At 36.4% G+C, this 143,268-nt stretch overlaps 3 protein-coding genes across 5 annotated transcripts; 2 read left to right on the top strand and 1 right to left on the bottom strand.

The window, feature by feature from the left end:
* Window positions 1-53,197: 53,197 nt before the first annotated feature.
* Window positions 53,198-103,711, top strand: LOC131166320 (uncharacterized). Its single transcript, XM_058124763.1, has 13 exons — window positions 53,198-53,586; window positions 56,406-56,522; window positions 60,315-60,379; window positions 61,748-61,853; window positions 64,503-64,574; window positions 81,697-81,756; window positions 81,874-82,003; window positions 82,076-82,269; window positions 82,411-82,598; window positions 85,843-85,970; window positions 99,603-99,868; window positions 101,160-101,403; window positions 102,465-103,711. Exons 1-13 carry the CDS (start codon window positions 53,320-53,322, stop codon window positions 103,223-103,225), a joined length of 2,598 nt encoding a protein of 865 aa, XP_057980746.1. The 5' UTR covers window positions 53,198-53,319; the 3' UTR covers window positions 103,226-103,711.
* Window positions 103,712-106,841: 3,130 nt separating this feature from the next.
* On the top strand, window positions 106,842-113,042 carry LOC131165244 (diphosphomevalonate decarboxylase 2-like). Its single transcript, XM_058122854.1, has 10 exons — window positions 106,842-107,567; window positions 107,889-108,087; window positions 108,592-108,655; window positions 108,821-108,884; window positions 108,976-109,056; window positions 110,885-110,971; window positions 111,215-111,372; window positions 111,497-111,545; window positions 112,306-112,430; window positions 112,567-113,042. The coding sequence occupies exons 1-10, from the start codon at window positions 107,352-107,354 to the stop codon at window positions 112,787-112,789; spliced, it is 1,266 nt and encodes a 421-aa protein (XP_057978837.1). The 5' UTR covers window positions 106,842-107,351; the 3' UTR covers window positions 112,790-113,042.
* Window positions 113,043-114,906: 1,864 nt separating this feature from the next.
* On the bottom strand, window positions 114,907-118,725 carry LOC131166093 (uncharacterized). 3 transcript variants are annotated; one of them, XM_058124367.1, is made up of 6 exons: window positions 118,580-118,715; window positions 118,294-118,400; window positions 116,818-117,080; window positions 116,517-116,728; window positions 116,141-116,405; window positions 114,907-115,531 (listed from the first exon to the last, which is right to left on the bottom strand). In XM_058124367.1, the coding sequence occupies exons 2-6, from the start codon at window positions 118,376-118,378 to the stop codon at window positions 115,235-115,237; spliced, it is 1,122 nt and encodes a 373-aa protein (XP_057980350.1). In that variant the 5' UTR covers window positions 118,379-118,400; window positions 118,580-118,715; the 3' UTR covers window positions 114,907-115,234. The 3 variants fall into 3 exon arrangements, with proteins under 3 accessions (XP_057980350.1, XP_057980351.1, XP_057980349.1); XM_058124368.1 differs by having other exon boundaries at window positions 118,489-118,653; XM_058124366.1 differs by having other exon boundaries at window positions 118,294-118,725.
* Window positions 118,726-143,268: the final 24,543 nt, after the last annotated feature.

Below are 143,268 nucleotides of genomic sequence, written 5' to 3'. Positions count from 1 at the left end.
CTAACAAGTGAAAATTTTTAATTATTTATGTTTTATATTCGGGTGTATAAAATTTTATCTTTTAAATTAATCATTGTAATTATATTTCATATGAATCTAGATCTTATCAAAATGCTTTAATATTTTTAATTATATTTTACATGCTTTTTAAACTAATCATAATCAATTATCATGATTTTAATTTCATTTGAATATATTTAACCAACCTACATGATTATTATTTGCTTCGATTGATTGCTCTTTGACAAAACTTATTAGGACAAGTACTCTAAGATATTTTTACGAAATTGGAATTATGAAAAAACAAAATGCAAAATAGGGGTTGAAAGCAAATACAGGAATGAGGTTGTTCCCAGACAAGTGTCCACGTGTTCAAAATGTATACCAACTCTACAAAGTGAGCCCGAGAGAGAGAGAGAGAGAGAGAGAGAGAGAGAGAGAGAGAGAGAGAGAGAGAGAGAGAGAGAGAGAGAGAGAGAGAGAGAGAGAGCCTTTTAATAGGGAAGGGGCTGCCTAATCGCACTTTGATTTTAATTTTCTTTTTAATTTTTATTTATTTATTTAGTTTATTTATTTGTTTATCTATTTAGTTGTTTACTTCAATGGGGTTAATTAAAGACTATTAGCTTCAATTTAAGTGTAATTAATGACTAATTAGGTATGTAGAACGGGTATATAGGGGGGGTGCTGATACATTCCCCTCGCATAATTAAACTCTCGATTTCAACTCTAGTAAAAAACAGACTGAGACTACTTGTAGTGATTCCAAAAATAATAATAATAATATTAATTAATTAATAATATAAGAATATATTAATATAATATTATATATATATATATATATATATAACAATTGATTGATTTTGATTTCAAACAGAGAACCCCCAGCGTAGCTCTCGTCTCTCTCTCTCTCTCTCTCTCTCCCCTCATTCTCTCTGTAAGATTTTTCTCCATCCATAAGTCAAATCGAAAAATGAACACCACCATGGGGTCCTAACTTCGATCCTTGTCATTTTAATCGGAGCAAATTTGTTATTTGGGGATCCTAAGCACCACTCCAAGGGTAAGGAAGATGAATTAAATCAGTTGTTTTTAAAATTTAACCAATTATTGTGAGGATGTGGGCCTAGGAATGTTAAAATGGTTATCATCCCTAGGTTGAGCTGATTAAACTAAGGTATGTGAATACAGGAATTTGTGCGAACGCCGCAGGCACTACTTTAGGATCCCTGCAAGCATTTCTCCAAGAATCAGGTAAAGGGATAGATTATGTCAGGTATTTTTAGAAAATTTACCTGTGAAAATGTAGTATTTGATTAGAAAAATTATATGTATGCTTTTTCTAGATAATCAGGCATATGGAAATAATGTTTATAAATTATGTATGTTTTTGGGAAACCAAGAGTTTGAGTTGAGTAAACCCTAGAAGAAGATGTTTTAATATTATTTTCAGCAAAATATGTTTTCCCCGAGCAAGTAGTATCATATAGTGTAACACTCACTTGTGTGGCATGAATATGAATATTTTTACTATATATATATATATATATATATATATATATATATATATATGCAGTATTTTATTAGAGAAATTATATGTATGATTTTTCTGGATAATTAGATATATGGAAATAATGTTTATAAATTAATGTATGTTTTTGGGAAACCAGAAGTTTGAGTTGAGTAAACCCTAGAAGAAGATGTTTTAATGTTATTTTCAGCAAAATATATTTTCCCCAAACAGATAGTATAATATAGTGTAACACTCACTTGTGTGGCATGAATGTGAATATTTTTATTGTATATATATATATATATATATATATATCAGCAAGTCTGGATATTTTATGATTATACAGAACATGTGCAGCTAGATAATGATTTTCAGAAAATGTTATAAACCTTACAGAAATCATCATATTGCTCAGTATAATATGACATATCAGCCGGCCTAATGTCGTGACAGTTCAGTTTCAGTTGGCTTAGTGTTGTGACAGATCAGCCGGCCTAGTGTCGTGACAGTTCAACCAACCCAGTGCCATGACAGTTCATTCGGCCTAGTGCCGTGACAATTCAGTCGGCTTTATGCCGTGATCAGATATAATATAACAACATATTCAAAAATTATTATATGACAGATTTTACGTAGAAATACGAAAATGAGATATGTTACAGTTATATTATATGAAATGTACTATATGATAGCAGAACCCCTATGGATTAGTTCAGATTCAGAGGACGGTACCGTAGCTATTATATCATATTAGTGTCACCACATGTCTCAGATAGAGTGTTGGTGATTGGATAATTGATTGAGCTTAAAGAAGAGTAGTGTGCCCCCCTAGCAATCCGGACCAGGCTGGGTAGACCAATCGTACTCACAAAAGAGTCAATTTTAGCTTAAAGTGGTAGCCCAACCATTGCTAGGTCCCGCCTATGGGTTGCACAACCCAATCATGTGAGGGTAAAACATGATATCAGCTAGCTATCCATATAGGGAAAAATTTCAGTATTATACGGTATTGCAGATGATTTACATGTATATAGAAATTTATTATGACATAGTAGGCTTATGTTGAAAATATGAATTCACCGTACTTATACGAGTACAGATTTACCTTATTTATCAGATACAGTTAATTATGTTACAGTTAGTTATTTGCATGACATGTTTATAACACACTAAAACTCATGTTGCCACACATTGATGATAATTTATCCCATCTTACCGAGAGATATCTCACCAAAAAATTTAAACATTTCAGGAAACCCAGAAAGCCGTGTAGAGCGAGCTCCGAGGTAGAGGAGGCCTTGATATTATAGTATCAGGATAAGTGTTTTGAGTTGGGGGATATGTTTATGTAATCCCTAGGATATGTTATAGATTTTTGGGGACATATATGTATATTTATGGATACAGTAGAACTCTGGTATTGAATGCGAGGTTCACGTGCATTATGTTTTCCGCTGCATGAATAGTATGTATTTAAAAACAGGTATATCCCTAGTACCCCACTTTGGGTCCGGGTTGACATTGTAGATATTATTATTATTGGTATCGGAGCATATTTTTAGCAGAATTCATAGGGTCATTACAGTTTGATATCAGAGCAGATTTATTATTTTTAAATTTATAGCAGTATAATTTTTGGGTCGCTACAGTTTGGTATCAGAGCTTAAGTTGTTAGGTTCTGTAGACTTTAGTGCGCAGCAAAAAATAATACCAAAGTATAGGAATGGATCTTGGTGAAGGTAGGAAATTGGTAGATTAAGATTTTAGTAAGTCATTACTAGAGGATAATATTGGAAGTTAGGGTTTTGTCTCACAGCCTGGAGGTAGGAGTTTTGTGGTGGCTTCTGTGATTTTCCTGAAATAACGATTTCAGGAAAGTCATGGTAAACTATCGTTGGTTTTTGTTTCTGAGCGGTAAGACTAAACTTTAAATTGGGAATAATGACATTAAGTTGATTGGTTGTAAGAGGATATCTTCTGGATCTCAGCTAGATAAATGCATTAGTTGTGTTATGAAGTTAATATTTTCATACTATTTTCGTTCTATTTTCAAGATGGACCCTACGAGTAGCAATGCGAATGCTGGTAGTGGTAATGATGTGGGGCCTTCGAGTATGGGTGGCAGTGATGCAGATACAGTGTTGCACAGTATCGCTAAGCAGGTTATAGCAGAGATAACAAGGAATTCAGGGGATCAAGGCCACCCACCAGCTCAACAGGGTTGTACCATCGAGCAGTCACTCGTATGAATACCCCATCATTCTCAGGAGGAGCCGACCCATTCGTGGCAGAGAATTGAGTCCAGGAGATTGAGGAGATATTGGCAGTTCTCCCTTGCATCAGGGAGTAGAAAGTGTCGTTTGCTACTTTTAAGATGATAGGGGAGGCTAAACGCTGGTGGAGATCAGTGAGGCTACTGGAGGAGCAGAGGTCGATACCTATAGTTTTGATCTGGAGCTGCTTCAAGGAAATATTCTTCGAACGGTACTTCCCCGCTACTACCAGGAATGCTAAAGCAATGAAATTTTTGAATTTGACCCATGGGCATATGATGGTTCAGCAGTACGCAACAAGATTTGTTGAGCTCTCTCCTTTTGCCCCTTACATGGTGCCAGATGAGGACAAAAAGGCAAGAAGATTTGAAGGAGGCCTGAGACAGAGTATCTATGAGCATGTGGTGGCATTCTAGGTCTATACCTTCTCAGAGTTAGTAGATAAAGTCACAGTGATAGAGATCAGCGTGTAGAGAGGTGTTGGGATGCAAAGTCAAAGGAAGAGGCCCGCACCTCCTGAATTTCGAACAGGTACCAGCCGGGGCCCATAGAGAAGAGAGAGAAACAGCGGAGGTCAGAGACAGGAGATGGGGAGTCGTGGGTATCAGGGGTGATCAGACCTATCCTATTTGCCCTAGATGTAGTAGGAGGCACGTGGGAGAGTGTCGAGCAGGAAGGAATGGTTGCTATCAGTGTGGTAGACCTGATTATATGGCACGGGACTATCGTGTGCTGCCGAGCAATGCTCTCGTTCCTAGAAAATTTTGGGGGAATAACCAAGCACCCCGAGGCGGCCAGCAGAGGAATACCGTGTAGACGCAAGTTTATGCCTTCACACCAAGAGATGCAGAGGCGACCGACAATGTGGTGACAGATATTGTTTCTATGTTTTCAATTAAAGCTATTGTTTTTTTTTATTCAAGGCCAACACACTCGTTTATTTCTTGGGAGTATATTAAACTGTGTGGGATAGAACCTCAATTATTGGATGCCGAATTACCTATGGCCACACCGACAGGAGTAGTAGTGGTTTGTAGGAAGGTGTTTAAAGGCAATCCAGTGGATATTTAGGGAATAGTGCTACCAGTCGATTTCATAGTGTTGGATATGCATGGGTTTGACGTGATTCTGAGGATGGACTGGCTAGCCACTAATTATGCTAGTTAGCATCGACTGTTATCAGAAAGAGGTAGTATTCAGACCTCTTGGGGAGTAGGAGTACTGATTCGTGGGGTTGTGTGTGCACTCCTCACCACAGCTATTGTCAACTATTCAAGTAAGAAGGCTACTTCTAGCTGGATGCCAGAGGTATTTAGCCTGTATAAAGGAAGCGCCAGGAGGAGAATTGAAACTTGCAGATATTCCAGTAGTAAGAGAGTTCTCAGATGTCTTTCTAAAAGATTTACCTGGACTGCCTCCCGATCGCGAAATTGAATTTATCGTTGACTTACTTCCAAGGATGGCACGATATCTAAAGCTCCTTATAGAATGGTTTCAGTTGAATTAAAAGAATTAAAGGAGCAATTGTAGGAATTACTAGATAAGGGGTTTATCAGACCTAGTGTATAGCCCTGGGGAGCACCAGTTCTATTTGTAAAGAAGAAAGATGGGACGATGAGGATGTGTATCGACGATAGGGATATAAATAAAGTGACAGTTAAGAATAAGTATCCTCTTCCCCGTATTGATGATTTGTTTGACCAGCTCCAGGGAACACATGTTTTCTCTAAGATTGATATTCGACTAGGTTGTGCGGCACGTAAGCGAGACCTCACCGTGGTTGGCCTACCAGGTTACATGAAAAAAAACGTCTGTAGTACGATTGGCCTACCCAATCTTAGTCTAGGCCCTAGAGGTAACACAACCCTTCACAGACCCAATCGACTATCTCGCCACACTCTATACAAGACGTGTGGTTGCACTAACACCTATACTAGCAACGGCACCATACTCTCACTATAACTCTGGTCCATTAGGGTTTTCATTTCCACATTTATGTTTTCATATTTCATCATGCTTGAATATCTCATCATATCTATATATCACTTATATCATCATTTCTCATTGAAAACATATATATATATATATATATATATATATAAAACACATTTTCATCATTTCCCAGTAAAAGCATATCTGTGTATCTCATTTCATCAGTACTGAATAAATACATATATCATCATTTTTTATAAAAACATATCTATATTTTTCATATCTTCATATCCGTATCGAACATATCAATATATCTCATATTTTCATTTCTATATAAAACATCTATATAATTCATATCATTACTTCTCAATGCAAATCATATTTATCAATATATAGCACATTTCCAGTATAAAACGGTTATTTCATATTTCTCATGCCTCACAAATTTTTAACTGATAATCATAATATAATAATCAAAGGAAAAATATTCATATCATAGTTTTTCAAACAACATACCATGTTCTCAATTTCACATACTTTAATCAACAGTTAATTTTCAAAAAATATTTGTTATAATTTATTCCCCTTACCTGCTTACTAAGAAGCCTGCTAAAATTTCTAAATACACACCTACGATGTTTGGAGTTCAAAAACCCTGAAATCATTTTTCCCCAGTTCATTCAACTCAATCCCAGAATAATATTCACATTCACATTCCAATGCCTATATACTCCAAATAACCAGTTAAATTGTAACACAACTGTTAATTTGTCTCCCTTACCTCAGCTTTGGAGTGGTGCTTAGAATGCCTAAATCGAAAATCTGTTCCGATTAACTTGCTTAAGGTCGCTCCCAGGACCCTATGGTAGCGTATGGTCGTCAAATTGGGCTAAAATTGGAGCAAAAACGAAGAGAGAAGGGAGAGGGTGTCCGTGGGTTTCTATAGAGAAAGGTAATGACCCGAATAAAATGGAATTTGACTAATTATAAGGGAGAGAAATAGAAACAGAATCAGAAGGAGGCCGCAGACTTCGTTGACGAACGCGAACATTACATTTGGGGGATAAAAATGGTTTCGAGAGTCTGCCTGGATTCTTCGACGAACACAGGATTTCGTCGACGAAGGCTTTAATATTTTCGTCAACAAACACAGGGTTTCGTTGACGAAGTCTATAAGGATTTTGTCGACGAACACATGGGCTCGTCGACGAGAAAATACCGAGAGGGGGATTTTGAGCCGACTGAATTTCGTCCACAAAGACTGGATTTTGTCGACGAAATTTGTGAAGAACTCATCGATGAAGGTCAGGCTCGTCGACGAATTCTGCTGTGTATATATATATATATATATATATATGAAAAATCCGATTTTTATTCATTTGAAGCTTCCTTCTCTCTCTCCTCTTCGGCCCTCTCACTCTCTCTCTTCAATTTTGGCCCTACCAGTCGCTGGATCGAAGATTTGAGGCTACCATGACGCTCCTGGCGAAGTTCTCCACAAGTTTACCGGAGCGGATCGTTGGGGAAACAAAGTTGGAAATCATCCTTAGGTTGAGGTAAGACTTTTTAAGTCAACTTAGACTTTATAGTAGTTATAGAAATTGATGTACGCATGAAAATACTGATGTTTAATACTGGGAGTTTTGAGTTTTAGGGTATTGAGTAGGAAATTCTACGGGGGTTAGGCTAGGAAATTTTAGGGGCTTTCTCAGTAGCCAGGTAAGAGAATAAACTAAAACATTATTTTTTCCACGCAATTTATTATTAATTATGAGTAAATTTATTTTCATAAAAGTAAATGTTATAGTTGCATATGATAGATGAAATGTATGTTTGGGAAATACTGTTATTATGATGAAACATATATGTATGTATGAGATGCCAGAGAATTACGATTTTAAAATAAGAAGTATGATTTTATACAGTGCACGTGTGGCATGAATATTATTTTATGTGAACATATTATGATATGAAAGATCTTGTGAACAAAGTATGATTTCAAGTATTATGAAAAAACGTGTTATGTTACGATCATTTTGACGAATGTGTGATAAATGTATTTTATGTTATCGGCACGAGGCTGTATTCATGTTTTGGCGCAAGGCCATGTATTTATATTATCGACACGAGGCCGTATTTATAATTTTGTCGCGATGCCATATATTTATGCTATCGGCACGAGGCCGTATTTATGATTTCGGCGCAAGGCCGTATCTATATTTTCGGCACGATGCCGTGGATATGTTTATGTATGTTCCTGTATTATATGTTATTACCACCAGGATGTTAGTTTTGTTCAGTTCAGGACTCGGTACCGTAGTTATATGTGTAGATCAAATATCTATTTCAGATTAGTGCTAACCATCACATGAGGGGATGGGAGATGGATAGTCAATGTGGCTTTCAGTAGAGTGTGGACGTCCACCTGGCAGTCCGGACCAGGGTGTGGCGGGCTCATCGTACTTACAGACATATTTGATTCGGCAGTGGTCGGCCAGCCATTATCGGGTCCCACCTTCAGGCTGCACAACCCGTCATGGGGGGTAGTACATGACATTAGCTAGCTATTCATCCTGGGTATATTTTCAGTATTACGAGTTATAACAGATGTTTATGTATGTTATGATTTATTAATGAATATGAAAGTACATGATTATTCCGTATGATATTATGATTATTCCAGAATTATGAAATGTACTGCATATGTATAAGCACTTTAAATATTTATGTTACCACGCAACTATATTTAGTTTATTTTCCCTTACTGAGAAGTGTCTCACCCCCAACATTAATATATATTTTTCAGGAAATTCAGAGAAACCGGAGGGTCAAGGCCGCCGTTGAGTGAGTGGTGCTTCCCCACTAGAAGGGTAAGCGTTGAACTAAGACTAGAAGATTTTTGGTTGTACGGTCCTAGTGCCTTTTTGATATTTTGAGGGTTGTATATATATATATATATATATGTACAGAATTGGGAGCTTTAGTGAACTCTGGTATTATATTTCTGGTATCATGTTTCATGGTTGAATGTTTGAGATTTTATTTTACTGCTGCTTAGGTTTTCCGTTGTGTTTGACAGATTTTCCTGCTACCCACGGGTTCAGGTTGATCATTTTATATTTTGTGTGACATTTTATATTTAGAAAATGAGCAGGTCGTTGCAGAGAGAGTTTTATGTTTTGTTTAAACGAATGAGGTTGCAGGATTTATTTAACTATACACTGCCAAACAAAATCGTTTCTTGTGGACTGGTTCAGACCCAGTTAAGAGAACTAGGTGCACAATCCTAGTAAGGTGTTGTAAAAGGTGTCGCTCCACCTGTGAAGTGAGCAACTAGTGGAATCCTAAAGTTGTGGCTTAAGATAGGGACATAAGCAGTATTGGCCGAACTCCAATAATATATCCCATGTCATTCTCTTTCCCTGCACTATTTAATTTTTCGCATTTATTTGTTTATATTTCAATTGATGTGAATGCTTGGAAAATACTGAGATTGCTTTTGTTGTTTAAATATTTGCTCAGTTAATTACCAGTGTGATTAGGATTGCATAGACAAACCATAGATTGCGTAATACTGTTGTCATCTGGTTTAACCTTAGCATAAATTTTTAAATACCCAATTCGCCCCCCCCCCTCTTGGGAATACACTAAAGTCATCAGGTTTTCTTGTGGACTTCAAAACCGTCGACAATTTGGTTTTTAACCAAATCATTTTAATTGTTCTACCCATTTACCCGGCTGCGGTAAACATAATCGTTAATGATTTTTCTAAGCTCCATGAAACCGTTGACGATTTGGTCTACACCAAACCAAAAGTCCTCTTTTCTTTATTTTTCTTATTATTTAAATTTTTCGAATCTCTACACACAACCACCATGCAGGAGGTAAATCCGGAATAGCAACACAAGTGTCAGGAATCAAACCCTAGATTATACCGTCAAGCGGCCCACCCAACCTTGAGCCCAAGACACATATTGCGCCACCATCCACAAGAAACGGTAAGACGCTTCAACTGTTGGCTCCTCAAGTGCATAAACCAAAATCAAACCTGGGATTATACCTTCTACCGGCCCTCCTTGAGTTCGCCCTTGCCACATGGCCAAATGCCAGGGGGTTTAGCACAATCCAAACGTTTCCTTCATACTTTGTTTGCCTATAAAATAATGAGCTATTAAAGTTATTTTTCAAACAAATAACGTTTGCTTAAACTTCTAAGATAACTTATTAAAAAGTAAGAGAATAACTTAAAATATTTTAGTCAAAAAATAAAAGTCAAAAGTAACATCTACATATAAACAAAAAAGTCATGAGGTATATATAATATCAAAGAATCAAACACGTTCTTAAGAAGTTATTTATGTTTGAACTTTTCTAAAATTTATGTTGTGTGCTGATGATTATCATAGTAAAGTATGAATTAACCAAAAACCCTACCTAAACCCGTATGAAATTGAGCCGTCAATTGCTCCAAGCACCATAATTGCGCACACGTTCTTTTTACCCCGCTGCAATTAATTTAGAGAGAGAGAGAGAGAGAGAGAGAGAGAGAGAGAGAAGATTTAAAGTTCATTGCCATGAATTTGGGCTGGGCAGAGTGCTTTTCAACGTCAAAAAAGTTGTAGGGATGATCATACCGTCGCAAAAAGCAAGCAACTGAATTTTTACAAATTGGTTTTTGTTTAGAATTTTTTTTTTTTTTATCAACCATTCAATGGTCACAAATAGCAGAATTGAATTGACATGCTATGAGTGTGTACAAATAAATATTATAAATAATATTATATAAATTTTTATAATCTAAATTTTAAAAAAAGTTGTATTGATCTAAGATTTGTGATTAAATTTTTATGCTTAAATATCTTAAATTTATATGTTGATATTATGAGAAAAAAATATTATTTATAATGACTTTAAGATTTTAAATTATGCTTTACAATTCAATCAATCATTGAATATCGGCACAAACTGGTCAATTGTTTTAAATGGTCAATTTTGATATATATTTTTAAAAAAAATTAAAATTTTGATTTTGATAATGGTCCAAAAATAATGGTTCGAGTAACTGAATCATACTCACCCTAGTGTATGCCGAGAACTGCACCATCCTCCATTATTATGCTTCTCAGGTTATCAATATTTGTTTGTTGATATTTAATAATTTTTTATTTGTATAAAAAAGTTTATTTACAATTCTATATTTTATTTTCTATGTTTAAAGAAGAAGACGACTTTATCTGCAATTTATGTATTTATGGTCTTAATTTGTACTACATTTTTAGTTTTAGATATAAAAAAAAATTGTATATTTATTTACTATTTTACTTAAATAAAAAAAACGTTATTTTTGTATTGTTTTAACAAAATTTTGCTTGTAATAAATTCAAATTCCAAAATTTATGATTATGAATATTATCTTATATAAATTTTGAAAAATTTAAAAATAAGTGACTTTTTGTGATTATTTCAAAATTTACAAATTTTTTTAAAAAATATTTTGCATAGTTAAACAAACTCTTTACTTCTACAAATTTTAATATAAATATTTTTAAAATTAAAAAAATAAATTAAAATTTATAATTTTTTAAAAATAAAAATAAAAAATATTTTTTCAAAACTAAACAGACTATGGGAATATAAGGAGGTCCTTCCTATTGTTTAATTAAATAAAAAGAAGAAATTGATTGAGTAAAAGAAAAAGGAAATAGGGAAAAGGAAAAAAAAAGAATAATTCTTTCGCATTTTCCTCAATCGAACAGCCACGCTCCCCAGAGCTCCTGGTCATCTCAACCATCACCTACTGAGTGACACTGCGCAGTACAACATCTGTATCTCCTCCACCTATGCTGGAAGGTCCTGGCCTGTCCTCCCCAGCATTCGTGCCACTACTTTCTGGGTCTATCCTGAAAACAAGAAACACACTTAAGCACTTTATCTCCTATACGGACCTATCATGTACCATCTCAAAATTAATTACCTTCCCTGACCTAAACCAATATTCAGTTTTGTCACCTAGAACACGATTCGACAATAGTTTACTATGATTTTCCTGAAATCGTCACCTCAGGAAAAACACAGAAACCATTACGGAAATCCTGTACCCAGACATAGAACAAACCCCAAGTCCTTTTCCTATACTCTAGTATTGCTTCTGCTGCACTCTAAATTTTACAGAACCTAGCAAACCTAGGCTCTAATACCAAACTGTAACGACCTGCTTAATTAAATAGGTTTTTTTTTTTTATATACTATACAATAATATTCTACGTGCTCTGATACCATGCTGGGGGGTAAACCCAAACATTAACCTAAGCAGCGAGAAGCATAAATCACATAGACATTATCATTAGATCATATATACAAAATACCACACAATACCAAAGTACTACATGTTTCTCAAAATATATACATATACTTATTTCCCAAAATGCCCTCAACTAGCTAGGGTTTACAAAATCATTCCAAAAATATATTCACTCTCTAACAGGGCACTACTGAAGCCCCTCTATCTGCGAGTCTGGTCTGCTCGCCTACTTGGATCACTTGAAAAATATTTCAACACTGGGATGAGCCAATGCTCAGTAAGACGAAATATGCTATTACTAATGTGTGGCAAATGAGCTACTATATCATGAACTCTATTTTCAAATAAATATGTATAACTGAATATATAAACAAAGTATAAGTGATAAAATCCACCACCCCTGTCCCTATTGCTTAACATGACAGTATTAGAGTTTATTATTCAAAATACTTCTAGTATAAGTAAGTATATTCCCTGTTTCTGTAAATCTATATATACGTAATGATAACTGAAATTGTTTCACGTGGCTATCTGTGTGTCATGACTTACCCCCTCATGATAGGGTTGTGCGGCCTGTAAGTTGGATTTACCCTAGCTAGCCAATTAGGAATAAATCACTATACTCCATCGGTCAATCTGCCCACCTCAACCCATATCTAGATGGGGAGCCTAACCTCTTCAAGGGCCTAGGTGATCGACCTTACCACGTATTATCTAAATAGGTGGTTGCACTTATAAAGTAACATAATATTTGTAGCAACGGTACCGTGCTCTGTAGCTGCAAGTCCAATAGGGTATGATACTATATAATATATTTCTATATACAACTATCTGAATTACCATGATTCTGAAATTATCGTAATAACCATGATGCTGCATAACTGTACTGTATTTCATACGTCGTAGTACTGAGAACTGTATAATCATAACACTAAAACTGCATAATTATAATACTGAAAATCGTGTAATCATGGTACTGAGATTCATAAAAATCATGGTACTGAAATATCATAGAATCAGAATACTGAAATATCGTAAAACATATATTCATAGTATATTCATATTCAAAAGTCACACGATACTGTAATACATAATTTTCATCATTTAATAAACTGTATAATATTTTAAAAATACCTAGCATAGTATATTTCCCTTACCTGACTACTGGAAAGCTCCTATGGAATACTAGCCTAATACTCGCAGGGCCTCCTACAAAATACCCTGAAAATAATATTTGTCAGAACAGAATATCAGTATTTTTCTGCCTATATCATTTCCTATAACTGGCATAAGGCCAAAAAGGGACTAAAAGTCCTTACCCTGAAATTGGGATAAGATCCAACTTCGTTTTCCCCACGATCAACTCCGGTAGACTTGCAGAGAACTTCACCGGGAGCGTTGTGGTAGCCTCAAATCTTCGATCCGGCGACTGGCGGGGCCACAATCGAGGAGAGAAGGGAGAGGGAGACGTAGAGAGAGAGGGAAGCCAAAAATTATGATATAAATCCGAGCTTTTCCTACTTATAGGGTCAGATTCGTCGATGAGACACATCACCTCGTCGACGAATCCTTCATTAAATTCGTAGACGAAACCTTGTATTCGTCAACGAAATTCAGAGCAGCCAAAAACCTCGCTCGATATTTTCTCGTCGACAAAGCCCTGTATTCGTCGACGAAATCCTGAAGGCCTTCATCGACGAAGCTTGGCTATTTCTTGAATTTATTTTATTCCCCAAAATGCAATGTCGTCGATGAACGCTGGCCTCCTTCTGTTTCTGTTTCTGTTTCTATTTCTCTCCCTTATTATTATTTAAATACTATTATTCTTCGGGTCACTACAATTAAACTAATAAAATTAAAAATAATACATATTAAAATTTTAGTATAATAAAATAAAATTTATTATAATTATTTTATGTAATTCTTAAACTTTCAAAATTTACTTTTTAATAAAAATTTTATTGGGCATGGCAATTGAAGAAAAGTAAAAGTATTTTGTAATTGGTTTTATTATTATTTTTAAAAAAATTATGTATATTTTACTTTTAATTGTATTTATATTACTATGATCATTTAATTTTGATTTTAATTTAAGAGTATATAAAATTAATAATTTAAATCCAAATATATTTTTTTAAATATTAAAATTCTTGGCAACAGGTTGCCAAAACAACTGAAGACCATGAAATATGATTTTCAGTTTTTTGGTAAATGGATGAAAATTGACAACAAAAATAAAAAGCTAACAATATAAAAAAAAAGTGTTTTTATAATATGTTTTTTCACTGTGTGTTGTGCAGAGTGGTAGTATACCAATGCGCAGTGGAAAAACACAAATTGAATCCGAAACAAGCACTGCAAGCAACCAACGATAAATATACGGAAACAAGTAATCACAAGGAGAATAAAGCAAAGCAACACTACAAAAAAATAAGATTATTAGTGACGGGTTAAAACCGTCACTAATAATCAAAAAATCGTCACTAATAGTATTAATCACGATTCTATCAGTATTAGTAACGATTTTAAATTTGTCACTATATCTACGGTTACTACTACTTATTAGTGACGATTTTAATCTGTCACTAAAACTCTAAGACCGTCACTATAAATTTTACATTTTCTCGACTCAAAATGTAGAATTTATAATGACAGTCTTAGGGTTTTAGTGATGGAATAATGCTTTAAAATATTGATTATTAGTGACAGCAGAATCGTCATTAATAATTGACTATTAGTGACGGTTTTAAAACTGTCACTAATAATTTAAAATTAATATTTTTTTTATTTCATTCATTAATTAATGTAAAAACCTATAATTACATTCTAGCATACATAATATTAACTAGAATTACTAAAAAATTCATGAATTATTCAAAATTCAAATACAAATACAAATACAAATACATTATACAAATTCAAATTAAAATACAATAATTCATTCTATTCAAATAAAAAAAAATACAGAAAAACTCAAAAGCTGCATTTGACTGTAGTTGTAGTGACTCAGAGGAATTATAATATTTATATAATAAAAGGAATGGAAAAAAGGAAATTAATAAGGGGGTAAACAAGTCTTAGCCAACGAATGCTTCGTGTTCGTCGACGATGCGATGTATTGGGCTTGTCGACAAGTGTACTCTTTGTCAACAAGAAAATACCGAGAGGGGTTTTGGGTGATTCTAAATTTCGTCGACGAGGGGAGAATTCGTCGACGAGTTGTCTTCATAACCTCATCAACGAGGTGACGTGACTCGTCGACGAAGGCCAGTGTATAAATAGTGATTAACGCAATTTTTTAGCTTAATTTGGCTGCAAAATCTCTCTCTCACTCTCTTCGATTCCCCTCACTTCTTTCTAGCTTTCTTGGTCCGTTCTTTGCCGGATCCATGATCCGAAGCCACCACGACACTCCTAGGGAAGTTCTCTGCATATCTGCTCGAGTAGATTGTTGGTGGGGCTAGTTCGAAGTCCATCCCAAATCTAGGGTAAAGCTTTCTACTCAATATTTGACTTCTTAACAGTTGTAGAAAGCGTAGTATGCATAGAAATACTGAAGTTTAGTTCTGGGGAATGTCATTTTCAAAGTGTTGAACGGGAAACCTTGCGAGTGCAGAACTGCTATTTTAGGGGTTTTTTTCAGGAATCAGGTAAAGGGATAAACTAAACTAGTTATTTTATGAAAATGTATGTATGTTATTACAGCATCTAATTTCAGGAAAATAAATATATTTATATATGTTTATGTTTGGTAAATACTGTTGTAAAAGATGATATGTTTAAATATGTATGAAACCTATTTCGTGTGGCATGAGTAGAATTTATAATGAAATACTGTTTTCTGGGAATATGATAAAGATATGGATTTTTATAATGAAAAATCAATGTACGGGCTAAGAATTATATATGATTTGCCAGTGTATGGGCTGTGCTATGGATAATGATTTGCTAGCGTACGAGCCGTGTTATGTATATGATTTGCAGGCGAATGGGTCGTGCTATGTATATGATTTGCTGGTATATGGGTCGTGCTATGGATATGATTTGCCGGCGTATAAGCCAAGCTATGGATATGATGTGCCGGCGTACGGGCCGAGCTATGGATGTGATGTGTCGGCATACGGGCCGAGCTATGGTAAAATATGAAATGCCGGCGTACGGGCCGATGATTTTCATGATGTATATAAATATGCAAAATGATGTGATGATTAACTTGGCAAATATTAGTATGAAATATCCATGTATGACAATTTGATTATATGCTACATGGTATCAGAACCTGGTTGGCTTGGTCTAGGCTAGCACTTGGACGGTACCGCTGTAATGTGTTCATGATTCATCATGATGTTTGTGTTAACGTTGTTGTACGGAGTAGCGTGAGGTTGGATGGTCGATGTGGTTTTAAGAAGTGTAAGCACCCCTAGTGTACGGACCAGGTCTGGCAGACCCATCGGACTTACAAATTGTACTTTTGACTTGGCAGTGGTTGGTCAACCATTATCAGGTCCCGCCTCTAGGGCCACACAACCCAATCATGTGGGGGTAATACATGACAATAGCCAACTAACCTACCAGGGTTGTTTTCGTATTATATTTATATGAGATGAATTATGCTATGAGAATCCTGTATATTTTGTTATGCTTTGATTATACATGTTTTTCCTAGAAATGAGATATACAGTTTTACTGGTTATGTTTATGTAAATGATTATATATATATATATATATATATCACGGAAATGCTCATGTTGCCACACACTAGTATTAGTTTATTTCCATTACTGAGAGGTGTCTCACCCCGAAATTCATAAACATTTCAAGAGCCCCTAATAGGAGAGCGAATAAAGCTCCGCTGAGATAATACTATTGATCTGCCCTCTCTGAAGGGTAAGTTTTGGTGGGGATGGTTGGATTTGGTGGGAAATGTCCCTAGGACTTTCTTTATGGGATGTTTATATAAATATAATGGATGTAGTAACTCTAGTATTATGATGGATGGTATTTTGTATGGTGTTATAAGTTATTATGATTTTTGTGTTTCTTACTACTTAGGCTTCCGTTTGTGTTTCTGTTATATCCCTGGTACCCACGGGTTCAGGTTAATTATGATCTACTGGATTTATTATACAGATTTTGTATTATTTTTAAGGAAAAGGAAAAAAATGTGGAAATTAATAATCACAGTAGTGCCTAATATCGTCCTGATGTTGTGACAGCTGCAAACCCTACAAATTAATAATTATAAAAAAATTTAGTATACAATTTTTAGACATATATATATATATATATATATATGTGTGTGTGTGTGTGTGTGTGTGTGTTTACTATAAGTATAAATGATTTGATAGCAAATGATTAGACATTCGAACATAGTTAAAAAAAAATTGATACAATTTTAATAGCTAAGTTTTATCAGTCGGAATTTACCACACTCAGTTTCAACTTTGTATGCCCGACTTAAACACCTGAGTGCTATAATCGACTATGTTTGTTAAATTTGTTTGTATTCTTGTTTTACTTCTAAGTGCGTAAAAAACTACTCGGGTGGAGTTTTCGAGTACCGTCAGCTCTAGCACATCCAGGTCAATGTCACGGACATGAACTAAGTTTACTATATTTGTATTCTAACTTTACTTCTAAGTGGGAAAAAAGCTCTCAGGGAAGAGTTTTTGGGCACTGTTAGATCCGGCACTTCTAGTTCAATGTGGCAGACGTGTTGGGACTAACACAATTCAGTTTGGACCTCGTATGCCCGAATTGGACACTTGGTTGCTTAAAATGAACTGAGTTTAATTGCTATGTTTGTATTCTAACTTTGCTTTTAAGTGAGGAAAAAGCTCTCAGAGAGGAGTTTTTAGGCATCGTTAGCTCTGGCACATCCAAGTCAATGTGACGGACATGTCGGAACTGACCGCATTCAGTTTGGACCTCATATGCTCGATTTGGACACTTGAATGCTTAAAATAAACTAAGTTTTCTAAGTTGGTTTGTATTCTAACTTTGCTTCTAAGTGGGGAAAAAGCTCCTAGAGAGAAGTTTTTGGGTACCATCAGATCCGACACGTCCAGTTCGATGTGACGGACGTGTCGGGATTGACCCAACTCAGTTTGGACCTTGTATGCCTGAATTGGACACTTTGATGGTTAAATTCAACTTAGTTTACTAAGTTCGCCTCTAAGCGCATAATTTTCAATTGATATGGATTTTTTTAGCAGTGTCAGCTTTAGCACGTCGAGCTCAATGTCACAAACGTGTTAAGACTGACCACACTCGGTTTGGACCTCATATGCTCAACTTGGACACCTAAGTGCTTAAAATACAAAAAATTACTAAGTTTTTTTGCATTCTAACTTTGATTCTAAGTGGAAAAAAGCTCCTGGGAAGGAGTTTTTTGGCACCATCAGATCTGGCACGTCCATTTCGATGTGATAGATGTGTTGGGGCTGACACAATTCAGTTTGGACCTCGTAAGCCCGAATTGGACACCTTAGTGCTTAAAATGAACTGAGTTTAATTACTATGTTTGTATTCTAACTTTACTTTTAAGTGGGGAAAAAGCTCACGGGGAGGAGTTTTTGGGCACCGTTAGCTCCGACACATCTAGGTCAATGTGATGGACATGTCGGGACTAACCTCGCTCGATTTGGTCCTTGTATATCCGACTTGAACAACTGAGTGCTTAAAATGAATTAAGTTTGTTTGTATTCTAACTTTACTTCTAAGTGGGGAAAAAACTCTTGGGGAAGAGTTTTTGGGCACCGTTAGATTTGGCACATCCAGATCAATGTGACGGACGTGTTGAGACTGGCCTAACTTTATAAAAAAATAGAATGCAATGTTCATGGTTTACATGGCTTCCTTATGACTCAAAAACAACTATACTAATCAAATAATGCAAATGAGTCCATGATTGATAGAATTTTTACTTAACATATGTAAAAGTAAATTTAGAAATGAAGTTCAAAATTCATTTGAAATTCACTCATCCTTTCAAACATGTTTTAACATTCAGCACACTATAATCATCTGAGCATGTGGTATAAGACTTTGATTATTTTGGAAAAAATTTAACAAATTTTTGGCAGCATGTCCTCTGTAAATAGAACATTTCCCAAACCTACAATTCACAAGATTTTTGCATCATACATGTAATGACTCGGCCCTTTATACGGACCCAAATTGTTATCACCAATACAAAATACCTATACCTAATAATCATACATCAACCACCTGCCCTACATAGGGACATACGGGTGTATCTCACACATAACGGTAATGTAAACATTGCGGAAAAACATAAACATCCATAGGGATTCTATTAGACATATACTAGAGCTTTCTATTGTATCCTTAAAGACATTCATCCAGAATTAGAACATACTCAGTTATTACAATCTCCAAAAAAATATCCCAACTAAGTTCAATACACATAACACTTACGTAAGCTAAAACCAAAAACAATCCTCCAAGTCCCTCTAGTAACTAGGACCGACGTCTTGATGGACCTAAAAACAAAGGTTGTATAATGAGGTGAGACACTTTTTTAGTAAGGAGGAAGATATTACAACAGTGTGTGACCACATGTGTATACATTAGTTAAAATTGATACATATAAAGCATATTTGCAATATTGTAATATAGGAGATCTATTTGCACATTTTAGTATTTAAATCATGCATATGAATATTAGAACAATGACCAGCTTGGTATGGCATGTTATGCCTATTTACCCCATGGCACAGGTTGTGCATTGATAACTCCAACATGCCCTGTTCGTGCAGGCATTGTCAAGCATCTATTATATAGTTCGACTGCCCCACTTGGTCTATTATTTCACCAGTGATCACAATACTCCTGCAAGCTGACTATCTTTGTACTCACACTGATTCACATGTGTGATTGCACTGTACTTTACTAGCAACGGAACCGTGCCTTTAATAACGAGAGTATCTTTCAACCCCTATAATCTAAAGTATATTTCAACTTCTTTAAATCTGAAGTATCTTTAAACTCCTTTGGTAGCAAGTTGTGGTTCCATTTATTATACATACAATTTACAATAAAACATAGTAATCTGTGCGGTTCCAGTATTTTCACAAATCCATACAATCGCATCGTGGTATAAACCGACACACGTCCTCTTGATTTAACCCTTTTCACGTATATAGCTCGGTATATAACGGGCACCTATTTTTCACATTTTTCAGATAGCAAAGTGGAATTGCAGTTCCCATAGCTCATACCATACTATAAAAGATTCACATATTTCGTTTCATTACATATGCCACACTGGTTTGAATGAAAACTCGCTATATTGTATAAAATTCAATAAGCATCATTTAAATGGAAAATAAGGGATTCAAGCATCTCCTATGTTCATAATAATGCAAATAAGGTAGTCTTGAAATGTTTGGAGGTCATGCGCTAAAATCCTTGTTTTTACTATCCTTTTTAGTTTCTTAAAGGCTAAGAAAATCCAAAAGCTCTCTCTATCTCTCTCTCTAGAACTAGCAAGTTCTCTCTTTCTCTCTCTCTCTCTCTCTCTCTACGAATCTTCGACGTTCGTCGTCTGTTTCTATAAATGAAGGTTCCTGCGTATATTAGGTGAGAAAACTCTACAAATATAGAGGATCAAATCGTCATTTTGAAGATTTTTAGGTTCTCCCAAAAATCGAGGTAAGGATCTGATTTCATTTTCGATTAGGTAGCTATATAGTAATCGAGATTGTAGAGAAGTAATGTTCTGTGGTTTTTAGGTTTCGAGGATCCTGGGTTGTTGTTTTGGATCATTCTGTACGTGTTTCTACTTTTGAGTTTAAAGGAAGGGGAATTTGTTTACAACGGTATTTTTGTAAAACTGAACTGCTAAAAATTTCGTTTATGTTGGTATTTATGATATGACTATTTATTTGCTAAATTCCGTCGGGTGAAAATATCGGTTTTGCGATTTTTTTTACGGTTGTGGTAAAAATAAGGATTTTAGCGTATGACCTCCAAACTTTTCAAAACTACCTTATTTGCATTATTATGAATGTAGGAGATGCTTGAATCCCTTATTTTTCATTTAAATGATGCTTATTGAATTTTATACGATATAGCGGGTTTTCATTCAAACCAGTGTGACATATGTAATGAAACGAAATGTGTGAATATTTTATAGTATGGTATGAGCTATAGGAATTGGAGTTCCACTTTGCTATCTGAAAAATGTGAAAAACAGGTGCCCGTTATATACCGAGCTATATACGTGAAGAGGGTTAAATCGAGAGGACGTGTGCCGGTTTATACCACGATGCGATTGTATGGATTTGTGAAAATACTAGATGTGGCGACCTACTTAATTTTCCCATATATTATTATTATTATTATTAAAATATAATAAAATCAATATCACAAATCTCAGCAAATCATAATCAACCTAGACCCGTGGGTACTAGGGATACATCAGAAACACATCACGAAAGCTTATGCAACAGGAAACATAAATCATAAACACCTCATTGTACCATACATCACAATACCAGAGTTACTACAATCACTGTATACATATATACACGATACTCAACCCAAAAAGATATCTTAGGGCCATTTCCAAAAAATACATCCGACCCTATCAAAATACTTACCCTTATGGAAGGGCAAACAAATCATACTAGATCAGCGGGGCTTTACCCGCACTTCTATCAGGGACTCTTGAAATATTTATAAAATTTAGGGGTGCGACACCTCTCAGTAAGGGAAATAAACTAATACCAGTGTGTGGCAACATGAGTATTCGTGTTATACATATACCATACAGAACATATTCAGTAACTGTTATGTCAAATCTGGGAAAACATATGTATAATCAAAACATAGCAGAACATACTGCATTTTCATAAACATATTTCATCTCATATAATAATAATAATACAAAAACATTCCTGGTAGGCTAGCTGACTATTGTCATGTATTACCCCCACATGACTGGGTTGTGTGACCCGAAGGCAGGATCTGACAATGGTTGGCCGACCACTACCAAGTCAAAAGAACAGTTTGTAAATCTGATGGGTCTGCCAGACCTGGTTCGTACATTCGTACACTAGGGGCGCTCACACTCTTCTTAAAAACCACATCGACCATCCAATCTCACACCACTCCGTACAGCGGCGTTAACACAAATATTATGATCACGAAGATCATGGATACATAGCAACGGTACCATGCAAGTGCTAGCCTAGACCAAGCCAACCAGGTTCTGATATCATATAACATATACTGAAACTATGATACATGGATATCTCATATCATTAATTATCAGATCAATCATATCATTTTGCATATATTCGTATATCATGAAAATCATCAGCTCGTATGCCGGTATTTCACATTTTATTATAACTCGGCCCGTACGCCGGCAAATCATAGCATAACTCGTACGCTGGAAAATCACATCCATAGCTTGGCCCATATGCCAGCAAATCATATCATAGCACAACCCGTACCCTGGAAAATCACATCCATAGCCCGTACGCCGACAGAATATATACATAGCTCAGCCTGTACGCTAACAAATCATACATATAGCTAAGCCTGTAGGCCGGCAAACATATATAAAAATCTCGGCCCATACGCCAGTTTTCCATTATAAAAATCTGTATCATAATCACATTCTCAGAAACAATATTTCATATTAATTTCTACTCATGCCACACTAAACAGCTTTTTTCGCATATTTAACATACCATCATTTTCAACAGTATTTTCCCAAATATAAATCATATATAAGTACATTTACTTTCCTGAAATCAAATACTGCATATACATACATTTTCTTAAAAAGAACTAGCTTAGTTTATCCCCTTAGCTGATTCCTGAAATGCCCCTAAGAAAATTTGTCCCGCATCCGCAGGGTTCCCTACTTAACACCTTAAAAACAACATTTTTCAGAACTAAAGTTCAGTATTTCTACGTGTACAACATTTTCTATAACTGCCCAATAACCAAATACTAAGTAGAAAGTCTTACCCTGGATTTGGGATGGTTTCCACTTTAGCCCCACTGACAATCCGCTCCGGCAGACTTGCAGAGAACTTTCCCAGGAGCGTCGTGGTGGCTTCAGATCGTCGAACCGGCGAAAATCTGGTCCAAAATCGAAGAAAGAAGGAAGAGGGACCAAAGGGTAGGAGAGAGAAAGGATCTGCGCAGAAAATTTCAGCTGAAAATGAACTTTAGGCCTATTTAAACTGTGGCCTTCGTCGATGAGCCACGTCACCTCGTCGACGAGGTCAATACAAAATTCATCGACTAACTCTCCCCTTCGTCGATAAAATTCAGAAACCCCAAAATCATCCTCTCGGTATTTCCTCATCGACGAGTCACGTCACCTCATCGACAAGCCACGTCACCTCATCGACGAGCCCAATTATATTTTCTTCGATGAATCTTGTCCTCGTCGACGAGCTCCTGTTATACCCTCGTCGACGAATCCCCTATGTTCGTTGACGAGGAGCTGAAAAATTCCTCGAATTTATGCCTTCCAAAATGCAATGTTGTCGATGAACGTGAAGCATTCGTCAACGAAGTCAACTGCTTCCGTCTGTTTCTAGTTTCCATTTCCCTTTCTTTTATTATTTAAATACCATGATTCTTCGGGTCGTTACACTGGAACTGCACAGATTACTATGTTTTATTGTAAATTGTATGTATGATAAATGGAACCACAACTTGCTACCAAAGGAGTTGAAAGATACTTTAGATTTAAAGGAGTTGAAATATACTTCAGATTATAGGGGTTGAAAGATACTCCCGTTACTAAAGGCACAGTTCTGTTGCTAGTAAAGTACAGTGCAATCACACATGTGAATCAGTGTGAGTACAGAGATAGTCAACTTGCAGGAGTATTGGGATCACTGATGAAATAATAGACGAGGTGGGGCAGTCAGACTATATAATAGATTCTTGACAATGCCTACACGAACAGGGCATGTTGGAGTTATTAGTGCACAACCCGTGCCACGAGATAAATAGGCGTAACATGTCATACCAAGCTGGTCGTTGTTCTAATATTCATATGCATGATTTAAATACTAAAATGTGCAAATAGATCTCCTATATTACAATATTGCAAATATGCTTTATATGTATCAATTTTAACTAAAGTATACACACGTGGTCACACACTGTTGTAATATCTTCCTCCTTATTGATAAATGTCTCACCCCATTATACAACCTTTGTTTTCAGGTCCATCAAGATGTCGGTCCTAGTTACTAGAGGGACTTGGAGGATTGTTTTTGGTTTTAGCTTATGTAAGTGTTATATTTGTGTATTGAACTTAGTTGGGATATTTTTTTGGAGATTGTAATAACTGAGTATGTTCTAATTCTGGATGAATGTCTTTAAGGATACAGTAGAAAGCTCTAGTATATGTCTAATAGAATCCCTATGGATGTTTATGTTTTTCTGCAACGTTTACATTACTATTATGTGTGAGATACACCCGTATGTCCCTGTGTAGAGCGGGTGGTTGATGTATGATTATTAGGTACAAGTATTCTGTATTGGTGATAACAATCTGGGTCTATATAAAGGGTCAGGTCGTTACAATACAGATGCTCAATGTGCTCAAGACAACCTTAAGACTCAAAAATAAAGACAATGATATGCATGAAAGTCCATAGGATTACGCTTTCCAAAATTATAGAAGTTTAAAAAAATTTTGGCAGCATTTTGTCTGAAAATAGGACACTTTCCATAGAAATATGCTCCAAATCTAGTTGTTTACAATAAACAGTTTACAATAATCCAACTAGTAATGAATTTTATAGAACACAAAAGCTTCATATAATAAGTATTAAATAATGTAATGTGTTCATGCATCTCACAAACAATTTATATCAGTGTAGTGATCCAAAAAATAAATAAAAATAAAAATAAATAAATAAATAAATAAAATTAAAAATTGTAAAAAAATTAATAAATTAACTAAATAATTATTATTAATTAAACAATATAATATAATATAATATAAGATTTTATATATATATATATATATATATATATATATATATGTAAACAATCCCTCCCTTTCTTTAAGAAGGATTGAAATCAAATTCAATCTAGAGAAGGAGCTGCAACCCCCCTAAAATTCTCACGTCACTCCTCCATCTCCCTCTCCATCTCACTCTCTCTCTCTCTCTCTCTCTCTCTCTCTCCTTATTTCTCGGCGAATATTCGGCTGATTGGGAAACGGAAGGTAGTTGGGTTCTTAACTCCACCACCGACATTTCTATTAGAGCAGATTTGTCGTAAGAGTAACGTAGGCACCATTCCTGGGGTTAGGTAACTTTTCTCTTTTTCTTCAATTTTTCCTTAAATTTGCCGTTAAATCGACGATCAGGCACCTCCACGGGGTCTTAGTCGCGATCGTCGTCATTTTGGCCGGAGTAAAATTTCAATTTGGGTTTCCTAGGCCCCACTCTAAAGCAAGAGTAGGTTTTGAAAAAATAAGTAAATTGGTTATATTTTATGATATAATTATTTATTTGGAATTTATGAGTTTAGGAAATATTAAAATAATATTTTATTTAGGGTTGATTTAATGGAATTAGGATTTTTATTTCAGGGCTCGGGTGAGCGCTGTAGGCATCTTTTCGAGGTCCCTGTTGGCGTAATTCAAGAAACCAAGTAAGGGAGAATATAAATATATAACCATATTTTTATGAATTAATTGGGAAATGAAATATGTTATGAATATACGTGTATATGTTTTTGTATGGGTTTAAAATGTCAATCGTTTAAATTATGTTTTCTTAGTCTAAGATTGTTTTATTAGATATGTATATGTGAAATTGAACTTATAAAAGTGAAAGATATTTTTAAGATAATTATATAAGAAATGAAAGATATATTTTTAGCATATAAATGTTAAATGTGGTTTGACTTATTTTATAGGAAATATATATATATATATATATATATATATATAAATTTTACTGCTAAATAGTGTGGCATGAGTAAATAGGAATACTATGTAGAAATATATTATATGTATGAGATGCAGGATATAAAGGAAATGAACTAAGTATGAAAATGTTATATGAAATATGCTACATGTGAGTGTTAATGCAATCATGTAAAACAACTGAAAGATGTTGGGTAAAACAGTTGTAAAATGTTAGGTAAAACAGTTGAAAAATGTTGGGTAAAACAGCTGAAAGATGCTGGATAAAACAACTAAAAAATGTTGGGTAAAACAACTGAAAGATGTTGGATAAAACAGTTGAAAGATGCTAGGTAAGCTATGAAATGAAATGAAATGAAAATGGAAATGAATGAAACGAAAATGAAATGTGAAACGTGAATAATGTAAAATAGGAAAAAATCATGTAAAGTCAAATGAAATGAAATGTAAAATATGAAAACATGAACGGTTGAGAAATGCAGAATAATGACAAACAAAATAATTTATATGGTATTATCAGTATTTATGCTAGTAAAACATGTTACATTTGGGCGAGACAAACTCTTCGTCCAAGGGCTTGCTGAGAAAGGCGAGTGCCTTGGTTGTATCAAGTGTAGCAGTATACTGCATAACGTGCTAGGGTAGAGGGAAACTACTTGTATGAACTAGTAGATTTCTCTATTCTTGGAAGCCTTTGCTTGTAAACTTTTGTATGAGCTGTGTGAGTACAAGATTAATATATCACTTGAGGGCTTATTGAGTAAGGTGAGTGCCCTGGTATGCTTCGATTGTGACATTTGGGTTGCCTCATGTATCAAAGTAGAGGGGTGATACTTGTATGAGCGGGTAATCACCCATATCCTTAGGTAATCTCATGAATAAAATACCTTACCTGTGTTTGAATAGGATCAGAAAATGATTTCAGAAACTATGTTAATGATTTGCAAATGATGAATAATATGTTATATGCAAACCTCATGTTGGCCACACACTGTTTTAATATATTGTTTCTTCCCTTACTGAGATGTGTCTCACTCGAATACAAATTTATCTTTTTCAAGACCTCCGTGAGATCGAGCTTGGGGGGCTCGAGGTTGTTATATCATTTTGGAATATAGTAATATAAATGGTATAATTTTTTCTAATGATATTTTTGGGAATATATAAATTTTATGTTTTATGTTTTAAGTCTTCTGAGAAATGAATGGTTATGAATACTGGAAGTTGAGAATTATGTTTTTGGAGATGCGTATATATGTGATTATAGGTGGATGAAAAGTTGATTTTGACATATAGATAGAAGTAGAAAATTCTGGTATTATATTGTTGGAAGATTATATTTGTGTTTTCCACTGCATAAGTGATATTAGATTGTCAATTAGCAGGTAAATGGATGGATTAGTAGCACTTCGGGCCCACTTAGAGGGTCGGGGCATTACAATCAAAATATAGTTTTATGAAAAAAATAGAATGTGTACAGTTTGGGGCTAGGTTTGGGAAGTGAGCTCTTACTAAAATGGGATGCGTACAATTGTGGGACTAGGTTATTCAATGGAGTCACCGCAGGATCGCATGGATATAAAAAATGTGATCCATGAGTTACAATTGGTTATGGAAGTTCTTCTAAATAATTCTATTTTAATTGGCATTTGTATGGATATAAAAGGATTTGTATTATTTATTGGTACATCAAAGAAGGGTGTGCATGTATTATTTACTATTCTCCCCGAAAACCTCTTCATCTCAAATACAATGAGATATGAGAATAGTGAGATGTCCTTGTAGGCACAATCATTTCATATTTTCTAATATTATCAAATACCACTTTAAATTTTAAGAATTTATAATTAAACTATGCATTATTACATAGTACTTATTATGTTAGGATGAAGTTTAATATTCATTTAACTTTCACTCAGCATTTCAAAAATATTTTAATATTCATTTTATCATAATTATCTCTGTACATGATTTTATTTTGGAAAAATTTTAACGAAATTTCGACAGCATGCCGACTGTAAATTTGATATTTTATCATAAAACATGTACCTGAAACCTGGTTGTTTTCAGCAAATAAATCATTTCAAGCATGCAACAACCTAAATCCACTAACAACATGTAATTCACAATATACTGCATCAGTCATGCAGTTGGCATCAACACAAGCATGTATTACAATAGTTCAATCTACAATTCATATAACATAATACCATCCATGAAAAATATTTAGTCATTCAGTGCATTATAAATAATAATCTGCAATGTTGTTCACATAAAAGCATATGGACATAAAGAGAATGATCATAAGAGCATTTATTTAATATAGTTATGAAGGACAGACGCTCCCCCTCAGTTATGCGCTATCACTCATTATATGTCTTTTTAATCTTTTAATTTCTTACTCAAGTGTTTTAGATTTTCAATGATTTAGACTTGGCGTTGAATGCTTTAGGCTTAACAGACTAAAAAGTCACAATGAATATTTATTCAAGGTCTTAAGCCTACTTTGCCTTATTTCTTACGAATTTCAACACGTGAGAGGCACGAGTTAGAATAATTTTAAATTTTAACTGATCATGCATAGGTTTCTTAGGTATTTAAACTTTCTTTTAATTTGAAACCTAGTGCAAACGTGTTAGCCATTCAACCCAATCAAAAGCTCCAAAGCAATCTACTTTTTGAACTATATATGTGTCAATAATTAACTCATTTATTATTCTCAGATGCTTTTGCCCTCATTTCCACTTTTCGAAGGTGCATTTTTAAGATTGACTAAACTCGTTCTTCTCAACATGTTGTATGAATGAGCTTTTTTTTTTTTTTTTGTGGCGAGAAGCTACATACTTTCTCGAATCAATAGGAATAGTTTTATATTTTTTTATTTTTATTGACTAATTCCCTTAAGTCAATATTAATGTATTAATTTTATTCCTCGTTTTATTTCTTCATTTATAGTGCCATTTAGCATATTGGTTTGCACAATCACATCATGATAAAATATTATTTTTCTCTCTTTTCGGATACCTTTTCAAACTTTATTATCTTATTAGCAAGGATCGCTCTATTTAGATTTAACTTATTCCCTTAAAATAATACAACAGTTGTTACTCTTCCACTATCTTTTCTTCGTTGTCTTCCATCAATGCTGAATGGTGAAATAATGGTATTTATAATGTCATTTTTTTGTAACTTCACCCAAGGAAAAAATAATTCAATTACTAGAGGGTTGATAATATGAATGGGAAAGCCTACTGAACAAACATGGTGATCTTAGAAAGTTATAATGATTTGTAAGAATGATTGCAATTCAAAAGATTTTCTATGAGTGTGGATCTTTTGTTTCTTATCATCATATTCAAGTTTGAAATGGTTTGGCTCCATTTATTTTATTTTATTTTATTTTTAAAGTAATAGGACTAGAAGACTAGACTACATAAATGGAGGTAGCTTGTTTTTCATCTCCTACCTCTTCCCATATCTCCTATGTTTCTAACTTCATACCTCAAACATTAAAGTGTCAAACTTTAATAAGTGAGATCTTCATTAAAAGATACAAATGTCTTTCTTATATTTATTATTTATTATTAAGAGTGTACTAATAGATAATCATCAAACCAACATCTCTTTTATATTCCAAATACTAACTCACATCCTCACATTACTTTCTTTCTTTTCCAATTAAATAATTTGCATAGATATTCATTTCTTCCAAATAACACATTCATCCAAGAAAGTGAGAAAAGATTTGATATTTACCAATAAAAGTGTTGATCCAAGCAGCTTGGTCAAAGAGTTGAAAGGGAAAAACACTGCTTACTAAAATGCCCACAATCTCACTTAGTAAGGCAATACCAATCCAGTAGTTAAAAGGATTTGGAGACCTTGATCCCCGCAATATTAAAATCAATTTCAATATTGCTTTTAGAGAAAATGATCAAAAAAATTTCACAACAGCGGTGGCTAGCCCTTGTAGATTACTTAAAAATTGGTAAAATTTATCAAAAATTAGGAACTCCTTTCCACTTAATACTTGCAGAGTTGCAGCTACATGAACAAACAGCTCCCCTCTCCCTATTTTCTTTTTTATTCCTTACTTTTGTAATATGTAAAAAAAGCTAACAATCAAAAATAATTTTTTTAGAATTTCACAATATTTAAAAAATTCAAATAAATTTGTTTTCATTTTATCATTTTAATTTTGTAATATAAAAAAAATCCATGAAATTTTTTTTTCTGCTTTTAATCTCATAATATATAAAAATAAAACAAATAAAAAATGTTTTGATTCTATTGATTTCAACAAAAAAAAAGGAAAAAGTATTACAGATCAACAGATCTGCCTCCACACACATAAGATTTGCCTCCCTTGCAACTTACACAACCATAAACCATCAATCTTCCTCATAGTATTCAATACACACATACACGCACACACACACACACACTCACAACCACACACACTCACACACCCACGCAGACACCCTCACACATGGACACATGCTGAACCCACAATTTACAAAAGAACAAGAAGAATAAGAAGAAAAAGCTGGAAGCGGCGGCGACAACAGCGGTGGAACGACCTCAAGTGAATGGCGCGCGGCAACGACGGCAAGAGGAGCTCACGCAAGCAACGGCGGGGGCGAGGATGGCCGGAGAAGACGCCCACAAGCCGGAAAGAAGAAATAAGGGAGGAGGAAAGGAGGGAGGAGGGAAAGGAGTGGGGATTGAGGTGGGAGATTGGAAAAAAGGGGAAATTCGCGCGGATGCAAGAGTTTTACTCAGCTAGAGTATTAGTGACGATTTTAAAACCGTCACAAATGCTCTTAAAATTCGTTACAAATAGTTAAATAAATAGTTTTTATATTTTTTCAATAAAAAGTACTATTAGTGATGGTTTTTTTTAAACTGTCACTAATACTCTGTCATTTAAAATCGAACATAAAAATGTTGTACCAATGACTAGTCTTACAAAAAAATACTACTGCAATGCAGCTTTAACACGTGAAACTTCATTTTGAATGGTGGAGATTGGATTCTGAGCATTCGGTGTCGGTTTTCAGCCCATGAACAGTAGCCTCGATTTTTCCCGCCGCCACAAAGAGAGAAAGTTGTCCAATCTTGATCAATAGCTCCGATTAACAAGCATTCATGGTCCAGATTGAGTTGAAAATTTACAGGGATGTTCATGACATGAAACTTCATTGTGAACGGTGGAGATTGAATTCTGAGCATTCTGTGTTGGTTTTCAGCCCATGAACAATAGCCTCGATTTTTTCTACTGCCATAGAGAGAGAAATCTATCCAGTCTTGATCAACTGCTTTGATCCACAAGCATTCGTGGTCCGATTAAGCTAAAAATTTACAAAAATGTTCATGACACGTGAATATTCATTGTGAACGATAGAGATTGGATTTTGAGCATTTGTTATTATTTTTTTCATCCCGTAAATAGTAGCCTTTGTTTTGGTGAGATTTTTCTTTAATTATTGTAGAAGTTGATTTATGTCAAGGAATTCTATTTCTTGAAGATAGTGTTGATTGTATGCATCTAGTTGACACTATAAAAGACTCATGTATTCCCGTAATTATTGATAGTGGAATTATTTGAATGGATTACGGTCCCGTGGCTTTTCCTTCTCACATCGAGAAGGTTTTACACGTAAAAATCATGTGTCTTGTGTTTGTGGTGTTTGGATATATATATTTTCCGCATATATATATATATTGCTCTATTTTATAGTTTCCTATAGATTCACACAAAGAGGGAGTTTGAGTATTGTTGTTTCTCACAACAAGATCGTCACTAGTAGTCTTATGTTAGTGACAGTTTTAGAGTACTCATTGATGCAACTAGGTCATGACAACTACTTTCACCATTTTTTCTGGTGGAACCATTGGTGCCATTTTTTATTTCACATTAGAGTCATCCTAGCATTGGGTTGAACCTCCGTATCCGGAGGGAAATCTTTCCCTTCATTGCTCCATTCACTTACCGGCTCTACCTTGATCTTTGAAGATCCTTCACTAGGATTGCTAAGATTCCTCGATGTAGAGGCATTGCAAACTTTTATGTGCTTTCCTATTTGATTAGATGGTGAAGTCTTAGGATTACTCGTCTTCATAAACACATACTTCATTACATTTGCTCGAGTCAACATGTGACTCTTCCACTGGTTGTAGTTAGGGGTGTACAAAATTTACCAAAAGACCAAAAATCGGACCAAAACCGAACCGAAACACATTTTAGTTCAGTTTTTCGGTTTGCGGTTTTGAAATATAAAAAATTTTGGTTTCGGTTTCGATTTCGATTTTGAACCAAAACCGAACCTAAAAAACTGAAAACCGAATTAATAAATAGTAATTGTATAATTTTATATACTAGCTGCTACCTTTTGGTGTTGGATCACCAGTCACCGGCGAGAAACCACCTTCGAATCCACCTCTGGTCAATCTGGATGGCAGAGATTTCTGGGACGAAGTTCGTGGCTCCATGCAGCGCTCGCGCTCCTCTTCTTGGAGCTTGAGAGAGATGCCTTAGACAGAACCCTTCTGGATCCATTTCATGAGGTGGGTGGAGAAGCCAGCGATCTTGTTTCGGAGGCGCTTGGAGGGGATAATGGCTACTTCTTGGATGATCTTCTTGTTGGTGAAACGGATCCAGAACTTGGTGTGGAAATCTAGGGTCATGTGAGAGTAGTACTTCTCAATCACCCACCGAGAAGATTTCTTCATCGTCTTGGTGTACAGTGCACACGCCCCATCTCTGTCGGTGTGTGTGCGTGTGTTTGCGAGAGAGAGAGAGAGTGAGAGAGGCCCCCGACGAACTGCAAAAGGGCAATTATAGATTTGTGAGGAACCACATGCTAGCCATCCCACATCGGTTGGAAATGGGAAGAGAACTGGTATCCCCACCTTATATATTTTATATGGATCCTCCTTTCAACATGGCTCATGTTTTGGGCTTTGCAACTAAAGCCTTGGCCCAGGAGTTATATAATACCATGGGTTGTGGCCTGTTGATGTAGCCCAAACTCAAGTATTAGTGTTGTTTTGATGGTTCAAAATTCGGTAAAATCGAAAATAACCGAACCAAACCGCAAAGTTCACGGTTTGGTTTGTTCATAAACTGACGGTATACGGTTTGGTTTCGGTTTAGTCATTTTGAAAACTGAGGAATTCGGTTCGGTTGGCGGTTTTGGCAAAAACCGAACCGAACCGAACCATGTACACCCCTAGTTGTAGTACCTAATGAAAACTCCAACTTGGAATGATCTTGGCGGGACAAACAAGAATTCAACCTTCTTCCAGCTAAATTCAAGTCAGAAAAATTGCCCGAAAGTTCTTGATCTATTCTGAATTGTTTTTCATTTTAGTTTTTCAAGAACATACAAAAACATAAACTAGCTAATTTTGCATTTTTATAAAATTTATGAGATAAATAAATAATAAATAATTTTCACACTATATGCTTATGGAAATATTTTTTTTTTCATTTTTTAGTTGTTGACAATAGTTTTTAATTCAAAATTTTCAAATTTATATATAAAATTTAGAAAATATATTTTAATTATTTTATAGATTTATAACTCTTACATTGTAAATGAGACGATGAAGTTCATATTTTGGATTTTAATTATATTGACCATATGTAAAGTTTTTTCTAATACATAAATTCAAATCCAAACTCTAAAATAAATGATTTCAAAATTTATTTTATATATTTTAAAAAATTAAAAACAAGTTATCTTTTTTATAATTATATTGAAATCTATAAATAAAATTTTTTAAAAAATATTCTACACATTTAACCAAACTATTGATTTTCTAAATTTTTAATAAGAATCTTTTAAAAAAATTAATAAAAAACATTATTAGTGACTGTTTTCATAAACCGTCGTTAATAAATAATAGACTATTAGTGAAAGTTTTCATAAATCGCCACTAATAACAGAATATTAGAGACAATTTTTTTAAACTGTCACTAATATAGTTAAATAAATTATTTTTATATTTTTTAAATAAAAAACACTTTTAGTGATGGTTTTTGTAAAACCGTCACTAATAATAGACTATTAGTGACGATTTTTATAAATCGTCACTAATATAATTAAATAAACAATTTTTATATATTTAAAATAAAAAAACACTATTAGTGACAATTTTGTAAAACCGTCGCTAATAATTGACTATTAGTGACGGTTTTTCTAAACCGTCGCTAATATAGTTAAATAAATTCTTTTAATATTTTTTAAATAAAAAACACTATTACTGACAATTTTTCCAACCCGTCACTAATATAGTTAAATAAATTATTTTTATATTTTTAAAATAAAAAAACACTATTAGTGACGGTTTTCGTAAACCGTTGCTAATAATAAGCTATTAGTAATGATTTTCATAAACCGTTGCTAATAATAAGCTATTAGTGATGATTTTCGTAAACCATCGCTAATAATAGGTTATTAGCGACAGTTTCCCTAAACCTTCACTAATATAGTTAACTAATTTTTTTTATATATTTTTTAAATAATGAAAATTACTAGTGATAGTTTCATAAACCGTCACTAATACTAGACTATCAGCGACAAATTTTTCAAACCGTCATTAATATAGTTAATTAAATTATTTTTATATTTTTTTAAATAAAAAACTATTAGTGACGGTTTCCTTAACTGTCACTAATAATAGACTAATAGCGACGAAGATTTGGAACTATCACTAATATAATTAAACAAATTGTTTTTATATATTTAAAATAAAGAAAATTATTAGTGACGGTTTAATTTACCATCACTAATAGTCTAGCCTTTTAGTGACGCATTGAAATCGTCACTAATATCCCAAGAATCATCGTTAATATTTTTTTGTGATAGTTCTCGCGCGAAAAGTGATTTCCCCGATGGTTTGTACGGGAAAACTAGTTTTCAGTGACGAAAGTATTAGTGACGGTTTGATATTCGTCACTAAAAGTGTCATATTAGTAACAGTTTATTAGTGATGGTTTTTCAAAACCGTCACTAATATGACACTTTTAGTGACGAAATTCAAATCGTCACTAATACTTATGTCACTAAAAACCATTCTTTTTGTAGTGCAATAAAAACACACGACACAATAAATTACATGGTTCGATAATTTGTCTGTGTCCACAGGAGCAAGCAATTGATTTTCACTATCAAAATGTCAAGCTTACATAGAGGGTTAAAAATATAGTTTATATATCAACCATATGTGCATGGAAGACTTAGAATGCATCTAAAATAGTTATATAGCAAATCCCATACGAAAATCCTCCAAATCCCCCAATCTATTAATCTCTTGATTCAAAATCCATGATTAGCGCTGAACAAAACTATCAACAATTTTAGCAAACCGTCGACGGTATGGACTGAAATCGTCGACGGTTATCTATCGAGGCCAAATCACGATCATACCGTTGACCAAACAGTTGACAGTTTCTTCCTACAACCCAACTTCCTTATTCTTTGCTTCACCATACTTTTTCAGCACATGCATTCCACTCAATATGAGTCATATATCCAACAATCTCCACCTTGGCAAATATTCAGCACTTAGTAGAAATATGAAAGCATAACCCACTGCTCGTCTCAGGATTGTAGATTGGGACCGCTTCCCGTATAGAAACTGGAGACATAAACTAAGTCCAAGCGATGCTTGTACTTGTTCGTGGTAACAGGAACTCCACCTAGCTAAATACTCAGGTCTTATATCGATCCTATAAACCACAATGCTTCCTTGGCAGCCTCAGTCACTGCCATTACTCCGAATCAATCATTGAAAATGCAACCATAGATTGTACCCTAGACTTCCAACAAATAGGTCTTCCATCAACAGTAAACACATGCCCTGTTGTAAACCTCCTGCCATTCAAGTCCTCTGCGTAGTTTGCATCCACAAATCTCACAACTGACAGATCACTCTATTGCCTGCCAAAACACCCCATTGCACTAGCGTAAGAGACCTTTGACATGTCCCGAACATTACCGTCTGTCCTTGGGTACTAAGCGGTAGACAATTTTCATTGATTCGCCAACAGTGTACCAGTGACCAGTTTTGCATTAACTATGCTAAACCTATCCAACGCCTTCTCGAAAAAACCATCCTGAGTTAACCACAATCTCCTTGCAGTTATGTCCATAAAGCCACCATGAGATCACCCCAATATCCTGCAGCTTTATCATTGCGAATCTCCAACCCAAGAATCTTCTTAGTTGCACCCAACCTTTATGTAAAATTCCTTTCTCAACAGAGTTTTTGACTAATTATTGTCAATCAAAATCTTCTCAGAAATTAACATGTCATCAACATAAAATAACGGAAAAATTACCCACTTGCATCCTATCGCCCTCTCCCCCTTTGGAAGCTCCACCAATTCCCACATTTGCTTCTTATGTAGTAACTTCATCTCCTTCGCCATAACACTTATCCATCTATTTTTCCCTTTGGTGTGCACAGCATCTTGAAAAATATTAGGAACATTGCTTGTTGTAATGAATGCATAAGACATTAGATCTTAAAATTTATACTTGGACAGTGGCCTAATAGTGCATCCGGACCTATTGTGATCCTACTGATCCTTCGAGCTAAAACTACTTGCAATATGAACGATGTCATCTCTACCCTGAGTGCAACTCCACCTACATCACAATCTCCTTTATGCTATAGTTTATACTGTGATACTACTGGTCTCCTGAGCTAAAACTCCCATTATGAACAATGTCATCTCTACCTTGAGTCTCCAACTCCAACTCCACTTGCATAACATGCTGATTGCTACTGCAACTTTCTGGCACCTATTTATCTTCATCTACCTGAGTACGCTACACCATGACTTTATCATAAAAAATCATGTTACCTTTTTTGCAATTGGATCCCATAACTTGAATCCCCCATTATGTGAATCGTCTAGACTTTGCAACAAGCTTAGATCTCACCTCACTAAAAACGTGCATGACTGGACCTCCAAACTCTCTCAAATCAAAGTATTCTACAACAAAACCTGTCCAAACCTAACCTGCAACTTTTCCATCTTGTGATACCCTTGGCGATTGGTTAATTGAGAAACATGCCATGCTCATTGATTTGACCAATAAGTTCATTGCAAGCCCTGCATACAACCTAAAATGCTGCTCGCAAAACTTCTTGAATACCAGCGTACTCACTTCTAATGTCTTACTTGAGGATCTTTCTCCTAATTTGGTCTTCCACCTCAACCACAAGTTAAACCTGGCAAACATCCCTGACTCGTGCCACATGAAGTACCCCAGACCTTTCGTGATAAACTTACGAGATACATATTTCCAACCCGTGAGGCTACCCTTACCGGTTCCCAAACAACCAAATAAATGTAGTTATTAATACCCTCTGTTTTGTGTGTGGTTGTTTTACACAAAATAATATTATCTGACTCAGAATTTGTAGCTGCAACTCTACCTACAACTGTGGTACCCAGCAGTGCATTGATATTCCCCACTAACTTCTATCCCTTCATCACCATCAAGATGCCCTTATATACTGTCATTGTCCCACTTTTAGACTTGTAATTGTACCTGCTACAATCTAAAGTACCCAATGAAGTCATATTATTTCGTAGATCTGGTACATGCCTTACATCACATAACGTCCTTACCACACCATTATACATTTTGATTATGATATTCCCCATTCCGATAACTTTGCAGACAATATCGTTTCCCATTAGAACGGAACAATAACTCACCAATCTGTAAGTGGTGAACCAGTATTTGTTGGGCGTCATGTGATAAGAATAACTTGAGTTTAGGATCCAAGAATCCATGAGGCGTTCTGAACCCGATGAAACAAAAAGCATATCACCGTCTCTGCTCACCGAGTCTCCTTTTTTCACTACATTCACTGATTTTGACGAACCCTCTTTAGTGTCTTCATTTCCCTTTTTCCACTCCGGACACTCTAATTTTATCTGCCCAATTTTTTCACACTTAAAACACCAAATGTCCTTCCTCTTTCTGGACTATGACTGAGTTTTATTATTACTTGATCTACTCCAGAACTTGCCTCTCCCACGATCTTGATTACCTTTCACCACGAGCCCTTCATCTTGTGAACTCTTATAGCTAGTCTTCTTCTTTTGATGGAACCCCAAAAATGCACTCGTGATATCCTCAAACTCTAGGGTTTTTTTTCCCATGTTAAGGTTGTAACCAGATTCTCATATGTAGGAGACATAGGTAGGGAATTCAGCAGCATCAACGCTTGTCTTCATCCTTGAACTTCACATCAACCCGCTTCATATTGCTGATGATATGATTGAATACGTTGATGTGTTGATTCAGGTTCGAAACCTTTGCCATCTTAAGCCTGTAGAGTCTTTGCCTAAGACACAACTTGTTTGATAAAGACTTTGGCATATTCCGGCTCGCCAGTTTCAGCCAAACTATTGTTGGCAATTCCTCATCCATGACATGATACATCACGTCATCGGCCAGAAAAGGTTTAATAGTAGCCACAATATTCACTTCTAACTCCTTCTAACTCGTGTCATCCATGTCTTCCGGCTTCTTTCTTTATAGTGCCTTCACCATATCTTGTTGCACCAACACGTCCTTAACCTTCTTCTGCCAAAGTCCAAAATTTCTCATTCCATTGAACTTACTAATATCAAACTTTGTAGAAGAAATTCCAGAAGCCATTATAACCTAATGCTCTTATACCAATTTGTTGAGCACAGTGGTAGTATACCAATGCGCAACGAAAAAATACAAATTGAATCCAGAATAAGCAATGCAAGCAACCAACGATGAATATACATAAACAAGTATCACAAAAAGAATAAAACAAAGCAATAAGAACACACGACACTAGAAATTACATGGTTTGATAATTTGCCTATGTCCACCCTATGTCCACGGGAGCAAGCAACTGATTTTCACTATCAAAGCGTCAAACTTACATCAAGGGATACAAATATAATTTATATATCAACCCTATGCACACATAAGATTTAGAATGCATCTAAAACACTTATGTAGCAAATTTCGAAGGAAAATTTTCCAAATCCCTTGATCTACTAATCTCCTGATTCAAAATTCGTGATTTGTGCCGTACAAAATTGTTGACAATTTTAGCAAACCATTAACGGTATGGACTGAAACCGTCGACGATTATCTACCGAGGCCAAACATTCGATTATACCATTGACCAAACAGTCAATGGTTTTTTCCTGCAGACCAACTTTATTGTTTTTTGTTTCACCATGCTTTCCCGCTGCATGTATTCCACGCAATATGAGCCACATATCCAATACTGTGAAAAATTGAAATAAAAAATAGAAAACAACAACGATACCAAACAGACCCTAATATATTATATTTGGTTCATGAAATACTATTATTAATAGCATAATTCATAATAAAAAATGTAACAAAAATTGTATATGGATGCAAAAATTTTGAAAGAAGTCATTTGTGAACACACATGTTACTCCATTAAACACGAAATATGAAATAAATAGATATTCCAAGAGTAAAATTTGACAATAGTCATTATTTATCTATTCTTTGTTATTGTTGCGGGGTAAAATTTACTGGGATGCTCCTTCGACTTCTGCTGACCTGAAAGGGGAAGAAAAGAAAGGCTTGGAGGACTTAGGGTGAACTTCGGGGGATCACTCCGATGCCTAAGTAAAAGGAATGCTTTTAGAGAGGCTGAATGCAACAGTAGAATAGTGTCAAATGACTTACCTTGGCCTCTTCTCCAGATCCCTTCTTATAGGGGCTCGAGTTGACCGTAGGTTGGTTCGTCTTTATTACGCGGGGGCGTGAATCGCTCCCCAGTCATAAAGTGCTTGCGCCTATTACTCGGCTATTTAAGCTGCTGGCGTGGATCTCTCCTCCTCTTTATTGGGTTGGAGCTGATCACTTATTAGAATGTCTGACCCAGAGAAGACGTGAAACAGGTGTTGACCTACTCTTATTGGCTAGATTATTTTGGGCGTATCAGTTGTCCCCCCCTCAGTTTCAAATTTCTGGACGGAATTTTGAATAATTGCTTTGTATACATTTTTCCCCTCGGAAGGTTTAATGATCTCTCTTTTTTTTTTGGGCATGGTTTAACGAATCGAGTTGCCGAGCTGTTCGAGCTAGCTTACGGAGCGAGTATGTCGAATTGTCTGAGCTGCTTCATGGGGCAAATTTTTCTGAACTGTCCGAGCTGCTCCATGCAGGGAATTTTGCCGAACTGTTCGAGCTGCTCCATGGAGGGAATTTTGCCGAGTTGTCCGAGCTGCTCCATGGAGGGAATTTTGCCGAACTGTCCGAGCTACTCCATGTGGGGAATTTTTTTGAACTGTTAGAGCTGCTCCATAGAGGGAATTCTGCCGAACTATCTGAGCTGCTCCATGGAGGGAATTTTGCCGAACTATTCGAGCTGCTCCATGGAGGGAATTTTGCCGAACTGTCCGAGCCGATATTCCGAGCTGGCTTACAAAGCGAGTATGCCGATCAGTTCATGCCGAGCTGCTACATGGGACAAATTTTGCCGAATTGTCCAAGCTGATATTCATGGAGGGAATTTTACCGAGCAAGTTTGCCAAGCAATTCTTGCCGAGCAGTTCTTGCTAAGCTGATTCATGGAGTGAATTTTGTCAAACTGATCTTACTGAGCAGCTTTGTGACCTTTTATGCCTATTGAGTCGTGCTTATCTGCTGGGCTATTTTTGGCCTTCCGAGTCGTGCTCATCAGTTTGGCCTTTTTGCCTAATGAGTTGTACTCATCTGTTGGGTTGTTTTTGGCCTTACGAGTCGTGCTCGTCATTTGGGCCTTTGATGCTTAATGAGTCGTGCTTATCTGCTGGGCTATTTTCAACCTTCCAAGTCGTGCTCGTCAATTTGGCCTCTGTGCTTAATGAATCGTGCTCATCTGCTGGGCTTTTTTGGCCTCACGAGCCATGCTCGTCATTTGGGCCTTTGATGCTTAATGAGTCGTGCTCATCTGCTGGGCTGTTTTCGGCCTTCCGAGTCATGCTCGTTAGTTTGGCCTCTGTGCGTAATGAGTCGTCCTCATCTGCTGGGCTTTTTTTTTTTTTTGTCCTTACGAGTCGTGCTCGTCAATTTGGCCTCTGTGCCTGATGAGTCGTGCTCATCTGCTGGGCTATTTTCGGCCTTCTGAGTCGTGCTTCGTTAGTTTGGCCTCTGTGCGTAATGAGTCGTTCTCATCTGCTGGGCTTTTTTTTTTTGCCTTACGAGTCGTGCTCATCAGTTTGACCTCTGTGCCTGATGAGTCGTGCTCGTCTACTGGGCTGTTTTTGGCCTTACGAGTCGTGCTCATCATTTGGGCCTTTGATGCTTAATGAGTCGTGCTCATCTGCTGGGTTGTTGCCTTCTGAGTCATGCTCGGCAGTTTGGCCTTTGCGATTGATGAGTTGTGCTCATCAGCTGGGCTGTTTTTAGCCTTACGAGTCATGCTCGTTCTTTGGACCCTTGATTCTTAATGAGTCGTGCCCATTTATTAGGGGTTTTATCTACTCCTTTTTCCAAGGTATCGTCACCATCCTTTTTGTCATGCAAAAGTTTGATAAATGCATGTTTAAATGTGTCGTACCTTGGGAAGTGGCTTAGATGAAATGTTCTCATTTATGGATTGTTGATCTAACGTTGCGTCGATGTTGTCCTTCTGAGGCGCTGTCTGTCCTCGGGAAGCCACGACTGTGCAGATGTCAGAGATTTTTTGTACGTTCATGGATTCTCTGTGTCCTTTCTCTCCCTCGAGACGCAATCCTTTTTCTGCAGATGAAAGTTTTTAAGATTCCCACCTCGGGGATTCGTGCTATTCTCTCTTTATAAGGCCAGAAGACTCCCACATTATTTACTCATCTTCAGTCCAAAAGACTCCCTCATTTTCTTCTCTTCTTCAATCCAAAGGGTCCCCTATTTGTCATTAGGTACGCTCTCCCTTTCAATTGCATGTTTGTTTTGTTGTTCTTCATGTTCTTCACTGTTCTTGCGTTCACTTTGTCTGCTTGATCTTTTCTTGTATGATGAATTTGCTGTTTGTGTGCAGAATTTTTCTGTTTTAATCTGCTTTGGCATCTTTCCCTCTTTGTATTTGCTGGGTGCTTGCTCGTTTGATCCGTTTGTAAAGGTATTGTTTCGTTCACACTTTGTTTTCTTAATGGAGTCTTCTTCGCAGCCTTTGAGGGTTCCTACTACAGTGAGGAATGCTCGTTGCGAACTCACCCCCTCTGATCTGCAGAATGTTCGTTATTTTTTTGCTATACCATAAAGTATTACTATTAGGTTACCCTCTGTCTCCGAGTCAACCCTTGATCCGGGCTCTGAGGAGCTCTGTCTGTATACAGATTACATAGATTTGGGTCTTAGACTCTCTTTTCCCCCCTTTGTCTCTAATGTATTGCGTTTTTACCGAATAGTACCTTCCCAACTTGTTCCGAACTCCTACCTTTCGCTCACTTGTTTTGCCGTCCTTCTGCTCCACCTGGGCCACCAGCCTACAGTTCGTCTCTTTAGAAGTTGTTTCCAAATGCAAACGCATTCCGTAGAGAAGGAGCTGTACTATTTCAACTCTCTACTAGGTTATATTCTTCAACTGGTTTATTTTTCTCCCCTTATACATTGTTTTGTTATCTGTTTTGTATTTTGTACTCTTCCTCAGCTGCCGACGATGGCTTTAGACCAGGAGGAGAAGGTTTCCGAGATATACTAGCAGACCTTGGATGCCAGGGAGAAGTACGTTGTTGCTCAAAACGAACTTCGTGAGGCCGAGATCTGTGAGCGGGCTCTGCAAGCTGAGGTTGAGCTCCTTCGTAGGGAGGAGTTACCTGCCAGAGAAGCTGTCGCTGCTGCTACTGCCTCCTGAACCGCAGTAAAGGAGTACAAGGACTCCAACCAGTTTGTCGTGGATACTTCCGAGGCTTACCGAGTGGGGTTCAGGAGGTGCCGGGACCAGGTCAAAACCAAACACCCTGACCTTCCGCTTGACGGTGTGAGCTCACATGGTTATGGCAACGAGAGTCCTGAATCCGTGGAAGATCTGGACGAGAATGAGGAAGTTGGAGAGGGAAGTAAAGTAAACTAGCTTGCAGGAACTGAACTTGTAATGTAAATTTTTCAAACTTTATTGACGTAGTACAATTATTGTAATTGGTACTTTATTACTGCACTGTAAGAAGCACTTTCAAGAATAGTATTTTTTAAACATATCTGAGTTCTATGTGTTATTAATCTTTTCCCCCCCTACATCCTCCAACTTGTATGTCCCTGGCTTTATCTCGGTTGTGTCCCTGTACAGACCCTCCCAGTTTGGCTTTAACTTGTGCGACCTCGACTCTGTTAGGTTGTTCCGCGTCTTCCTTAAGACTAAGTCTCCGGGCTGGAAATTTTGTACTTTGACGCGATTGTTGTAGTACTTTGCTACCCTCTATTGATACGCTGCAACTTTTAGACTCGCCTAATCCTGTCTTTCTTCTAGCAGGTCTATTTCTAAACTGAGCTCTTCGTTGTTGGTCTGCTCATTAAAGTATTGCCTTCGCTAGGAGGGTATCCCTACCTCTACTGGAATGATCGTTTTTGCGCCAAATACAAGCATAAAAGGGGTTTCCCTTGTTGTCGCTCTCTTCATGGTGTGGTATGCCCATATAAGGGAAGGGAGTTCCTCTGCCCATCTACCCTGCGTAGATTCGAGTCGCATCCTCAATCTGTGCAGTATCGTCCGGTTCATGTTCTCTACCTGTCCATTGCTCTGGGGGTGCGCCACTGACGCAAAGACGAGCTCAATAGATAGGTCCGAACAAAATTTTTTGAAGCGCTCATTGTCGAACTGCCTCCCGTGGGCTGTAACTATTGCCCAAGGGATTCCGAAACGACAAACCACTGATGTCCACACGAAGCGCGTAATGTTCTGCTCTGTTATGGTGGCTAGGGGTTTGACCTCTGCCCACTTAGTGAAATAATCAATTGCTACCAACAAAAACTTTCTTTGGCTAGTCGCCTGCAGTAAAGGTCCCAAGATGTCTATTCCCCACTGTGCGAAGAGGCAGGGACTGGTTAGAGGGGAGAGTAGATTAGAGGGTACGTGTGGTACTGCTGTGCATCTTTGACACTTGTCGCATCGTTTGATGAGTTTGATCGCGTCTTTCTTCATTGTGGGCCAATAAAATCCCTATCGTATGGCCTTGTGGGCTAGGGCCTTACTGGCAAGGTGGTTTCCGCACACTCCTTCGTGGATTTCCCTTAGTACGTATTTCCCTTCCTCATTGTTTAGACAACGAAAGTAGGGCAGTGTTAGGGATTGTCTGTACAGCTCTCGGCCTATCAGCGTATATCTTGCTGCTTTCCTTCTCACTTTCAGAGCTTCCTTGTTGTCCTCTGGTAGGGATCCGTCCTGAAGGTATAGGAATAAAGGCGCCCTCCAATCGTCCTTTCTGATTTCGGATTCCACTGAGTTAATTTTGTCCTCCTCATATAAGGGTTTCCCTATCTGCTCTAGATAAATAGCGTCCTTCCATTCCAAACCAGTTGTTGAGGCCAATTTCGCGAGTGCATCGGCCTTTTTGTTTTCTACCCTTGGTACGTTTTCTATATCGAACTGAATGAACCCTTTCACGTATTCTTAGGCCTTAGCGAGATACTTCTTCATTCTTTGATCCCTAACCTCAAATTCTCCTTTCAACTGCTCTACCACCAGTTGAGAATCACTCAATACCTTGATCTGTGCCACCCCTAATGCTTCTGCCAAGTGTAGACCTGCTAACAAAGCTTCATACTCCGCATCGTTGTTGGTTGCCGTGAACTCCAGCTTTAGTGCGAAAAGAGTTTCACTGCTGTCCGGGGCTAAAAGGATGAATCCAGCTCCCCCTCCAACAGCGTTAGATGACCCATCAACATGTAGTGTCCATACGTGTGACTTAGTGGATGACTCGGGGAGCCTTTCTACTGTAAAATTAGCGAGCACCTGGGCCTTGACAGCGGGCCATGGTTGATATTGTATGTCGAACTCACTTAATTCGATTGACCACTTCGTCATCCTTCCTGAACTCTCTGGCCGCTATAGAATTTGTCTCATTGGTAGGTTTGTTAACACAATTACCTTGTGGGCCTAAAAGTAGGGTCTCAATTTTCGTGCTACACAAATGATGGAGAAGGCGACTTTTTTTCGCTGTGCAATAGTTCTTTTCAGCTCCACTCAGCACCTTGCTAGTGTAATATATGGGCTGATGCATCCTGCCTTCTTCCTGGACTAGGACCGAGTTGACGACAATTTCCATGGATGCTATATATAGGTAGAGGTCTTCCCCATTCTTTGCCTTCGTCAATAGGGGAGGGGAACCGAGGTATTGCTTGAGCTGTTCGAAGGCTTTGGCTTGCTCCTCCCCCCATTCGAATCCTCCCTTCTTCCGTAGTGCTTTGAAGAAAGGTAAGCCTTTGTCCCCTGAGCAGGAGACAAACCTGTTGAGGGAGGCTATCCTCCCTATCAAAACTTGGATCTCCTTTTTTGTCCGTGGAGCCTCCATTTCCAGCAGCGCTCTTATTTTGTCCGGATTTGCTTCTATACCACTATGAGTCACCATAAAGCCCAGAAACTTTCTTGCAGAAACACCGAACACACACTTCGATGGGTTCAGTTTCATGTGGTACCGGCGAAGGAGTTCGAACGTTTCCCTTAAGTCTTTACAATGTTACCCTACTTCCAAGCTTTTTACCAGCATATCGTCCACGTACGCCTCTATTGTTTTTCCGAGCTGATCTTTGAAGATCTTGTTCACCAATCTCTGATATGTGGCTCTTGCATTTTTTAGCCCGAAGGGCATTACCTGGTAACAATACAGGCCCTTTTCAGTGATGAAAGATGTTTTTTCTTCGTCTGCTCGACTCATAAGGATTTGGTTGTATCTCGAGTAGGCATCCATGAAGCTGAGGAGCTTGTGCCCCGAGGTCGAGTCCACTAGCTAGTCGATTCGGGGAAGAGAGAAGCTGTCATTTGGGCACACCTTATTCAGGTCAGTGAAGTCTATGCAAGTGCACCATTTTCGTTCGACTTCCTTACTAGAACCACGTTGGTTAGCCACTCCGGGTAGTCTACCTCCCTGATGAAGTTGGCTTGTACCAGCTTCGTCACTTCCTCATCGATTATTTTGATCCGATCCATCGCGAAGCTCCTTTTCTTCTGTTTCAGAGGTCAATGGTTGGGGTCGACTTGCAGCCTGTGCTTTATGACTGCAGGGTTGATGCCAGGCATGTCTGCGGCCGACCAGGTAAACAAATCAGCGAATTCGTCCAACAGTTCGCTCAACTCTGCTTTCAAGGTGTCATGTAACGTCCCTCAATTTCTTAACATAAAATGTCACATAATAGATCAAATGGTCAACCCGAACCCGTGGGTAGCAAGGACACCTGTTAAACACAGCGGAAAACCTAGCAACAGTAAACGTAAAATCTCAAACATCCAATCATAAAACATAATACCAGAGCTTTCTATAACATTATTAAACTGTACTTCTATACATCCTCATATAAATCAAAATATCTTTAGGGTCAAATACAAAATAACTCTGACCCTATTACAAAATCTTACCCTTCTCACAGGATAATCTCACTAGCTCTACGGCGGCCCTGACCCGCCGGTCTCTCAGGGGCTCCTGAAAAATTAATTAAGTTTAGGGGTGAGACACTTCTTAGTAAGGGAAAATAAACTAAATACAACTGTGTGGCAACATGAATATTTAATGCAATTATACGTATACAGTACATTTCATATTTCATAAACGTTCATCATATCATACTGAATAATCACATGCTTTCATATTTCCTAATAAGTCATATCATACATAAAACATCTGTTACTCCGGTAATACTGAAAACAAACCCAGGATGAATAGCTAGCTGGTGTCATGTATCCCATGACGGGTTGTGCAACCCGAAGGCGGGACCCGACAATGGCTGGCCAACCATTGCCGAGTCAAATATATCTGTAAATACGATGAGCCCGCCACACCCTGGTCTGGACTGCCAGGTGGATGTCCACACTCTACTGAACTCTACTAAAAGCCACATCGACTATCCATTTCCCATCCCCTCGTGGGATGGTTAGCACTAATCTGACGTAGATATCTGATCTACAATATAGCTACGGTACCGAGCCACTGAAGTGAACTAAACTAACATCCTGGTTGTAATAACATATAATACATGGTCATATATATAACATCATTACGGCCTTGTGCCGAAAATATAGTAATTACGGTCTCGTGCCGAAATCATACATAAATACGGCCTCGCGCCGATATCATAAATACGTGACCTCGCGCCAATAACATAAATATGGCCTCGGCTCGATAACATAAATACGGCTTCGTGTCGATAACATAAATACATGGTCTCGCGCCAAAATCGTTTCAAGTATATATATATTCTGAAAATAAATCATTTATCATATATTCGTCAAATTCATCACAACATAACTCATTTTTTTTTCATAATACTCGAAATCATGCTTTGTTCGTAAAATCTTTCACATCATAATACATTTCACATAAAATAATATTCATACCACACATATGCTGTTAAAAGTCATACTTTATATTTTAAAATCGTGATTTTTCGGTACCTCATACATACATATATATTTTAATCATCATAGCAGTATTTTCCCAACCGAACATTTCATTCATAATAAACAATATAGCATATGTTTTTCTGAAAATAAATTTACTCATAATTAATAATAATTTGCATGGAAAATAACTGCTTTAGTTTATTCCCTTACCTGGCTACTGAGAAATTCGTTAGGACCCAAAATTTCACGCCCTTGGTGCCCGAAATTTAACTCCTGCAATTTACATTTTTTCCAGATTAATTAGTCTATTTCTCCAAAATAATACTCATCTAGCCTTCCCTAGGCTCTATATACCTCAAATTAATATTTAAACTATTATTTAACATCCCCACTTAATTTTCCAAATTTAGCCTGCGGGTCCCAAATTTACACCCGCAGCGCTCACGCAGTCCTAAATTTCAGAAATCTTACTTCAGTCCCAGATGTTTAATATTTTAGCATTTTTAAATTAATGTTAATTAATTAAAAATAAACCCCTTAATAACCACTGCACCCCAAATTTGAGATTTTGGCCCGACACCCCCACGAGAATTTCATCCCACTAGACTTGTAGAGAATCATCCCTAAATTCTCATGGTGGTGTCCGTTCATCAATTGGGCTTATATTTTGCAAGAAATTAAAGAAAAAGGAAAAAATGGCTTACCCAAGGGAATACGCTTACGCCGCTCCTACCACCGATCCGCTTCAGTAGAAATGACGGTAGCGGCCAATGGAGTCCAATGGTATCTTCAGGTTTTTGATCGGGCGAAAATCTGTCACGAAATCAAGGAGAGAGGGAGAGAGAACGTGAGGAGAGAGAGAGAGTTCAGAGAGTTGCAGAGAAAAGAAAAGAAAGGAAAAGAAAAGAAAAGAAGAAGAAGATTAAGAAGAATAATAATAATAAGTTTGAATCTCCTGAAGCTTCAACAAGCTTCAGGAGGATAAATATAATAATAATAATAATAATATTTAATTAATATTAATAATAATATTTTTTTTAATAAAATAAAAATTAATTTTAATTAATTTTTTTTTCTTCTTTTTTTTTTTAATTCGTTTAATTAATTAATAATATATTTGTTTTATTATTATTTTTTTGAAATCATTCTACTGATCTTTTATATCTCTTTTTGGGGTTTTTATTTGTTGGGCAGGTGATTTCCGACCTGTATAGTTCTCTCTTGGTGGCCCTTCAGGGGTATGTGCCTGATGTCTTCATCTACTGTACTGATCTGGGGATGATCTCCCCTTACTTCTAGATCTTCCACCGTTAGAGTTTCTTTAGCCTCCATCTTCCCTTTCAAGGCCATTACATAGCAGCTCCGAGGAGCGGCTTGATCTCCCTTGGCAAATCCTATCTCGTGCGGTGTAGGGAATTTGATTTTGAGGTGGTATGTTGACGTTACAGGTTGAACTGCGTTAAGGAAAGGGCGGCCCAAAATGACATTGTACACCGAAGGTCGGTCGACCATAAGGAACTCTGTCAGCGTTGTAACTTGCTGCAGGGTTATCCTTATTGTCATCGGTAGCGTGATTGTACCCAAGGGGTGAACAATGTCTCCACCGAATCCGACCAAGTGGGTCGTGACCGGCTTGAGTCGTTCCTTACCGATCTTCATTCCTACCCAGACCGACCAGAACATGATGTTAGCTGAGCTCCCATTGTTTATCAATACGCGTCTGACCATGTAATTTGCTACAAGTAGGGAGAGTAATAGTGCGTCATCATGTGGCTGCTGCACCCCTTCTTCATCTCCGCTGTCAAAGGTCATGACGTCGTCTTTTTTGTTTCGTTTGCTACTGGTTTACCCCTTCTCCATCGAGAGCAACTGTTTAGCATATCTTTTGTGGGCACTCCCACTATCTCCTCTACTAGCGGATCCTCCGAAGATCACCGCAATCTCCCCTATGACCTGCTCTTCTTTTTCTTTTGCGCCTTGCCTCCTCTGCTCGAGAGGTTCCCTTGGTGGATCTTCTATCTTTATAAACTTTGACAGGTATCCCCTTCTTATTAGGACTTCGATTTCTTTCTTCAATTGAATGCATTCTTTTGTGTCGTGGCCATGATCCCTATGGAATGCGCAGAATTTGGACATGTCCCGCTTGTGAAGAGGCGTTCGCATGGGTTCAGGCCATGAGATGTAGTCCTTCTTTCTGATCTGCATCAGTAATTTCGAGCGCGATACATTCAGGATTGTGTAGGTCGAGAACTTGTTGTGCTGTCCTCTTATCTTTGGGCCCGCGTGCAGCGCACTAGTCTCGTGTCTTTTCGCGGATCTATAGGATTCTCCCATTTCCCTACTACTGTTTTTCCTTTTCTGCTCTATGCGACTTCCTCTCGTATCCATCATCTCCTACAGGTTGATATATTTCTGTGCTCATACCATCAGCTCCTCCATATCCACCGGTGGTTTTTTCCCTAGGGAGTATAAGAAGCTTCCAAGCTGGAGAGGCGTTGTCAAGGCTGCCAGAGCCACCCCCATGTCTAAGTTGCGGATTTCTTGGGTTGCCGTGTTGAAGCGATGCATGAAATTCTTTTGAGTCTCCTGCTCTCCTTGCGCTATACTCATGAGATAGCCCGTTGTTTTAGCAATTCTCCGACTACTAAGGAAGTGGCCGGTGAACAGTTGTTCCATCTCTGAGAAGAAACCAATGGATTCGGGTCGCAGAGTTCGGTACCAATCTCTGGCAGTACCCTTAAGGGTAGTTGTGAAAGCTCGACACATGATGGCGTCTGGAGCCCTTGCAACTGCATCAACATCTTAAAATTATCTAGATGATCAATTGGGTCAAACAATCCTTCATACCTTTCAAAGGTGGGCATCTTGAATCTACTTGGCAGTGGAGCCTCTATGATTTCTTTATTGAATGGCGGCTCTGAGGATCTCAGGGACGCTTCCCCGTAGTAGGGTTTGGTTCTGCCATCTTTCATCATCTTTTCTATATGATCTATCTTCTTGATCATTTCTTCGAGTTCCGTGGATCTTTGTGTGTTGACGTCCACGCTGTTTGCGTCTTCTACCTTCTTGTTAAGGTAGGTTTTTTCCTCATTCTCCACGGGTTTGCTAGCTTTTTTGTCTGCACTAGGGTTCTCTTGCTGTTGGTGGGGAACATGCCCTTATTGACTCTTTTGTTTTAAGAGTTGGTTGAGCATATCCTTCATTTCCTTTTGGAAAGCGAGGAACTCCTCCCTACTGACGCTCGACGATTCTGCGGGCGTAGAGTGGATGGATTGGGATGATTCTTTCGCAGCAGGGATGGAGGTAGAATTGTGTGAGGTCGGCATTGCTTGAATGTTGAAAGTCGAGAGCAAGATATGATCGCCTTTTAAAAGCAGGTTCCCATAGACGGCGCCAACTCTTGCGGGGTAAAATTTACTGGGATGCTCCTTTGACTTCCGCTGACCTAAAAGGGGAAGAAAAGAAAGGCTTGGAGGACCCGGGGTGTACTCTAGGAGATCACTCCGATGCCTAAGTCAGAGGAATGCTTTTAGAGAGGCTGAATGCAATAGTAGAATAGTGTCGAATGACTTACCTTGACCTCTTCTCCAGATCCTTTCTTATAGTGGTTTGAGTTGACCATAGGTTGGTTCGTCTTTATTGCGTGGGGGCGTGAATCGCTTCCCAGTCATAAAGTGCTTGCGCCTATTACTCGCATATTTAAGCCGTTGGCGTAGATCTCTCCTCCTCTTTATTGGGTTGAAACTGATCACTCGTCAGAATGTCTGACCCGGAGAAGGCGCGAGACAGGTGTTGACCTGCTCTTATTGGCTAAATTATTTTGGGCGTATCAGTTATAAATCCATAAAACTTTTTGCATTAGTATTTGTTTTTTTGATGATAATTTTTTTTTTTTACAAACAATCTAACATGTTTCCCTATAATTACTATATTTCATGTGATAAAAATTGTGCAAACCAAACATAGAATCTAGATTTGTGAGTTAACAAGAAATCTAACAAGAATTCTTGATACTCCTATGATTAATGATAACTAATAGGTCAAATCACCAATATAACCTTAATTTTCAAGTTGATGAATTATATGAGTAGAACATCAAAATAATTCATTGGCTGTATCACTTCTAACTTTCTAAGACATGTTTCATAAGCCACACTTTGCATCTTGGGGTTGATGTGCCAAAAGATTCAAAGACTTTTTTAGGATTTTCATCACGCTAGAAGCATGATAACTTATGAGAGAACTCCTCGAAGATTCATGAATTGACTTTGGCTTAAAGTGGAATTGATGAGAATTTTTGGAAAGCATTGCCATCACGAGTTAATTTACTTTGAAAGGCAAGAAACCTAATTTTTTGTTTGCAAACAAGTTTTGAAATGATTATTCACTTATTTTACCTTACGTTTGGAGAGATTTTGAATTTGAATTTATATTGAATTTTGATAAGATGTAATATAAAATTGTACTAAAATTTGTTCAAATTTAAATTTAAAGTGTGAAATCTATGCTCCCAAATGCAACATTAAGAAATTTGCTTTCATCATTGATAATTTGAATAAAAAAATGTATGAAAATGTCAAAAGGATGCGATTTCAAATGTTGAAGGCATGGAAAGGATATGCAACTTAATCGGAATGGGATACCTCTCATTATATGGTTCAAGTTGAATGTAGATCTCTAATAAACCAAAATAAAAGGTTTTTTTTTTCTCTTTTATGACTCTTTGTGATAATAAAAATGAACTATATTTTTTAATTTGGTGTAGATTAATTGCTTGAAAAGATATAGATCGGAATACTTGAAATGATCAACAATTAAAGTTAATATCCAAAATTAAAATATGTGGATTAAATTACTAATTTTTTATTTTCTACTTTAAATTAAAATAAAATGACTGAATTAATTTAAAATATAATTAAAATAAAAATATTAATATATAAATTACAAATTTTTAAAAATAATGGAATCCATTTGAATAATAATTTTTATCAATGTCTAGTTATCATGTGTAATATAATAATTATTGAAAAACAGCCTTTGAAATACGATAATTAAGTAAAACAACTACAATAATTTTTATTTGTACCATAATACTTTATTTTTTTTTTTGGATTTTTCTCATTTTAATTATATATTTTAATTTGATCCTGTCAAAGGACAAAATAGAGCATTTTTTCAATGAAGTTTTTAATTTATTTTAATTTTAAAAAATATAAAACAAATAACTTATTTTTAAATTTAAACTTAAATTTTAATTTTCATAATTTTTAATAATGATACCAAGCCGGTTCTTAACTTTTCGGTTAAACATTTTACTTATGTTAAATTAAAAGTTTTTTTTTTTTCATATAGAGGTGATAAATTATTCCGGACTCTATTCATTTATATATATATATAAAAGACATTCTTAGTCTTTTATTTTGTCCAGAAGACCAATAAATTTTAAGATATGTAATATGATATTTATCTTTAAATATAATTTTGTAATATATGACTTATTCTAAAATATTTAAGTAAATTAAGATTTTAATAAAAGTTCATTAGTATCTTACAGTGATTATATTTTGACAAGAAGTTGAAAACCAACAAAATTAATTTAATTAAATTATAAAGAAAGTAAAAAAAATATTAATTATAAAAAAATAAAAATAAAAAGCCATGTCGCCAAAATAATGGCCAGGGGACTAGGGTTTAAGAAAAACCCCATTATTGAGACCGCCCTTCGCTCTCTGTACCTCCGACCTCAGTCTGCCTCCCTGCCACTCGGGAGCTCAAGCTTTCATCTATGGCGACGTCCAATCTATTCCCTAACATGTACGACGTCGCTCTGAAACCTCGAATGCTCCGTTCCCTTATCAAAGAACAAGTTCCGGATGAGAAGCAACAGTTTCGGAGCCTTTTGGCTCTATCGGACGTTGTTTCTATGATCAGAAATCATAGACTACTTTCCGAATCATTCCCTGAATCGATTGATCCGAAGATCATTGAGAGTTGGAAATCCGCAGTCGATGCTTGGGTTGAGCGCTTGTTGTTGCTTGTTTCTAGCAGCATGGTGAGTGAATTCATATTCATTATGTACCTGCATTGGTTTCATTGTTTTTAAGACTTTTTTCCCCAATTCAATTAAAATGTGTCAAGTATACATGTATAACTTGTCGCGTCGTATTTTAACAATCGCGTCTCTATGAACTGTCACTGTGGAAACAATAATTTTGAGATGGAAGTGTTGAGAAAATGGCGTTTTTTGCAGTTCAACATATTTCAAACAGTTTGGTTTCTTATAAGGTTACTTTCTTGAAAACGCATATTGTGCCAAACCCCATTCCCCCGCCCTTTTGGTAAGACAACATCACTTTGATGTGATAACTTTAGAATTTGGGGAAAAATTAAGTACTCTATGTTTGTTATTCGAAATTTGGGCTGGAAGGGAATTCAAACCCGCATCCCATTCTTATGTTTACAACAAACAATAACAACAAAATCAAGCCTCAAGTCCTACTAGGTGGGGTTGGCTACATGAATCTTTTTTTGCAAATTTATGCGATCATAGATAACTTCTTTTGACAAATTCAGAGCTATTAAATCTTTACTCACTATCTCATTCCGAGTTATTTTAGGTCTAATCTTACCCCTTTTATTACCCCTCACAACAACCAACTCACTCTTCCTCACTGACACGTGATGTGGCCTACGTTGCAAGTGTTCAAACCATTTGAGTCGTCCCTCCCTTATCTTCTACATGAGTTATGCCTAACTTACTGCGAATATGTTCATTTTTTAAATTTATCTTTCAGTGTTATACCATTTATCTATTTAAGTATTTTCATCTCGACAACTTTCACTTTTTGAATATGTTATTTCTTAGTTGCCCAACATTCTGATCCATATAGCATAGCTAGTTTTATAGCCGTCTTATAAAACTTTTCTTTTGATTTTAAGGGTATTCTACGATCATAAAGCACACTTGAAACACTTTTTCATTTTACCCAACCTACTTTAACTCTATTCTTTACATCCTTTTCAATTTCTCCTTCAGCTTGCATAATAGATCTAAGGTATCGAAATCTGCAAATGCTATTTATTTTTACGTTATCAAGTTTAACTTTGTCGCCAATATTCTTCCGACTATTTGAAATTACATTTCATATATTGTCTTATTTATACTTATCCTAAATTCCCTAGATTCTACAGTTTCGCTCCATAATTCTAATTGAGCCTCTGCTCCACCCCTAGTTTCATCTATTAATACAATATTATCTGCAAACAACTTACACCATGGAACCTTATTTTGGATACTTCTAGTCAGTTGATCCATCACTAAAGCAAAAAGATAAGGGCTCAAAGCAGATCCTTGATGTACACTTATTGTGATTAGAAATTCTCTAGTCTCTCCACCTATAGTCCTTACACTAGTCATTACACCTCATACGTATCCTTAATGATATCGGTATACCTACTACATACACCTTTTTTTTTCTTTCTAAAACCTACCTTAGAACTTATTTAGATACCCTATCATACGCTTTCTCCAAATCAATACATACCATATGTAAATCCCTTTTCTTTTCCCTAAACTTTTTCATTAATCTTCTTAAAAGATATATAGTTTCTGTAGTAGATCTCCCAAGCATAAACCTAAATTGGTTTTCTGAGACCTTCGTTTCTAGCCTTAATTTTTGTTCAACTATCCTTTCCCATAGTTTCATCGTATGACTCATAAGTTTAATTCCACAATAGTTATTACAATTTTGAATATTTCTTTATTTTTGTATGTAGACATTTTCCTAGTTTTTATAATTGTGTTAAATAAATTAGTCAATCATATAATTCCATTATCACTTAAGCATTTTCGAACTTCAATTGGGATGTTATCTGGTCCCATAGCTTTTCCATTTTTCATTGAAGTGATAATTCCACCTCTTCATTGTAGTAATCATGATCCCATTCACCAACTTTTTTTTTGAGAGACGGCTATTCTTCACCTTCACTAAATAATAAATCCCCTCAAAAAATACAAGCTGACTGTAACTTAAGCATGCTGTCAGCAGTAATGACGAAGAAGAATATTTATGTTTTAAATATGTAAAAAATATCAAAATTCAAAAATGCCAAAAAAAAAAATGATGAAAGAGATTGAATCAAAGTCATATACCTGAAAGATTACAAAATTAAAAAAATTATGCATTAGGGACATTTTTGAAACAGTGCTTGTTTTTTCATTTCAGAGCAGTCGGCAGTGAAAAATGCCAAGTATTGTGGGAGAGAATTTTACCAACTAAATGCACTAATCACATTTCAACAGTGACTCAATACCAGTTTTATTCCATTATATTGGGAAGGAATGTGACCAGCTAAATGCACTAATTGCATTTCAACTGCGACTCAATTCCTGTCCTCATTCCATTTTTACTTCAATTCCTTTCCTATCTCAAACCCTTTATTTGCTTGAACTTCATTAGGCGAACCCAACATAGTGATAGTATTAATAATTTTGTTTTAATTTTTTTAACATTAGCGAAGAGATGTGCTAGAATTTTGATTCTCATAACTGTTGTGCTGACTGGGGGATATCAAGGAGTGTTCACTGTGGAGGAGGCAAAAGTCCAAAACCTTTTTGGATATATATATTTTTTTTATAAAGAACAAGAGGAAAAAAAAAAACTAGTTTGGAGTTTTTTTTCAATGTTCATGATTAAAAGTAGTGGTGATGGATGTTATGATTAGAAATTGTAGTTATGTTTGGTTTTAGGAGGATGTCTTATTCTCCAATCTTTGTAACCATCTCTCTTTTCTTTTGATGATATTAAAGATTGTTTTGAAAGATCTCATAAATGTTTATTTTTTTGGCAATGTGATATGATACTGTTCTAGCCAGATAAGTGCTGGGCTGGCATTTGTTTGCTTGGGGTGACTTGTCAAGAGTGCAGCTCTGCTCGTTTCGTGGCATCATATTCTGTTTGGTTCCAGAAGCTCCAATCACATCTTCAGGTGTACAGAACTGAATTTGTTATACATTGTTATAATTGTTAATATATATGGTGTAAACTATTATTAGCCATTGTTGAATAGGCTATGTGTTATTTGCTAATCGGAAAATATTGAGCACACTCATTTCTGATTAATAGGTGAATTTTTGGCATGCAAGAGATTAGCTTTTAACATGCAAGTGGAGAATTGTGGCTTTGTGCTCTATCAATTAACTTGAAGTTTGTAAACTCTTATATTTGTTGCTTTTTATTAGTCATTAGCTAATAATTGTCTGTGTATTTTTGCTGTCTATATATCAATGTTTTAATGTATTGTTTTGATTTGTTAGGCTGTCCTTATATACGATTGAGTGCATCTATACATGCATGTCTGAATGTGTTATATTTACTATTATGTAGACACATGTGCGCACAATTATGTGATGGGATGTGTGTGCAAAAATGTTACCTGGAGTGCGGAATGCTCCAGTTTGTGAAATAGAATTGGATTACGATGCAGCTTGTAGTTGAAAATTTGCTACATGTGGGTATGCTTATATTGTCGTACAAATGAAAAAAAATGTGCAGTGGCACTTTTACACATTCAAGAGAGGAATTCGAGGTGTTTCTAAATTTAAAAGACATTTTCTTTTGTGAAGTGGATTAATGATGAATCAAATGGTAATTATGATGCATATATGTAATAATGCTCCATTTTTACAATTTTTCGACTAAAACATGTCATATGGAAAATATGCACTAGATTTGGAGCTGGCTCTAAGATTGATTTCTTCTTTGTTTTGAGAAGAATATATCTATTGGACATGGGTGTTGTTGATGTGGGACCAGAAGCTGGACCATGGGTAATCCCTTGTTGGAGACTAATTTAGAAGAAATGGATCAAGAAATGTTGGGTTTAGACGTTTAGTTAAAAGTTTATTGTGTGTTTAGTTTAATTAGTATTGGATTATGTGTATTTCAAGGCTTGTTTTTAATATTTGTGTATTCTAGAGGTATGTATGTGATTTCATGTAATTTTAGGGGGTAAATTGTAATTTCTTGTGCTATTGGCTTTCTTATAGATAATGTGTGGAAGTCATTTAGGAGGAGGTTGTTGATGAGTTTGAATTGAAGTAAACATGAGTTCTTTCCCCCCAAGTATCTCCTTCCTCCCCTTCCCCTTTCTCCTCAAATTTCTTCCAATTTCTTTCTTTGCAGCAGATCCTTGAACTGTCCTGCATCATTTGGTAGCGGAGCCCAACCACGATCTACATTCTCTCATTTTCTGTCCCCCATTTTCCTTCTAATCTTTCTTCTTCCTTCTTCCTTTCATTTCTGTTCTGTATCTTCTGCCCTTCTTGGTTCTGTCTTCCTCACCCTCTATTTTGTCTCTAATCCTTTCTTCTACTTTCAGTTCTGTCCTGCAGCACCTTCTTCTCTTTTCTCTTTCTTCGTCCACTCTTCTCTCTTCATCCCTCCCACATCCTTTTCTCTGTTTTATCTTTTTCAATTCTCTCTCTAGTTTAGTTTCTGTCACTGCCCTTTAAATTTCCCTTTACCATTTTGATCCCTCACCCCTCTTACTCATTTTTCTTTGTTCCTTACCTTCTTCCATTTCTGTTCTGTAACCTCTCTCTCTCTCTCTCTTTCTCTCATTCCTGTCTCTTTTCCCTCTCACTCAATCTTCTTCCTCTTCTGTTCATTCCGGCCCTTTGTTTTACCTCTGTGGCCATATAAATCCTGCAGAAACTGAAAACCAGTGTACTTGCACTGTTTTGCAAATTTTCAGAAATTTACAGTCGTGCCCTCCAAATTCAAACACTAACTTCCAGCCATCATATCACAACACCACTCATACCATCATAAACAGACTTCCAAAAACCATTTCCCAAAATTTCATGCCAAAAAAATTTCCAGCCGTGGGCCCCTGTTAGATCCCTAACTTCTTGTGCTTTCCTGATCACACCACCACCACCATTACAATCACCAGCCCTTTATCTACCTTTGGCTGGAGTTTCATTGCCGGAGACTTGCTGCTGGCGACCCAAGTGCCTCATGCGCTGGCAATGCGCATGTGGATTAGTCTTCCTTTCTGCAACTTCCAAAACTGTAAAATATTGTGCTTCCAACCACTGTATTTTGAATTTATTTTTTTTTTCCTACAAAACCCTGCAAATTGTGAAGTTATTTGATGGAAAATTTGACACTTTGGTACACATTTTGAAGGATCTACAAGTCCTGCCAACATCAAAATCAGACCAAATTGCTGCTATTTGTGAGTTGTTTATGAGGGTTTGATTTACTTGAAGCAAGTCCTTGAAAATTGGGAATCAAATTTATGGTTTTACATTAGTATGAGAAATGTGGGCAAATGGTTATACGGACTTTTAGTAATATATTGTTGTGTGTATATATATATATATGTGTGTATATATATATATATATATATATATGTATAAATCCAGTAATATAGCGGCAAATTATTGGAAAAAGGAATGCCATTTGTCAAATTTTGCCATAATTTCAAGCTTTTTCACACTTTTCTCAAGTGCATTGAAAAAGTTTGCAAAATCATCATTGATGGAAGATGCCGTATGAATGTGATTACTATCAATGGGGTCAATTATGTCCAATTTCATTCAGAACCTAATCCAGAGCCTTGTGAGATGTCTTGGGTTGATAACTCGACTTTACATGTTTGTGAAAGATGTTTGGTTCCTATCTGAATGGGTGACCATTTTAGTAATGTTTGGTTTGATATCATGCCCATGAATATTGGGTTTATCCAATGTTTTTTTTTTGGAGATTTTTTTTGGGAGAAAAAACATGGAGGTGAGGTCTTTTGGGAGAAAGTTTGTGGAGGATCTGTTGGTCATTTCATTTTCCCAGTTTGGTAGAAGGAAGGATGCACATGCGTTGTGGACTTGTGTAGCTTTTGCAGTTCTGTGGGGTTTATGGCTGGAATGAGATGTTCGTATATTTATGAGGAAATAGCTGAATTCATCTTTGTTATGGGAGAAGATTCATTATTTAGCCTTGCATTGGTGTGCTGCTGCTGATTGCTTTAAAGGAGTGAGGTTTCCTGATTTCCAACGGGATTGGCCAGCTTTGTTATTCTGATCACCGTCTCTTGTCTTATTGTTTTATTTTATTTTTTCCTTTTGTTTAGGTGGACTTCTTATTCTCCTTTCTGTATATTCCTTCTGATCTAATGCATTCATATACTTTTCTTATTAAAAAAAAAAGTTCCAAATGTTTTTTTATCTGTTGAGGCAAACTTTTTGTTTCTTTCTGCTTGTACTATGGTGGCACCTCCTTGGTGCCCTTAACAGCATCTCTAAGCGTGAGGCAAGACTCTGTATGTTATACCCTTGCTAGACCCTTGATGGCATGGGAGCTTTGTGATCTTGGTGTTACATTTCTTTTTTTATTGATTAAAAGAAGTATTAACAGCAAGAACTTGCTTCCTGTATTTGGAACTAGCTTATCATGTCTGACTGAATAATGTGGATGATTTTACCGTTATCACATCCCATATTCTTTTCCTATTTTGTTTACCAATTTCAGGTAACTATTAATATGGACTATAGTTTTAGTATTAGAACTTAACAAATCCTGGCCACTTCATTTCTATTCTTTTTCTTGAATGGGAATTTAATATAAAGATTGTTGCCAGTTTTTATATGTACTGAGTTCTCCTCTTTTCCGATATAAACATTCAAATTTTGCTTGCATGGCTTGCTATAATTTCATAATATTGTAATTTCCAGTTTGTAATTCTAGAGTGTTGTGATTTTTCTTGTGTTTTAAGCAGCTGCCAGCAGGTTCCTGTTTCCTGAAGGCAGCTTCTTGTGTGTCAGTATCAGATCTCTTCACTAGGTAAGTTTTTCCTCTTTTTTTCCCTGCTTAGAAATATTATTATAATTATAATTATTATTATTATTTTAATATACACCTACTTAGAAATATTTTCTTTTCATCGAAGTTTGTTAGCCATGATCTTCTGAGATAATATGTTTTTGCTTTGATGTAAGTGAAAAATTTGAACACAGAGAGAAGGCTTGACATTTTTTAAAGAGAAGTATCCATTGGGAACACCTGCACAAGTTGGTTCACTTAAACTATACCATATTGACAAACTCTAATTTATCAATACTAAAAATAGAGGGCCATCAGAAGTAATGTCTCATATCCCACTATTTTGAATTTTCATAAAAAGTTATATTTGAGTTATGATAAGCCCACTGGCCATTTTGTCACAATCTTCATGTTTTATGCTTGTTCTATTAGTCTGCCCAGCATGGCTAACAAGATACCATATGCATTTTTTTCAGTTAACTTTAGCTAGCTTGGAGTTTCCTAAAGCTAATTTCAAGTGGTTGGAATTTTAAGATCTTTTTTGGGCATTAGCTATTTTTTGATATTCATAATGTGCTGTCTGCCTGTCTGAAGCAATTTTTGGAATACTGCAATGAAAGAGGATGGGATCAGTGTTATTTACCCTTCTTTGCATTAGTCTTGGTGACTTACAGAATGATGCTTGAGTTTTTTTGGAAGAGTTTGAGTCTCTTGCGAAATTCTCTTTATGTTTTCATTGAACTTTTCTTATTATTGTTTTTGGAAACTTTTAGACTTGGACCTTGCTTGTTTCAATAGACACTTCAAGATGTCAACTCCAAAAATTACTTTTGAGTTTCTTGGCCGGCTAAGGAGGGGGGGCCGGTGGTGGGGTGTTACTCCTGTATGTTCTGAGGAGGATGGTTTTTGCTGATCCAATGCATTTATTCTATTCAAAATTTTCATTATTTTAGAGTTTCTTTATTTTTATTTTTAATTTATTTTGAAATATTTAGCCAGCTAATAGTTGCCTTCTTCCATAGGAATGTTCTCATTTCACCTCATACTGCTAGGGCGTGGCACTCTTGGGAGGATGGCTTTTGCGAGTCTCCATTGCATCCATTATTTATTCAAGTTTTTCATTGATTTTTTGGGTTTCTTTTATTTGTCACTTTCTTTTTTTATTTTATTTTTATAATTAATTGGAGAGTTGATAGTTTCTTCGATTCTCATAGGAACGTTGTTGTTAAAATAATTTTTTCAATCACTTTGTGCTTCATAGTTACTTATTTGGTGACCTTTAACTCTATTTTTTAAGTTGCAACTATTATGCATGGCCATAATAAGCAAGTTTAATATATTGATAGAGTGTGATCAATAACTTTTGAAACTATTTTGCTGTGTGAATAGGTTGGGTGGCTTTCCCAATGTAAAGAAAGATGGGGCTTCACATGCTGGGAAACTTATTCAACCACTTTTGAAGCTGTTAAATGAGGATAGTTCAGAGGCTGTTTGGGTTAGTAGTATAATTAGTTGGAATTTTTTTTTATTTTATTATATTTTATATATATATTTTGGTTAGGGTTGGGCTTCGTTTGCTTTAACCATTAAGATATACTAACCTGTTTCTACAAATCCTCAAAACTCATCTCAGGTTATGTTTGGTTCGCGGAATGCCTATTCCAAGGAGTAGATTAATTATAATAGGTTAGTTACAATTAGTCGTACAAGAAATTATGTTGTTATCGTAAAGCTAATAACAAAGTTCAACTTTTTAATGAATCCATAACAATGAATAGACACAGAATAACTATTCCCAAATTTCACCATGGGAGTGTCTATTTTTTTACTGTTACATGTTGGATGAAATAATGAGTATACAAGGAATAAATATCACCTCTACTCTCAAATTTCTCTTTGTATTCCATCTTATTCCAAGGAATATCCATTCTGCGAACCAAACCTAACCTTATTGTTAATGTCATTTTTGCCAAGCTAGCTGATGGATAAATTTTTGAAACAACACCTGAAGATAATTACTTGACAACTCATGGACGCAGTTGGACAGTTGGGCTGTCTTTTGCACCATTCTTATTCTTGGAATCTTTGTTTTAAAGACATGCTATGGTAGAACTTCACATTAATGAGCAAAAGAGAAAATTTAAAGTACCTTGTAATTTTTGTGCATGCTCTGTATTGCTGATTGATACTTACACTTTTTTATGTGAGTGATTCCTATATTGTATATGTGTCTTTGAAAGTAAAAAAAATCAAATTTTGAGGTTGCTTTGGCTGCATGCACATGCTTCACATTAAAATATTTGCTCCAAACATGGGCTACAAGGTTTTAAACAATTGAACCATTTTCCGTCCTGTCTCTTTATCTCTGACACACATGGTTGTCTGTGCACTCATGCGCATTTGTACATGTCTACAGCCCCCACCTGATGCTGACACCTACCCACTCACCCCTCAGGCTCAGTGTCTGTGTGCTTGTACCTACATATGTACATACATTCTTATATACAAGTGTACATGCATGTAATGTATACCTATATTTTTGTATGTGTACAAGTGCATGGTGAATGCATACATTTTTTTGATCGCAGTGTGGGTGTATATACAGAACATACATGTGTATACATGCACGCGAGTGTTTTGGATTTAATGGAAAGCGGGACTGGTGGATGTTATGTAGTGGGAAGTAGATGTAACAGCTATGATTTTTTTTTTAAAGCATGTACAACTTTGTTTTTATTAGCTGATGTGCCTGCTTTAAATCCCTAGCTCATTTCTAAAAATATTTTGAATCCTTTAGCTAAACCTCCTAAAATTGTTCAGCCCATCCCAAATTGTTTAGCTAAACCTCCTGCTTTACACATTTTTTTTCACATTTCTTTACTTATTAACTGATCATTGATTAATTATACCAAATAAGTTGATAAGTAGGTCATACAATGCGCTACTAATCTTTTTGGCACATCAAACATATAATAAGTTTTACAAGTTCTATTATTTTTTTTTTCAGTTAAAATCTTAAATTTTAATTAAGACATATCAAATTTATCATTAACTTACAGTTTTTTCCCCTACTCATTAACTTACATCATGCTATACAATCTAAGCCATAAAGCTATAAATTTCTAATCATAAACCTTCGTATTGAAAAGAATAAATTGCTAACAACTTGAACAAGACCTAAATTTGAAAGAAAATAAAGTCAAAGTTGAGCAAAATATAAAAGAAGTGCAAACTACTAATACTAACAAAATAATATAAAAAAATGTTTTAAAAAATTGTTAATGCCAAATGGTCAATTAATGCTTCTCTTAAGAAAAAAATGAGTATTTTTTTTATTAAAAAAAATGGGAAAAAATTTATTGCTCTAATTTAGTGGTCATAGCAGCTATAATGGCCATTACAGCCATTGCGTGGTGGTGGTAGTCTGTAGTGGTTGCAACTGCTGTGACTTTTATTCCCACTGCTATAGCAAAATGTGTGGTAGTATCGGGTCCTCAAAATTCTACCGCATAATGATAGAGGCAGCTATTTACATAACAGTCATGGCCATTGTTTAAAATATTGTTACATTCATACGTGTGTTTATATATATATACATATGTAGAAATGCAATGTATGCACACATACACACTGTACATCCATATGACACACCCACATGCACAAATGTGTGTGTTTGGGGGGGGGGGGGTTGCAAATTTTCGCACCTAGAACCTGCACCTCATTCTGGAACATGTTGAAGCAAGAGATGTATGTGCCTTACATATTTCTCTAATATTATGGTTGAAGATCATGTTTTCACTATTTTTTTTTTATTTTTTATAACAAGAGAAGTTTTGTTGAGAGAGAGTACAAACTGTAGGAGGACAGGTAGTCCCCTAACTAAGGGAAAAAGGAAACGGCCCTAATTAAGAAAATTGATTTGAATAATCATTCAATCCCGTAGTGTTGTGATTAATGTCCACGTTTGTTTGGTCCCTCTTCTTTCTCTTGTCAACATCTGGCATACCTAGGCCCATCAAATCCAATTGATCTCGCCCTTTGTTAGTCTTATTGATTGACGTTCCATTTGGAAACAAACCCCGTTGTAATTTTTTTTACTAATTAATTGTAAAAGATTATGAATTACTTTATATTTGTTGTGCAGGAAGGAGCTGTTTATTTAATATGCACCATTTTAACAATTTTTCCATCCTGCATGCATCGTCATTATGATAATGTAAGTCCTGTTTTCTTCTTATTATGAGGCAGTCAGCTATATTACATCACAGATCTTTGCAGAATCTCTTTAAATTCAATTTCTTGCATCATCTTGCATTATGCTTATGGTTTATCTTTATTTGAAAAATGTGACAGAGTTTGACGAATGAATCATGGTTGAGCAGTGTTGTAATCTTCTTTACCTAAATGGGCAGATTTCACTTTTGATGTTGTCTTTGTTTCTGTTAGCCTCATAGATGCTGGGAAAAAAATGAAATTTCAACACTTCGAATAAAATAAAAATAGAAGGGCGGCACCTCGCATTTCTGAGTTGGCAACTCGGTGTTGGATGATAATGATAATGAAGATAGATCTCAGATAGGCATTAGAGGCATATGATTTTTATGAGAAGACAAAATTTACCATGGCGAAAACAAAATACAATCAGGCTGGTGAGAATTAATAATTCTCTCAGAAAAAAAAAAACAATCATGCTGGCTTGGAAAAAATATACAGAAGGAACTTGAAGGCCCCCAGACCCCAAAAAAACCCAAGGCAAAGCAACCTGAAAAGCAGACACATCTCAAAGAACTTCTTTCTTTTGCAGTTCAAAATTGTTAAATTTTCTGAGGAGAAAATTTGTAGGAGAATTCAACTAGTGGGAGAAATGGAGCGTGATGCTGAGTTGTGATAGCTATTGTACAAAAGGATTTGCAAGGGAAGTGTTTGCTTTATTTTAGGGCTTGACAGTGACATTCAAATCCCAAAGGGCTTGGTGAAATGAAATCTGCAGGGGCTGTTTGGTATGCTGTATGCAACATCTTTAAACATTCCCAAGAATATGATGTCCATGACGTCTCATTCCCACATTTGTTTTCTGCTGGAATTTGATGTGGTGTAATTTTAGACTCTTGGAAATGGAGGATTCTCTCAAACCTTGACGATCCCATTTCTGTGCTTCCCAATGGGTAAGTTTCATGGGAATCTCATTCCCATAGGTATCCTATTTTTAAGAGTTGAGATTAAATTGCCCCCATTATTTGTCCAATTGGACTAATGCCCTCAAAATATAGTATTATTACATATTATATTAATAACAATAAATTGTTATGATCATAAAAATAGAACTTCCCTGAAGCCCTGAAGGATGTTTGTTTCTTTATGGAGGGGGGATTGGGCGTGGACTTTGCTGTGATTAATCAATTTAGGGATGGGTGATTACCTTCTCTGGTGGAGGAGGTTAGTGCACTGGATGTTGGTGCTCAAAAAAATTCTGGAGGATATGGGAATGTGGCTGGCTGATCCTGAAGGAATGAAGGTTCGATTGGATGGGGCTGAAATGAAAGCAACTAAAATTCAGCGAGAGCTAGCAGTAGCCCTATCGATTATGAAGGGAAGGGTTTTAAGGAGGGGTTTTTGGAAATAGTTTTTGTTTTGTTTTATTTCCTTTTTTGGTTTTTTTAATCTTGTTTTTTTTTTTTTCTGCATTGAGAATCTCTTGTCCTCATCTAGGTTGTAATTCTCTTCTTTCCCTTAATAAATTTCTTTTGCAATAAAAATAATAATAGAGATAGAAGTCTAAAAATGAAAGTAATATTATTATGTCATAATAACATTTATGTGGTGGAATTTCTGAGACCATACCCCCATTATTTCTGTTAATTGAATAATGAGTTGAATTTATTAATTATGATGGTTGAAACTTTTAGGACATGGATTTATTTGCTACATATTTTTGTTTCTGTGCTGAAAATGTAATTATTCTTCATATATTATTCATACACAGGTCAAGGGTATAATATAATCTTCTTTAAAGTGCTTGCCAAGGTTCTCATGTTGAGCAGAACACTGACACAGATATCCTACATTCTGTGGAATCTTATAATGTAAACTAAACAAAAACAATGATGTTCTTGAGAATGTAATTTCGTGTGAATATTTTTGATCCTAATAATAATTTAAAGAAGAATGTTCTTCTTCTTCTTTTTTCACGAGTCTCTTGGTCATTAAAATTATGAGAGAGACTCAAATTCCTATTCAAACTAGTTTGAGAGAGATAGCAAACATTTGCAATAACGTATCCCTTTTATACTGTCAAAATGACTAGGATATGTGATCTTGAGTAGAATGCCTTATAAGCAAAGGTCTGCCTTGATTTTTGAAACCAGTGTTTTAAAAGGCATTTTTGAGGCACGTTTCAAGGCATGCCTTGAGGCGTTTTGCTGCTAGAACGCACTGAAGAGTAGTTCAAAAGGAGAAAATCCTTCTATGTGTATGCTTTCTGGGTTGGAGCACATGCCTGCACTGGAAAAATGCGTTTTTTATGCCTCAAAAAGGAAGGCACACGCTTTCTGGGACCAGCCCTTAAACTTATTTTAATAATATATAAAAAATTGAAGAAACTGCAAAATAGGGCAGAAAGGCCCTTTCTTTCGTGCTTCTATCAACGAATGGATGAAGAATCGAACGATCGAAGACTCTTCCCTTCGGTGAGTGCTCCATCACTTTGACAAAGAGCCACTGTCATCTTCTTTGACGAGCTCCTCCAATGGGATGGCTGTGCTGCCACCTTTATCTAGCTGTTCATCTCTTTCCTTCTGTCGTTCTCTCTCTGCGATGAGATAATCGGGTTGTCTTTGAGCGTCTCTCACTCTTGTCTCGAGTGTCTCTTTTTCTGCTTGATACCCTTTTCGATAAAGTCGTGGACTATGGTGAGAAGATGGTGCGAGAGAGGCAACCAGAAAAGCAAGATTTCTTTATCGGGTGTGAGGAGGGCACATGGCTGTGGAAAGGCCATGTGTCTGTAGCACTGCATATACAGGAATACTGTGTATAGACAATAAAGGTAGCTTTGGTTAATGTCTTTGGATTTTTGTTGAACTATTTTTTTAGTTTAAAATTCAGACAACAAAATTTATAATTTGTATTGGTAAATTTCATATTATTTTTTTGTATATATAATTTTTTTTATATTTTAAAAATAAGAAAACAACAGCCTCAAAAGGCTTATGCCTCGCCTCAACAGGGGTAAATGCATCACCTTATGCCTCTGCCTTTTGAAACACAGTTTGAAACTATTTCTAGGGCAACATAATGTGCTTGAAAAAAATGATGGCACCCTTACCCTATGAGTTTTCAAGTGCAACAAGCTGACTGGTTGAAAACTGAAAGTGTAGCAATCTGACATTTCGACGACTAAAAACTGGAATTTCCACCAATTTGATGCATACAGCACCTGCATTGAAAAACTGACTACCACTTCCTGGGAACCTTCATTTTTGTCTTAGCAATCACATTATCTTAGTCCAGGGTTCAGAGTCTATTTTGATTGTTGCTATGTACAAGAAACAGAGTCCTGGGCACCCAAATGGCTTTTTTGCGTCTTCTAGAAGGGCGTCTTTCTTTTTTTTTCCCTACTCCCGAAAGATTGTCTGTTTGCATATTCTTGTTCCTATTTTCCCTATTGATTGGAATCTTACCAAAGGATAAAAATTGGGCCGGGATCTTTGCTGACTAAGATTGCATGAGAGTGATAGAGTCTCCTAACATATATGACCCCTATTCCCATTGACTAATCTCTTCCTGAATTTTTCATATCCAATTACATGTATATGGCCTCCTTAGTTATTTGACTTTTTCTAACCAGCTTATTTTTCCCTCACTTTTTTTTTTTTCACATCCATTTGTAAGGGATACGGAAAAGTAGATGCTGTTGAACCAGCTTCTGTGGGAAGTAATAGGTACTTCATCTGACCAACAAAGGTGTCAAATCCGTATCTGTGTGCTATGAAGTGTAGGCTGTGAACCTCCTACACATATATTATTTCAGTGGATATCTTAGTCAAATTAATTTTAAGGTCAGTGATCAATTTAAAATGCTACAGTCAACTTAACATTATGATTTTCTTTTAATCTATTAAAGTAAAAAAAAATGCTTTCTCAGGTGATTTATGAATGACAGGTGCCAATTCTTTCTCTTTGTACTTTAAGCTTAACCACTCAAAATCTTTCTGTTCAAAACATTTACCAGAAGAGCGGATAGAAGGCAAAACTAAAGCTTTAAAAAGACTGGTTGGAAGATACAAGGATTGGTGTTGGGGAGAATGGTTGTCAAGCAGGAATGAAAGTGGGACAAAGAAATGGGGGCATGAGCCTGATGGAGACAGTGGATTTGATAGTGTTTTTGGCCGTGATAGTAGATTATTTGAGTGAATTGTGTGAGCAGATTCTTTGAATTCCATGGATTAGTTGTCTCTCGATCTGAGACTCCTACAATGAGGTACCATGAGGTTGGTTGGGTTTCTTATTTTTGAGGATGAAGGATATAATGAAGTAGATAATGGTGGCTAGGTTGTTTAAAGGGTACTGAAAGAAGAAGGGATTTTACCTCTTAGACAAGTGGCTTCAAGAGGACAGGAAGTTAGATAGGATTTTCAAAAGATCTAGATGAGAAGGGACAAAGGGAATTATCCAACTTACAGTGTTTTATAAACTATGATGTAAATGTTTAGAAAAAAAAAAAGGTCTTTTGAATTGGTTGTGTTAGGTTCTTTGTTTTATATTTTTCTCTTTTCTTTTTGATCTAATTTTTAAGGACTTCTCTCCCACACTCGTGGAAAACGAGTCCAAAACAAATGCACTAACAGAAACTTTGAGTTATGACCACAACAACCACAAGCCTTGCTTAAAGCCCAAGATCAACAAGCCACATTTAAGAAGGGGAACAATTGTTTGGTTTATGGAAAATTGGTCATAATGCCCTATGGTATTGATATAGAAAGAGAAATAAGATCCTTATTAAATCAAGTGTAAACTTGGTTGATGAAGACACCATTACTGTAGTCATTTCTAAATTGAGTATGGTAATGAACATGAAGGAGTGGGTGGCAGACTTTACTGTTACAAGGCTTATTTGTGGAAAAAATAATATTCCTTTACCTCCTACCTTCTTGCAAGAAAAGGATAAGATATCGTATTGATGATCGATTCTAAACCTGTTCTCATTTTTGCACAAGAAATTTTAAGGTTCTTCTCAAACTAAGCTCTTGGAAAACCTTATCCTGAGTGATATGCTAACTCCATGTTCTCAATATCCAGGTGAACCTTGTTTATGGGTTCTTATTGGCAAAAATTGGGCTGAAGGTTTCCTTTTTGGATATGATGAAATTGTGATGACAGAAAAAATATTTTTGTACAGGGGGGCTGTGATGGTTAGGGTCTCTCAATCTTGAATTTACTTATATTTTTAGTAGCAAATGCTAACTTATTTTGAATATATTTGAATGCTACTAACTCTTTCGCTTATATGTTTATAATTGCTATTAATTTGTGGCATGGAGATAGATAAAGTCACCCTTGTTTACCATATATATCAGTTTACCATATTGTTTGTATATCCTCTATCTTTAATAAATTTTGTTTGTTATCGAAAAAAATATTGAATGCTACAAGTGTGTCTCCTTGCTTAATTCCTTTTATGACTTTGGAATCACATTTGAGGCTCCATTTGTAAAAGATAAAATTGGAGGAGGATAAACAACCTTTGACTAGTTTCTGAATTTTGTGCCAATGCCTTTTCTTCTCATTGCATGATCTAGGATGAGTTTTGGTCTCCTGGTCCCTCCCATTTACCTAGTTTCTGCAGTTTGTGCCAATGCCTTTTCTTCTCATTGCATGATCTTGGGTGAGTTTGGCCTCCGGGCCTCACCCATTCCTCGAGGTTGCTTCTATTTTGAAGGAAAGATTACACATGAGTCATTGAGGGACAATATTTTTTAGAGAGTAGTGGCCCTTCTAATCCTTGTGTAGATTCTTTGGGTAATGGATATCATCAAGCTGTTGGGCCTAAGTATGGTGGGCGTCAGAGTAGTGAATTTATGAGTACTGTGGGAAAACCGTGTATAATTTAGTTAGCTATTTTAGGATATTCTTTTAATAACATATTGTATCCTTAAAATTAGGCCTATACAGCTAAGTTTCCTATTCTGTTAGGGTGTCCCATAAATCATGGGATTTGATTTATTAATTTACTTGTTAGGAATGTTAGGATTGTTGTATATATTCACATGTAATGTTCAGATCAATACGTAACTCTTTTTAATTTTTGACATTGTATCAGAGCCAAATTAGGCTGCTTAGGGTTTCAATATTTTTTTTTAGCCTTCATCGCTGATATTTCCAGCCTTCATTGCTGGTTTCTTCTCGTCTTTGCAGACCTCTGTTTTACTCTATTTTTTGAGCTCGTGCACCTCTGTTTCTGCCAAACAGGGCTTGTTTCGTCAAAGCCTTAAAAACTTCTGTTTGCCTTCATTGCCAATTTTTCTCTTCTGTGGGTTTCACTTTTGCCCAGTTGTCATCATCATTTCTGCTTCCGGCTGACATCATCATTGATTAGCTGATTGTTCAAGCCTTCAAGATGTCAGAAATCGTGGAGACAACTACTACAGCCCAATCAGAAGAGGTAATTTGAACCCCACAAGCAGGAGAATTGCAGAATATTCATGCCTCCTACAGGTTAGATGGAAAGATCTACCTTAAGTAGTCTCAACTCATTCGCACAGTGTTGAAAGGCAAGGGAAAGATTAGCCATCTCATGGGTACAGGTCCTAAACCGGGGGATCCTAAGTTTGAAGCATGGGATGAAGAAGACTCTTTGATGGTTGTGGAATTCCATGATTCCAGAAATAAGTGACACATGCATGTTTTTGGCTGCTGCAAAGGACATCTGGGATGCGATTCAACAAACCTATTCCAAATCTAATGATGCGCCACAAGTGTACGAGGTCAAGGTAAAAACTATGGCTGCAAAACAAGGGAATAAAACAGTCACTGAATATGCAAATCAACTGAAATCCTTGTGGCAGGAATTGGATCACTACCTGGTGATAAAAACAAAATGCTCTGATGATGCAGCGGTTCTAAAGGCCTTTATTGAACAAGATAGGGGGTATGATTTTTTGGTTGGACATAATCCAGCATTTGATCAAGTAAGGGTACTTGGGAAGCCGGAAGTTCCAAGCTTTAACGAAGTAGTGGCTATAATCCAAAGTGAAGAAAGTAGAAGAGGGTTGATACAAATCACTAATAGTTCGGCTATGGTGGCTAGTGGTAACAATAAATCAGCTACAAACATGGAGAGAGGAGCAACACTTGAAGGAGAAAAAGGTGGCCAGCCAAAAACCCAAAATTGTCACGGATTATGGTGCACTTAATGCAAGAAGTCTCATCACACCTGTGAAAAATGTTGGAAACTTCATGGAAAGCCTCCAAGCCGAGAATGGGGCCAAAAAGGAGGACAACCACAGAACAATGGACAAGTCCACATCGTTGCAAGGACAAGGTGAATCGACATTGCAAGAACTGAGTAATTTCAACTAAGAAGATATTGAGAGGCTGAGATCAATTATCAACAGTCTTGGAAAACCTGAAGGATCTCCAGGTACTTGTTCTTTGGCATATTCAAGTGAACTTCCATCTTCTCTTGGATTAAATGTCTCAGATAAAACCTTTACCAACTCCTGGGTCATGGACTCAGGAGCAAGCAGTAGGAAAATAGCCACAGTAGATGGATCCTTGACCACTGTAGCTGGTTTTGGGGATGTGAAAATAAGGCCATTAGTAACTTTGAAAAATGTCCTTCATGTTCCTAAATTGTCCACAAATCTGGTCTCTATGCATAAACTCACTCAAGATTTATGTTGTAATGTGATTTTTGACAGTAGTAATTGTATATTTCAGGACAAGGATTCGGGGGAGATGATTGGACGTGATAGGGAAAGGAATAACCTCTACTATATTGAAACATCAAGTCAGTTGCACATGACCAAGGACAAATTATCTTCTTCCTTTATGTCAGAGTTTGTCTTATCCAATAAAGAAAAAATTTTACTTCATCATTGCCGACTTGGACAGCCGGTCCCAAGCCCGGGTAAAGGAGGAGGGTTGCGTTAGGTAGCTGACAGCCAACGTAAAATGTGTCAGATCACTATGATATGAATCCTTACCGAATCTTTGCTGGGGCGTCCCCTACGAGCGATGCGTTGCACTTGAACCACCCCGGTCTAGCGAAAAGTGGGCGAGTGGCTAGGTCGTCGCCCCGAAGCGACGCGCCGTGTCGGCGCCCAAGTACAGTGTCAAATATGCGAGGGTTCTTGCATCATTTTGGACGTGGGCAGGTAAAGACGTTAGTTCAGGAAACTAGGATTAGATTAGCAACTTGGAATATAGGGACACTTACGGGTAAAAGCATGGAAATTGTGGATACAATGATTAGAAGAAGAATTAAAATAATTTGCCTTCAAGAAACTAAGTGGGTGGGGGAGAAAGTTAGAGAAATTGATAAATCAGGATTTAAACTTTGGTACACTGGAAAAGAAAAACATAAGAATGGAGTAGGCATTATTATAGATAAAAACTTAAAAGATAGCGTTGTGGATGTAACTAGAGTAAGGGATAGAATTATTAAAATCAAGATGGTATTAGGACAAGAGATAATAAATATCTTTAGTGCTTATGCTCCTCAAGTTGGCTTAGCAGAAAATCTTAAGAGACAATTTTGGGAAGATATGGATAGCATTATACAAGGCATACCAGGTACTGAGAAAATATTTATAGGAGAAGATTTGAATGGACACGTTGGAAGGAATAATAAAAATTATGAGAGGATACATAGAGGATATGGATATGAAGACAAAAATGAGTCTGGGGAGATGATCTTAGACTTTACTATGACATATGATTTTAGTATAATGAAGACTTGCTTTATGAAGAGAGAATAGCACTTAATAACCTTTAAAAATGGACAAAATAGAAGTCAAATAGATTTTTTTTAAACTAGGAGGGTAGATCGTTTATCATGCAAGGATTGTAAAGTTATTCCAGGTGAAAGCCTAATCACACAACATAGAGTCTTAGTGTTAGATACATGTATTAAAAAATGGAAGAAAAATGATAAAATAAACCAGTGTAGAAGAACTAGATTGTGGAACTTAAAAGGAAAAAATATAATAAAATTTAAAGATAAAATGATCAAAGATGGGGATTGGACCATAGAGGATGGGATAGATACTAATACTCTTTGGAATAGATTTTGCTAGCTCTATTAAAAAAATAGCAAAAGAGATTTTAGGTGAATCGAGGGGAAGATTCTCAAATAGCAAAGAGAGTTGGTGGTGGGATAAAAATGCACAAAAAATCATAAAGATAAAAACAATTTTGTATAAAACATGGCAAAAATGTAGAAATAGATATAACTTTGAAAAATATAAGGAGGCAAGAAAAGATGCAAAAAGGGCCGTTAGTGAAGCTAAATATAGATCTTTTAATAGTTTGTATGATAGATTAGGTACAAAAGAAGGGGAAAGAGATATATTTAAACTTGCTAAAGCTAGAGAAAGGAAGAGCAAGGACTTAGGCAATGTGTAAAATGTATAAAAAGTGAGAATGATATTGTCTTGGTTAAGGACGAAGATATTAAAGAAAGATGGCGAAGTTACTTTAATAAGTTGTTAAACGAAAACCAAATAGATGGCTTAAATTTAGAATTGTCAAATGAGGAAAAGACTAAAAATATAGGATTTATTCGCAAAATTAGAGTTAACAAAGTTAAGTTTGCACTAAAAAAAGAAAAATGGGAAAGCTATGGGACCAGATAACATCCCAATTGAAGTTTGGAAATGCTTAGGTGATAACGAAATTATATGGTTAACTAATTTATTTAATACAATTGTAAAAACTAAGAAAATGTCAGATAAATGGAGGAAAAACACTTTAATACCTATATACAAAAATAAAGGAGATATTCAAAATTATAATAACTATCGTGGAATTAAACTTATGAATCATACGTTGAAACTATGGGAAAGGGTAGTTGAATAAAGATTAAGGTTAGAAACGAAGATCTCAGAAAATCAATTTGGTTTTATGCCTAGGAGATCTGCCACATAAGCTATTTATTTTTTAAGAAGATTAATGGAAAAGTTTAGGGAAAAGAATAAGGACTTGCATATGATATTTATTGACCTTGAGAAAGCATATGATAGGATACCTAGGGAAGTTCTATGGTGGGTTTTAGAAAAAAAAGGTGTATGTTGTAGGTATACCGATGTCATTAAGGATATGTACGATGGAGTAATGACTAGTGTAAGGACTATAGATAGAGAAACTAGAGAATTTCCAATTACCATAGGTGTACATAAAGGATTTGCTTTGGGTCCTTATCTTTTTGCTTTAGTGATGGACCGATTGACTAGGAGTATTCAAAAGGAGGTTCCATGATGTATGTTGTTTGCAGATGATATTGTATTAATTGACGAAACTATGGATGAAGTAGAGGCTGAGTTAGAATTATGGAGAGAAGTTTTGGAATCTAGAGACTTTAGGATAAGTAGAAATAAAATAGAATATATGAAATGTAATTTTAGTAATGATAGGAGGAATATTGGAGACAGTTAAACTTGATGATGAAGAAATAAATAGCACTTGTAGATTTCGATACCTTGGATCTATTATGCAAGTTGAAGGAGAAATTGAAGATGATGTAATGCATGGAGTTAAAGCAGGTTAGGTAAAATGGAGAAGTGCTTCAAGTGTGCTATGTGATCATAGAATACCCTTAAAATTGAAAGGGAAGTTTTATAGGACAACTATAAGACCAGCTATGCTATATGGATCGGAATGTTGGGCGACGAAGAAACATAATATCAAAAAAGTAAAAGTTGCAGAGATGAGAATGCTTAGATGGATGAGTGGTATAACATTTAAAGATAAATTAAGGAATGAACATATTCGTAGTAAGTTAGGTGTAGCTCTTATAGAAGATAAGATAAGGGAGGGACGACTTAGATGGTATGAACACTTGCAACGTAGGCCAGATGGTGCACCTGTGAGGAAGAGTGACTTAGTTACTGTAGGGGGCAGTAGAAGGGGTAGGGGTAGACCTAAAATAATTTTGGTGGAGATAGTGAGTAAGGATTTAATATCCTTGAATCTATCAAAAGAAATGCTTCATGATCGCATAAATTGGCGGAAAAAGATTCATATAGCCGACCCCACTTAGTGGGACTAAGGCTTGGTTTTGTTGTTGTTGTTGTTATTGCCGACTTGGACATCCATCGTTTAGGATTATTAAAGTTATGTTTCCTTCCTTGTTTAAGGATTTAGATGTTGAAAACTTTCAGTGTGGGGTATGTGAACTTGCTAAACACAAGCGTGTACCTTTTCCAATTAGTTACAAAAGAAGCTCAATTCCTTTCTATCTTATTCACAGTGAAATTTGGGGTCCATCTACTGTTTCTAATGTTTCTGGGGCAAGATGGTTTGTTTCTTTCATTAATGATTGCACTTGTGTTACCTGGATTTTCCTGCTTAAAGATATGTCTGATGTTAGTATTGTGTTCCCAAATTTCTATTCCATGATCAAAAACCAAATTGTGGTCAATATCAAAAGGTTTAGGTTAGATAATGCCAAGGACTATTTCAATCAAATTCTTACCCCATATTTTCAGACAGAAGGAATAGTACATGAGTCATCTTGTGTCAATACCCCACACCAAAATGGGGTAGCAGAGAGGAAAAATGGCAATCTCCTCAAAAAAACCAGAGCTTTGTTGTTTCAAAAAAATGTGTCTAAGGTTTTTTTGGGGGGAAGCAATTCTGATAGCCACTCATCTGATAAATTGTTTGCTTTCAAGAGTCTTGGGTTTCATGATTCTAATGGACATTCTTTCCACATTCTACCCTGACCTAACCATTACAAACAACCTTGTTCCTAGGATTTTTGGGTGTGTTTCATTTGTCCATGTTCATAGTCACAACAGGGGGAAATTAGATCCGATGGCTCTAAAATGTGTCTTTGTGGGCTATTCTTCTAGTCAAAAAGGATATAGTGTTACCACCCTCTGTCAAAGAAATTCTATGTCTTGGTGGATGTTACTTTCAATGAACAAGAGTCTTATTTCACTAATCTTTATCTTTAGGGGGAGAATTCAACTAGGGAAGATAAGGAAGATTTTTTGCTTGATTTGCCATCAATTCCTATGTCTAAAACCTCGAACCCTATACCTGTCCTTGTTCATCTTGTTCCAACCATGTACCTGAGAGTTCTTCTGAACTTGTGCCTGAAACACCAAATGAACCCAAAGAAAAAACCGATTCTGCTCCTAGAAATACCATATTTGGCAAGGTATTCACAAGAAGGAAGATGACTGTTCTTGAACCAATGCAGGTCCAAGAGTCCAACTCAGATCGTTTGAATGAGGTAACAATTGTTAACCATCCATTGCAAGATGAAACTAAATCTCATGTTGATAATGATGACGAGGACCTCCCGATTGCCATTAGGAAAGGAACTCGAAAATGCACAAAGCAACCATTGTACCCTCTTGCTCATTTTTTGTTGTTTAAGAATTTTTCATCATCCCATGGAGCCTTTCTTGTAAGCCTAAATACCATCACCATTCCTACTACATTATCTGAGGCTTTGTCCAATGGAAAATGGAGACAAGCTATGAATGTGAAGATGGAGGCATTGGAAAAGAACAAGACTTTGGAGTTGGTGAAGTTATCGGCAGGAAAGAAACCGGTGGGCTGTAAGTGGGTATATATGCTGAAGTATAGGGCAGATGGGTCGATTGAGAGATACAAGGCGCGATTGGTAGCCAAGGGGTATACTCAAAATATGGTATTGATTGATTATTTAGAGACCTTTGCTCCTGTTGCAAGGATGAACACAGTTAGAGTATTATAATCACTAGCAGCTAATTATGGTTGGGAGTTGCAACAATTTGATGTCAAGAATGCTTTCTTACCTGGGGAACTAGAGGAAGAGATTTATATGCAGGTTCCATCGGGATATGGGAAGAATTTGGCTGCTCACACTGTGTAAATTGAAAAATGCATTGTATGTTCTTAAGCAATCACCACGAGCATGGTTTGGGAGATTTGCAGGAGTTATGTTGGCTATGGGATACAAACAAAGTCAAGGGGATCACACATTGTTCATTAAACACTCTCCTTCAGGGGGAGTTACAGTCCTTCTAGTGTATGTTGATGACATAATAGTGAGAGTAGATGATGCTAAGGAGAAACAGGTCTTGAGTCAATATTTGGCTAAAGAGTTTGAGATTAAAGCGTTAGGGAGATTGAAGTATTTTCTCGGGATTGAGGTTGCTCACTCTAGACAGGGAATTTTTATCTCTCAACAGAAGTATGTCACAGATCTTCTCAAGGAAACTGGCAAGACAGCATGCAAACCAGCAAGTACTCCCATGGATTCTAATCTTAAACTTGGAAAAGCTAAGGAGGATGTTGCAGTAGACAGAGAAATGTATCAATGCCTGGTAGGAAGACTCATTTATTTGTCTCACACACGACCAGATATAGCATATGCAGTGAGTGTGATTAGTCAGGTTATGCATAGGCCGAAGGAAGTTCATTTACAAGCAGCCCATAGAGTACTACAGTATCTTAAGGGAACACCAGGGAAAGGTATCATGTTCAGAAGAAATGGAGGATTGGTACTTGAGGCATACACTGATGCTGATTATGCTGGATCAATTGTTGATAGAAAATCAACCTCAGGATATTGCACCTTTCTTGGTGGGAATCTTGTGACATGGAGAAGTAAAAAACAAAGTGTGGTAGCTCGGTCGAGTGCAGAGGCTGAATTTTGGGCAATGGCTCAAGGTGTGTGTGAACTACTTTGGCTGAAGATCATCCTTGAAGATTTGAAGATTAAGTGGGATGGCCCTATGAGACTTTATTGTGACAAGAAATCTGCCATCAACATAGCTCATAACCCAGTACAACATGACCGAACGAAGCACATTGAAGTTGACAGACACTATCAAAGAAAAGTTGGAGAGTGGATTGATTTGTACACCTTACGTGTCTACACATGGTCAACTTGCTGATGTCCTTACCAAAGGGTTGGGTAGCTCTGTTTTCCAAACTATTGTTTCCAAGCTGGGAATGGAGAATACCTATTCACCAGCTTGAGGGGGAGTGTGGGAAAACCGTGTATAATTAGTTAGCTATTTTAGGATATTCTTTTAATAACAGATTGTATCTTTAGAATTAGGCCTATATAGCTAAGTTTCCTATTCTGTTAGGGTGTCCCATAAATCATGGGATTTGATTTATTAATTTACTTTTTAGGAATGCTAGGATTGTTGTATATATTCTCATGTAATGTTCAGATCAATACATAACTCTTTTCAATTTTCGACAAGTACAGTAAGTGTTTTCTGGATTTGCAGGGGGCAGGGCATGTTTTAAAGATTTCAATAGACTTGGTCCATTTAGTGAATTGTGGCCTTTTCACTGAAGTCCCCCATGTAAATAAGGTGGAGAGGATTAAAGAGGTAGCTTTTTCTTTTAACAAAACAGGTGGAGAGTCCCAGGTATGACCTGTGGGGAACTCTCATATAGATAAAGGGGTTCTGCCCCTCTGTAATATGGATGCTATGCAAATGAATAAGAGGAGAAATTGCGATTTGGCAACTTCTTGTTTAATTGTAGAAGGTTTTTTCCGGAAGTTTCTTTAAAAATTGTTGGAATGTCAGGAGCAGGGGCAACACAAACTGTCTAGGATTCTCATGAGGAGCAGGAGATGCAATCAGATGGATGCTGGGTTGGGGAGAGCTTTGGCCGTGGCTTGTGCCCATAAGTGGTAAGTACTTCAGGGGAAAGAAAGGATGGAAAATAATGTGAAAAGGCAGCGGACATGAAGGTGTATAAGCGTTAAGCAGAGATGAAGGAATAGAAAGGTATGAAAAGTTTGCGTCTTAACAGTTGTATGGATTGAAGTTTGTGGGGAGGGATTTTTTAAAAATAGATGATATTGGAAAGCTTTATGTTCTGGAATCTTGGACTTTGCCAGTATGGCTTAGATAATGGGGGGAAATTATTCTCAGGAGTTAAAAAAATTGGTGGATTTCTTGAGGAGGACAGTGGGTATAAGAGTGATTTTGTTTCTGATAGTAGTCTTTTGTTGGATGAGATTTGTGAAAATATGGATTATATTTCAGATTCTTCTGATGCTCTTGGGAATATTTCTTGTGTGTCCCCTCTTCTGCTTGAAAGTTAGGATGTTTCTATTTTTGAAGAGGGGGAGTTGGGTGTAGACTTGGCTGTGACTAATCACTGTAGGGATGGGTTATTACCTACTCCAGAGGAGGATATTAGTGCACAGGTTGTTGGTGGTCAAAAAATTCTGAATGATATGGCACTGTGACTGGCTGACCTGGAAGGGTGTGAAGTTCAATTGCACATGGTGCTAATTGGAGAAAGATTAGAAGGCAGCGAGAACTAGCAAGATTACAGAGCTCCATCAATTACGAAGGGAAGGGCTTAAAGGAGGGGGGGGGTGGTTTAAATTAGGGTTTGTTGGCTATTTTTTAATTATATTTTTTAGTTTTGATATTTATTGTTTCTTCCTGCTTTGAGGATTTGTTGTCTTCTTCTAGGCTGTAATTCTCTCTTCTCTCTTTCTTAGTGAATTTTTTTTTTTTTGCTATTAAAAAAAACAAGGATAAACTAGTTTTTTAGGTTGCTTTAGAAGTTTGACAATGCCTCCTTTTAAAAGGCAGTGGGAATGTTTTTGCTTAAAACTTCCATTTTGGTCAATTATAGCATTTTTTTTAACAACTTTATTTATTAAAAATCCAATGGCTTCCTTTACTTAGCGTATCCGCCAAGGCTGGAGGCCCCACTTGGTAATAATTTCAGTTTCTGTTTTTGAGAAATGAAAAACTATTTTGGTTTTAAGGTTTTTTGATTTCTTAAAATACTTAAAAAAAATTTCTGTTACTTGTTTTATGTTTCTAAAAATCACTTGAATGGTTTAAACTTTTTTTTTTTAAACCTATGTTAATTTCTGTTAATTGTTTCAAGTTTCTAAAATATACTTGAATGCTCTAAACATATAAAACAATGGGCACATATACACCATTGGAAAAATAGTTCTCTATAGTCCCAATAAAAATTTTGTACTTAAAAAAAAAAAAAAATTAGAATATGAAAGCTGCATAAAATAAAAAATACCAGTTTTTCTAAGGGGCTCAACCATGGATTTTTATATTTGGTTGTAAAGCAAACAGGTCATTGTCAAACTCAACATTATCTCTGCCCCCATCCACCACCATTTTTCCACCTCTCAGCCTCAATGCAAAGTAATAAATACATTAGAATTGTTGGCAAGCACCAGAAAATTTTTTAAGTGCAAGCACTTACGCTCCACCTTCCCCCCTTAAAAATGTGGCTTCGGAGGAGGATTTTGCAACCTGCACCTGTCCACTGAAAATAGGCAGTGCCAAGATCTGAAACAGTTGGTGTAGGATTCTTCTGCAGCATCGAGAGTAATTTTAAATTTGCCCAATTGTGGTGGCCTTTGGAGGAAATCAAAGAGGTTGAGTGATTCTCATCTGTTCTGAACACTGGCCTGGATGAAGAGAATGAGACTATTGAGGACTTAAAGGGTGGCAGTGGCAGAAGTTGTTTCCAGCTAAGAAGACAATTTCAATTCAGAGAGAGAGAGATTTACAGAGGGGCTCTACAGAGTGTGTTGTATTGGGTCTGGACACAAAACTGAACAGGCCATGTGTTTCTTAAAACTGGGCACATGTTTTTGTTTATTGAAGTGATATGGATAAGTAGAGTGTCATATTTGTAGAGGGGCTGTATAGAGAGTGTTTATGGTGCTGGCCACTACACCAAACTGGTCCAGTCTTTATTAAAACTGGCCAAATGTTTTTGTTTATTGAGCTAAATATGGATAATGCAATGTTTTTAATTGAACATGTTGCATTTTTGTTTCCAAAAAAAGGGTAGTCCAAGAACAACGATGCCAAACAGGACCAGACAAACTCAAAGCCACTTTTTTGTTGTTGATAAAGGGTGAAATTATTAAACAGTAGAGAAAGATATGTGTAGGAGGATAGGACATCCTTTTAAAACATAGTCATGGAAAAAGAAGAAAATAAGTGAAAAGAAGACCATCAAAGCTTTACATTCATGTTTAAAAACTTGTGAAACACACTTCCTTTAAAGCTCTCTGATTGGATGCCAATTTATTATGATCTCTTGACAACCACTGATGGTTGGCCATTGTATGCATGATTAATTGAGTATAGGGTCTTTTGCAGGTGGAAGTCGCTGTTGTTTCAAAAATTATGTCTGGTAAATGCAGTGTTATAATGTTGAAGGTAAGTTTTGCTTGCTATGGAATACCAGGTAATCAGGTATATTAGTTAAAAAGCACCATGAAATGCTTGTTAACTTGTTTTGATGTCTATTCTTTCTTTTGCTTGGTATTATTTCAGAAACTTGCTCACTGCCTAGCATTACTTCCAAAATCGAGAGGTGATGAGGATAGCTGGTCCTTACTGATGCAAAAGATTTTATTTTCAGTAAATTCTTCCCTGAATGAAGCCTTCCAAGGTCTAGAAGAAGGTACATACTGGGGCTGCCTTTGTAATGCTATTGCTGAAGTAATGGGAATAACATCTTCCCCATGTGTTGCAGAAAATAAATGTGATGAGGTTATTAGATTATTGGTTCCACCAGGAAAAGAAGCACCACCTCCCTTAGGAGGTCAAATGGTGGCAGAAGAACCTCTGGAAAACGCAACAAGGAGGTTTGAGCGATTTCCAACCCATAGTATCTCTTCACTGATGCTGTGTTGTTGTACAATGCTTACAAGTTCTTATCCTGCACGGGTATGTAAATAATTCTTGTAGTACTTCTTGAGAAATCAATAGGGGGTGAGAATCTAGTCACCATGCCTAGTATATTTGTAGGTTATGATCCCTTTTTTGGTCAATCAATGTTCTGAAAAATATCACATGTATCACTAACAGGTAGCTGTTCCTGTTCGTCCCCTTCTTGCCCTTGTTGGAAGAGTGCTCATGGTGGATGGCTCTTTGCCACGATCCTTAATGCCCTTCATCACTACTTCTATGCAGCATGAGTTCATTTGTTCACAACTTCCTGTCTTGCACTCACATGGTTTGGAACTTCTCAGCGCCATCATAAAGGGAGTCCGTAGGTTAGTGACAACGTTTATGGTTTTGTGACATCATACGTACTTCATTTTATTTTGGAGGACGTAGGTTCTTAACATTCTGAATAGGTTTTCCTTCCAACACGGTTGTGAATTGTCATTTATATGCTGTCTCAACAGTAATTTCCTTTATCTCTTTCAGCTCAGTTATTTATTTATTTATTGATCCGTAAATGTAAATTATATTGATAAAAAATGGATATGTATAGAAGCTCTGAGCATACCTGAGAGAAGGAAGACCAATGCTCCCTATCAACAAAAACAAAGCAAATACACTCAGCCTGGGCACACACTGGGGCACAAGGCCATCAAAAATAAATCTAGAAGTCTAGAGACATCACAAGAAGCAAACTCAAAACAAAAACAACTGTACAATCAACAAACTCCAAAAATCTGAACACACTCCAAAAACCAGAAACATCATAATTGCTGCTATTGTTTCTGATAGACTGCACACTCAAACAATCAAGGAGGCCGAGTCCCCTTGCAATTTTTCTTACTCTTGACAAGTTTAGACCCATCTTCCTTCATTTCATTCTCCTTAAAACTGGTTTGCCCTTATCAAAAACTACTCCCTTCGCCTTTTCAGGATCTTTAGACCCGGCGGTGTTGCCCTCAACAACAACGGGATCAGAATCTGCAGGGCTAATAACAACTTCAGCTGATATGCCCAAGCCTCCACCACTGAACTTTGGTTCACCTGGGCTACCCAAGCTACTATCCTTTTCAACTTTCTGAACCTGTGTCACATTCAAACCTTTCTGAACTTGCAAATCTCTATTGGCTCGACAGTTAGGTTTTTCAGGTACCTTGACTGCTTCAGCTAAAGTGTCCGAGCTGACTTCAACACTGGCCTGCTGATTGCCCTTTTCTGTAACACCCAAACTTTCATTGGCACTACTGTTTTCTTCTATTTGGCCTAGAATCATACAATTTTTGTAGAAACTGGGCACATTCTCATAAGTTACCTCCTGTGAAATTGACTGTTCATTAGGAAGCTTGATCTTAACAATACTTTTGATCTCCTTTGCAACATCGATCTCAACCAAGACTTGTGCAAATGATAACCTCTCCATGTTGGTAGTGAGTTTATCAGAGCACAAGGGCCTTCCAAATTTTCCCCAAAGCATTTGGAGTCCATAGTTCAAGGGGCAGATTTTTAAGTTGAATCCAAATTGGACAACCACTCAGATTCTCCTTCTCAAATTGGAACATATCTGGAATCCTTTTGAGCAGAAGAGGCCGGCCATATGCAAGATAGGGGCCTCCTTGCAACACTTGGATCAAGTCCTCCTCCTTACTGAATTCGAAAACAAACCAACCACTCGCATGGTGGAAAATTTCAACCTTAACATTCCATTTTCCAACAATATAATCAAGTGCAGCTTTTCCGGGGGTACTTACCTACAAAGTAACCTACCAAGCTGTTTTTCCATTGTCTGGCAGAATGCTCAAAGTCTTTGGCTTCAATTCGAGCACCTGAACCATCCGAAGCAAATTCAGGAATTATTCCACAATTCTGTTGGTGTCTATTTTTGGTGAACAGATCAGCCCATGGGATTTTTTTCTTCCCTTTCATGAAGAAATCCTTTCTCAGCTCCTTAGGGTTATTTTGTCGAGCACCTTCCAGCTCCTTTGCAGCATTCTGTCGAACACCTGGAGCCCGAACATCCAACACCCTTTGCTGGACATCTTTCACCTGAATATCAATTGAGACATTTAGTTGAACACCTTGAGCACGAGCTCCTGAACCAACCAAACCTTGCTCATCCCTACTGATGTTACCCTTCCCAGCAGATGCAACACCTTCCGAACCAACAGAGTGCTTATGCCTACTGGTATGGGTTCCACCAATTCTTCTATCATCAGGTTCGTCAGCTTCATCTAACGATTCAATAGTGTCTTTAGTGCCCAATGTTTCTGATGTGTCATCAACACCATCAGAATTACCTTCAGCTTTCATCTCCTCTCTCAAAACATCTTCACCGTCATCATCCGAAGATGACACACACCTCCTCGAGTTTCCTGATTTTTCATCGCCCTCTTCATCGTTAGACGATTCGCAATCGCCATCAGCTTCCTTATTCGTGTTATCATCAGATTCAATTGCAGAATCACCGTTCGATATTCTGCAACAGCTTGTTCACAGACATCCTAATCTGTCCCTGTTCTGCTACTGTAAACCGTAGCTTTCACCCTCAGTAACCCTTGAACGACATGGACAGTCGTACCACTCTGGTTATTTCGCAGATCTTGACCTAAAGGGCTCCGTTGGAGGTTCCTCTTCACCCAGGCCGAACGATACCCACCTTCTTCACGTTCATTATCTGCTACTTCAAATTTTTGCAGCAGAGAGAAATGATTAGCAGCTGCTGTGATTCGTGCAACCTCTGCTCGAATCTGCTGCACATTCTTTCTAACCCAAACTCCACGGTTTCGACCATGGTCTCTAATAAAATCCAGATTTGATTCACGTTCACTCTTGATGAGTGAAGATTTCATCTTAGCGGTAGAGATGACAAACTCAAACTCAAGATCAACTCAAGAATCAAGCATTTCCAACCCATCCCAAGCGTCTCTCCTAGAGAGGGATGAGAGCTTCTCTCTCTAACTTGGGATTCAGCTACATCAGCTCAGTTATTTATTTATACTTGGATAAGTGGTGTCACTGACGGAAGTATCTTTATTGCACATGCATTGTTGTGTTGTGGCTATTAATTGTCAATTGCTTTAATAACGTGCTCTTCCTGTTTGATTCTGTATCTCTATAATGACTAGAAGAGAAATTACAAAAGACTTTGTGCCTAGACTTTGCTCATCTTTGTGAGGGTGCTCAAATGTGTGTGTGCACACATTTCCAATTTAATTAAATTTTTGTATATGATCTTTAAAGGCATTTTCAGATGTAGAAGTTGAAACAGTGTGTTCACTTGTGATCAGTTGTTCCAAGTTTGGAACTTATTAGTTTTTTATATTTACTTTTGTTGAATTTGTATTTTTGTTAGAAGAATATGACCATATCTATCTAAATGGCTTTATTCTTAATTTTTTTTTTTTTTTTTCCTGTTTCTTGTTCTGTTGACATGTGAATTTCTAACATGCTGTTTTCCTTTTACTTTTTCTTTGCTATTTGTTTATTTATTTATTTTTGTCGTTCCATCAAAGAATGTTCTCATATTTCACAATTTCAAACATGGATTTTCACATTTCCCCTAATTTTCTTTTGCAGTCAACTATTGCCGCATGCTGCAGAAATGGTGCGTCTTGTGATTCAATATTTCAGGAAATGTGCATTGCCAGAACTAAGGATTAAGGTCTATTCAATCATAAAGATTTTGCTGTTATCCATGGGTGTTGGTATGCAACAATATCTTTTAAAATATTTCTGTTTTTGATACCATATATGCAATATATCTATCTGATTTTGCATGCCGGCTCTTTTGGTCTATCTTACACATGCATACTGATATTTTTGGCAAAGTGAAAATAGAACCAAATACTTTGGTGTTTAGGCTTCTTCTTTTGTTTAAGTTCTTGTAGAACTTAGAGATTTGTGGTAGAAAAGTTGAAATTGCACGTACATTTCTTTGTCGTTTTATTAGTACTTGATACTATGTCCTTGCCTATATATATTATTAATGCTGCCTAAATATTTTTATGATAACCAAAGGCCAAGGCACCTAAACATATTTGCATCAATAAGGAGGAAGAATATTTTGGCCATGTAGGAAGGAACGCGAGTAGAAACTGTGCCATGTAGGCATAATAGAATACGAAAAGGATTCTGTTTCTCCAAGCTTGGATAGATTTTGAAAAAGATAAAGAATATATACATGCTGTAGAGTTTAGGCAGAGTTAGATTGAGAGGGAGGCAAGAAAAAATTTTGAAGGAAACTATGCTATATTTTAAGTTAATATTTTTGATAATCTTGATTGAATCAGAGGTTTGGCAGATTGAAATATTGTATATTGCCCAAAACAAATTGAAGGGGCAAGTTTCTTGAAGTGGGTTTTTATTTGAATGGGAAATAGTAAGAGTTTCATTCCAAGGGCTATGAATGGGGAGAGTTGGTGAGGATTTGATGTTTTTGAAATCAGTTACGGGTTGGAAAGGGTCGAGCAGATCTGGTCAATCTAATGGATGATGGTGTTATTGGAAAGAGTTGAACACATCTAACTAGATTTGGTGTGGGTTGGAACGAAGTAACAATTTAGGCATCAAAGCTGGAAAGCAGTAATTTGGTAAGAATAAGCAATAAATGTAGTAGTTGCGGTTGTATGCGCGTGGTTTAATGGTGAAGGAGAGGCATAGGTTTTGTAGGGTTTGTGAGCTCTGTTGGAGATCTTGATCATTGCTAGAGGTTATTTATATCTTTAAGTATTATTATTATCAATGTTTTAAAAGGCGAAGGCGTAAGGAGAGGCGTAAGCTGTAGGGCATTGAGGCGTAAGCTGTTTTTTTATTTTATTTTATTTATATATTTAAAATAATTAATAAATAAAATAAATTTATATATAGTATAGTAATGAGAAAAAATTTAGAATAATGGAGAAAAAAATAAAAACATAATTTTTAAATATCATGTAGGCCAATTTTAGCAAACAAACTCAAATAATACATGTTAAAATATAAGCATGAGCCATAACATTACAAAAAAAGAGAAAAAGCCAAATTAAAGCATCACAATGTCTCATCGTCCAAGATTCTAAGAATTTAAATCTAAATCAACAAAGTTCAGAGGGAACTATAAAGGTCTTCATCAAAGTCCTCATCTTCATCAAACCCGTCTATAGTAGGAGTTCTTCCACTTATAAATTCCCCCTCTCCCACTTCAACATCATCGTCCTCTTTAGTTGTGACCAATGTTGGCCTCTTGCCTTTGTCTTGAGTGCCTATATATTCAATAAAGCTATAGGTTAGGAGTTAGGAGAAAGGGCAAATTATAAATTAGTAGATTCAAAAATGATTATTGATATGTATGTACTCTAGCTCTCACAATAATCACTAATCTTCCTTTTGCTAGGAATTATAGAATGCGGGCTATGAGAAGCTTGTGTTGCTTGAGCATCATCTCCTTCAAAAGCTACCACGGGCAAAGCTCTAATAGCATCAACTTCTAGGAGATTTTCATCAACAAACCAAGAAGTATCTTTTGGGAGGATAGGTTCTTTCTTCTCAGTGATCCACTCATCATCTGAAGCTACTTCTGCCACCAATATTGGATCATAATTTTATCTTCTTCTTAGGGCTCTCTCCCTCAGTTTGGTGTTGTACTTCACGTAAACTAGAGCATTCAATCTCTTGTGCTCTAATCTATTCCTCTTTTTTGTATGAATCTACAATTGAGTTTAACCCATTTAAATTTTTAGATATTAGAAGATATTTTCATAGTTGAGTGAAATGATATTAACATGACATTTGTAAGAACTTACTAAGAACCTGCTCAAATGTGCTCCAATTCCTCTCACATCCACTAGTGTACATGGCTAAGAACACGAATAGCAAATCGTCAATTCTGGGATCTTTTTCCCAAAATGTTTCCACTAATCAGCTACAAAAGAAAAACACATATTTAAGTTTCAAGTTATAAGAAGAAACAAAGATAGAGTACTACTAATTAACTAATTTTTACTGAAGTATTATTTTTACCTGGGCTTCTCAACATTCTAGAGTCAATAGCCACTCAAGTCCCAAACTCCCCTCGTGCGTTATCAAACAAATCCAATTGGATGTCTGCAACTAGCCTTTCCTCATATCTCAACATTCTATTCATGCATTCAAATAGTCTTTTCTTCACTTCTTCACAATAAGAGAAGTTCTCCTTGTAACCCAATTCGGGATTTAGATAATATCCCACAACATGTAAAGGGTGATGAAGTTGTGGAGTCCATCTATCATGTATTTTTCTCCAAATGGGTGCATACTTCTTGGAATTTCTAGAAAAAATTGCAGCAATTTTTTCCTTCTCTGAATCCATCAACTCATAGAGAAACCACATGGCTGGTCTTTCCTTAGAATCAAATTCCCTTAGAACACAACACACACAAGAGGGACAACACTCTTGTTAACACAAGCCACGTGAGGCCAAAAATGTTGGTCAAATAAAGCTATTGAGCGAGTCCTTACACCTTCATGCATGTTTGCATATGTAGAAGTGCACCACATCTCCGAAGCGAACATAGATTGAAGGCCTCGCTTTTGTTTGTAAATGCTTTGAAGTGTCAAAAATGCAGTAGCAAAGAGCGTCACTGGAGGGCGGATGAGTTCTTTGTTGTTGTTGAAATGCTTCCTCATCATTGCAAGTACATAGTAATGATTATAAATAAATTTCACAACTTGCTTAGCCTTTAGGATTTTGGTTGCATGGATCTTCAATTTTGCAATATCCTCCAACATGAGATCCAAACAATGTGCAGCACGTGGAGTCCAATAGAGCTTCTCCTTCTTTTCCATAAGCTTTTTTCCACCATTTATCATGTTCTTTGTGTTATCAGTTATCACCTGCACAAAATTCTCCTCACCAACTTACTCAACCACCTCATCCATATACTTAAACATCAAATCACCATTTTTTATAGAATCAAAAGCATCAATGGATTTTAAAAACCATGTACTAGCACGACTATTCACAAGGAAATTGACCAAGACCCTTGAACACCCTTCAACCCATCCATCAACCATGATAGAACATCCATATTCCTTCCAATATTTTTTGTGCTCTTTCAACATGCCATCGATGTCTTTCACTTCATCTTTAAGGATCCATGTTCTCATCTCTTGCATAGATGGAGGCTTGAAACCTGACCCGTAATTAGCAATATCATCCACCATAACATGCCAATATACGTCATCCATAAAACTGAATGGTAGAGCATTGTTGAACACACAACGACCAACTTTCCTACACACTTCATTTCTTTCTTCCTTCTTCCATGTTGAGTTTAGAGTGGCTTGTTTGGTAAGTGAAGATGAAAACTTATCTCTCATCTCTCACATTTTGAGGAGCTTTTGGGCAAGGTTTCATTCCTTTCCTTGTACCTGTCAAATGATGTTTAAATCTTGTGACAGTCACACTGCAAGTTTGATCACAAAATTTGCATAGAAAATATTTTTCTCCATCAACTTCTTTTATGTATTTCCAAACAAAATCTTTTTTCTGCCCCTTTGACTCACTTTCATACATGTTTTTGTTTACCAATCAGCAGCTGCAGCCGGAAATTAAAACTGAAAATTGAAAAATGAAAAGTGAAAACTGAAGCAAATCAAAAGCAGCTCCAGCTTACCTTGAGTTTTAGAGACACTGGCAGAGAGTCTCGTGGGAGTCTGCTACGAAGAACACTGGAGAGAGATAGTTGATTACCTGAATTATTTCGAGGAGAGACCTCAGATTGAGAAGAGATGTCGAAGTAGAGAGGTAGTAGGGGGTCACGAAGAGAGACGAGAGGTTGTAGAGGGTCGCTGGAGAGAGACGAGAGGTTGTAGAGGGTCGCTGGAGAGAGACCAGAAGTTTGAATGGGTTGTTAGAGAGAGACAAGATGTCCGAAGGGGTCGTCAGAGGCAGATGAGAGGTTGGAAGGGGTCATCAACTCGTTGGAGAGACGAGAAGCTAGAGGAGTCTTTGAAGCCAGACGCAAGCTTGGAAATAGGCGAGAGCTCCAAAGGAGTCGTTGGAGAGAGACGTCGGAAGGAGTCGTCGACTCGTCGAAGAGAGATGAGAAGCTGGAGGAGTCTTTGGAGAGAGACGGAAGCTTGGAAGAAAGAAATTTCTTCGAGGGGGGGGGGTCCGACGCTCATCAAAGCCCTATTAGTCTGATTACTTTATATATATATATACACACTAAATCAAGTTGCTCCCAAAAAGCATACACCTTCCCATATAAGGTGTAAAAGGTGCACCTCTTGTCCTAAGGCATATGCCTTATCCCTTGAGGCATACACATTTTGGGATTTACGCCTTTCAAGTTACGCCTTAGTGCGTTTTATGCTCAAAATGCATGAGATGCGCCTCATGAGCACCTTTTAAAATACTGCTATATCCGCTGGTGAGTCGTTCACCTCGTTGGTGGTTGTGTTGGTGCTTCACATAGTTTTTGATTGTCTCGATTATTTTTTATTGTTCGTTTTGTTTGACATTGGTGTGGTTGCTGATTTGTGAGTGTTGGGATGGAGTCTATGAATCCCAAAAATTTGTTTCCTACGTCGTCGTCACAATTAACGACTCAAAAGTTGGATGGAAAGAACTATGTTCATTTAAATTTGTTTGAGTTTATTCAGCAGGATTAGGGAAATCAGACCATTTTTTCCAATCTAATCTTTCTAGTGAGAAGTGAAAATACGGGGTTCAAGAAGATGCCTTGATTGTTTCCCTCTTATGGAATTCGATGGAGCCACAGATTGCACGGATGTGTATGTATCTAGTTACATGCAAGGAGATTTGGGATTATGTCAAACTTTATACTCTAGTAACATACATGTATGTATGATTTATCGTACAACAGGGAGATAGGAGTATTGTAGATTGTTTTGGAGAAATGAAGCGTATTCATGAGGAGCTTAAGATTGTGCAACCTATGATTGCCGATGTTTGTGAGATGCAGAAGCAGAGGGAGCAAATGATAGTTCTTCTTGAGACCCGAGTTTAAGGCAATTCGGACCCAGATACTTAGTTAGTGCCAAGTTGCCATCATTTGCTGATGTTTATTCTCGTGTCTTTCTTGCTTCCTTTAGCACACATTCTTATGCTTTTGCTTCTGGCTCTGAGAGGACAACCTTTGCTACATAGAGTGATTCTAGTTCTATAACAAACAATTGCAAAAGTTATTGAGGTGGTTTGAGTGGTTGCAGTGGTAAAGACAGGCGAGGTGGGGGTACTCCTTGCAAGTGCGCTCATTGTGGACGGAGTAATCATACTATTGAGTAGTGTTGGGATCTTCACAGTAGACCTTCATTAGAAAAGTTAAAATGTCTTGTTCCTAGTTTTGAATTTTGTATCTAGTCTCGATCAGTCTTGTTAGTTGGGAAAGCACCATCGTATTCCTCTTGCTTTTTAGATTAATAAATGGGCTGCAAGTCCTTTTATTATAGTTCATTCTGATGTTTGAGGTCTTAGTAGGGTTGTATCCAAGTTGAGTTTCCAATGCTTTGTATCCTTTGTGTATGATTATTCAAGAATGACTTGGTTATATTTAATAAAAGATCTTTTGAAGTTATTTCATGTATTTTGTGTCTTTTGTTAAGAAATAAAGGCTCAATTTGGTTTGCCAGTTCGAATACTTCAAAATAATAATGCTAAAGATTATTTTAGTGCACAATTCATTACTTATATGACTTAGTTTGGTATTGATCATCAATCACCCTGTGCCCACACCCCTTAATAAAATGGGGTTGCAGAGAGGAAAAATAAATATCTTCTTAAAATCACTTGTACCTTACTTTATCAAATGCATGTACCTAAAGTGTTTTGGAGTGATGTTGTACTTATTGCTTGTTATTGTATCAACAAAAGGCCATCCTTTGTTCTTAGTGATAAAAATCCCTACTCCATTCTCTTTCCTAATTCACTTTTATTTTCTCTCCCTTCTCGTATATTTGGGTGTGTCCTTTGTTCATCAACTAACTCCTTGGGTGGATAAGTTGGAGTCTTGTGCTATAAAATGTCTCTTTCTAGGCTACTCATATGCTCAAAAGGGATATTGTTGTTATAGTCCTGTGTTGCTTTGCTTCTTTGTTTTTGCTGATCTTACCTTCTTTGAGTCTACCTATTACTGCACCCAGTCATTGAGTGCTTCTGAGCTCAATGAGTCTCTTCCTTTGCCTAATCTTCCAAATTCTACTTTGCTATCCTTGCCCAACCAACCGTTTGAGTCTCCATGTAGTTCAAGGCCTTCTCATCGTCTTGATTGTCTAATTTGCAGGTGTATTCACAACGGCGGCTCCAAGGAAGAGAGCCCCCTCTAGGTTTTACTACCACACATTTGGTTTCCTAGTTTGGTGATCATACTCCCTATGATGTTGATCCTTATATTGTTGTTCGAAAAGGTAAATGACATTTACTCAACATCCCATTTCCAACTATGTTAGTTATGACTTCTTATCACCCTCCTATTATTGTTTTGTTATTGCTTTATCCTCTATAACCCTTCCTAAATCCATTTTGGAAGCCTTAGCCCATTCTGGGTGGAGGGATGCTATGGTTGAAGAGATGACTGCTTTACATGACAATGGTATTTGGGACTTGGTACCTCATCCTCCTGACAAGTCTGTAGTTGGTTGTCGCTAGGTTTACGGTGTGAAAGTCAACCTTGATGGTTCTATGGCTCGTCTAAAGGCCCGTCTTGTTTCTAAGGGATATACTCAGGTGTGTGGTCTAGATTGTTCTGATACTTTTTCTTCGGTTGCCAAGTTTACATCAATATGTTTGTTTCTCTCCTTGGCTACTACTTGTCACTAGCCTTTGCATCAGTTAGATGTGGAGAATGCCTTCTTGCTTGGTGACCTTGAGGAGGTTTATATGGAGCAGCCTCCTTTGTTGTTGCTTAGGGGGAGTTAGGCTTAGTGCGTCTGCTTAAGAAGGCTCTATATGATTTAAAATGGTCTCTCAGAGCATGGTTTGGTCGTTCCAGTGCTTTAGTACTTGAGTTTGGTCTTCGACAATGTGTTGTGGATCATTCCGTGTTTTATCGTCATACTTCATCGGTAGGATCCTTCTTGTTGTTTATGTGAAAGATATTGTTTTTACACGTGATGATGATAAAGGTATTGAAAGTCTTAAACTTTTTCTACAGACTAAATTTCAGACCAAAGATTTAGGAGCATTGAAATACGTCTTGGGTATAGAATTATCTAGATCTTGTATAGGAACTATTTTGTCACAGAGGAAGTATGTTCTTGATCTGTTGGATGAAGCTAGAGTGTTGGGATTTAAACCAGTTGATGCACCCATGGATTTTAATAGCAAGTTAGTGTTGGATATGAGTGATTGGCTACCTAGTCTTGGACAATACCAGGGGCTTGTTGGAAAGTTGAAATATCTCACAGTTACTCGGCTAGATATATCTTTTGCAACAAGTTTTGTGAGTCAATTTCTAGATTATGTGAGGACAAGTCATTGGGATATAGTAATTCACATATTGAGATATCTCAAAGGCATAGTAGTTAAAAGCGCGCCTGAGGTGCGAGACACAGAGAGGCGAGGAGACTTGTGCCTCATAAAAAGCTAGGCGAGGCGACCTGCAAGAGGCGCAGAGGGGCGCCTTGAAAATTTTGTGTCTGTTAAATGAAAGAAATAGCCAGAGGTCCGAGTCTAGCCCTCATTCAACTCGAACAAACAAGAGCCCTAGCCCCTATTCGACCCTTCGAAGCCCCACGACCCTTCACGAGTTCGTCTTGCACATTTTGAACCAGCGAGAGCCTTCGCGAGCCTTCGAACCAGCAGCGTGAGTTTGTCTGCGAGCCTTCGAACCAGCAGAAGCCTTCGTGAGCTCGTTTTTGAGCCTTCGAACAGCACTGTGAGTTCGTCTTCGACATTTTGAACCAGCACAACCCTTCGCAAGAGTTCATCTTCGACATTTCTAACCAGCACAACCCACCCTGCACGACTTTGTCTTCCACATTTCGCACCAGCAGAAGCCTTCGCGAGTTTGTCTGCGAGCCTTCGAATCAGCAGCGTGAGTTTGTCACTTCGTATTTAACATTTTGAACCAGCTGCAAGCTCGTCTTTGAGCCTTCGAACCTTCGTAAATCGTCTTCTTTTTCTTCTTGTTCAGTTCTTCTTCTTCTTCTTCTTTGTCTTCTTCTTCTTCATCTTCTTTCTGCGTCCTGCTGCCTCCTGCTGCTGCTTCTTCTTCTTCTTCTTTCTGCTGCTGGCTGCATGCTGCATGCTTCTTATAATATTGTGTGTAATTAAATATGTAGTTTAATGTAAGTTTATAACTAATACATAATATTCTTTTTAATGAATTTAGCTACTGCTGCCTGCTGCTTCTTCTTATAATATTAGTTGATAATTTTATTTTGATCGTAAACTTCTTAAAAATATATTTTACAAATTGAGAAAAAAATGCAAGTTGAAGATTCATAATAATTAATATAATAATCAACAAGTATTAAACTAGAGAAGGTTGTTTGACCAACATAACTTAAGAATTCACTAGTATTGAATTAAACTTAAGCTGATATTTAGATTTTAGACGTTGAAATTATTTTATTGTACTCTTTTATTTTGATGTTGAACTGTGTTGAATTGTTAATGCTTTTGGCCTTGGAAATTTTATTAGATTTCCAATTTTGCTATTGAATGTTTGGCATTTTAAATTCTAATATTACTAGATATCCATATGTTCAAAAATCAATTACCCCAAATAGGCATTTTACAGCATTTTAATAGTTGTGCACCTCACCTTCGTGAGGCGCGCGCCTTCATCTCACGCCTCGGCTTCAAATACCCTTTGCGCCTCGGCTTGCCTCGCTCCTTTGGCTACTATTCTCAAAGGTGCACCAAGTAAAGGTCCTTTATATCGTGATTGGGGTCACGCTTATATCCATGGATATATAGATGTAGATTGGGCTGGGTCACCTTTTGATTGGAGATCCACAAGTGGGTATTGTATCTTGGTCGGTGGTAATTTGGTTTCTTGGAAGAGTAAGGAACAAACTATGGCAGGTAGGTCAAGTGCTGAGTCAGAGTATGAAGTTATGACTCAAACTACTTTTGAACTTGTCTGGTTGAAGATCATGTTGGAAGAATTGGGTGCTTCTCATTCTCAACTTATGAAGTCGACATGTGACCATCAATTTGCTCTTCGTATTGCCTCCAACCCGGTCTTTAATGAGCAAATGAGGAACATTGAAGTTGATTGTCGCTTTGTTCGGGAGAAACTTGTGAAAAAGCTCATCGAAGTTGAATATGCAGCTTCTTGATTTGTTTACCAAAACGTTGGGAGGTGCTCGTGTTAAATTTATTTGTAACAAGCTTCTGCATATGACATTTTATGCTTCAGCTTGAGAGCGAGTGTTAGAGGTTATTTATGTCTTTTAGTATTATTTTTAAGTGTGTTAGTATGTTAATTAGTGAGAGTTAGTAAGGGTATTATTGTTATTAGAATGCATTTAATATGTATTATAAATAGAGGGAGAGACCTATCTCCAAGTTAGGTCTCTCATTTTAATCAAATCTTGAATAGCACAGTCATGAATTATATTGGGCCTTAACCATCAACATTTTGTTGAATTTGAGCCAGCTCTGCTAGAATTAGCCCAAGATTAACTAAGTGCAGTTTTGTCCAGCCCCTGCCTTCTCCGGCCCATCAAGATGTTTTTGGAATTGTTCAAGACCAAATTTTAGGTGGAGTGTCTACTAAGGTTCATTTCAGGCACATCATCTGAATAATAAGGTAGGGCTTCCAGTGGATAAACAAGAGGTGGGCAGTCACAGTAAATAGGGCCACCATTTTTCTAGCTCTGAGCTCTCATCTGGTGCTACAAGGGAGATAGACTGCTGATTGAAAACAGGGGGCTGATTCTAGTGCCAGTGGCAAGCTGGCATCTTGGCATTTAGAGTTGGTCTTTGATGCTGGGAAAGCTTGAAAATGGCAGCAAATGGAGATGTCTTGTAGGAAGAGTACTCAATCAGGGATTTTTTAGCATCATCTTCTTGAAAATTTTTTTAGACAAATCTCGAAAGTAATTGTGGTTCTTCCAGGTATTGAGTGTGATTGTGGAGAGAAAAAAGGTAAAGGATGTGAAGGTTGCGAGGTGTAAGAATCAAGCGATGGGTCTGATGAGGACAATGAGTTTGATAGTGTTCATGGGTGTGATAGTAGATTATTTTTAGATGATTTACATTTTCTGTATTGTTAGAATATGGAAGTCAGTTCTCTTGCGTCTGTAACACCAACAGTAAAATCTTTGGTCAAATCCCCATAAAGGCAGGGTGCAGAAGAATCCTAATTTCACATCGGTTACTCCCTCTCCTCTCATGCTAGGCGAACATTGGTCTTCAAAAGGGATACTTTCTCTGTTTTTTTGGGGGTGGATAAGATTGAGTGGTTCCTCGCTGCTTGGGAGGATTTCTGGGCCTGTGGACAGGAAAGGTCTTTGCCTCCTTCTTGGTCTGGTAAACCTAATCATCATTGTCTAACATTTTCTCTCTCTACCTTCAACATAGCCCTCTTGGTAAATGAATTGGGAGATTCATGAGGGAGATGGACCATTTTTGGAGGGGAACCATTGCTTCAAAATATTATCTTTGTTGTGATGGTTTGACCATCAAAGATGTGATGTGAGGAATGGTTGGGATGGTTTTTTTCTCCCTTAGTAATTTCCAAGTGGGGAATGGGGACAATATTGTCTTTTCACACTATTTGGTACAGGTTATCTCCCCTTAGAACAAAATTCCTTTCCATGTTCATTTTGGCTTGTGAGGTATAGTCCTAATCAATAATCACCTTCAAATTATAGGTTAAGAGATTTCCTGGAATGTGCTCTTGGTTAGAAATGTCTTTGATTGGGAAATTGACCATTTTATATTTTTATGGTAGCTTATGCAAAATCCAATATCTGAACGCTTCTAATGACTACAAGTGAGTCTTTTCTGAAAGGAGAGACTATTGTTCTTGGATTTTTGATTTTTTTAGGGAGTATTTTGGTAAACGTTTTTTTAGGCACTTAATTAAATTTTTTTTTTTGCCCTTTCCCGCTTTATAGATCCATTTGGAAGGCTAAAGTCCCCTCTACCATTAAGGCTTTTATTTGGTTGGTCCTAATAACCTGTTGCAGTGTAGTAGGCCTTTCAAGGCTTTACCTCTGATTGTATGTCTTCTTTGTTTTCAAAATTCAGAATCTGCTTCTCACCTATTCTTTCATTGCTCCTTTTCTTGGAGAGTTGGGAATAATCTATTTGGCTTATTTGGAGAGAGTTGGCTGTTTCTGGAGTTGGTGGAGCATTTTTTAGCTATCTATTTTTCAGGTTGTGGAAGAGGAAAAGAGGCTTCGGCATTGTGAAAGTCCAATTTTTGCAGTTTTGTGGGGGATTTGGTTGGAACAGAGTGCTCTCATTTTTACGAGGAAGAGGATGTCTTTGATTATGCTTTGGGATAGGATTCAGTATTTGGCCTCTTCATGGGTTTTGCAGCTGGATGTTTCATAGGGTTTTCTTTTTCTATACAGCGTGATTGGCTGGCTGATCTTCTTCTTAGACCTATAAACCTTCTTAGACCTGCAAACCACTGGCCAACCAAATGATATTCTTATCCCCGACCCCAGGTGTCAGAAAATCTCTCATTACTCTATCCATACTCCTTGCTACTCGTAGTCTGATCTTTAAAGGTATCAGAGGGCAGTTTTACTGTAATTTTTTTCTTTTCCTGTGTTTTTCCTTTTTCTCTTTGGAGGACATATTGTTCTCTCCTCATTTGGGAATTCATCTCTAGGTCTTAGGAGGGGTGGGTGGGGGGTGGGGCTTGGGTCTTGTTAGTTTGGCGTTTGAGAAAATTGCTATGGTGGGTGAAATGGTTCCTTTTATGCAACAAACCAGTCTTATCATTCATTTTCTCTTGATAATTGCGTGTAGAATGCTAGAACTCCTTCAATGGTAAAGGCTTCTGTCTCTCGATGTGCATTTTGTGTTGCTAGTAACATGGATGTTGCCCGTTTACTCTTTCTTTACCTTGGTGATATGGAATGAAAATTTTGTTATTGGGTGAGTGTTGCGTTTGTCCTCATTCTTTCGTTGTTTTTTTTTGGTTGATTAGACTTAAAGGCTTTGGGATGCAAAGGAACATGAGGAATTTGTGGAGAATGGATTTTTTGATATCGTCCTTCATCTATTGATTCGATATGGAGCAGGATTGTGTATTTTGCTTCCATTTGAGTTCCTCTAGGGGTGTTTGATTTACAACATGATTATTGGCTTTATTAGCTTTTTTTTTCTTATTCTACTAGTTTTCTTTTTGGAGCTTATGATTCTTTTCCTTTGTTATTTTGAGGCTGCCTTGTCCTCCTTGTATATTCTTCTATCTTAATAAATTTCTTTTCTATTTGAAAGGGAATAATAAGGTTTAAGAATGGAGCCTTATAGGGTATTTTTTCCTCTGAGAAAGTACACTTGTTGAAGCAGTGGAAAAGGCATATTGGTTTATGATTTGGCAAAAATGAATGGTGTGATAACGGTTTCCTGTAGCTGATGCTAACTAGTGGTTATTTAAAGGCATTGTGTTGATATGTGTTCTTATTTATGTAGATGTGGTATTGGGATGTGTTGAATTGTGCTGAATTTATCTTATGCTATCTTATACTTTGCTAAGTTATTATGCTCTAAAAACACGTGCAAATTTTGGCCTCTATTTTCCCCATCCCACTCTTGATTTTGTGAGCTAGTTCCATGCTTCCATTGCATATATTTTATAAGATGTTATAGACTATTTTATTTTCCTAAATCTCTCGTTGGGCAGGTCTGGTTCAAAGAGAGTATATAAGTGGAACCAAGTTGTACAAAGTCATACTTTTGGCTGACATTTTTATTTTGTATGAACCATTGAACCATCATTATATCCTGGGCCAACTAGGAGTCTAGGACAGATATGAGACCTGTGCCCCTCTCCTCCTTCGAGTGTGGTTTTTGTGGTTAGTGTGGAGACTGGAAAGGTAGTAGTAGATCTTGTCTTTTGTGTTAATTTTTAACCACTTTGCTGTTGGGAATGTTATATCTTCCTATGGTTTCTTTCACATTTCAGCCAAAATAAAGATGGACTTTTTTGGTTCATGCTTCACTTTTGTTTAATTCCTCATGGTTTTGTTAATTGATGCCCTGCTTGACTAATTCTTTATGTTTTTGATGTCTTTGGAATTAAACATTGCTATTGATTTTTTATTTTTTTTTTGTCTCTGCTGCATTTGAGCAGAGAACTTGTTTATTTTTGTTAGCATCTCTCATTAACGATCAGGTTTAGGTTTGATGGTATTACTAATTAATGCAGTTATATGTTGAACAGGAATAGCTGTACACCTTTCTCAGGAAGTTATTAGCAATGCATTTGTTGATTTGGATGGTCATGATAGTGGTGGCACATCTTTGGATACATATTTGGATGCCTCTGTAGAAAGGCTCCAACGGCCAAGCCGGAAAAAAAGGAAGCATGTTACCACAACTGTGTCTAGTGAGCAGGATTTGGAAATGGAAGTACCCAGGAACTGCCCAACAACTTGGATGTCTTTAAAGATTGCAGCACTGGAAGTGTTAGAATCTCTTCTCACTGTGGTATGTATTTCATGTTTGTGGATTCTGTTGGGAGGATGTATCTAGTTACTGACGGAAACTTTCTCAAATCCTAGGGGTGGTTATGAAAACAAGGAATGAAAACTAAAAACCAAAGCTAAAAACTGAAAAGGAAAAAACCAGACCTGTTTGGTTAAAACGAAAACAAATTTAATACTTGATTGAGAAAATGCTCATTTTTGTCCTTGAATCAAATAACTAAAATATGATTAAAATAATAAAAAAGTTCAAAATAATACAAATTAAAAGAATTATGATAAAAATAAAAAGTATTATTACTATTTTACTTAATTATTGTATTTTAGAATTCACCTCACAAGAACAATCTTATTGTAAAATATTTTCGAAAAATAATAAAAATATTTTTTAAATATCATTTACTATTTAATTTTGAAAAAAATTTAAGGATATTTTTATTTTAATTACATTTTAAATTCATATGATCATTTTATTGTAGTTTTGATTAAAAATTATGTATAAAATGAATGATTTAATCTACAAAAGTTAATTATGGATATTAAAGTTTTCTAGCAACAGGTAGCAACTGAAAATCGTAAAATCTGATTTTCAGTTTTTCAAAAACAGCTGAAAAACGAACAAAAGACACAGCAAACTGGCAAAGTAAGCAAAAACATTTTCTTAGTCTGGTCTCTTCATTGTACAGAAACAAATAACATAAAACAGAAAAGATACCAAATAGACCCTTAATTTTTTGTGATGTCATTGCATTTGCTCAACATGCTAATGATATTGCATTCCACATTTTCGGTTTGTTTCGGCCTTAAGGCTATCCGCTTTGTGAAAAAGAAACTAATTTCATCAAATGAATCTGTAATTAGTTGGTTGTGAAAAACTTTTCTAAAATACAATCTCAAATGAGGTGCTTGAGAACCAATCCTATTTTCTTGTTAAAGGATTTTTATGCGTTGTTATGTATTTTTGAGGATATCCTTTCCATTTGAAAGATTCCATTTTGACAAAATCAATGAATTTTTAAATATCACCTCTGCTATTTGTCAAATATTGGAGGAGAGCATTTCAGGTTGATTTGATGTTTGTGAAACATGGATCCTTAAAATGCTGTTGTAAAACCATTCTGCTAAGGTTCACTTTTTTATTTTTTATTTTTTACTCTCTCTCTCTCTTGTTTCAATTCTGATTCTGTAATTGATAACTGTTTAAGTTTATGTTCTTGATCTTATCATGGACACTTATTCATGGTTCTGTTATTTAATGAATAATAAAATATGAAATCAATTGTAATTTCTTTCAGGGTGGTGCTCTGAGGTCTGAGCATTGGCGATCAAAGATTGATCTCCTCCTGATTACTGTTGCAATGAAAGCTTGTAAGGGGGGATGGGCCAGTGAGGATAAGAATATTTTCCTACCCAATGAACCTATTTCTACTTGGGTAGATTTCCAGCTTGCAGCCCTGCGTGCACTTTTGGCATCAGTTCTTTCTCCTGCTCGTGTTCGGCCTCCATACCTTGCTCAGGCTCTTGATCTTTTTCGAAGAGGTAATCGACTTTTTGATATAGCCCCATTGTTGTTTAGACGGATGGTATGCATAAAAATTAGGAAGCCAAGTGATAAATTTTTAAAAAGAAAATTGGCATGCAGGAGAGGGAGCCTAGGTGTAATCCAATGTGATTGTGAAAAAGGAGCACATTTGTTTTCTTGTTCTTTGCTGCAAAGATGTCCACATAGTTGGGTAGGGATGAGAAGTTGAGAGAGAGAAAATGATGATAATAAATACGAGATGGATGGCATGGGAAAACTGGGAATGATGAGTTATTGAAATGGATGGATAAGAATGAGGAGTTATGAAGTTCCTGAATTTTGCCAGCTGAAGGAACAGGAGCCTATCAGTATCCTGCAGCATAGCTACATGAAGCTGGAGTAGGTGTTTGAAACTGCGGGATGGTGGTAAGATGTAAAGGAGTCCACTGTTGGAAGCATCTATGTGAATCATATTTATATTTATTTATATACAAATATAAATTGTCATATAGTAGTTTCAGACAGAAATATTTGAATTCAACACAAACTAATATAATGCAAAAGATATGTATATTGTAAAATTTCATGGTAAGTTCATTTCAGTTCAATCCAAAATAATACACTCATGGGTGTGGGGCTTGTAATGATGGTGATGGGGTTCTATCATGGTGGGAGGAAGATTTCACCTTGGTTGAAGCGGCAATCTGTCAAGGTTGTGTAAGAAGTGCTCAATTGATGTTTTGATACGGAATCATCACCTAGTCAGCAAAATTCTGTAGCTATTGGTTTAATATATTATGATTGTATGGGAAAATTTTGAATATGATGGTTTGTCAATAGACATGAGAGAACGAGTTGTCATGGATTTTTTTTTGCCTGAAATCGACCTTCTGTGGCTGCCAAATGGGCATAGTTCACCTGGCAAAAAGAAATCCCCGCTCAATGCATAGTGACAAATCATTTGCTTTTAAAGAACTGCTCTAGCCTCTTCTTGTATTTCTCTTTCTTGATCACATTGCTTTAATTAATTAAATTTATACCTGTAATGTTCTGCCCTTTATAGAGATGGTGTTTGCAGGTAAGCAGGAAACAGGAACGAGGCTTGCTGAATTCTGTGCCCATGCTCTGTTGGCCTTGGAAGTTCTCATACATCCCAGGGCGCTTCCACTGATGGATTTCTCTTCTCCACACCAAGATACATACGCTGGGGGTCATGGGCACAACATTCCTCTGTCAAATGGTTTGCTGGGAATGGAACAATTGGATTCCGGTTCTGAAGATGATGAGCTATATGACAGATGGTGCAGGGATGCCAATGAAACTGGAGGTCCAGTGACTTATCCAGCTAAGAGTACAATAGTCTCCAAAGAGCCTTCTGAACCTGCCAGGGATTCTGGGGCTAAAGAAAAATTCTCCATGGACTGTTCATTTGGAACAGAAATGCCTCCAAAAAGTAAGCAGGGCCTGGGGCCAGCAGCAGTGGCTGGTTCTGATGTTGAGATAAGAGAAAATCAGGATGAGATTGTGGTCGAGTTGTCCCGAATTCCTGAGCCCATTTCTCATGAAGCCACTATTCCTGCTGTTACCTGCAACCCCGTGGGCACAAACCTAGAATTTACAACTGCTTCTGACAGCCACACGTTGGATCATTCAAGGGGTCAAATGGCATTAGACAAGGATGAGTTGCTGGAGAAAGGTGATGGGTATGCTGCAATAGAAAAAACTACTTCGACGGTCATGGATTCCAAGAGAAGCCAGGGATTTCTGTTTGAATTGGAGCATGAATCATCTTCAGACTCATTTCCTGACATTGTGGATGGGGATCCGGATTCTGATTAGAAATTAGGGATAGATTTTGGTAATTGATGGATGGGCAAATGGGTTTTGAACAGTTCTGAAGTCGCTCAATGCAGTGGATATTCCATGTAGTGATATTTGTATTGCTGGGGCTCTTCACCCAGGTTGTTTGGCCCTGCCTGGGATATTGTTTCTGAAGAACTGCTCTCTGCAAGTGCCGAGCCTCTCACAGGGAATTACCCCCAGTACTTTCAGTGCCCTTTCCTTCTCTCATTCATAGGGCAAATTTCAGGTGCAGGGTACCCTTCACCTCCAATTTTGAGTTGTTTTTAAGGTCAGTGCCATGAGTAGAGAATTACATACAGGAATTGCATACTAAATTATACAAAAAATTTCCAGGTTTACAAAAATTGTGAGGCCACCACGTGTCATCTGTATGCTGAGTTCTGTATAAGGCTTTTGTAAGAACTTAGAAGCTTGCTTGGTCCATTTGGTGAAGTGGGTTTGGAAACATTGCGAATTCGAAAAGTTGCGCCTTTAGTCTGCATTTTAAATCCTTATTTCTGTAATTGAAAAAGAAAGAAAAAAAAACTTCCAAGTAAAAAATTTACAGTTTCTTAGAGAACGAGTATCAGGAATTAGAACAAGAAACGTAAAATTGAACTTTCCATGACATTACTCGACTGGACTGGAGACACCAGCGACGGCTTGAAAATTGTAATCGAATGTGGACTTGCCAACTGCTGTAATTGTTAGGCTTTATATTTTATAAACCTGAAGAGGAATCTATGACCATGAGAACAGACTGACGTGCCTGTGAAGGGTGAAAAAACATGTACCTGTTGAAGTGCTCAGCTGCCATTTTCTGACCCTTGAAAAAAAAAATGGTCAATGTTGGTGGTCAATGAAATTGGGTTACAAGTACCCCTGCTCTGTTTAGCAGTTCTCTCATGTTGTATATTTGAAAGAGGCAGACCTCCTTGCTTGTTGTATCCCTTTTCTCTTCAGTTAGACAAAATATAGGACTGGTACCAACAGTTATTCTTTTATTTTCCTACTCCTTTGTTGGCTGCTGAACACATTAGTCGACCTTATTGTAAATGAGCTCGTGTACTACTCGCAAATTAGAAATTGTCACGTGAGGCTATTCTTTTGAGGGTTCTGCATAGTCGGATCCACGCAATGACATGAATTCTAAACACAATTGGAGATTAAGTGTGAGATGCGTTTGTCATGTCTTACATTTAAATTATAAATTATTAGTTTGGTTATGTAACTTCATCTTAATAGCAAATTTGAGCTTTGACCGAGTGGTTCCCTTCTTGATTCTCGAACTAGGTTCAAATCCTTCAATATATATATATATTCATATATCGACTCAAATGGACCAATTTTGGCTGGGAGCTTTAGTTCGGTGTGCGCGTCTTTTGGGTTTTGATTAGTGAGGCTAAGAATTGAGTATGGTCTTTCAATTAAATTGTATATTTCTTGAATCCCTATAAGAAAAAAACATTAGGATAGAACAATTTTATTTTTCTTCTTATGCATTCAGATTTTTCTTATTATTATTACTATTGAGAAAAGACCAAACAGAGGCTTTGTCTTCTTGTGCTGCTCTCTTCCAAAAAGTCTTAAAATAATGCCCTCATCCTCCACGCTTCTTCCTTTTTTTATTTTATTTTATAATATTTTCTGGGCATTGGACGTCTCGCCTTAAGCCCACGTGAGCTGACCCCCCGCCACGAGGCCATGAGCTCCACGTGCTGCCACTCCAAATCATTATTATCATTATTTATTTTTTATTTTTTTAATTTTTATAATCATGCACATTGATGCATTTATAGTAATTTATTAAATGTCAAAAATCAAACTTAAGACTTTAGCATCATTAAAGTCGAATCTCACCCTTACCACTTGAACGTATTTAGTTGGATGACTCTAAATTATTATTATTATTATTATTATTATTATTATTATTATTATATCCAAAAATAGAGTTAATTAAATGTAAAGCTACAATTAAAAGTTAATATTGAGAATAATGTGAAAAGCTACTTTTAATTTTTAACTTTTGATTCTGTTTTACTTTTTGAATTTTTTAGCATTTTTTTAACTCTCATCATATGGACTGCGATGAAATTCATATCTTAACTCACATATTCAATTTATAAGGAAATCGAACCCATTAATTAACTTAAATATTTTTGTGAATTATTCAATTTGAATTTGTTGAATTAGATAATTTTTTAGATAGGCCAATCTTTACTAGTCATTTGGGGCCTTTCAAGTCATTTTTGGTTAGTATTCGGGTGCAAATTATGACAGCGCACAAAAGGAATTATTTTATAAAATGATTTTTTATATTATTCCAAAAAAAAATTAAATATAAATTTTAAGTTGCAAATAAATAAGTAAATCAGTAATAGGAAATTATGCATTCTCTTAATTTTATACACCTTTATTGCACTGAAAAACTATGCTCGTGAGCACTATAAAAATTGCTTTTTTTTTCCTAGTCTCTCCATAAATTTATTAATCCAATCTAAACAATAACGAAATTACTTTTAAATTTTAAAAATTTAAAATTAGCTCTTGATTATATTATAAGAGACTATCATGTTTAATGTATGTTGTTACGGTTTGAAAATCGAACGATTTTTGTGAATTGTTCCTTAATCACGATCGTTTGAAAAGAGTTAAGGATAAGTTGAAGCAGTGGGAGTTATCCCCAAACTATTATCATTTAATTTTTTTTAATTAGTCACTTTTAACAGAAGCTATACAGCAATTTGGTGAAGATGGAAAGGCTGCCATCAATCATTATCAGCAATGGGAAAAAAAAAAAAAAAAAAAAAACTGTATTTGAAAGGACAATAGAAAGCTAAATGAATGTACAAGAACACTTTTACAGTAGTGCAAATTTATTTATGTACCATACCTTCTCAATTTTTCTCTCACACTGGGCCCTGTACGTCACGTGCTACCTTTAATTATTTGTTTTTTTTTTTTAAAGAAAAAACTTAACTTATAAACCGTAAATTTTATATTATAATTTAATCAAATTCATATAAATATAGATTCAAGAATGGACAAGGTAAAAATTTGTATTTTCATCTTATTATTGTGAGAAAAAAATTATTAAAATTATTGGCTAATGAGTGTGGATTCAAAATACCCAATATTTATCTCCCATTTTCATACCTAATTCAATTAGTTTGACATATTTTTAAATAAAGAATTGTTTGGTATCACTATAAAAGATTATAAAAATAAAAACTAAAAATTGAAATTAAAAATAAAAAATCAAAAGCTAGTAAGTTTCCTTTTGATAAATTTTCTCAAGCATTTAAAGTTATGTGGAATATTATTTGACTTAAAAATTAGAATGATTATTTTTAATTATAATTATAATTTATTTTGTAAAAATAGGATGAGAAAAATACTACAGTATTGAAAATGTTTCACATTATAATATTGTTTTCCTTAAAATGTTATTTGTTCTCTTCTTTCTCATTTAACTTAAAATTTTTCTAAATTTTCAAAAACATAAATTTAAACAATAAAAATTATATTTATTTATTTATTTTAAAATTTTAAATTTAAATATGGGTGAATTAAAATAATGTAAAAGTACACTGATTTTCCCAAACCACAACCTAAATTTTCATAAAGACAACATTAATTTCCGAAAGATGAAATCATTGCATGGGTTTTTCAAGCCATTCAATTTTCAGGTATTCAAACGCAGCCTGCGCATCTATACGTCAAGCATTCAACCATCATCAAGAAGTAAAGTGGGCTTCGTCACTCTCATCCTCTTCCTATATAAACCCCCCTTTTCCATTTTGGCTGCCATTATTGGTGATGTCCTCTAGGCTCTAGGATACTTCCTTGAAGCTGTAAGATCTGGTCCGAATCCATCTCATGTTGGTACCCTTTTCGCGCTGATCGTTGATTCTCTCCATTTTCTCTCATTTTCCTTCATTTTCCCGCTTTTTTTCTTTCCCGTCACCATCCTCGAGGAAATCGTCCGGAACATTGTTTTGTAGTCCGCTCTGCATCTTCTTGCCACCGCCCTCTGTCCCAGTTCGGGTTTCCATAGATTCAGTGTCGTCGTTCTTCGTATGAGATATATTTGAATTCACTTGAATCTGCTCTGTTCTTCGATATGGCCGATAAATCGCAGAAATGGGTGTTGACGGTGACGGCCCAGACGCCGACCAATATTGCCGTGATCAAATACTGGGGCAAGAGAGATGAAACCTTGATTTTGCCTGTAAATGACAGTATCAGTGTTACGCTGGATCCGAATCATCTGTGCACGACCACCACCGTGGCCGTCAGTCCTAGCTTTGAGAAAGATCGGATGTGGCTCAATGGCAAGGTAAAATTCTGATTTCATTTTTATGTTTTTTTCAATTTTTGAATCCTGGGTTCCTAATTTATTTGGCTTCTGCCATGTTAAAAAAAAAAAAAAAAGTAAAAGGTGGGGCGGGGACAGAAAAGAAAAGAAAAACTCTCTTCAGCTCAGTCAGAGAGTTGAATATTTAATTTGAGGTTTTTTGTTTCTTAGGTTGCAAATAATGAAATGTTCAGAAGAATTTGGATTTCTAATGTGAAAACAGAGCATTTGGGTTTTTCTTTTGTTGTGATTGTTTTTTTCTCCAAATACTGTGATTCATCTTGGGTTTGTTGGTTACTGTAGGAAATTTCTCTCTCCGGCGGTAGGTATCAGAATTGTTTGAGGGAAATTAGGAGTCGAGCTAGCGATGTTGAGGATGAGGAAAAGGGTATTAAGATCGTGAGAAAGGATTGGGAGAAATTGCATGTACATATTGCTTCCTATAACAATTTTCCAACTGCTGCTGGGTTGGCTTCTTCTGCTGCTGGGTTTGCTTGTCTTGGTAATATATCCATTTCAAAATCTATTTTTTTGATTATATGTATATTACTTTAGCCATGGTTCGAGATCAAGGAGACAACTTCTCTGCATAAAAGAATGGGTAATGCTTGACCCTGCCCTTCCCCTTGCAAAGCGGGAGACTTGTAGCCCAGGGACGCCCTTTTCTTTAATATTTGTATTACTTTGCTGTGATAAAGAGATTTATGGTATTAACATGAGATTATACACATGCGCTTGTGACTATTTAAGAGGTTGTTTGTTGTCATGATAAACTAGAGTCCCACAGTGATTTGAAACCCTGCATTTTGTATATTCTTAGTCTTTGCTTGGACTGGAACAACTGTAATTTTGCCATACTTTTGTTACAGCCACGCACTGCAAGTCTGTCTTGGGACTTGTAATATGTCCACGACGGTTCCTTTATAGTTTATTTTGGCCTTCGTTGTGTTCTAGATAAAAAACCATTCTGAGTTTGTGTAACTAATTATTTCATTTTCTCTTGCAGTTTTTGCTCTTGGAAAGTTGATGAACTTGAAGGAAGATCAGGGGAAACTTTCTGCTATTGCAAGGTATTTCGCTATTAATTGAAGTGTGTGCATATACTATCTTTCTCTATTTTTTATTGTTGTCTTCATGTTGGGAATTCGGAGAATGCTAGTAAATATTGGCAGTGAAATTGATTTATTGACTAATCAATTATTTATTTATTTGCTTACTGATTTTTATGTGTACAGGCAAGGTTCTGGCAGTGCTTGTCGCAGTTTATTTGGTGGCTTTGTCAAGTGGATCATGGGAAATGTAAGTTACTAAGTTTGAATCCCAAGCTTTATCTTTGGTGTCATCAATTTAGAAAGCTTGGCACTGATTCTGCATGTCTGTATTTGGCCAGGATGAGAATGGAAGTGATAGCATTGCTGTTCAGCTTGTAGATGAGAAGCACTGGGATGATCTTGTTATTGTTATTGCTGTGGTATGTAAAATTTTCCCCCACACTGCATTCTTGTGTTTAAATGAGATGGCTTCTTGTTTCAGTGGTGAAGTTATATACTTGAATGTGTAATAGTGTGTATTTCTAAAAAGACTTTTTCATTTCTAATGTTATGTTCAGTTCACAAAAAAAGAGTAAGGTGCAAGTAGAAAAGAAATTGTATAGGGATATAATTTAATTACAAAAAGGGGAAAGAAGCTCATGCTAAAGTTTGTCGTGTTTGATCTACAATCGAATCAGATGGGAAGTTGTATTCAGAAATATGGGAATAATCATTCCTTGTCTCTCTCATGTAATGGATTAATAAAAGACTTTTGTATTATCATTTGCTTTATGATGAAATTTCTATTCCTTTTGTGACTTATCAATCTCTATACTATGACTATTTTATTCCTTGGAAAAGACATTTTGTAAACCAGACGACCTAAGGGGCTTTTTGGTATCGGTGTAAAAAATTTAGGGAAAAAAAAAAAAACTAGAAACTAGAAACTAAAAACTGAAAATGAGTTAAATATTTGGTTAATATATGTCATACTAAAACAAATTTAAAACCTGATTGAATGCATATTTTTTGACCTTGAATAAAAAAGAAAAAGAAAAAATATGATTAAAAAAAATGAAAATGCAAAAGAATGCAAACCAGAAAATATTATAACAAAAATATAACTTAATTATAATTTTTTACATAATTATTATATTTCTAAACTCATTTTTTAGTACTCCAAGAACAGACCTAATGCATATGAAAATTGAAAAACATGAAAAATATTTTTTAAATGTCTTTTATGAATTTTTTCAAATGTTTAGAAAATTTATGAATATTTTACTTTAATTTTATTAAAATTCACATGGTCATTTTACTTTAAATTTATTAACAAATCTGTACAAATTGATTTAATCCACAATTAAATTCTGGATGCTAAATTATTGTGCCAACAAATTGCCACAATAACTCAAAACATAGACAATTGACAAATGCACTGTCATCGCCATTTCTTCACTGTATTGCAACAAATTACAAAAACAAAAAATGGAAAACGAAAATGATTCTAAACAGCCCCTAGGTTTCTTATCAATTTAGCCTCTCTACTCTCTGAGTTTGAAGTTGTAAGTTAATTTTAGATGTTTAAAAGTTGCCCTGTTTTAATAGTTGCATTCTGTGTACGACTGTCAGACCATTGTCAATAATATACTGAAACTTGTTTCTAACATGATCTCATTCTGCTGCTTCCAAGTTGTTTATTGCCTTGGTTTTTTTTTTTTCAGTTATTATTAATGACAGAAATTTACATTTCATTTACGAATAGATTAATTTTAGTAGGTTAGTTACAATTAATTATACAAGAAATTATGTTGTTATTATAAAACAAATAACAATGTGAAAAATTTTATTAGTGCATAATACGTAATAGATAAGGAACAACTATTTCCAAATTTTATCATGGGGATGTTTATCCCTTTCTTATTACATGTTGAATGAAATAATTAGAAACATATAAGGAATAACTATTCCCTTGATTGCCAAAATTTAAATTATATTCCATCTTATTCCAATGAATAGCTATTCCGTTGAACCAGCCCTTAAAGAAAAGCTGATACTTAATCTATTTTTGTATTTTTTTATTGGTTGTGACAAATTATTGTCTCTTGTGTCATGTGCGCTGCTGCATTCATAATAATATGTTGAATTACATAGCTTGAAGGGCACATTGTATAACGTTCATGTGAAGAAACTTCAACAAATTTCTTGGCCCATGCTCTCTCTTGCATCAGTTCATTTTTGCAATACTAATCTGAGTTCTGATTCTAGGTAAGCTCGAGGCAGAAGGAAACTAGTAGTACTACAGGAATGCGTGAAAGTGTTAAAACAAGTTTGCTTTTACAGCATAGAGCTAAGGTTCTTTTCATCCTTTATTTTTAATCACTTCTACAATGCCTATATTGTTTCATCTTTAATGAGATTCCTATTGTTTGCAGTTTTTGGGTTTTTCATTATTTCTAAATAATTATGCGTTTGAACTTTTATGGTTTTATGACCAGTTTTCTTTGGGAGTATGTGTCAACTTTTGGTTTCTATTTTTTTGAGTTTGTTGGAAGTTGGATATAACTTTTTTGATGTTTTATATTTCTTGTTCCATAGGAAGTAGTTCCAAAACGCATACTTCAAATGGAAGAAGCCATCAGAAACCGTGATTTTCCATCTTTTGCACAGCTGACTTGTGCTGACAGTAACCAGTTTCATGCAGTCTGCCTGGATTCTTCTCCCCCTATATTCTACATGAATGATACATCCAACAGGCAAGTCTTGTTTTCTGCCTTCTCTATTCCTGAATTTTAAGCAGCACCAAATATTTTAATTTATTTAATTGGTCTTTCAGCATCATTAAAACATGCTTCTGATTTTGGCCTACTATTGTTTCAGGATAATCAGCTATGTTGAGAAGTGGAATCGTTCTGAAGAAACACCTCAGGTTTGTTTATTTATTTATTTGTTTATTTTTTCCTTCTGCCTCATTCACTAATCCTTGTCCACTTTTAATGTGCTAAAGTTGACATAAATTTTATGTATCTTCCTCTCATGTAGCCGACCCTACCTAGTGGTTGAGGCTTGTTGTTGTTGCTTCTGTTTCCTCTTAAGAGGAATTTTGGATGGATTTAACTTCCAAGATATGAGTGCATTTCAATCTTTATAACTTGGTTGTAGTAACTGTATTCTTATTGCGAACATAAATAATTACAAAACTGATGGGGCAACTATGCAGACCTACAGCTCTCTCGCTCTCCCTCCCAAAAAAAGCTAAAAAAAATAGCAGTTTTGCTTGGCCTTGTACAAATTAATGGTTTGGTAAATATTGGTATGAATTCTTTGTAAGAGATTCAAAGCTTGTATACTCAAATATTTTTTGATTCTAGGGGCACTTGATCATTTGTGATGTGTGTTAATCTTCTTTGTTATTGCCATTGGTCTCTCAAAAATGTTTCCATTCCTGTTGAAAAAGCAGACCAATGTCAAGGCACCTTTATGTATTCAAGGGGCACTGGAATGTCAGTTTACCTGGAGCTGGATGGATTGAGCCCTTTCACTAGGTCCAGTTATCATGTCAATTCCACTTTGAGTTCCTGCTGGAACTCCATTGGTCTGGTCTTTAGATAAGATGAGAATATTTATGAGCTCTAATTGTGTTGCCATGATTTCTCATAAACCTTGACTTGTTTTGAGATCTTTGACAGGTAGCGTATACTTTTGATGCTGGGCCAAATGCAGTTCTAATTGCACGTAACAGGAAGGTTGCTGCAGCTTTGCTTCAAAGGCTGCTCTTCTACTTCCCTCCACATGAGGATACTGATTTGAACAGGTATTTTGCTTTTAGATATAATTTTTGCAATAGAAGTGGTGTCAATGGCACTGGTGAAATACGAGTGCAAATCTGAAGAGCTCTAGAAGGCACATACAAAAACGAGTATTCTGATAGTTCCTTTCTTTTTCTGTAGTTATGTTATTGGTGATAAATCGATACTACAAGATGCTGGGCTTAAGGGGATGAAGGATGTGGAAGCTTTGCCGCCACCTCCAGAAATCAAGGATAACGATCCAGCCCGGAAGTACAAAGGTGATGTTAGTTATTTCATCTGCACAAAGCCAGGGAGAGGGCCTGTTTTGCTTTCTGATAAAAGTCAGGCTCTCCTTGATCCTGAAACGGGGCTGCCCAAGTAACCTAAGAGGGCAATTTTTCCTGCATCTGTTCGCTTTTTGGGTTACCCTATATTTCCCCTTGGTGAGAAGTAACCCTCTTAGATGTCTTTTCTGGTGTGCTAGATGTCTTGCAAATTTTGTGTTGTTTTTGTCATGTATTTGTAATTTTTTTTTCTTGGGTAGTTCTATCCAAATAATGTCCGTTCTGTTGTTGACATGATAGTGAATAATTTGTTTTTGCTCAAGTAATTATAGCTTTTTCGAACTTCCAAAATTTTCCGACTTAAACATCAAGAGCTACAGTGCAGAAGGTACTGTTTTGGGGTCTCATTTGAGTCTCAAAAGCGGCATGAGCTGAGTTGTGGTTTATAGAATCGTTGGAGATATTTTTGGGGTCAAGGAAATTTTCAGTGCTTGGTGTTTGGATTTTGAGGTCGCCAGACTTAGTGTATTGTTTCCTTCATACTAGTTCTGGTGTCATACACAATGCTGCACCCGGTTGAGCTTTCTTTCTTTTACTGAGATTCCAATACCAAGTAAAGAAAATACACTTTATGATCAAACTCTGTTTCACTATTTTGCTGATTGTAACAATCACTTAATGATTTGGTACAAAGACAAAACATGGTTTAAAATTTCAGAACCATTCTGTTGTCTTAATATAGTCCCCTTTAGGGTGTTGGGTTAGACCCGAACTCTCCCTTACAGATTTTTTATGTTTGCTTGAAAGCTTTGTATTGCTTGTCATAGAACAGAGTAATAGGAATGCATTTTTGGGAACTTGGCTGTGTGTTTTCACTCCACACTAAAAGGGGCAGAAAATGAATTATGACTCCATGGTCCTTTAACCAATGTCCACCCATGTCAATGAATAGTCTAGAGTTGTCTCTGGTTTTCTATGAATGTTATTGGAGCTCGAAAGAAACAGAGGAGACTTGGGAATTAACTCCCATACCCTCACGAAAAAATATCCCTGAATTGATTTGCCTCTTGGTATTTGTGCCCAATCTCTACCTATTATCAGCTTAAACATGGTTGATGAAGAAGAATTAATGTTGCGTTTGGAAATATAAATTTCAGATCTTGGATTTGAATTTAAATTTTAGACAAATTTTAATACAAGTTTGTATAGCATTTTATTCAAATTCAATACAAATTGAAGTTTAAGAACTCTCCTAGGGTGAAAGGAAAGCGAGAAGGTGAATGAGATGTAGGGGATCTCTTATATTTCTCCAATTTAATCCTAATAATAATAATCTTGACACCGACTCTGAGGGTCAAAATTTTTAAACATTTTTTAATTTGACAAAATATGCAGACTTTTACCAATATTTTAAAATTTTTGTATACATCTTTTACATTTATTTTTTTTGAAAATTTGTATCTGGCATGTCTTTTTATTAAACCTAAAGGAGGTCAATATTGCTCTTATCCTTTTAGAATTTCTGAAAATGCTGAGAATGATGGTATTTATTATAGGCCCATGAATATCACGGGCCATGTGATGGCCAATGGTGGAGTTGAGAGGATGGGCTCGTGATATCATGGGCCTATTATGCACAGTATTTTCCAATGTTGGGCTATTTCTATTCAAAAACCCATTAATTTGGAACCTCAATTGATGGGATGATACTAAGTCACAGAAGCAGGCGTTGACCCAAAGTTTAATATGCTTGAATAAGATACGAGCATTTGTTCTAGCCTCTCAAGATTTCTTATGTGAATGACCTCATGGAGGGCAACCAGGCACTCTTGGCCGCCATCCATAGACACGCGTGCAGTGTCCTACCATCCAGGCATGTATTAGTAGGAAGATCGTAGGCTGTATAAGAATGTTTTAGGTTTCAAGATGTCTTTTAGCGGGCAAAACCGTGAGACTGTTGCATTTAACAATGCCAATGGGGTGGTGAACCTTGAAAACTTTGAACATTTTTAAGTATGGTATATCCTCCAAGCGACATTCCATTTGAGTCAGCACTCAATTCTTAAAACATCATTTCTGATGATTCTCACCTCAAACCTGTTTGGAAAATCTTCCTCCTAAAATTTAATAGTGTTACTTTTTCCTCATTTTCAGAAATGATCAGTTTTCTGTGCCTAGCAAAAACATAATGAAGTTTTCTTGTGCAATTTGATTATGAACCATCACAAAATTCAGCTCTGCTTCATTAATCTGGTAATCTGTGTAAAAAGTAAAGGCATTGAACAAGACTACTATAGGTACATAACCATGCTATAGCCCTGTTCTGTAGTAGTACACTAATAATCTCAATCCTTCAAGCAAAAATATTAAACAAGGAAAAGAGTCGAAAGGCTTTGGATGAAAAATGGTAATGGATCCAAAACATATGGAACGCATCCAGGCACTATGGGAAACCAGGAGCTTTTTGTTTTTGTTGGGATGGTTGAACGGGTGTGAGGTTGAGAGCTTAAAATGCCAGTGCCTGGCCAGTAACCAGAAGTGGGCTACTTCTCCCCAGGTAAGAGTGCCTTTAGAATAGCTTCACTTGCTCCTTCTGCACATGGAAAAAGATGTCCAGCACCTGGTAACTCATGGTAGTGAACCCATGGAAGCCTTCCAGCAATATGGCGTTGCAATGTGGCCGGTACAAGCCTATCATCGTCTCCCTGCCATACATGAACAGACCCCTCATTGTTTGGTAAAGGGTTCTTGAGATCCATTGGGTCAAATTCCCAGCTCCCAAATCCAATAATCAAGTCTCGATTCATGGACTCGAGCACTCCTTGTTGCATTGCATGTCCCTGAGGCCAATGATAATCTGTAACTGTTAGAAGGATCAAAAGATTATGAAGCATTTGTGCAAAATGTGTCCTATATAACCCAAAACAATCACTAGGAAATTTTAGCCCCAGTTCACTCGCATGATGTTACCATTCACTTACAAAAGTCATGCTGGCCAAGTTTGTCAGAACCCGGATAGTGGGTTTCAAAAGCTCTTACTAGAAAAATTTTGAAGAAATAACAAAATTTTCCAATGATTTTTTCATCATGTGGCTTGTTTTCATCGATATACACGCCACAATAAAAACTGATACACTTGCCTGTACAAAACTCTCCCTCTCTCAGCCAACTCTATTCAACAGTATGTATTTGCTTGGATCACCTTGTGTATGGTCAAACCCTAAAAGGGAGACCTGGATACCATTGGTCACAGGAAAAAAAAGGGTTTACACTCAAAGATTAGTAGCAGGGCCTGTATAATGCAAAGTTCTTTCTACTGAAATTACGGCTGAGAGACCGTGCATGTGCTGTGCAGAATGTTCAAGAGTGTGGGAGTCTTATTCATATTATCTTGCCATTACTAGTGTTTGGTCTATTGTTTCTTGATCAAATAGGAGAGGACGAAGTACCTCATGTGCTTTCCTTGCGGCTAACTTGGGAAGAAGTTCAATATCTCGAGGAGAGAAAATACGTGGACTGCCGCTAACAGCACTACTTGCAGGAAACAATTTCTGGGTGTTCCACCAGTATGCGAGCCATGGAGCATAGTGAACGATACGAAGGCACCACTGGTCCTGTAGGGGTAGTTGGTTGTAGACTGCTTCAGATAAATTGGCAGGAAAGCCTGGCCACCAGTAGTTGACAACTGGAGTGAGCAATGCTGCTCCTGCTAGCCTACCAGTAATCAAATTTCCAGCTTGAGAAAGTTAAGAAAGGTGAAAGGAAAAAAAGGCACTACACAGAAAACCCAATTACATAAACTTGGCTACAGGCGCTACAGCTTACCTGTGAGGGATGTACTTGAGACAGCCCCACACTGCCTGGCCTCCCATAGAAAACCCAATAACATAAAACTTGGACCCAAGTTCCAACTGATCAGCAAGCTCTTCTACATCCAAGGCCAAACTCTTCACATTTCGCTTCGGATTGGGATCACTTTCTCCATAACCAGGCCTGTCAAACGACACAACGTACACACCTAGTTCTTGAACAAGCTCCTGGCAAAACATCCACCATGAACTCAACCAGGGCAACCTTCACATCAAATTTAGATGCCATTAAAGAAAATTTTGATTCGATTGAATACCGGGGAGAGGTATGTCACGATCACCTCATCGTGTCTGCAAGAGGCAAAGGGATGAATATAGACAATCTTGTGTTTGGCCGATTCTCTTGGGAGACCAAGCTCCTTGTAGGCCAAATGCCTTCCATCCCTGAGCTTTATCCTTGGTGCTGTTATTGGGGGGCCTCCTGGGGAGCCACAGAGGTTGGAAGGCGGAGGGTGGGTCACCTGGTATGCCCATGCCAGCAACCCAACAAACAGCACCACTGTAATTGTCCTCAGCATGCCTGAACATATTTTCAGTTCCTTCTTAATTTCGAGATATTTGGTAAAATTCAATTTTAAAGCTTGGGAAAAGGGTAATAGGGGGTTTCTTTTCATTTATTTTCATTTTAAAATTCTTCTCCTTTGTCAAATACGTAGGTTGAAGAATCAAGATGTGGGTAATTGTCAAAAAAATTTCAGAATAGGTTTTTGGAAATGTTATCAGAATGAGCTTGGATTTTCGCAATAACAAAAAACTCAAGAAACGTCATCATCAAAGCAAGTACAGAGGCTGAATTCTGGATCAAGACCATGTATGAAACGTTCTGATGTTCATTGAAATATTATAAAATAATATTTGGTTTACAATTTCATATGAAAGAAAATGAATGTTAAAGAAAATACAGATTTTAGAACCTCTAGACTCCCTTTGATTGAGATTTTTTTTTTTGTTTGAGAAGAGAAAATAAGAAAAAAATACTATATCAAATCATTTTTAAAGAAAATAAATTTTTTTGTCATACTAATTCTTTATTGTATTTTTCTATATCAAATACAATTAAGTAATAAAATTATTCAAAAATGAGAAAATAAGAAAAATCAAATGTAATTAGGGGGAAAAAGCAAGTTTTTATTTATTGATTTATCATTTTATTTTTCTCACTTTTTAATGACAAAAAACATGAATTTTATACATACATATATATATATATATATATATATTCTTTTTTATCTAAAGTTTTCAAAGGTTTAAATGGGACATTGAGGATCCTAACCAAGAACAATGAGAGAAGTTTGTAATCTCCAAATCTTTAAGATATTAAACAGTTGATCCCAGAATGATACAGGAAACATTCACATGCTATGATTATGAAAAACAAACGGGAGGTGAAGATTTCCATTTAATTTTAATAAATTTCCAAAGCAGAATGAATGTAAACAACTATTAGGGAACGCAAAAAAGGCTTGCGTCATAAATTCATTATGGATACCCTCTGTTATTGAAATTCTTAGTTAGTTAAGGACCATTTAAACAACCCAAGAAGGAAGAAAAGGCAGAAATCAAATCATGGCTCTGAAAAACATAGGAAATGCAAAATGGGTTTGTTCTGAGATGATCAGAACTTCAACAGATGCATAGGCTACGGAAGCCGCTGTGTGTGTGTGTGTGTGTGAGAGAGAGAGAGAGAGAGAGAGAGAGAGGGAGAGGGGGAGAGAGAGAGAGAGAGAGAGAACCTGAAGAGGAGGAGGAGGTGGTGTTGGATTTCCGGGTGTGAGACCTGGCTGAAGCAGCTGATACTTTCCTAGTAGCTTCCGCCATTACTCATAATCAGATTCTCATTCTTAATAAACACATGCATAAACAAATTAATTAAGAATCATTAGCAAAAAAATCTCCAAATCCAGAAGAAAAGTTATCTCAGAATCAACTTGGAAAAAGATGATCGGGGTGGGTAAACCACAGAAGGAAACGAATGCTTCAAAGTTCAAACCCAGAGGAAGCAGCTCAAATGGGACTCACACAGAGCAACAACAGGGCAGAGAGAGAGAACAGAGAACAGGGACAGAGAGAGACGATTTAATTGGAGACAATTTGGTGGGGGGGGGGGGGGGGGGGGGGGAGTGGTGTTGGGGAGGCGTGAGGGTCGGGTCCGAGCTTGACTTTCTAGAAGATCTGATTTAAAGCCTCAGTCCTGTGGTTCACTTCTGTTCGCCAACCAACCACACACAGGAAAATAAAATATAAAATAATTTATTTTTATTTTTTAAAAATGAAAAAATATATACATTAGAAATATAGAAAATTTAATCTAAATTATACGAATAAAAAAATTGAAATTTTAGAAATTAAATAATTAGTTTTATAAAATAAAAATACTTTCAAGGTTAGTATATATTGTATTATGAAAGTTAATTAAAGAAATAATTTAACTTAACATATGAAATAATTTTTTATTTATTGATAATATTTAATGCATTTTATAAATTGTAAATATCAATGATATTGAAATTTCACCACCACTCTGACAATCCTGTAATTATCTAATTTTACAATTGAAAAGTCACTACCAAGTTGGATGAACTGGAATTATAATAAAAAGGTATAAAAATATTTTTATTATTTTATTTAATGGATGTTAGCTCGGTTATTTTTCGATAGATAGTATAAGGGGTTGCAAGGGTTGTTGTTTAAAAGTTTAAGCGAACATTTTTAAAGGATAGTATAGCTTAGGAGGTATAAGTGTATTTTCTCCATTAATAATAAAAGTTTAATATTTAATTTTAAAAATAATTTATTCACATTAGAATAAATTTTTATTTTTAATATAATTTTGTATAATAGAAATACATTGGAATATGAGTTTTCTTTTCTATTTTTTTTCTTTTTTTTTTTTCAAATAAAATTCTAGATCCAAACCAGTACCAATTTACTTATGGCAAAATACATAAAATCATGCTGTAATTTTATAAAAAAACAAAGAGCTACCTTTTGGTAAACAACTTTTCTAACTTTTAAAACTCTATTTTTAAAAGTTATAAATTTGAAACTTTTAAGCTAAAAGTTAGATTTTATTATGTTCTATTGTTTTCCTTAATTTTTTAAAAAATATTACAAATTATCAATATATTAACTTTAATTTTAAAAAATATATATTAATTTTAGTTATTTTAAATACTTTTAAACGCCTTTTAATTTTTTTTTACCATACCTTCGAAGTTATCTTTTTCTTTATAACAACTCATTTTTCACTAGGAGACTAAACATTTTTAGAACAAAATCAGTAACTATAATCTAATATTTTAACTTTTAAAAAATTATTATCCATAGAAAATACATTAAAAATGCAAAAAAATTGAATCCATCTCAATTTTAAGGACATGTTATGGATTATACCCATAAAAATATAAATAATATTTATTTATGGAATGAAGTAATAAAATATTTTTATAATAATTAATTTATTTATATCATTAATTAATTAGTAATTATCCATACAAAATTATAATTTAACTATTAATAATGTTACAGAAAATATTATTCAAATATTATTGGCAGTTAAAAATTAAATTGTAAAATTATAAGGAGGTTTTAAACACTAATCAATTTATATAGGATGGTTTTAAATATTAATTATTATATTATTATTTTAGGAAGTAACTCAATTACTGGTAGTAGTAGTAAAATTAATTAATTAATTTATTATTAACCGTATAAAAGTTACTAATCCAATTATTATTAAAGATTACAACAATGTTAATCCAATTATTGATAGCGGTTACAATTTAAATAATAAATTTGTAGTAATTTATTAATCGATTTATTTATGTCATCAATTAATTCATTTATTAGCAGCTAATATAGAAATTACTTATACATGTATCAATAGCAAATAAAAATGAAGTTACAATTTAAATTAAAAAATTAATTTAATTATATGTACATATCAAAATTATTAATTTTATTATTATTATAGGAAATAAATTTTTTTTTTTATTTATGTTGTCACTGACAAAATCCTAAATTTTTTCATACAAGTAATATAGTTAATGCAAATCGGCCGATAATCATCTTCAACTCATTGAAATTGAAAGTTAGATGCAAACCTCCTTTCAAACTTACTTTTTATGATTAAAATTACTAATCTAGAAAATAATACATAATATGTTGCAGAAAGCTTTCAAATAAGAAGGAGTATTGGAGGTTTAATTTCAGGTAGATACACTCATGGAACCAACGGTACCTATAGATGGTAAATGATTCATATGAACAAGTATCTAATTATATCGGTAAATGATTGGTCAAAGCATATATAAATTGTTTATAAAAAATAATAATAAAGTCAATTATAAAATACTTTAACTAATTTTCAATTGCCACGTCTACTAAAATTTTTGTTGTAAAGTAAAATTTGAAAATAGTATAAGTAAAATAATTATGCCGAAGCTGTGGGATGTAAAAATGCATCGGTAGGGGAGCGTTCCGCCTTAGAGAGAAATACCTGCGTGAGCAACGGTGGACGAAGCGGAAGCGAGAATGTCGGCTTGAGTGACGTTTTATTATTTTAACCATACTTTTATAACATTATTTGATTGGGAGATGAAAATGAGCATTTTTTTAATTAAAATTTTAATTTGTATTAATTGTATAAATGTCAATCAAACTGGTTGTTAGTTTCTTATTTTTAGTTTCTATTTCTAGTTTGGGCTTTTCGTTTCTTTAATTTTAAAATGTGACACCAAACAGTCCCTAAACAAATACATTTTTATAATCTGTTTCTTTACTATGTAGAAATAGAAATAAAAGATAGAAAACAACAACAATAGTAAACAAGTCTTAAGAAATGTTATTTTCATAGTCATTTTCATAAAATTTTTTACATTAAAATACTAATTAATATTTGGGTAAAAGACAAATATACTTGAGACTTGACCTTTTCCTTGCAAGTTGCGACTTTGGGAAGATAAGGCAAGTTGCGTATTTCAACATTTAATACCTAACATTCAAATTAATGGTTAAATATGGCAGGTGATATTCTACTTTATCCAAGCCAATAATTAATTTGATATAGAAGAGTGAATTAAAATATGATGAAATAAAATACAATTAATTATTATAATTTTATATATTCGTCTTATAATTTTATTTATTTTATTTTTTCATTAATAAGTTTATATATATATATATATATATATATATATATATATATATATATATATCCCTTGCAATGGGAGGTTCTTGAGGTTTATGTGATTTTTTTAAAAAAAATTATATCGTTTCATTCCATCTTGAAATGAAAACTTCACTTGAAAATTTTGTAGCTTTAATTCTATTATCGTAATATTATTAAAAATTTATAATAAGCTCAAACGAAAATTTTAAAAATATTGTGCACATTGTACGAGCTACCATCTAATATTTATAATAAATCAAAGGATTACAATAATCTTAAATGGATATTATAAAAAAGAATATAATCACATCATATTTTATATAATTAATATGTAGAAATAAAATAAAATTTTAATCATAAAAAAATGTTGACTTTTTGAGTCATATCTCATTTTGATTATGACAAATATAAAGTATCTTACCTGTACATTAAGTATGTGAGCAGGATTATCACTTTACATGCACAGATAGTAAGGATAAAATAGAAGTCATGAGGAGTTGAAATTCAACTTCACCTGACATATGACAGGATAATACGAAGTGCAAAAGGAATGAAGACAGTTTGTCAATTGTAATTGCATTATATTTTCTTTGGATCTGTAGTAATTATATGGTTTGAAATATTTGCATCTTATGCATGATAAGGATTAAATGCTTAAACTCAAAGACCATAGAACTAACCATAGGATTCACAACTCTTTATAGGAAAATGTCATAAAAGGTTGACAAAGTTTAAGGACAAAATTAGGGCATAGCTTGACTCTTCAAGGTGCTCAGTCGGCCAACCTCTTGGCGTTATAAACGCCTTAATCGACCAACTAGGCCAGAAGTCAAATGTTTGACTTGTCTCGATTGACCGACTTAGTTTTGAACTAAGCTTCCACGGTCGACCAAACTTTAAAATTGACTTTCTCTACCTACCCCGGCCGACCTGTTGGAATTGGTGTGATCCCAAGAGGGGGGTGAATTGAGTTTTAAAAACTTTTTGACTAATTTAAACATTTCACTGATTCAGCACAAATCATATCTCATTCAATGCACACGCGTGTATGTAAAATAATTAAACTATAAGTTTAGGCATACACATATGCAGTAAATCTCATTTAATTTAAATGTGTGCATGTAAATAATTGTAATCGTAAATAAACAAACACACACATACATAAATTTAAGTGCGGAAATATAAATGAGATAGAGAGGGAGTGACACACGATATTTGTTATTAATGTTTGATCAAACCAGCCTATGTCCCTGCTTTTGGCATACCCCCAATGGATTCCACTATCCCTACTCACCTAAACAGGCGGAGCAGAAACTGTTACAACCTCTCCTTACGAGACAAGCTAAACCCCAATTCAATTAAAAGGCTGAGCCCAACTTGTCTCCCTTATAGGACGGAGACTCTCTAGTTCAATTTTCAGGCTGAACCCAACTGATTTTACTTATGGGGCTGACATTCCCCAGTTCAATTCCGGACTAAACCCAATCAATACAATAAATATATTTTTCGTACATAAAATATGCTTCTAAATACAAGTAGAGATGTACATCATTAAAGCTCAAATACATACACTCTCTTATAATATGAAATAATCTTAGTAGAGTAAAAGTGTTTTTCAAATAGTTAATGCACAAATAAAATATACGTGAATATTATAAATATGTTATCCAACAAAGATTTTTGCAAATAAAAATATTTGGAAAATCTGAGATTTAAAGTTCAAGAAAATATTTATGCTATAAATAATTTCTCCTAATAATATTTATAATGAAAATAATCGAGAGAAAGCCAAGCAATACTCTCAAATATGATTTTCAAAATAAAAGTTAAGTGGGAGTAAAAGCTACGGATCAACAATACGAATGCCTAAAAATAAATGTACTCTCTTCAAAAATATTTTTGAAATAAAAGAATGGAAAAGAGTTGGAGAGATTTGTTTGAAAAAATTGCCCTAACGAAATGATTTTAACAATAAAGATTGATTGGGGGGAATTTTGATTAACAAAAGTTTAGAGAAAATTTTAGAGTTAATCTGTCACGCCCCGAACCCGCAGATGGGTCCCAAGTGTGAATATAGTAACCTAACCTGTCTCTGTATCAATTCAAACATACATGATACAATATAATAAGAGGGTCCGACTTCGTGAAGTACACGGATACCCTATACACATACACACATACATCCATACTCATCAGTTACGCAGCGAAAAATGCTTCATCTAGCTATATAACATATCATACCAGAGTCTGTACAAAACTAGGATACACAAACCCATACAAAACAAAAGTATACAATGCCATAAATACCGTACATACTCCGGGTGTTTACAAAACCATCACGACAACCCGGTTACAAAATCTCGTACCTAATTTGGTACTAACAGCAGCTAATGACACCCCCGCTTTCGATTGCTAGGATGCTAATTATGGCTACCTGAGGGACCTGAAAACATTGTACGCACATTCGGGGTGAGACACCTCTCAGTAAGGAAGAAAGCAGGTTATATCAGTGTGTGGCATACCAGTGTTACTTTACGCAAAACATAACACTATACAATACAATACAATTCAAAAATATTTCGTTACAGTTCCATACAATTCCATATAGTTCCAATATTTTCACAAATTCATTTCAATACATACGATACCCAAAACATATGGTCAGTGTCATCACACTAATACGCCACTATGCTATGAAACCCGAAACTTCAAGCAATTACATTGTCAATACGATGTAGCTCACACTAATACGCAACTACTCCATGAGCCCAAAGTTCCACAGCGATTACATTGCCAGCACGCAACTACTCCATGAAACTTGAAACTTCACAGTGATTACATTGCCATACAGTGCAGCTCACACTCCTCGGTGACTAGCCGGGATACGTAGTGATATTTCACACCCTCAGATATAGAGCCGGACACTCTCGCCTATGGTTTTCACACCGGTACATGGAGTAGCGTATGGTAATTAGCTACCACATAACTATTTTGGCATACGGTAATTAGTCACCACTAGCCGATTTCACAAAACCTGGAATCATTTTGGAGCTCATACACCTATACATATCCGTGTACGGTAATAAGCCGCCACATAGCTATTTTATAACATACCTGGAACAATTACATACAACCATACATACCACACTTATTTGGTTTATGGCAAATCATATCATTTTCCATTTCAAATATACAGTTTATGAAAATATTAATAACAGTCATCTCAATAATACAGTTTAAACAAAACAAATGGTTTTCCAAACAAAGTAGATATGATACACGAAATCCTCAAATTTTTTCAAAAACTGTAACCCAAAAATCTCGTATTTTTACCCGATAGATTTCCCAAAATAAGTTACCAAAACATACATACGATCGTAGCCTACAAGCTTACCGATTCTGATTTAAAAAATAAACTGATATAAACTGAATCCTCTTACCTTAACCCGAATTTCAACTACGAACTCTACGATCCCCAAAACTACGAACTGAGACTTCAAAACCTACAAACCACAGTACAATACATGCTTACAATTTGTACTACTACACTTATTCTGAATCAGAAACAAAAACCGAGCCTTACCTCAATTTTAACCCGAAACCCAAAAACGCTCAAAAACGAGATTTCGATCTACTAGAAATATAGAGAATCCTTCCCTGATCCTCGCACTAACGTTGGATTTACGATTCAGGCGACGAATGATGAAGAAAACTAGAGAGAGAGAGTTCTTCAAGTTCTAGAGAGAGAGGGAGAGGATATTTTGAGATTACTTAGTTTAAAAGCAATGGAAACTGATATTTATAACCCTTGGCTTGGCCGCCCTCATCGACGAATTGGTGTCCTTGTCGACGAGTCTGTCATTGCCTTCGTTGACGAAGCGGTGGCCTCGTCGACGAGCCTGAGATCCCCGATTTCCGAAATCTCTCAACTTCTCCTCGTCGATGAGCCTTCGAACTTCGTCAACGAGACTTACATGGACTTCATCGACGAACTTTGGCTTTGTCAACAAAGCTTGCCCAAATTACCACTTTACCCTTCTTTCATATAATTGATCCATATATCACATTTCGGGTTCTTACAACCTCCCCTCCTTACAAAAATTTCGTCCTCGAAATTTGCAATCTCTCATTACAAACATATTCATACTACTACATACATACACACTCTAAGGTGAAACACCGACCATTTATACGCAGCCCCTCTATGATACATACATACTCTAAAGAAAATGACGACCTTTTATACGCAACCCCGTCATGATACATACATACATACTCTAGAGAAAATGACGGCCATTTATACGCAACCCTGATACAATACATACATACATACGTTCCCTCACTTATGGTTGAGGAATACCGTGGTTAGATACATACACAGTCTCGAGAGCCCACAATACTACAAGATCCTTCCAAAGACTAACCACACAATACTAATACGATAACAGAGTATTACATACATACATACATACTCATACCACCCTACTATCCAACTACTACTCAGAACAACTGCAGATACTTCCGACGTATTTCCGTTTCCAATTCCCAAGAAGCTTCCTCATCCGCGTGATTCCGCCACAATACCTTTACTAACGGTATTTCCTTGGTACACAACTTCTGAACCTTCTAATCTAGAATCTGAATAGGTACTTCCTCATATGCCAAAGTATCCTCAAGTCCCAAAGACTCGTAACTAATTGTCACGCCTCGAACCCCGAAATTGGACCCAAGAGTGAAAATGTGACTAACATGTCCCTGTATCTGATAAAACATCCAAAGATACAGTACGATGGATGAGGGTCCGACCCCATGGGGTTCCCAGGCACCCTAAACACATCCAATCACAATTATATACGCAGCGGAAAAAGGTCATTCTATACCAACATATACAGTACCATACCTATAAAGACCCGAAAATTTAAAAGGATTAAAATAATTAGAAAAAAATATATATATATAAATAAAATAACAGATAAAATAAAAGGAATGACGTGGGAAAAAGAAAAAAAAAATTTAACTAAAAAAATAAAAATTTAAAGAAATTAAATTAAATTAAGATAAATTAAATAATTAAATAACTAGTTGTTAAATTAAATATTATTGCATTGAATTTATATAAAAAATAATTAAAATAAGATATATATATATATATATATATATATGTAAGTAAGTTAATATATATATATATATATATATATATATATATATATAAAAGTTAAAGTAATATAAAATATGTATATATATGATAAGTATAAGTAAAGTTATATATATATATATATATATATATAGATAAAGTAAACTGAAAGAAGATAAGAAGAAGAAAGAAGAAGCTGGAGCAGCCCCCCCTGAAATATTCCTGCGCTTCGTCTTCGTCTCTCTCCTTCTCTCAATTACTCGGCGAGTTTGCGACGGATCGGGAAATGGAAGGTACCGCTAGAATCCTGGTTCCGCTGCCAACATTTCTATTGAAGCAGATTTTTCATGAGAACGGCTTAGGCACTGCTCCTAGGGAAAGGTAATTTTTTTCCATTTTCTCAATTTCGCCGTTAATATGTGATTAAATCGACGAACGAACACCACCATAGGATCCTAGTCGTCATCATCGTCATTTTGACGTAGGTAATTTTGCAATCGGGATTTTTTAGACCCTACTTCAAAGCGAGAGTGGGATTTGGGAATTTGACTAAATTTAAAGGTATTATTATTCATTTAGGAATTATGGCCCTAGGAAATATTTAAATAATATTTTATTTAAAAATAATTTATTGGAATTAGGAATTTAATTTCAGGGTCCGAGTGAGCGCCGCAGGTATTTTTCGAAGTCCCTGTTGGCGTAGTTCAAGAAACCAGGTAAGGGGAAAATATATATTAAATCAGAATTTTTATGAATTTAATAGAAAAATAAATTGTGGTATATGTACGTGTATATGTTTCAATATGGGTAAAATGCCAACTGTTTAAATTATATTTTTTTCGAGTTTAGAGCTGTTTATTATATATGTATATACGAAAAGGAACTGATGAAAGTGGAAAAATATTTTCAGTAAATAAACATTAAATGCTGGTTGGCTTATTTTACAGACAGTGTATGAATTTTATTACTAAATTGTGTGACATAAGAATATGTGCAAATATATGTTAAATGTATGAGATGCAGACTAAGTAAGTAAAACAATGAGAATAAAATATGATATGGACAATGTTGCCTGTGTGTGTTAAATGCAACCATATAAATGTAAGACAACTGAAAGACAATCATGTTAGCAGATCTAGCACACTTCTATGTAGACTAACTGATGACAGCTAAAAGGAGCTGTGTTAGCAGATCTAGCACGTTTCTACGTAGACTAATTGATGATGGCTAAAGACCAACTGTAGTATGAAGTAATGAAATAAAATGTTATGCAATGAAATGATGATAAAAAGGCAATGAAATGAAATGACAAAGGTAAATGATGTAAATGGGAAAGAGTCACTTAAAGTGAAACGAAATACAAAGTTAAGTTATGAACAGGAATGAATGTGCATGAATGTATGATGACAGAAAAGAGTGATGTATTATGATATTAGAAATATGTATGTATATAGAACATGTTACGATTGGGCGAGGCGTACCTTTCGCCTGAGGGCTTGCCGAGTAAGGCGAGTGCACTAGTAGCTACAGATGTGACAGTAGCCGCATAACGTACTAGGGCAGAGGGAACCTACTTGTATAGGTGGATAGATTTCCCTATCCTTAGGGCCTTTGCAGGTAAACTATTGTTGAATGTGTGAGTACGAGATTAATTTATCACTTGAAGGCTTACTGAGTAAGGTGAGCGCCCTGGTATGCTTTAGTTGCGACCTTTGGGTTGCCTAAATATTATAACAGAGGGGTGCTACTTGTATGGGCAGGTAATCATCTCTATCCTTAGGTAATCTCGTGGGTTAAACATTTGCATGTGTTTGATTAGGTTTAGGGGATGATTTCAGAAATTATGTTAACGATTTTTAAATGTTAAATAATATGTCATATATAAACTCATGTTGGCCACATACTGTTTTAATATATGATTTCTTCCCTTACTGAGATGTATCTCACCCGAATATGAATGTATCTTTTTTTTCAGGATTTCATTGAGATCGAGCTTAGAGAGCTCGAGGTTTCATAACATTATTGGGAAAATAGTAAAAGGAAATGGTATATTTCTATGTTAATTTTGGGATGTAGAATATTTATGTTTTATGCCTTTATGTTTTAAGGCTATTGAGTAAGGAATGATTGTGAAAATACTGAATTATTTTGGGAGTTATGTAGATTTATGGAAATGCAGGTGTTGGATGATTTAATATGGATTACAGTTAGAATTAGTAAACTCTGGTTTTATGTTATATAAAGATTATGATTATGTTTTTCGCTACATATATTATGATAATTATGGATTATTAGGTATAACGCGCTAGACCCGGGTTTAAGGGTTCGGGGAGTTTCAATACTAGAGACTAGAGTCTATACAAGAGCAGAACATGACTCTATAAAAAACGTACAAACTGGGTGCCCAACACATCCCAAAATGGCAACCCATCAAAATATAGTCCTAGCACTTACCCAAGCGCTAAACTCAATACACCGGCCACTACGCTCCCTACACCAGGACGCTAGTTCTGGTTACTCGAAGGACCTGTAAAAAATGTACGTACAGTAGGGGTGAGACACCTCTCAGTAAGGAAGAACATAGGTTATATCAGTGCATGACATTTGAGTGTTATCATAATGCAACATACATGTAGTTAAATGCAATCCAATACTAGTTTCCACAGTGCATACACACACACATACACATACACATGATCAGAAATCCCGGTGTTGTCACACTCATCGGCTCGAAGCCGGCTCGGGACATATGGTGTTGGCCCGTAGCCAACCCGCGAACACGGCACCACTGGTACATGGCTAGTCCCCAACTCCCATGGCATCGTACCAGCGCTAACTGGTGGATCCACACCCTTCAGCCTGATCTTCCAGAATAGGCTCATGCCCTCAGATTTAGAGCCGGACACTCTTGCCTATACGGCAGGCGATAAATACATGCCCTCGGATATAGAGTCGGACACTCTCAGTACCTGGAACAATTTCGGAACCGCGTTCCTACTAGCATTTCAACGTATTACACACACATGCAAGCTCATATAACCAAACAAACCATACCCATTTGGTAATCTAAATCATGGTTTTCCAAACAAATACAATTTAAATAAGTCAAGGCACGGTCATCCTAATAACACAGTATAAATCAACATATGCACTCATTTTTCAACAAAACCAGGGATGCAGCCCGTCGCCCCCTTTTCCCAAAACTATAATAATGAAAAACCCGTAGTTTTTCCCATTAGATCCCCCCAAATGAGTAGCCAAAACACACACAGGACCGTGAACCACAGTTCCACCGAGTATGATTTTAAAAATAACCAATATAAGCATAGTTCCCCTCACCTTTTCCCCGAAAAGCAAATCCCGAACTCTAAGGTCCCTAAACAGCAAACCGAGTTCCAAAACCTACAAATCACAGTATAGAATATACTCACAAGACAGTTTCCTACAAAACTACCGAATTAGAATTGAAAACCGAGCCTTACCTTGATTTTACGCCGAAACCCAAAAATTTCTGAAATTAGATTCTGATCCGTAGAAGTTGTAAAAAATCCTTCCACGATCCTCATGGTAACTTCAGATTCCCGATTCTAGCAACGATCGGTGAAGAAATCTAGAGAGAGAGAGTGTAGGGAGAGTTCTAGAGAGAGAGAGAGATAGGATTTGAGTTTCTTAATGGAGAAGTAATGGAATTGATATTTATAGCCCTTTGACCCGAGCAACTTCGTCGACGAAATGGCACACTCATCGACGAATCTTCCATTGTCTTTGTTGATGAATCGGTGGCCTCGTCGACGAGTCTAGGATCTCTGATTTTTTCTAGACTCCTCAGCTTCTCCTCGTCGACAAGTCTCTGAATTTTGTCGATGAGAAGAACAAAGGCTTCGTCGACGAAATCTGGCTTCGTCGACAAAATATACCAAATTCTCAATTTGCCCCTCTCTTGTTTATTTAAACCCAATTATCATGGTTTGGGTTCTTACAATCTCCCCTTCTTACAAAAATTTCTTCCTCGAAATTTGTCATCTCTCATTCACAGACTCATACACACAATCAAACACATATATACCACTCTAAAGAAAAACTAGCGACCACTATAGTGTAGCCCCTTCATACACATACACGTACATACCCTCACTTATGACGGAGGAATACCGTGGTTACATACACAACTATCTCAAGAGTTCACAATACACATGCACTCCCGACAACTAACCACCTATCCCAACCCATAGTAGGATCATGTACAAGTACTCAAAACAACTGTGGATACTTCCAACGTATTTCAGTTTCTAGTTCCCAAGAAGCTTCCTTAATCTCGTGGTTTTGCCACAATACCTTCACTAACGTTATCTCCTTGGTACGAAACTTCTGAACTTTATGGTCCAGAACCTAAACAGGTATTTCCTCATACGCTAAAGTATCCCCAATTTCCAACTCTTCATAACTAACAACATGTGAAGGATCCAACACATATCTCCTCAATATGGACACGCGGAACACATTGTGTGTAACGACCTGCTTAATAAACTGGTTTTTTTTTTATTTTAAATATATACTATGATATTCTACATGCTCTGATACCATACAGGGAGTAAACCCAATCATCAACCTAAGCTGCGAGAAGCATAAATCACATAGACATATTCATATGTAAGTATATATACAATACAATACCAATACCAATACCAGAGTTCTACATGTTTCCCCAAACTATAAACATATCACTATTTCCCAAAATACACTCAACCATGCTGGGATATACAAAAACACTCCCAAACATACTCACTCTATGATAGGGCACCACTGAAGCCCTTCTATCTGCGAGCCTGATCTGCTCGCCTACCTGGATCACCTGAAAAATGAATCAACACTGGGATGAGCCAACACTCAGTAAGACGAAATATGCTATTATTAGTGAGTGGCAAATGAGTTACTATACTATGAAAATATGTTTTCATATAATCATATATAACTGAATATGTAAATATAATATAAGTGATAAAATCCACCACCCCTTTCCATGTTGTTTAACATAACAATATTAAAGTTTACTAATCAAGATACTTCTAGTATACATAAGTAAGTTCCCTATTTCTGTAAATCTGTACATACATAATAGTAACTGAAAATGTTCCCTGTGGATAACTGTGTGTCATGATTTAACCCCTCATGACAGGGTTGTGCGGCCCATAGGTGGGATTTACCCTGGCTGGCCAACCAAGAATAAATCACTATACTTCATCGGTCTGATCTGCCCACCTCAACTCATATCTGATGGGAAGCTTATCCACGTCAAGGGCTTAGGTGATCGACCTACTACCACGTATTATCTAAATAGGTGGTTGCACTCGTAATATAACATAATATCTGTAACAACGGTACCGTGCTCTGCTGTATGGTCCTACAGGGTCTGATACTATATAATATATCTCTATATATAACTATCTGATTTACCATGATTCTAAAATAATCGTAATAACCATGATGCTGCATAAACTATACTATAATTCATACGTCGTAATACTGAAATCTGTATAATCGTAACACTGAAATTACATAATCATAATACTGATATTCGTATAATCATGGTACTGAGATTCATAAAATCATGGTACTGAAATATCGTAAAATCAGGATACTGAAATATCATAAAACATATCTTCGTACTCTATTCATATTCATAAGCCACACCATACTTTAATACATAATTTTCATAATTTAATAAATTGTATAATATTTTAAAAATACCTAACATAGCATATTTCTTACCTGTCTATTGGAAAGCCCCTAAAATATTATGGCCTAACCCCCGTAGGATTTCCTAATCAATACCCTGAAACTGAAAACTCATAGTACTAAACTTCAGTATTTCTACGTGTACATCATTTCTTATAACTACCATAAGATCAAATTTGGTTTAAAAAGTCTTACCTCAACTTAGGGATGATTTCCCACTTCGTTTCACCAACGATCCGCTCCGGAAGACTCGCGGAAAACTTTGCCAGGAGCGTCGTGGTGGCTTCGGATCGTCGATCAGGTGACTGTCAGGGCCGGATTCGAAGAGAGAAGGGAGAGGATCCGTGGAAGAGAGAGAGGAGCGTTGAAATGTGATAAAAATAGGATTTTTAGGTATTTATAGGGTCATATTCGTCGACGAGACACGTCACCTCGTCGACGAGTCCTTCATTAAATTTGTCGATGAAACCCTGTATTCGTCAATGAAATTCAGAGCAACCCATTACTCGCTCGGTAGTTTCTCATCGACAAAATCTTGCCTTTACTAGAATCGTCATCCCAGGAAAAACACGGAATACCGCCGACAAATCCCGGTCTAGCAACAGAACAATCCTCGACCAACACTACCCATTCCCTACATCTTATACTCTGGTATGTACACATCAATACTGCTAACCAAGTCTAGAAGACCTAGTAACCTGGTTAACTCTGATACCTAGCTGTCATGCCCCGAACTCACAGATGGGTCCCAGGTGTGAATATAGTAACCTAACTGTCTCTGTATCAATTCAAACATACATGATACAATACAATAAGAGGGTCTTACTCTGCGAGGTACAGGGATACCCTATACACATACACACATACATCCATACTCATCAGTTACGTAGCGAAAAATGCTTCATCTAGCTATATAACATACCATACCAGAGTCTGTACAAAACTAGGATACACAAACCCATACAATACAAAGGTATATAATCCCATAAATACCGTACATACTCCGGGTGTCTACAAAACCATCACGACAACCCGGTTACAAAATCTCGTACCTAATCCGATACTAACAGCAACTAATGACACCCCCACTTCCGATTGCTTGGATGCTAATTACGGCTACCTAAGGGACCTAAAAACATTTTACGTACATTTGGGGTGAAACACCTCTCAGTAAGGAATAAAGCAGGTTATATTAGTGTGTGGCATACAAATGTTACTTTACGCAAAACATAACACTATACAATAAGATACAATTCGAAAACATTTCTATACAGTCCATACAATTCCATACAGATCTAGTATTTTCACAAATTCATTCCAGTACATACAATACCCAAAACATACGGTCAGTGTCGTCACACTAATACGGAACTAAGCTATGAAACCCGAAACTTTAAGCGATTACATTGCCAATATGATGTAGCTCGCACTAATACGCAACTACTCCATGAGCCCAAAGTTCCACAGTGATTACATTGCCAACACGCAACTACTCTATGAAATCAAAACTTCATAGTAATTACATTGCCATACAGTGCAGCTCACACCCCTCGGTGACCAACCGGGATACGTAGTGATATTTCACACCCTCGGATATAGAGCCAGACACTCTCGCCCACGATTTTCACACCGGTACATGGCGCAGCGTACGGTAATTAGCCGCTACATAGCTGTTTCGGCGTACGACAATTAGCTGTCACTAGTCGATTTCACAAAACCTGGAATCATTTTGGAGCTCATACTCTATACATATCAGCGTATGGTAATAAGCTGCCACATGGCTGTTTTACAACATATCTGGAACAATTACATACAACCATACATACCACACTTATTTGGTTTACGGAAATTCATATCATTTTCCATTTCAAGTATACAATTTGTGCAAATATGGATAACAATCATCTCAATAATATAGTTTAAACAAAACGAACAGTTTTCCAAACAAAGCAAAGATGATACACAAAATCCCCAAATTTTTCTGAAAATTGTAACCCAAAAATCCCGTATTTTTACCCGATAGATTTTCCCAAATAAGTTACCAAAACATACATACGATCGTAGCCTACAAGCTTACCGATCCTGATTTCGAAAATAAATTGATATAAACTGAATCCCCTTACCTTAACTCGAATTCCAACTACGAACTCTATGGTCCCCAAAACTACGAACCGAGACTTCAAAACCTACAAACCACAGTACAATACATGCTTATAATTCGTACTACTACACTTATTCTGAATCAGAAACGAAAATCGAGCCTTACCTCAATTTTAGTCCGAAAATTGAAAAATTCTTAAAAACGAGATTTCGATCTACTAGAAACGTAGAGAATCCTTCCTTGATCCTCGCAATAATGTTGGATTTACGATTCAGGCGAAAAACAACGAAGAAAACAAGAGAGAGAGAGTTCTTCAAGTTCTAGAGAGAGAGGTAGAGGATATTTTGAGATTACTTAGCTTTGAAGCAATGGAAACTGATATTTATAGCCCTTAACTCGGCCGCCCTCGTCGATGAATTGGTGTCCTTGTCAACGAGTCTGTCATTGCCTTCATCGATGAAGCGGTGGTCTCGTCGACGAAGTGGTGGTCTCGTCGACGAGCCTGAGATCCTTGGTTTCCCAAAATCTCTCGGCTACTCCTCGTCGACAAGCCTCTGAACTTCGTCGACGAGACTTACATAGACTTCGTCGACGAAGCTTGCCCAAATTACCACTTTGCCTTCTTTCACATAATTGACCTATATATCACAGTTCGGGTTCTTACATAATCAAAGTTACTAATATAAGTTATGGAGGGGGTATTTATAGATTTTCAAGAAATTTGACCGTTGAGAGACACGCTCGGTATTTTGGAAAAGTTTAATTAAAAAATTAATGAAATTTTAGCCTTTAAAAAATTTCCAACCCGAGAGGTTCGGTCGACCACTTTTGTGAGTTTGGTCGACTGGGACAAATTTGAAGTAAGGATATGGTTGACCGTCTCAGGGTGATTCTAAACCCTTCTTGGGTTTTTTCGACTAAGACAAAGGTCGGTTGACCGTTTATATAGATTCGGTCGACTAAGCTTTTTTTGAACTATAAGTTCGGTTAACCAAGTAGTTGGAAAATGTGTATTCGTATAGGTCGGTCGATCGAGGAAAGTTAGTTCAAAAACAATTTAGTCGACCAAGACATGGTCAACATTTTGACTCTGGGGCGAACAGTGGTTCGGTCGATCGTGGTAATATAACACACAATCGGTCGGTCAACTGAGTATGCCAAAATTACAAATATGCCCTCAGGGCGAGTTCGGTCAACTGAGATGATTTAACATATAAAGGGTCAGTCGACCGAGGCTTTACAGTGCATGCCTCATGTGGCAGGTTCAAACGACTGAGTCATTTATTACATAAGGGTTCGATCAGCCGATGCTCTTTAACTAAGCCAAAAATCCAACGTCGGTCGACCGAAAGCTTCGTTTTTGCCCCAATTTTGACCCTAAAGCTATTTCAAAAATCCTTGTTTAATTTTAACCTTTTAGAAAAATATTTTTGGGGCTATTGTTAGGTCCCCTATGGTCAACCTACGGTTGTTCTGAACTTTCAAATATATCATGCAGATGCATGCATTATTACAGACCATATAATAAAAATTTAAATGCAATTACAATAAAGAATAAATGTTTTCTTGTAACGACCCCGACCCACCACGTGGGCCCAAATTGCTACTTTAGTGACGTCAGTGTACGTGATACCTTATTCATCAAATATAAAACACACATACGCAACGGAAATAAAATATTAAAATTCTCAAATTTACATTATCCGCGTTCTAACTATCTTTATACACAAATATATCGATTTTCACATAATTACATCCTATAAAACTAAACAAAAATAAAATCTCTATCTACACACTACCTACATAAAATTTACACCACTAGCCCAACTCCTTAAACTTGCTAGACCCGATCTCTAGGATTCCCTGAAAAGACAGTTTGTAAAGTAGGGGTGAGACACAGTTCAGTAAGGGAAAGATCGAGTTAATGTGAGTGTGTGGCCAACATGCATTTAGTGTACAGAAAATAACCAGTTCACTAAGCAGATAAACACATTTATGAAAATATTTTTATTTTATACTCACAAGCACAACTAGTTGAGGATAGGGAAGATTACCCGCTTATACAAGTAGCTTCTCTCTACTCTAGTACCATTACTGCTACCAGGGCACTCACCTTTCTCAGTATGCTCTCAAAGTTATCTTATTAATTAACCGTATTCACATAAATTAACAGATATACATATAAGACACTCCCTGTGACAAATACGTCATTTACTTCCCCACAACACGGGTTGTGCAGCCTGAAGGTTGGCCTATTGTCCTGGAGGATCCACCCAAACAATAGTCATCTGTACTCTCCGCTAACATACTACGCTGGTCTATGCAGCTCCAACTACTGGTCTGATTGCCCTCACCTAGGGGGTGCATTCACCTCACGTAAGCAAATCGGAGAAGGCTACCCTACACCTCTCAGCACAGGTGTGGGTGCACATGGCCATATAACAAATCTCTAGTAATAGTACCATACTCACAATACACTGATCCCTAGGGTTCCTAAAGCATATCATGCAATTTAGATAATATAAAATACCATTTAAAACATCATTTCACATATGTTTCCTGTTATTCCAAAACCTGGCTTCCGGCCATGAAATACAACCTAGCTCAAAGTCGTTTAAACAAAATCCCGACCCTTGGCCGTCAAATCAAAGTCCTGCATTTTTCACAAGCAATTCTAGTATTTTTCACAACAATTCCAGTATTTCTCAAACAATTCAATATTTCAAAATTCCCAAATATATATATATAATAATCCATACAAATTATATCATCTACCATACAATTTTCTACATTTTAACATATCCATACAAACAGCCAAATTTTTTACCATTCATTTTATTCAAAAATACCATACCATATATCCTAAGTTTGTAAAATTCATTTCGAACGGTTAGTTTTCAAAATAACCTTTAAATTCTAAAATAAATAAATAAATATATTTATATAAACATAGATTAAATTGATTCAAATTTCATAAAATTACTGACTTAACTTAATCCCCTTACATGATTCCTAAAAAACCCGATAACACCCCGACCTACGCCCCAGGCATTCAAAAACTTCTGAAACCCTGAAATTCAAACTTCACTACATTACTCATCACAATACCTAGAATAACTTTCCCAAAAATTCTCCTAGGCTCTAAATACCCTAAATAGCATAATAAAGCCTAAATTATTAAACTTACTCCTGATTTAGGATTGGTACCCCGAAACTCCAATCCGAAAACCTGCTCCAGTTAGATTGTAGAGAATCTCCCCATGAGTCTCTTGAAAATTTTCGTTTGTTAATTGGGCTTATAGTTTAAAAGAAATTGAGATAAGTTTGAGAATTGGCCTTACCCCAAGAGAAATGCCTACGTCGCTCCCACGACAGACCCGCTCTAGTAGAAGTGTCAGTGGCGACAAGTAGAGCCCAATGATATTTCGGATTTTTGATCGGTCGAATATCGAAGACAAGATGGAGGAGAGTGGGAGAGAGGGGCAGAGGAACTGAACATACGCTTTGCTTCTTGATTCTCCTAAAGCTTCAAACTGAAGCTTCAGGTTATGTTATACCTATATATATATATATATATATATATATATATATATTTAATTACATTATAATATAATAATATATTATATTATATTAATATATTTATTATATTATATTATATAATTAATAATAATTATTATTTATTTATTTATTTTAATTTATTATTATTTATTTTATTTATTTATTTATTTATTTTAATTTTTAATTTTTTTTTAGGATCACTACATTCTCCCCTCCTTACAAAAATTTTGTCCTTGAAATTTGTTAACTATTATTAATCACATTCTTAACTCACTACCCCTATATACAGAAGAGTTGATAGCCACCCACATAGCGACCCCGTCCTAAGTTTATTAACTACCCTCACTTATGGCGGAGGAATACCGTGGTTACAATATCGTCTTTGAAAAATTATAATATCCATAACAAATTTTCCCAAAGACTATGCATAATTAAAACTATACATAACTAACCACACAACCTACTCTAATCCCTCTATATACAACTATACCCTTACCCATCTGGCACTAGTCCTCGCTGAACAGCTGTGGGTACTTATAGCATATTTTTGTTTCTAACTCCCAAGAAGCCTTCTCAACTGCATGATTTCGCCACAGTACCTTCACTAACGGTATATCCTTAGTACGCAGTTCCTGTATTTTTCGATCCAAAATCTGAACTGATACGTCTTCATATACTAGAGTATCCCCGATCTCCAACGATTCATAACTGATCACATGTGAGGGGTTTGGAAGGTATCTCCTCAACATGGACACGTGAAACACGTCGTGTATCCTAGACAACGCTGGGGGGTAGTGCTATCCTGTACGCTACCGAACCAATCCTTTTTAGAATCTCAAACGGCCCAATGTATCTAGGGCTCAGCTTGCCCTTCTTTCCATACCTCATCACCCCCTTCATCGGAGCAATCCTCAAGAATATCATATCACCTACTTCAAATTCTAGCTCCTGTCGGCAAGTATCTGCATAACTCTTCTGCCAACTCCGGGCTGTCTTGATCCTTTCCTTGATAAGTTTGACCTTTGTAAAGGTCTGTTGAATAATTTCTGGTCCCAAAATATGCCGCTCGCCTACTTCATCCCAGTACAATGGAGATCGGTACCGAAAACTATACAAGGCCTCATATGGTGTCATTCCAATGCTGGCATGGTGACTGTTATTGTATGCAAACTCAACCAACGGCATATATCGGATCCAACTGCCCCCAAAATCTAACACACATGCTCATAGCATATCCTCGAGAATCTAAATGATTCATTTGGATTGTCTATCCATCCGAGGGTGAAATGCAGTACTGAAAGTGAGTTGAGAACCTAACGCTCCCTGCAAACTTTTCCAGAAAAGGCAAGTGAACCGCGGATCCTGATCTGAAACGATGGATACAAGCATGCCATGTATTCTGACTATCTCCTGAACATAGAGTTCTGCCAATTTATCCATGGAGTAATTGGTTCTAACCGGAATGAAATGGGTAGTCTTTGTCAATCTGTCAACCATTACCCATATGGCATTCTTCCTATGCAACCCTGAAGGTAATCCTGATACAAAATCCATCGAGATATGCTCCCACTTCCACGTAGGGATGTCCAGTGGTTGAAGCGGTCCCACTGGCCTCTGGTGTTTTGCTTTCACCTGATGACATGTCAAGCACTGACCCATAAATTTAAAAATTTCCCTCTTCATATTACGCTACTAGAATGTTTCACGCAAATTTCTATATATCTTCGTGCTACCTGGGTGAACAGTATAGAGAGAGCGGTGAGCTGTCCCCAGAATCGTCCTCTTTATCTCTACGTCATCTAGCACACACAATTGAGTGTGAAATCTGAGAACTCCATCCTCAGCAACATTAAAGTCTGTGTGTTGCTCAACCTGTATCTTCTCTACAATCTCCATCAACTCTGCATCTTTCAACTGAGTTGTTTTAATTCTCTCCCGTAAAGTCGGTTGAACCACCAAACTAGAAATGAGCACCTGATGATTCCCTTCTACCAATTCTACACCCAACCTCTCCAGGTCCATCACGATCTAGTGCGAAGCCATAACTGCTGAAGCTGACATACCCCCAGATTTCCAGCTCAATGCATCGGCTACCACGTTCGCCTTTCCTGGATGATAGCTAATGGTGCAATCATAATCCTTTATCAACTCGAGTTATCTGCGCTGCCTCATATCAACTCCTTCTAGGTGAAGAAATACATGAGACTCTTATGGTCAGTAAAGATCTCGCACCTTACACCATAAAGGTAGTGTCGCCAGATCTTCAACACAAACACAACTGCTGCCAGCTCTAAGTCGTGCGTAGGATAGTTCTTTTCATACTCTTTCAACTGGCGAGACACATACAAAATGACTTTCCCCTACTACATTAGAATACAATCAAGTCCCTTCTCAGATGCATCACTATAAATTACAAATCCACCCTCACCTGATGGAAGGGTCAACATTGGGGCAATGACTAGACGCTACTTCAACTCCTGGAAGTTCTGCTCACATTCGTCGGTCTAGTCAAACTTCACATTCTCCCTCATGAGTCATGTAAAAGACCCTGATAATCTGGAGAACCACTTGACAAATCGGCGGTAGTATCTAGGAAGACCTAGAAAACTTCTAACTTCTTGCACGTTCTTCGACCTTGCCTAATCAACCACAACCTCTACTTTGCTCGAATCCACTGAAATCCCTTCCTTGGATACCACATAGCCCAGAAATGCAACCTGCTCTAGCCAGAATTCAAATTTCTTATGTTTAGCAAATAAATTCTTTTCCCTGAGCACCTAAAGTACTAGTCTCAAATGAGCTTCATGCTCCTCAAGGCTCCTTGAATAGACCAAAATATCATCTATGAACACAATAACAAACTGGTTTAAGTACTCATGGAATACCCTGTTCATCAGATCCATAAATACCATTGGAGCATTCATCAATCCGAACGGCATAACCAAGAACTCGTAATGGCCATACCGAGTTCGAAAAATAGTCTTTGATACGTCATCTAATCTAACCTTCACTTGATGATATCCAGATCACAAATCGATTTTAGAGAAAATCTGTGTACCCTAAAGCTGATCAAAAAAGTCATCAATTCGGGGTAATGGATACTTGTTCTTCACTGTTACTTTATTAATCTCACGGTAGTCGATGCACATCCTCATCGAACCATTCTTTTTCTTCACAAACAACACCGGTGCACCCTAGGGCGATACACTCGGTCTAATAAACCCCCTATCTAGAAGCTCCTGTAGTTGCTCCTTTAACTCCTTTAATTCTGCTGGAGCCATTTTGTATGGGGTTTTGGAGATTGGTGCTGTCCCTGAGATTAGATCAATTGCAAATTTCACCTCATAATCAAGAGACAACCTAGGTAAATCCTCTAGAAAAACATCAGAGAACTCTCTTATCACTGGGATATCTTCTAACCTGAGTTCCTCCTTTGGCGCTTCCTTCACCACTGCAAGGTAGCCCTGGCATCCCCCCAAAAGTAACCTCTTTGCCTGGATAGCTAAAAGGATTCGTGGTGTCGAACATACACACGACCCAACAAATACAAACTCCTGCTCCCTTGGAGGTCTGAATACCACCTCCTTCCTGTGACAGTCAATGCTCGCGTGGCTGGATGTTAGCCAGTCCATGCCCAGAATAATGTCAAAACCATGCATATCAAAGATTATCAAACTAGCAGGCAACACTCTCCCCTGAATCTCTACTAGATAATCCCTGATCACCTTGCTACATACTAGCACTAACCCTGTCGGTGTGCCCACTACTAACTCAGTCTCTAATAGTTGAGCCCCTAGCCCACATAGTTTAACAAATCTCCGAGACACAAACGAGTGGGTTGCACCTGAATCAAATAATACAATGGCACTCTCTGACAGTATGGAAATAATACCTGTCACCACATCATCGGCGTTCACTGCATCACCTAGCGTAAGGGAGTATAGTCGAGCCTGAGCCGCACCCCGATGGTGACCACCCTCGGGGTGCCTGGTTACCTCCTCGATACTGTGGTTGCGGTGGCGCGTAGTTCAATACCACACGACAATCTCGCATCCGATGTCCCGCCTCTCCACATCGATAGCAGACAACTGGTCCTCCCTTGCACTCTCCCCAATGCCTCTGATGGCATCTAGAACAGATAGGACACTAGGGACCCCCCTGATGGCCTCGGTACCCCATCTCCTGTCACTGGCCTGAGAAACTGTCCGACCGCTTCCATGAGCCCTGGCTAGTACTAGTCTGAAACCCCTGAGGCAAGGGCCGCTTCTTCTGGTTCACCACTCTCTCCCCCTCCTAAATGCTGGCCTCAACTGCCATGGCCCGATCCACCAACTCAGAAAAGCTCTGAGTTAACAACGCCACCACCTCCGCGCGTGTGCTCTGTCTTAGTCCCTCCCCCCCTGAAACATTCGTGCCTTTAGCGGCTTGTTCGAAACCATGTGTGGAGCAAAACGGGATAACTCCACAAACTTAGCCGCATACTGCTACACAGTCATGGGCCCCTGAGTTAGCTGCAGGAATTCCTCTACCTTAGTTGCGCATGTGATAGTAGAGAAATACCTGTCAAAGAAAACCTCCCTAAACCGGCTCCAAGTGATAGTCGCCGGCCCTAGGCGTTGCTCCTCCACCATTTTCGCTAATCGCCACCACCTCTTTACTTCCCCCACTAGTTTGTAAGTGGTATACTTCACCTTTTGCTCCTCAATACACTCCAACACCCCCAGCAGCTCCTCTATTTTCTAAATCCAATCTTCGTCCGCGTTCGAGTTTGGTCCACCTACAAACGCCGGTGGGTTCACTTGGGTGAACTACTGAAATCTGCAAACCTAATCAGCCACAAGATGATCCTACTCTCTAGAGTCCCTCTTGTTTTCCTTTCTAGCCTGTCGCGCTATATTTCACAACACTGCTAAAGCATCAGCATTATCCTCGCTAGAGGTATCTCTTCCAATCACAACATCTTTTCCTCTAGAATCCATCCTGTAAATAGGATATAACCCGACTTAGAA

This window comes from Malania oleifera, chromosome 10 (genome assembly GCF_029873635.1).
Source record: "Malania oleifera isolate guangnan ecotype guangnan chromosome 10, ASM2987363v1, whole genome shotgun sequence".
NCBI lineage: Eukaryota > Viridiplantae > Streptophyta > Magnoliopsida > Santalales > Ximeniaceae > Malania > Malania oleifera.
Note: the sequence above shows the minus strand (reverse complement) of the source record. Positions and strands in the feature narration are given on the sequence as shown.

Coding starts and splice junctions, on each gene's coding strand:
- LOC131166320 (XM_058124763.1), top strand. CDS start 53,320: ATGGCGACGTCCAATCTATTCCCTAACATGTACGACGTCGCTCTGAAA. Junction 56,523..60,314: donor AGCTCCAATCACATCTTCAG/GTGTACAGAACT, acceptor TGTTTTAAGCAG/CTGCCAGCAGGTTCCTGTTT. Junction 60,380..61,747: donor GTATCAGATCTCTTCACTAG/GTAAGTTTTTCC, acceptor CTGTGTGAATAG/GTTGGGTGGCTTTCCCAATG.
- LOC131166093 (XM_058124366.1), bottom strand. CDS start 118,378: ATGGCGGAAGCTACTAGGAAAGTATCAGCTGCTTCAGCCAGGTCTCAC. Junction 117,081..118,293: donor CACCTCCTCCTCCTCTTCAG/GTTCTCTCTCTC, acceptor AAATATGTTCAG/GCATGCTGAGGACAATTACA. Junction 115,532..116,140: donor CCGCAAGGAAAGCACATGAG/GTACTTCGTCCT, acceptor CATTGGCCTCAG/GGACATGCAATGCAACAAGG.
- LOC131165244 (XM_058122854.1), top strand. CDS start 107,352: ATGGCCGATAAATCGCAGAAATGGGTGTTGACGGTGACGGCCCAGACG. Junction 107,568..107,888: donor GGATGTGGCTCAATGGCAAG/GTAAAATTCTGA, acceptor TGGTTACTGTAG/GAAATTTCTCTCTCCGGCGG. Junction 110,972..111,214: donor TTTTACAGCATAGAGCTAAG/GTTCTTTTCATC, acceptor CTTGTTCCATAG/GAAGTAGTTCCAAAACGCAT.